At 43.0% G+C, this 141,503-nt stretch overlaps 6 protein-coding genes and 1 long non-coding RNA gene across 8 annotated transcripts; 1 reads left to right on the top strand and 6 right to left on the bottom strand.

The window, feature by feature from the left end:
* Positions 1-30,768: 30,768 nt before the first annotated feature.
* On the bottom strand, positions 30,769-39,275 carry zdhhc18a (zinc finger DHHC-type palmitoyltransferase 18a). 2 transcript variants are annotated; one of them, XM_034102398.1, is made up of 10 exons: positions 38,644-39,275; positions 38,283-38,443; positions 37,958-38,107; positions 36,683-36,820; positions 36,517-36,568; positions 35,563-35,665; positions 35,368-35,480; positions 34,795-34,900; positions 33,539-33,609; positions 32,814-32,902 (listed from the first exon to the last, which is right to left on the bottom strand). In XM_034102398.1, the coding sequence occupies exons 1-9, from the start codon at positions 38,877-38,879 to the stop codon at positions 33,568-33,570; spliced, it is 1,101 nt and encodes a 366-aa protein (XP_033958289.1). In that variant the 5' UTR covers positions 38,880-39,275; the 3' UTR covers positions 32,814-32,902; positions 33,539-33,567. The 2 variants fall into 2 exon arrangements, with proteins under 2 accessions (XP_033958288.1, XP_033958289.1); XM_034102397.2 differs by lacking the exon at positions 33,539-33,609 and having other exon boundaries at positions 30,769-32,902.
* A 660-nt stretch (positions 39,276-39,935) lies between these two features.
* pigv (phosphatidylinositol glycan anchor biosynthesis, class V) lies at positions 39,936-43,171 on the bottom strand. Its single transcript, XM_034102553.2, has 3 exons — positions 42,274-43,171; positions 40,850-42,010; positions 39,936-40,752 (listed from the first exon to the last, which is right to left on the bottom strand). The coding sequence occupies exons 1-3, from the start codon at positions 42,340-42,342 to the stop codon at positions 40,465-40,467; spliced, it is 1,518 nt and encodes a 505-aa protein (XP_033958444.1). The 5' UTR covers positions 42,343-43,171; the 3' UTR covers positions 39,936-40,464.
* A 45,554-nt stretch (positions 43,172-88,725) lies between these two features.
* On the bottom strand, positions 88,726-89,868 carry LOC139435494 (uncharacterized). Its single transcript, XR_011644736.1, has 2 exons — positions 89,323-89,868; positions 88,726-88,945 (listed from the first exon to the last, which is right to left on the bottom strand). It is a non-coding gene; the product is annotated as an uncharacterized lncRNA (long non-coding RNA).
* Positions 89,869-101,598: 11,730 nt separating this feature from the next.
* On the bottom strand, positions 101,599-119,047 carry arid1aa (AT-rich interaction domain 1Aa). Its single transcript, XM_034102474.2, is given in 21 exon segments — positions 101,599-104,743; positions 104,831-104,961; positions 105,076-105,910; positions 106,051-106,144; positions 106,709-106,834; positions 107,502-107,691; positions 107,798-107,967; positions 108,117-108,252; positions 108,418-108,622; positions 108,716-108,925; positions 109,034-109,119; positions 109,214-109,359; positions 109,476-109,833; positions 110,401-110,571; positions 110,678-110,767; positions 112,133-112,373; positions 113,062-113,157; positions 113,273-113,611; positions 113,614-114,108; positions 115,117-115,335; positions 117,808-119,047. Coding segments are annotated over 21 exon segments (7,125 nt in total). The 5' UTR covers positions 118,735-119,047; the 3' UTR covers positions 101,599-102,883.
* Positions 119,048-121,316: 2,269 nt separating this feature from the next.
* gpn2 (GPN-loop GTPase 2) lies at positions 121,317-127,257 on the bottom strand. The gene is made up of 6 exons (XM_034102475.1): positions 127,172-127,257; positions 126,177-126,698; positions 124,318-124,474; positions 123,972-124,132; positions 122,130-122,260; positions 121,317-121,945 (listed from the first exon to the last, which is right to left on the bottom strand). Exons 2-6 carry the CDS (start codon positions 126,594-126,596, stop codon positions 121,873-121,875), a joined length of 942 nt encoding a protein of 313 aa, XP_033958366.1. The 5' UTR covers positions 126,597-126,698; positions 127,172-127,257; the 3' UTR covers positions 121,317-121,872.
* Positions 127,258-128,590: 1,333 nt separating this feature from the next.
* On the bottom strand, positions 128,591-131,049 carry gpatch3 (G patch domain containing 3). The gene is made up of 7 exons (XM_034102554.1): positions 130,578-131,049; positions 129,979-130,430; positions 129,703-129,877; positions 129,401-129,460; positions 129,186-129,307; positions 128,975-129,102; positions 128,591-128,851 (listed from the first exon to the last, which is right to left on the bottom strand). Exons 1-7 carry the CDS (start codon positions 131,023-131,025, stop codon positions 128,668-128,670), a joined length of 1,569 nt encoding a protein of 522 aa, XP_033958445.1. The 5' UTR covers positions 131,026-131,049; the 3' UTR covers positions 128,591-128,667.
* Positions 131,050-139,353: 8,304 nt separating this feature from the next.
* Positions 139,354-140,697, top strand: nr0b2a (nuclear receptor subfamily 0, group B, member 2a). Its single transcript, XM_034103186.1, has 2 exons — positions 139,354-139,981; positions 140,098-140,697. Exons 1-2 carry the CDS (start codon positions 139,447-139,449, stop codon positions 140,337-140,339), a joined length of 777 nt encoding a protein of 258 aa, XP_033959077.1. The 5' UTR covers positions 139,354-139,446; the 3' UTR covers positions 140,340-140,697.
* Positions 140,698-141,503: the final 806 nt, after the last annotated feature.

Raw genomic sequence — 141,503 nt, 5'->3', positions numbered from 1 at the left:
TCACAAGAAAGAAAAGTTAAAGGCCCTTCTGGAAGGCACTTCAACAGCAGCTGACTCATTCTACAATTTGGGGTACATTGATGTCCATTGATGATAATTATATTTATTCTAACTATTTTCTTCAAGAATATCCTATTTTGTCTATTATTGGAAAGCATGTTATAATATCACACAAACATTATGTGTATCCTATGCTTCATTTAGCTTGAAATGTGTCATGATGTTCTTAAATTGACAGTTTTTGCTGTCCGTTTTTCAGTTGAGGGTGTCTTGGTTTCAAAATAATGAATAAAAACCATTAAAGTAAATAACAACTATTATTCATGTATTTCATAAGTCTAAATACTAAAGAAAAATAATATTTTTTTAATTGATTTCCTCCTTTAAATAATTTAAATATCTTAATATATGAATGTCCGCAAAAGTTCTGTCAAAGTTATGTTACTAACAGCACTCCCCCATTTAACTCAAAAATGGTTTGTCCAGGTCACCAGCATCACATGATGCCATGTTCCTCTTTGGCAGACATTTTGAACACACTGTGGTGATTGTCCTCTAATTTTTTACAATATTTTATGTATAATAGCACATTGTCAATGAGTATATTAATTGACCATCAACAATGTTACATACATTGTTATGGTTTACAATTGTTCAATGATTTTAATTCATTATATGTTCAAATGTGATGTTAACCTGTTCAAGAAAATGACATGTGGTCATCCAGGCAAGCCCATTGAAATGATGGGTCAAAATAGGGAAATTGTCAACTAAGTTACTCAGTATTGGGTAACCTAGTTGACCATTTGTATGACATGTAGACGTCATTACACATCATTATCAATTGAATTTTGCACTTCTGCCTTGAAATAAACATAGTGCTGATGGTTAATAATGTGTCCAGTCAACTATGTTATTTGCGTCAAATGTTTGACTTTCATTGTCAACTATGTTGTACCTCATTTTTTCGAATTTAAAATATCTAAAATAATGCTTCTGATATCCTTTATAGTATAATGTACATCTACACAGGTTGGAGTTTTACATGACATCTCTTAAAACTATCAAAATGACCTGTATGGTAGTTTTATAATGCAAAATATCCCTGTCCTTAATGACAGTGCTGAACATATCACATGAAAAAACAAAACTTTAATACAATTATTTTTTTTAACTTTTAAAAATCATTGTATATATGGTAGAATAGACTCAAGAGCCTTGCAAATTGGATTTTACTTGAAGTGCAGGATGTAATCAAATGATTGTAATGACATCAAGTTTGTCCGTAACATCTGGAAGGGTGAAGCTAAACTGATTTTTTGAAATTATTTTCTTTCCTTTAAACAATACAGTTCTAAACATCACATCCTTAATACACAGAGGTGGAACAAGTAGATCTTGTCCTTGAGTAAAAGTAGAATAAGGCTAAGATAAGAAGTACTTTATTGATCCCAACTTGGGACATGTTTGTGTTGCAGCAGCATAAAAAGACATGTCATTGTACAATAACAATTGAAAGACTAGAAATAAACAAGAAAGTAGATAATATACATGTTGAATTACAAAATGTACAGTAAAGAAATATAAAGCAAGTTATTATATATACATAAGTATGTGAGGCATGGAATATTAAATATTAAATTGAACATAAATGTAAAATGTACAGTGTGATTTTAAGTCCAAGAGAAGCTATGGTTTCCAACATCTGCACACGTTGAAGGATCTCAGCTTCCTCAGAAAATGGTCTGCTCATCCCCTTTTTGTACACAGCGTCAGTGTTGATCCTCAAGGTCAGTCCGTTCTCTAATGGCGCGTTTCCACTGCAGGCCTCGCTCGGCTTAGGCCTTATTAGGCCCTGCTCACTTTAATGCTGCGCTTCCATTACAGTTTAGGAACTGGGGCAGTTACTATAGTAACGCAGTGTAGGCGGAGCCGTGACGTCATCAATGAGAGCCCCAGAAAAACAACACAGCCGTTAGCTCTTAGCACTCAGAGCTCACAGCTCTTCATATCTGTTCAGAAAATAGACAAAAGTTAAACAAGTACAAACCACAGACTGCCTGTGTCATGGCGAATACAGTCGCTGGTTTATTTATGTCTGTATAGGCCGTTGTTGTGAGTGTGGACGGTCGGAGCATATATAACGTTAGCTTAGCCAAGCTACATTTAGAAAACACGCAGGGTTTTTCGCCTGCCGTCTGTCTGCAGACTTGTCAAAGCATTAATTCATGGTTTTTACTAACCGGTATCAGTATGTTGTTACTTCGGCATCATTTTGAAACATGTATTACAATTAAATCACGGTCAAATATGTTCATCTTGTTGTAGTTGTAGCCCCCTTGCCAGCAATTCTCTCTCTAGTTTAGCATACTCAGCCCGACTCAGCCTGGTTGTTCCTGGCCCGAGAACCACGATTTAGTCGGGCCAGAAAAAAGGTGAAAAAGTAGCCCCGGCCAAAACTAGGCCAAGTGGAAACGCAACCAAAAACGGGCCCCGCACGGCTCGGCACGCTTAAAGCAAGCTACCCGCTGCAGTGGAAACGCGCCATAAGTGCACTCCCAAGTACTTGTAATCCTCCACAACAGCCAGATCCTCTCCCAGAATGCACAGGGGCAGTGGAGACGTCCTCTTCCTCCTGAAGTCAATTACCATCTCTCTGGTCTTGGCCACATTCAGAAACAGATGATTTCTTCCAGTCCACTCAACAAAATCACCCACCAGCTCTCGTTACTCCTCTCCCGTCCACCCTACAACTGCACTGAGTCATCTGAAAATGTCTGCAGGTGGCATGACTCTGAGTTGTATTTAAAGTCAGTGGTGTATAAGGTGACACGGAAAGGAGAGAGTACATTCCCCTGTCGGGCTCCTGTAACACCACATCAGACAGAGCACTGCCCAACTGGACATATTGTGTCCTGTCTGTGAGGTAGTTTGTAATCCAGGAGATGGTGGATACCTCTACCCTCATAGCCTGCATCTTGTCACTCAGTAACCGTGGCTGGATCGTGTTGAATGCACTGGAGAATTCAAGAAAGGTGATTCTCACAGTGCAACCTGATCCATCCAGGTACGAGTTAGCACGCAGCAGCAGGTAGATAATGGCGTCATCCCCCCCCCAAGTAAGGCTGGTAGGCAAATTGCAGAGGGTCAACAAAATGATATCATCTGCTATCTGAGATGGGCCAAGACCAGTCTCTCCAGCACCTTCATCACATGTATGTGAGAGCTACTGGGCGATAGTCAGCCGAGAAGGAGTCGTCTTTTTAGGACTGGAACAACGGAGGACGTCTTCCACAGCACTGGGATGATCTCCAGGTACAGGGTCGGGTTGAACAGGTGTTGTAAGACAGGTAAGTACCAGAGTGTAGGAATACTCTGTTACATGTAAAAGTCCTGCATTCAAAATGTTACTCAAGTAAAAGTAGAAAAGTATTGTACTTAAAACAGATAAAGTAATTATCGTAGGTGACTTTAATATTCATGTTGACGATGATAAAAATAGCCTTACTGTTGCATTTAATTCTATATTAGATTCTGTTGGTTTCTGTCAGAGTGTAAATAAACCAACCCACTGCTATAATCACACTCTCGACCTTGTTCTGACTTATGGTATTGAAATTGAGCAACTATTAGTCGAACCGCATAATCCTGCTTTATCCGACCATTTCTTAGTAACTTTTGAAGTACTGTTACTAGACTACAAAGCATTAGTCAAAAGCTCTTGCAGCAGAAACCTATCTGTTAGTGCTATAGCCAAATTTAAGGAAGAGATTCCACCAATACTTAACTCGATAGCATGTCTGCATGTAAGGGAGGAAACTTATACAAAATGTACACCACCCCAAATTGATCATGTTGTTGATAGTGCTACAGATGCGCTGCGAATAAAATTAGACTCTGTTGCTCCATTGAAAAAGAAGAAAATAAAACAACATAGATTAGCTCCATGGCATAATGCCGAAACCCGCAAAATAAAGCAAAAGTCTAGACAACTTGAAAGGATATGGCGTTCCACTAAACTTTAATTTGGCATATTACTCTCAATGAATATAAGAAAGCACTGCGTAAAGCGAGGGCAGCCTACTACTCTTCATTAATAGATGAGAATAAGAATAATGCAAGATTTCTTTTCAGCACTGTAGCCAGGCTGACAGAGAGCCACAGCTCGATTGAGCCTTCTATTCCCATAGCACTCAGTAGTAATGATTTTATGTGCTTTTTTAATGATAAAATTGTTACTCTTAGAAACAAAATTAATGACCTCTTGCCTTTGACCAGTATAGTGTTATCAACAGCTCCCGGAAACGTAAGTTCTAATATTACACTAGATAGTAAACTAGAATGCTTTTCAGTCGTAAACCTTGAACAATTAAATTCAATGATTCTCTCTTCTAAACCATCAACGTGCATGTTAGACCCAATTCCAACTAAGCTGTTGAAGGAAGTTTTTCCATTAATTAGCACTTCTTTATTAAATATTATGAATATGTCTTTATTATCAGAATATGTTCCACAATCATTTAAAGTTGCAGTAATAAAACCGCTTCTTAAAAAGCACAACCTCGATCCAGAGGTTTTAGCCAACTATAGACCTATTTCTAATCTTCCGTTCCTCTCAAAAATTATTGAGAAAGCGGTCGCAAAACAGTTGTGTGATTACTTAAAAAACAATGATTTATTTGAAGATGTTCAGTCTGGCTTTAGAACACATCATAGCACAGAGACAGCTCTGGTTAAAGTCACAAATTACATTCTAATAGCCTCAGACAAGGGACTTGTCTCTATTCTTGTTTTGCTCGATCTCAGTGCTGCATTTGATACTATCGACTATGACATCTTATTGCAAAGACTAGAGCACTTAGTTGGCATAAAGGGAACTGCTTTAGGCTGGTTTAGGTCCTATCTATCTGAACGCTCTCAGTTTGTACGTGTTAACGATGAATCTTCCACGCAAACCAAAGTTAGCCATGGAGTGCCACAGGGCTCAGTGCTCGGACCTATTTTGTTCACATTATATATGCTTCCGTTAGGCAATATTATAAGGAATCATTCTGTAAACTTTCATTGTTATGCGGATGATACTCAACTATATTTATCAATCAAGCCTGATGAAATTAATCATCTAAATAAAATTCAAGACTGCCTTAAGGACTTAAAAACGTGGATCACCTTAAAACATTTTATGTTAAACACGGACAAAACTGAAGTTATTGTACTCGGCCCAAAGACTCTACGAAACAAACTATCTACAGATATATTAACTGTGGATGGCATTAATTTGGCCTCCAGTGAGACTGTAAGGAATCTGTGTTATATTTGATCAGGATTGATCTTTTAACGCCCACATAAAATCAATCTCAAGGACCGCCTTTTTTCATCTACGTAACATAGCAAAAATCAGGCATATCTTGCCTCAAAACGATGCAGAGAAACTAGTCCATGCATTTGTTACTTCTAGGCTGGATTATTGTAACTCTTTATTATCAGGCAGTACCAAGAAGTCAGTCAAGTCGCTTCAGCTGATTCAAAATGCTGCAGCACGTGTACTAACCAGAGTTCGGAAAAGGGACCACATTACTCCTGTTCTGGCTGCCTTACACTGGCTCCTTATAGAACACAGGATATAATTTAAAATTATTCTTCTCGCCTACAAAGCCCTTAATGGGCAGGCGCCATCTTACCTTAAAGAACTCATTATACCCTACTGTCCTACTAGGGCATTGCGTTCCAAGAATGCAGGGTTGTTGGTTGTTCCTAGAGTCTCTAAAAGTACAATGGGAGCCAGAGCCTTTTCTTATCAAGCTCCACATTTGTGGAATCAGCTTCCAGTTTTTGTTCGGGCGGCAGACACCCTATCCTTTTTTAAGAGTGCGCTTAAGACCTTCCTTTTTGATAAAGCTTATAGTTAGGGCTGATTAGATTCAGCCCCTAGTTTTGCTGATATAGGCTTAGTTTGTCGGGGGACATCTTACTTCTTCCTTCTCTCTGTCTATACCTGTGTACTCTCATGTTCCGATTAACCCAGCTTCCCCAAATTTCTTTCTTTTTGGTGTCTATATACACCGGGATCCGGAGTCATGGATGATCCTGTGGTCCTGTGTCCTGGATCGCAAGCCCTGGATCGCGAGTCGTGGCTGTTGTCCTGGATCATCGGTCCTGGATGGATATCCTCGTGGATTAATCTTCCTATTATACACACATGCATTTCCAAACATTTGGACTACCTATGTTGCAAATGTATTATCTTTTCAATTTACACACAGCATCTATTGCACGTCTGTCCGTCCTGGGAGAGGGATCCCTCCTCTGTTGCTCTCCCTGAGGTTTCTCCCATTTTTCCCTTTAAACTGTGGGTTTTCTCCGGAAGTTTTTCCTTGTACGATGTGAGGGTCTAAGGACAGAGGGTGTCGTATTGTCATACTGATATTCTGTACACACTGTGAAGACCACTGAGACAAATGTAACATTTGTGATATTGGGCTATAAATAAACATTGATTGATTGATTGATATTGGCTTCAAAATATACTTAAAGTATCAAAGTACTCATTATGCAGTATCTCAAAATTGTACTTAAGTACAATACTTGAGTCAATCTACTTGGTTACTTTACACCACTGTTTATACATTGCCCTTTTCCTAACACTGTCAGCTTTCTTCTCCATTTAAAATTAATGAGGGATCTCAATAAATGCATCTTTAATCAAATATGTTAAGGTGACTTAACCACAAGCTGTGGCGACAACAGTATTAACGTGCAAAGCTAGGCTAGTTATCTCTTAAAGGACTAGCTAATTTGATGTTCTTTTTTTCTATACTAATATATTTTTAATGCGATACAAAACTCTTCATTCTTTTTTATGCTGGAACATTACAAATTATTTTTCAATCATGGGAATAATTAAATTGAGGTAAGGCTATCTTCCATGCTATCTTGTGGTGTGCAGTCCAATGTTATGTTTTTTGCATAGTATTTAAATATATCAAAAATTCGCTTTCTGATCTTATATTTTTATATTTTTAATACAGAGTCTTTGTATGGCAGACTGTATGGCAGTCTTCATGCACACCAAAATCCTATTTTTTTTATTGTAAATGTACAAGACAATACATGCATAATGTTATGTTCATTTTATGTAAGAACTCACATGCAGCCTTTTACATAATAGTGCCATAAAACTCTATCATTTATCATCTACTGAAATTCATGAGTATTTAACCTATGATAGCAGGTTAATAAAGCCTAAAATGTTGCTAGCTGATCACACATTTGTATAGGTCTTTATCATTTTTACTAAACAGTCCTGTTTAAAGTGGAGTTGACTTACCTTTGAAATGTATATTTATTCAGTAAATGGAAGATTAAAGACCACAGCTAGACCGAACAATCATTCATTCAGTTCTCTTATCAATCAATCAATGTTTATTTATATAGCCCAATATCACAAATGTTGCATTTGTCTCAGTGGACTTCACAGTTTGTACAGAATATCAGTATGACAATATGACACCCTCTGTCCTTAGACCCTCACATAGTACAAGGAAAAACTGCCGGAGAAAACCCACAGTTTAAAGGGAAAAATGGGAGAAACCTCAGGGAGAGCAACAGAGGAGCGATCCCTCTCCCAGGACGGACAGACGTGCAATAGATGCTGTGTGTAAATCGAAGAGATAATACATTTACAACATAGGTAGTCCAAATGTTTGGAAATGCATGTGTCTATAAGAAGAAGATGAATCCACGAGGATGTCAACAATCCTGTGGGAGCCATCAGGGAAGTAGTATGATGAGTCAGGCAGGACCACAGTGACAGGTTCAGCCACGACTCGAAATCCAGGACTCAGATCTAGGACTCAGGATCAGCTACGACTCAGGATCCCAGCGTAGATAGACATCAAAAAGAAATTTGGGGAAAGCTGGGTTATTTGGAACATGAGAGTACACAGCTACAGACAGAGAAAATGAAGTGTAAGGTGTCCCCCGACAGTCTAACGGTACGTCCACACAGCAGCTTTAAACAAATCTTCCAACGCTTCCAACGCTTCTCTGCCCATTGACTTTGAATGGGGATGACGTCACTTTGCCTCGCTTTTCGCCGAACTGCATTGTGGGGGAGCGAAGCGAAGATTTCCAGGATTTTCAGGATTCAAAAGTTGAGCAATGTTCAACTTTTGAAGCTGAGCTGGAAGCGTCAGCCAATCAAATCCCGTTTATGCAAATCTGACAGTACAAGCGCTAGCCAATCAAACCACGTGTATGCTGGGAGAGCGAGAGCCAGACTGCAGTTCATTCGCATAAAATCCCCGGGGTTTTTTGCTTTGTATGTCGGGGGCGGGAGATTCATGTGATTGGTTGTTGGTCGCGTTGCTCGCAAAAAATCCCCAAGCTTTCAGACACGCCCAGCTCTAAGATTTTCAAGATTTTTGAAAAGATGCTGTGTGGACGTACCGTAAGCCTATAGCAGCAAAACTAGGGGCTGAATCTAATCAGCCCCGACTATACGCTTTATCAAAAAGGAAGGTCTTAAGCGCACTCTTAAAAACGGATTGGCTATCTGCTGCCCGAACACAGACTGGAAGCTGATTCCACAAAAGTGGAACTTGATAAGAAAAAGCTCTGGCTTCCATTGTACTTTTAAAAACTCTAGGAACAACCAACAACCCTGCATTCTTGGAACGCAATGCCCTAGTAGGACAGTAGGGTATAATGAGTTCTTTAAGGTAAGATGGCGCCTGCCCATTAAGGGCTTTATAGGCGAGAAGAAGAATTTTAAATTATATCCTGTGTTCTATAAGGAGCCAGTGTAAGGCAGCCAGAACAGGAGTAATGTGGTCCCTTTTCCGAACTCTGGTTAGTACACGTGCTGCAGCATTTTGAATCAGCTGAAATTACTTAACTGACTTTTTGATACACCCTGATAATAAAGAGTTACAATAATCCAGCTTTGAAGTAACAAATGCATGGACTAGTTTCTCTGCATCGTTTTGAGGCAAGATATGCCTGATTTTTGCTATGTTACGTAGATGAAAAAAGGCGGTCCTTGAGATTGATTTTATGTGGCCGTTAAAAGATCAATCCTGATCAAATATAACACAGATTCCTTACAGTCTCACTGGAGGCTAAATTAATGCCATCCATAGTTAATATATCTGTAGATAGTTTGTTTCGTAGAGTCTTTGGGCCGAGTACAATAACTTCAGTTTTGTCCGTCCATCCATCCATCTTCTCCCGCTTATCCGTGGTCGTGTCGCGGGGGTAGCAGTTCCAGCAGAGAGCCCCAAACTTTCTTTTGTCCGTGTTTAACATAAAATGTTTTAAGGTGATCCACATTTTTAAATTCTTGAGGCAGTCTTGAATTTTATTTAGATTATTGGTTTCATCAGGCTTGATGGATAGATATTGTTGAGTATCATCCGCATAACAATGAAAATGTACAGAGTGATTCCTTATAATATTGCCTAACGGAAGCATATATAATGTGAACAAAATAGATCCGAGCACTGAGCCCTGTGGCACTCCATGGCTAACTTTGGTTTGCATGGAAGATTCATCGTTGACACACACAAACTGAGAGTCTTCAGATAGATAGGACCTAAACCAGCCTAAAGCAGTTCCCTTTATGCCAACTAAGTGCTCTAGTCTTTGCAATAGGATATCATGGTCGATAGTATCAAATGCAGCACTGAGATCGAGCAAAACAAGAATAGAGACAAGTCCCTTGTCAGAGGCTATTAGAATGTCATTTGTGACTTTAACCAGAGCTGTCTCTGTGCTATGATGTGTTCTAAAGCCAGACTGAACATCTTCAAATAAATCATTGTTTTTTAAGTAATCACACAACTGTTTTGCGACCGCTTTCTCAAGAATTTTTGAGAGGAACGGAAGATTAGAAATAGGTCTATAGTTGGCTAAAACCTCTGGATCGAGGTTGTGCTTTTTAAGAAGCGGTTTTATTACGCTACTTTGAAAGATTGTGGAACATAGCCTGATAATAAAGACATATTCATAATATTTAATAAACAAGTGCTAATTAATGGAAAAACTTCCTTTAACAGCTTAGTTGGAATCGGGTCTAAGATACAAGTTATGATGGTTTAGAAGAGAGAATCATTGAATTCAATTGTTCAAGGTTTTTATCTTATGATTGTGCAGGGGTTTATGAAAAGGCTCTGATAACCTATGATACCCTTAAAGCTTTCCATGTACGATTTCACTGCAATTTGTTTCCACTCTGCCTTCTTATCTGTGGTGCACGCACACTGCTCTTTATTTGTTTAAGTGCAGATACAAAGAAATTCCTCTGGATGAATAGAACATGTACAACTTTGTATGCCTAAAACTGCAATGTTTCATCTGAGGCATAACAAAATAATATGTTCTGAGGAGGCCTGAGGTTTATAATACAACATGTTTTATTAAGCTGCTGTCAGATGTATTCAGTTTCCTCCAGTTTATTTAATCTCTGTATTTTCCTAATCTCTCTTTTCTCTGCATCAACAGGAAGGGACTGTGGTCACATCGTCACTGTCTTCATAACTCATCCGGTCCTGAATACAAATTATTAAGTGCTTAACTGCACTAAATATCCTGTAATGAAGGACCTGGCACAATGGTAGACATTACTCACAATAGCAGACGTGACTCTCAGCGGTGAGAAGAGTCTGGCACTATGTAATCTGCCAGTTAAAAACAATACAGGGACTTCCGGTAGTGATGTTGTAGGAGAAAGTCGCACGGAGGAGGTCTCCCGGTTGCACTTCAACTTTAACTTTAATATATCTGTGTAAATACCACAATTCATTCGGGAAAGTGACGGATTACAGTTATAACTTCAAGTCAGTCGTGAAATGAGTGGTTCTAAATCTAAAGCGAGCAATACGCCGAACTGCCCTGCTGCTCGTGGCGGTGCAACTCCTGTAGCTAGCAAAATTGCTAAAATGGCGGCAGCTAGCTCCGGCGCTAGCGACACACCGGACACCTTTTCAATGAGCCAGCTGGTTTCTGAACTGGAGAAGCAACGGGCCTCGCTCCGGAAAGACATGTCTGAGTTAATCCAGGAGTCTGTCAAACCTTTGCAGAGCTCGGTGGACGCGCTCCGCGAGACGGTGAATCAATTTAATAAACGCCTCGTTGCTGCAGAGACCCTGGCGGGGGATAACTTTGAGCGCATAACAAGCACGGAAAAAACAGTGGAAACACTACTGACCCAGAATAAGTCTCTTCTAGATCGCCTCGACGACATGGAAAACCGGTCCCGCAGAGTCAACCTCCGGATAATAAATATACCCGAGGGCAGTGAAAAAGGCCGGGACCCGACCGAGTTCATATCCGACCTGCTGATGGGAAGCCTCGGCCCCGATGTCCTCTCCAAACCCCCGGAGCTCGAGAGAGCACATCGCACACTAGCTCCCAGATCTGGACCGGGAGGTAGACCCAGGCCTTTTGTGATATGCTTTCATCGTTTTCAAGAGAGGGAGAAGGTGCTTCGCTGGACCAGACAACACGAGCTTAAGTACCGCGACACAACGCTGCGAGTGTACCCAGACGTCAGCGCCATCACTGCAAAGAAACGAGCTGCTTTCAACAAAATCAAGCAAGCCCTCTACCAGAAAGGAGTGAAATTCAGGCTTCTCTTCCCCGCTCGCTTGCAAGTCTCGTTTGAGGATGGAACGTTCACTTTTGAGACTCCGGAGGACGCGCACGCATTCTACAACGAGCGGGTGATGGGCAAAGAGTAGGGGGCAGTATGGTGTTCCTGGCGGCCACCCTCTACTGAGGGTTTCCCCAAAAGACTGTATTCCTCCGTCTGCTTGGACTAAGCCGTCTGCTCCTGCTACTGCATGCTGCCCCGTGTACTCACTGCTATGCGGTCACCTTGCAAGAGCGCCGTGGTGACCATGGAAACGGGTCGGCGCGTGAGTTGTGTTTACTCTCCGTATGTTCCGGGAGCGACGTGTATAGACTCCATGTATTTGTCTTTGTTATGATGGGGACTTTGTTTACTTCCAATTGCAAGGTGTGGTCGCCGCATGTGATTTTATCACCATTTTTTCCCCCTGTTTTGATTACGATGGTAAACATGTTATGTTTCTTCCAATGCGACGGTTAGGCTATCCTATATCAGGCACTTTATTTAATTATTGCTATTATTACCTCTTTTTGTTTGCTTTTATCTCTTGCCATATGCTATCCTGCAGTAGAGTTTCTTAAGTGGGATGTTTTTGTGTTTTTGAGGTAATTGTTTAGGCAAACTTATTGACGGCTTGTTTAAAGTTGAGGACTAATGTTGCTTCAATGTAATCATATATGTTCTTTAAAATGTGGGATATTTTTTTTCATATTGTTTAACCGGTTGACCTCCGAGTAAGAGTAGGTTATGGAAGCAGAAAGGGATACCCTGTTGGGAGTGAAGATGTGGTCGCGCTTGGTTTGTATAAGGGAATGGGGGGGTGGGAGGGTTGTTGTTTTTTTTTTGTGTGTTTTTCTTGTTTTTTCCCCTTTTCCTTTGGCTCGGGAGTCACGTCAGCCATGGGAGAGTTAGTGCCCCTCGTCTCCTTATGATATGACGACTCAGGGTAAGAATCTTCGCTTTATCTCTTGGAACCTGAAGGGTGCCAATCAGCCCATCAAACGTAATAAGGTAATGACTCATTTAAAGCAACTTAGGGGTGATATTTTCTTTTTACAAGAAACCCACCTTTGTTCCTCAGAGATTGGCCTTCTCAAGCGACCTTGGATAAGGGATGTATTTCACTCTAAATTCCCAGTTAGGGCAAGAGGTGCGGCTATCCTTATACACAAGAATGTCCCATTTGAGTTATCAAACTCCATTGAGGACCCAAATGGTCGATTTGTAATTATTTCTGGTAGACTGTGTAGTATGCCGGTGGTTATGGCCTGTGCTTATGCTCCAACATGGGATGATGATACATTTATTAAACATTTTTTCTCCTCACTCCCTAAAGTTGATGACCATTACTTAATTATCGGCGGTGATTTCAATTTAACTCAAAACCCCTCCCTAGACAGGTCTTCCTCTAAGCCCCTGGCGTTATCCAAGTCAGCTAAAGTCCTTGACACATATAAATCTAGTTTAGGTTTATTCGACCCATGGAGAGTCAAATCCCATTCAGTCGAAGCCTTTTCATTTTTTTCACACGTCCATCATTCGTACTCTCGGATAGATTTTTTTCTCTTGGATAATTACTTTCGATCAGAGGTCCACTCATGTGATTACCATAGTATTGTTATCTCAGATCATGCCCCCGTATCTATTGATATTAGCTTTCCTAGTCGCGTCCCCTCATCCAGACAATGGAGACTTAACTCCTCCCTACTAGCCCACACTTCCTTTAAAGAATTCCTCCATACGCAGATCTCCTTGTTCTTCGATACTAATGATTCTCCAGAGATCTCTAGACGCACGCTATGGGAAGCATGCAAGGCGTTTATGCGTGGCCAAATCATCTCCTATGTCTCAAACCTAAGGAAGGCAGAAAGGCGAGTGTCGGAGGCGCTCACTAAGGAGGTATTTAGAATTGATCAGTTGTATGCTTCAGCTCCTACCCCTGCTCTTTATAAGGAACGCCTTCAACTTCAGTCCAAATTTGATTTAATGTCCACATGTAAGACTCAGAAGCAGTTATTCCTCGCTAGACAACGTTTCTTTGAGACTGGGGACAAAGCGGGAAGACTATTAGCACACCAGGCTCGTGCAGCTACACTATCCAGATTGATCCCCAAGATCAAATCTACTTTAGGTGAAGTTTCCTCGGACCCGACAGAGATCAATAAGATATTTTGTTCTTTCTACACTAACCTCTATTCCTCCCAATGTCCTCCAGATGTTTGGGATGGAGATAATCCTCTAGATAGGACAGTTTTCCCCAAAATAAATGAGGATTTGTGTAAGGAGCTGGGAAGTCCAATCTCTATCAAGGAAGTACAGGAGGCAATTATGTCACTTCAGAACGGTAAAACTCCAGGCCCTGACGGGTTTTCTGTTGAATTTTTTAAGTTACTCCCTGGCATAATTGCACCAGCCCTTCAGAGAATGTATAATGAGTCTTTTGCTGAGGGCCGCCTGCCTCCCACCCTGTCGGAGGCCTCCATTTCTCTTCTGCTTAAGAGTGATAAAGACCCTCTTATGTGTGGTAGCTATAGGCCCATCTCCCTCTTAAATGTTGACTTAAAGATCCTGTCAAAGATCCTAGCCCAACGCCTACAACGGGTCCTACCAAGTATAATATCTACCGACCAAACAGGTTTCATGCTTGGAAGACACTCATTTCATAACACAAGGAGGCTCTTGAATATCATTGGCTTATCTAGTTCATGCAGTCCGGAATTGATTATTTCACTAGATGCGGAGAAGGCTTTCGACAGGGTGGAATGGAGCTTCCTTTTTTTTGTGTTGCAGAAATTTGGTTTCAATTCAGAATTTATATCTTGGGTCAAATTGCTTTATGCCTGCCCAGTTGCCTCAGTCCACACAAACGGTCTCCAGTCTGCCCCATTTCCCCTTTATCGAGGTACCAGACAGGGCTGCCCTCTCTCCCCCCTCTTATTTGCCATAGCTATCGAGCCTTTAGCAATCTGGCTGCGTCAGGAGGGTGGATTTGAGGGTATCACCAGAGCTGGGAAAGTTCATAAATTATCGTTATACGCCGACGACCTCCTTTTATACATGTCTAATCCAGCTGCCTCTCTTCCCGTGGTTCTAGACATCCTCGACAAATTTGGGTCCTATTCAGGCTATAAACTTAACCTCCACAAGAGCGAAGTTTTCCCCATCAATTCTACAGCTAAAAGTATACCCCCAGCTTTTTTCCCTTTCAAATATTCTACAGACGGGTTTAAATATTTGGGGGTGCATATTACTGACTCAATTGATCGCCTTTTCTCCAAAAATGTCTCTCCTCTCCTTGAGAGGTGTAAACTGGACTTTGTCAGATGGTCTGCACTCCCATTATCCCTAGTGGGTCGTGTTAATTTGGTTAAAATGGTTGTTTTACCCAAGTTTCTATATCTTTTCTCACATATCCCCATCCTTATTAAGAAGTCTTTTTTCAAATTGCTCGATCAACTAATAAGCTCTTTCCTCTGGGGCAAAAAAAATCCACGCATCAGAAGATCAGTGCTACAGCTCCCAAGGGCTCTTGGAGGCTTGGCATTGCCCAATCTCCTACACTATTACTGGTCCTGTAATATTCATAAACTTTTATACTGGTTTAACAATGCTGCAGACGGCTTACGCCCTACGTGGGTGGATATGGAACTTGCATCATCTAAACTCTCTCTTCACTCCCTGGTTTGCTCCCAACTCCCTCTGTCTATCTCCAACTTCACCTCAAATCCAGTGGTAACTAACACCATTAGAATTTGGATTCAATTTAGGAAGAGCCTAGGCCTCCATAGGGCCTCAGATCTCTCCCCCATTGTAAATAATCACCTATTTCTGCCCTCTTGCACCGATATGGCCTTTCGGACTTGGTTTGACAAAGGGTTAACCACATTTAGGGACCTCTACAACCAGGGGACTTTTATGTCCTTCCCGGAGCTCTCGAAGAAATTCGACCTGCCTAGAACCCACCTATTTCGTTTTTTTCAGACGAGGCATTTTGTCCAGAATCAGAACCCCAAATTCCCGAGTCGTCCCCCAGAAACCCTGGTTGACTTGTTAGTGGCGCTTGATCCCGAACAAAAGCGGCTAATTTCTAGCATTTACAGCCTTATCAGTTCTGCTATTGACAGCCCAGCGACCGGCCCCAGGGATTCTTGGGAGCAGGAGCTTGGAATCACACTGCCCGATGATTATTGGCGACAAGTTTTACGGTTGGTTCACTCCTCTTCAATCTGTGCAAGGCACGGCCTCATACAGTGTAAAGTGGTGCACAAAGTTCACTACACTAACTTGAGGCTTTCTCGGATTTACCCCAATGTAACTGACTCTTGTAATAGGTGCAAACAATCCCCAGCCAATCATTCCCATATGTTCTGTCTCTGCCCTAGGCTCACCACATTCTGGTCCGATGTCTTCAAAACTCTTAGCACAGCATATAATACTACTATCCTTTCAGATCCTCTCTTGGTCTTGTTTGGTGCCCCCCTGCAGCCTGTTACCTCTAAAGTTATTCAGACTGTTCTAGCCTTTGCCACCCTGTTAGCCAGGCGACTTATACTCCTCAATTGGAAACACGCTCAACCTCCATCTCATAGCAGGTGGGTGAAAGAAATGTTACTGTCCATTAAACTCGAAAAGCTTAGGTTTTCCCTCAACTGTTCCTTAAGTTCTTTTGAAAAAACGTGGAGACCTTTCTTAAATCATATTGAATCTCTGACATCCCTGCCTGACTGTGACGACTGAGCCACCCCCCCCCCCTCTTTTTTTTTTTTTTTTTTTTAATTATTATTTTCATACTTATGTATTTGTTATATGTATTTTGTACTGTTTTCATTTTGTGTACTGAGAAGTGTTCTCCTTTGGGTGGGATTGTGGGAGGGATAAAACGACGGGGGGAAATGGATGAATGGAAGTTATCTGTGACACTGCTCTGTTGTTTTGTTGGTGTATTTGCTTCCAATAAAAAAAAAAAAAAGAAAAAAAAAACAATACAGGTGTTTACTTGAGTAATTTCCTCTTTTAAAATGACCCAAATATAATTTATCAAATCCATAACAACTCATAAATGTCCACACAGCATGTTAGTGCACCTGTAAAACATTTACAAGAGAGTAAAGTTCATTTCATGATTGATCTGTGTGGGGTTTTTAGTGATGCATCAATAAAACAGACAGGTGGAAACACACTCTTACGCACTCTGGCGCGCTACGCACATCATCTTCCCGTGGCGTCCTGTGTGTGTGTGTGTGTGTGTGTGTGTGTGTGTGTGTGTGTGTGTGTGTGTGTGTGTGTGTGTGTGTGTGTGTGTGTGTGTGTGTGTGTGTGTGTGTGTGTGTGTGTGTGTGTGTGTGTGTGTGTGTGTGTGTGTGTGTGTGTGTGTGTGTGTGTGTGTGTGTGTGTGTGTGTGTGTGTTTGTGTGTGTGACTAATTCACATCTGGAAGTTGACAGTGGATCACAAGCCTCCGAGAGGTCGGGGTCGTGGGCGTACAGTGGATTTGGTCTCCATGGAAGATCACTTCAAATCCTATGATGTCAACATAATCCTGTTTCCTTGGCAACAGCATCCGCTTAGGTTGTCGGCAGCTGGGCAGAAGCGTCTCCAGCTGAGGGTCCTGCCAGGTGCCGATGCGAGATGTCTGCGTCATACGACTATAAATAACCCTCCATTCGGCAGCTGTGCATCCTGGGAGCAGAACCAGCATTTACCTGAATGTGAAACACTTGGGAACGAGGGAACAATGACGGGAGATAAATGTCAGGCCACTTGACATTCTCGGGTTCCCTCACAGCCCCATATCAGAGTGAATGAGTCCAATGTGAAAGCAATTCATTCAGGCAATGGAACAAAAACAACGTACACAACATTAAAACACTCCTTCAATGTGTTCATTGCTTTTATACTTTATTTCCCTATGTGTTAATTCACGTCATGGTCCACTAAGTCCTCTGTTTATCCTGGGTTGACATCCTGCTGAAGCCATGACAACTGAAACTGTGAGTCTAGTAGGCGCGGTGAGATAGGCTGTATTTAAACACACCTTTAACAAATGTATGATGCATTAGACCGCCGGGTGTATCAGTCCTCACCATAGCTCAACTGGTAGTCTTGCGTACGTAAAACTAAAGACAATTAATGAAGGTCTATTAAAGACATTACTTCCTCTGTGTTTGTGCTCAAAGGTAAATAAAAGAGATCAGACAATTTTTATTTTTTTTGTCGAATATGTCTTTCTGTCTTTGCCTCATGGGAAGTGACAGCAAGAGGAACAATATAGAAGAACGGGCTTTTCCCTCAAGTGCAGGGACATGATTGGACGTCACAGTGTGTTGTAAAAGGCTGTCTGGAAATCGATGACGCCAAACAACAAGCAGCAAAGTGTCAGGAAGATCAGTTTTCTTACCACTCTGTCAGGGCACACTACAATCTAAGTGAATGATTTCCTCAAGAAGATTTCTCTCGTCTGTCACTGAGGACATGTTATACTAGAAGACTAAGTATTTGCTATTATTAGAGCGTGCATCATGTGTAACTGTGGGCCGTGTTGCCAGCTAAAATAGTGATGCAGCTGCTGCATGGCTGACATTATACTGCATGTTTAATTTTAAAATTCTACTTTTGTGAATTAAAAAAAGGTTTGATTCTGTCAGAGTGACTCATCTCAGTCTACCATGACAACCTGCAGGTTGAGTTGACCAGTCAGGCTGGACCCAAGCGGCCTATACCTCTGATAGAGAATGTGTGATAAGAAAGGTTAGTTGACTTTTCCAGATTGCTCCAGAAGACATATCTATGGGACAGTGGAGTGAGGTTACGCAAGCAGCAGCGCTTCTGATGTCAGACTGCCTCTGTTGCCTGCTTGATTTATTACAGTAGTGCTTGGTAACAACACACCAAAACACACTAATGAAGTGGCATTCAAGTGGCACTGGCTCTCTGCTCTTCCTGCACACTGAAATAGAAAAATAGTCTTTAAAATAAATTACAAACTACTTGATCTGTTGTAACCTTTGTTCCTATTGCTGAAGAGAAATCAATCATTACTTGTGTTTCCTTATTGGTATCAAGAGCCTGTGCTGAAATCAACCTATATTTACCCAAGTACTGTATCTAAATACATTTTTGAGTTATCAGTTCTTTACTCGAGTATTGATATTTTACAATACTTCATCTCAGACGTCAATAATGTAATTGTTTTAATATAATACATGTATTGTTTGCCTACTGTACTATTACATTTCAGATTAAAATTTTGCAGAGAAAGCCATATGAAAAGTTTACAAAATATAATACTGTGTTATAGGTTTAACTAAATGGTGGGTCAAATGCTTAGACTGTGGTAAATTCCAATAATATGATAAAACAAATACTTTTATTCTAAAACATAAAGTACAGATTGCTGTAAATAGTTGAATACAGTACTTTCAATAGAGTATATTCCTACAAATCAGTATTGCTACTTTTGCTTAGGTACAAGATATGAGTACTTCTTCCACCACTAATCCTTTTTAGACAATCACTGACACTTGAGAGGCTGGTGCTTAGTTAAAAGCTCTGAAGCTCAACGATCAAATATTGTTTTAGTACATGTAAGTGTATGTTATGTAAGGGTTGGCTTTATAAAAGAGTAAAAAGGAAAGAAGAAAAGTTTGAGTCTGAAGTTTTGAGAGATGTCAAATACAAAACAGAAAGAACTTAGGTCAATATTGGCTGGTTGTTAAGAATCATGAATCTATACAGAGGTGCACATCAAGGAAAGATAAGAAATTCCTTCATAGGGTACAATTCAAGCTTTATTTCCCTAATCAATTCTGAGCTTAGTAGAACTGAGAAATGTTGTCCTGCATCTATAGTGAATATATTTACTTTTCTTTTCCTCAAACTCTCAGATAAGCACATGGATCTATCACATGTGACTAATTTCTGCTTATAGAAGAGCACATGTAGAAGAGAGAGAGGTATGGCCCTAGTAATAAAATACGCTCACCTCCTTATGTATGTCTGGAACGTCCTAACTTGGATAGGCTTCCTTAACTGGAGCTTATAACATGTTGTGCAACATCCCCACACCCTCTGTAACAGGAAATGTAGGGTCCCTGTTGCATATTACAATGTTGAATCCACAAAAAGAAAATTAAACCTCCAGTTTACTTCACCGCTCAGCATTGGTGATATTAGACAAATGATTCCCAGTGGGTTCTCACTCTGCTAGGATTCTGCTACCAACTACACTGCAGGGACGTAGGAACAAGTTGACAGCTGCCTACAATGTGCAGATACCGCTGAGTTAACAAAATGTGACCATAATAGCTTATAAAATAAACATGTTCTTTAATTTTCTCAACACATGGTGTGGACATGGAGTATTAAAAGCTACCAGAGAAGAACCGGCTCTCTAAAGCATTTACCAGAAGTGAGAGGGAACCCCTATTTAGCAGTGAGCTCTGATTTCATTCCCAGAAATCCTGCTCCTCGCTCCCCCATCCAGTAGCTGAGAGAAATCAGGCCAAGGGGCGATAAAGAGTGTAACAGGTCTGGAAACTGTATAAATTCACTGGAAGCCTTTGTTGTTAAGCACAGCAGAGATATGGAGAAGCTCCCTCATGCCCCTTTCACACCAACGCGTTTTCAGCTCCGGCTCGGAGCTGGAGCCTGAAAAGTACCGGTTTTTCCTGTTCACACCGCAGAGGCGCCGCCTCTTAGCTCCGGAATCCGGTTCACTTCCAGCTCCAAAAAATTGTCGGTCTAGACTAGGCAAGAGCTTCGGAGCTAAGAGGCGGCGTCGCTTACGTCTCTCTTACGTCGAGGCGGGTTGAAGTAGATGCTGAAGACCACAAAGAAGTCTTGCATTTCGCAGGTAATGTTTGTAAAGTTCCAAGTAAAGTCGTCCCTTGTAAAGTCGTCCGATGCCTTCCATTTCGTTTCGTAAGAGGATAACCAAAGCGAACAGCGCTTCAATACAATCGGCCATTGTTGTTGTTGTCGATGTGAGGGATTTCCGCGCGGTTTGGATTTTATGAAGCAGACACGGAAACGGTGACGTCATGACGCAGCAGCGGCAGTTCTGGGCGGTGTGAACAGAGCGGGAGCAGAAAAGGGAAACCGGAGCTGTACCAGAAAAGCTCCAGCTCGGAGCTAGAAAGGGAAAAGCGCTGGTGTCAGTTAAGGTCAAGATGGTACCAGCACAGCTTGAGTCGCGTAATTGATACTGCTCCGAAAACAGTCAGGTTAAAACCTCTGAGCCACTAATAAAAACATGTCTGCAGCATGTTTCTCTGATCATCTTCCAGATTTTTTAAACCCTCCTACAAGGATTATGGGATTGGTCAAAAGTGTATCCCAACGTGTAGCCGCGAGTCAGAAAGAGCCAGCATGATGTTCCAAGAGCTACAAAAAAAGCTTTATAATATCAAAAAGAACAAAGTGCACTTATTAGATGAATAGATTCATAATCAGATTACAGGCAAATTCATGACAGGTGTTTGTGGATGTTTATAACAAAACAAGCTGTCAAACTAAATCAAATGTGTTTTGTTTTCCATAGTTTCGAAAAATGCACGCAAGACTTTTTGTTGAAGGGTCGAGATGTATGCAGTGCTGCTGTAACTGAAAGCAGGCACGAGGCAGGCATGTTGCACACATGGCCAAAAGCTGCTCTCAGTTACATACTGTGTAGAGTTATTGGCAACAACAAGGCCTCAGGCCAGTCCACAGTCTCAAACATTTGACTCTACAGTTACAAATCTAAACTAAAACTCACCCCTCTGTGTGTCTGTTCTACGTTTCTCCCCTTTACTTAACTTCCTTTTGAGTAACTTAGGTAAACACGATAAGCAATGTGGAGAAAATTAACCCGTTCTGTACTCGAAAAGCTGCACCGAGACCTTTGCTATAAGTCTAACATGCTGGGAATATGTCTGGTCTTGCCCTTTCAGTGACTCAGCATCTATCTCTCTGTCACCACCTCTTTTCCCCCCTCACTTTATTGTCGTATCTTCATAAACCTGGGCTATAACCAAGCGCACGCGCACAACTTTCAGAGCACAACTCTAGGTCATTACACAACTCTCATCTGAACATAACCACATTCCTACAATGTTTGCATTTTCACAGTATGGCTGCCTAATACACTTATATGTAAAGATATGTAAGAAAAGTAAAGACTGAAAAATAGCTGCAGTAGAGCTCATTTAGAAATATTTGTATACTTTTAGGTTTTATTTACCAAATAGCAATGCAATGTGCTTATTGAAGATTTTTTAAATCATCTGCAAAGTAACAACTATACATTTATGCATTTTGATTAAAAAAGTTCTCACTTTCCTCTGATTCTTGTAATGATTGTTCCTTAACCCTACAGTTCTCAAATACAGCATTAATTCATCCAATATAATACAATCTGCTGACTGTGTTTCCTTCCAGAAACATGATTAGAATGATAGATCTACCTGGTTAATATTATATTTTAATAAAGATGTGCACATTCCCGTCTGCTGCAAAAACCAACACATGTTTCTCTTTTGTTCTGCCGTGGCGTTGATGTTTGTGGGCATGAAAAACAATCATCCAAATGTTATTCTGGCGTCGAACCACTGTTGCTCAAAAAACAGTGCTGGTTTATCTGTTGGCAGTCGAGAGTATTATTATAACAAATAATCTGTCAGCAACCAAATAATTTTCTAGCGGATTGATTAAGGCCTTATCAAACAATGGGCATGATAATGGCTGCAGTGATAAGGTCTGACCCTGTGGTACATGTACACTAATCCAGCTCCATGGCACATATTCAGGTTTCCATGGGGAGCTCTTTCCACCTCACCGTGCACAATCATTGTTTTTCCACTGGAAACTTACGTCTATATCTCACGTCTTTTTATTTATTTACTTATCTAATCTGCATGCTTAAAAAAGTGAAAAACGAAATGTTGCACATAGGTATCTTGAAAAAGTGGAAATTGTTTTAGGATTATTTAGGAGATATAAAGACCTACAAGACTGCATAGCAACAGTAACAGTTGCATAAAATGATCGTGTGCATAGTCAGCTTTACAGTCAGATCTGTAACCGTGCACTTCTAATCTTTCAACAAACTGGATGGGTCAACAAACCCTAATACACAAACCAATGAAGGGATAACACTCAACTAATCTATCATTAGCTTTATGTGCTAAAAGGCTTTCAGGGCTTTTTACTGGAGGTGTTCACACAAACATGTTGCCACCCAGTGACGTCCCTGGAAAAGCAGTCCACAAACATATGGATAAGTACTGACCAAACTCAACAGCCAGGCGTGCTCGTGTTGCCATGGATATTCTTTGAGGAAAAATATGTATTGCATTTAAATTCAGCTACGATGAATGAGTTGCAAACTGTGAATGTGTGCAGGACTTTTGATGTTCAGGGCTGTAAGAAGCATTTTTTTGTGGGAAAAATGGCACTACTGCAGTCAAATACTGCATAAAAAAAAACAATTATTATGCACAATCGACCTATTTCACCTTTTTATACTACTGAATTACAATTAAAAATGCATTCATGTGTGTAACCTCTTTAATGTGACAGATGTTTTTGTCATTTTACCATATATACTGCAGGGTATAGCTTTAGTATTTAACCATAGGATCATTAAAGTAAATACACACTAAATAATGTTTTGATTATATTTTGTATTTCAAAACCGATTATAAAACTTCAAAGTAAGAGATAAGATAAAGCTTTATTGTCTCCCTTAGGAGAAATTTGTCTTGGGCATCGAGATAATACACATAAAAAATGCAGGTCAATCAGTCATAGATACAGAACAGAGATCACATATCACATGGCAAAGAAACAAACAAGAAACATACAGGTACAGCACTTTCCCTATTGCACATATCCCTATTGCACATACATAATCAAATTGCACTTTCCCTATTGCATTTTTACATAAATCAAATATTGCACATTCCCTACTGTATTCATACACAAATCAATATTGCACTTTCCCTATTGCACCTATGCATAGTGTCCGTCAAATTGCACATATCCCTATTGTGTCCATACCTATTTACACATAATGCACTTCCCCTATTTAACCTTCTCGATTGCACAAACTACACTGTAAACTTTGCACCTCCCAACAACTCCTAACACAGCATAATCACAATTGTTTCTGACTGTTCAGCAGCTTGATTGACAGTGGAATAAAGGAAAACTTAGACCTGTTCAATTTACAGTTTGGTAATCTATACCTTCTGCCCGAGGGGCAGCAACTCAAACTCTCTATACAGGATGTGTTTGGGGTCGCATGTGATTTTACGGCCTTGCTTTCTCACCATCTCCTCAAATATCTCCTGAAGAGAGGATGCCCGGTCTTCAAAAAGTTAAAAGCACGGTATGTATTTGTTGTATAGTGAAAGTAGAGTCCTAAGTTGCAGAAAAAAAATACTCAAGTAAACAATTAACTCCAAATTGTAGGTACAGTAATTAAGTAAATGTACTAATCTACTGTCCACCACTGGTTGTGTCAAATTCAACATCCAGGACTGAGAGATCATCACCGCCACATGCACGCTGCCCACAGGATTCACTTGTTTCATGTTTCACTGGCAGTGGCAACAAACTCTGGCAGCTGGCTCTCCTGCTCAGTACAGGCGGGGCTAATTATATCCAGCTTCACTGCCCAGCACACAGCACACTTTTAGCTCTCCAAAATCACAGTGGCAAGTGATGTTGACAGCAGGCCTGACTGTGAGTCACCTGCTGTGCTCACAGAGGTGCTTCACTTCTGCTCTGGGCACACCAGCGAGCGATGAGGAGAAGACTTGTGAGAGTGTGACACACAGCTGTACGCATGACAGCAGGGCCAAACATGGCTCGCTTAAGAGGAACGAGCACAATGAGTCACAGAGAGGATGACGGCCGTGGGGGAAATTGGTAGTAGATATTTCTTAGAAGAGCTGGAATCTATTAGTTTTAAGTGAAAGAAGTGGCTTTCCTGGATGTTCAGTTACTGTGTGTTTGAAAAAAGAAGTGTCACATTGGACAATGGAGCCTGGGCTGAATCTATTTAATGACCACGTATCTACTGAGGAGACAACGCTTAGCCGTCATACATGTAATCCATTATTAATAAGAATCTGTGTCATCAATATCCTTTTGTAAAGTAAAATAAAGTCATATTTTTGAATAAAATACACCCTCTTATTTTCAAAACCCAGCAGTAAAGCTGGCCACTCACTGGGTGGCCTCTCTGTCCCTGTGCCACACCAGTTGGGGTTAAAGAGCAGGTTACACTCAAGCGAGACTAAGTAAAATCCTCATGTAAACACTGCTGACAAATAAACCTGTTGCACACTGATGACTTACTATGCTGTAATTTTAACTCATCTTCAGATTGCTCTTCTGCAAACAATTGTAGTGGTTGTGGTCAAAATGCAACACAGCTGCCGAGAGGCTAATGCTTTGGCTTTTTCTTCCTGCGAGACGCCGAGCCTGAAGTCTGACCATCTGTTTTATGTCAACTTAAGATACACAGGTTGATATACTCTCATGCCTTAGAGAGTCTTTTGAAATCAAATGATGTAATAGATTCATAAATATCTTGAGAAATCCATTAAGGATATTATATTTCACTACAAATGTTGTTCTGTTTTGCAAGGTCTGTGCCTTGCAACCATGACATCCTGTGTCTGAATCCAGACACAGCTTAAGCACGAGTGTATGCCTTACTCATCTATTTCTCCCTGAATATATTTACAACTTTTCTCTTTTGAACAGCCCTAAAAAGGTCCTATTCACACTCTTTATTTACATTTTTTCTTTTTACATTTTTTTAAGTATTTTAAAGAAAAACTGAAATTGCATTCAAACCAATTACATTTTTGTGTCAATGTAAGTTAATTTGGCATTAAGAAGCTACAACCTTCAATTGCCAATTAATAATCACACTTTTGGAAAAGTGAATAACTTCAAACAGGAGACACCAGCTGCCACATGCAGACCTCTTAGAAAAACCTTTCGGCCACATTCACCATTTTATGAGACCAGAAGAGCTGAGTGCAGACAGAGACGTCAGCTGCCAAGGTCCATCCGTTGCGATCACTGGCTTTTAGGCTATTTTCTCCAGTTTTCAATTTGAATAATTACAGAGAGAACGGCGTCCTAAAAAGTATAACCCTGGGCAGAGAATAAAGTCCACCGCACTGTGATGATGACATTCACATTTTATGCGGCTATTTCCAGTCATATCCCATCTTATACAGTGGGAGAGCATCTCTGGGGAGTTACTATATCTGTAAAGCGTCTTTGAGCACCTGTAAAAGCGCTAACAAATCTATTATTGTTATTATTATATGTTTAAACACACTCTTTGTATTATTGCTTCCTTGGTTCTGTGAACTTGCAGTTTTGTTACCTTGTTGCACCACATTTTGTATCCACAAAAATATATATTCCTATCCTCTCATCCAGGGGGGTATACTACGAAGCAGGATTTTCGCTTAGCCGGCTAAATTCAGGGGAAACTCCGGCTTTCTGGTCCTACGAAGCTGGTTCTCTTTTTAGCAGGCTAGATTTCCATGGTAATTTATGCTTAGCGGCTAACCTGGTCGGGACCAGGTTAGGTTGCAGGCTAAGAGCTCAACTCAGTGAAAGCACCGCCTGCTGACCAATCAGAGCTCAGTGTGCGGAGTTTAAAGCGATCAAGTCATATTACAGGAGAAAGGAAATACAGAAAAGCTGCCGATGCAGGAAAGACGGCCGGCAAAAATCACCGACTGTGTGAACCATCCATCCATCCATCTTCTCCCGCTTATCCGTGGTCGGGTCGCGGGGGTAGCAGTTCCAGCAGAGAGCCCCAAACTTTCTTTTCCCTGGCGACATCAACCAGCTCTGACTGGGGGATCCCAAGGCGCTCCCAGGCCAGCGAAGAGATATAATCCCTCCACCTGGTCCTAGGTCTACCCCTTGGTCTCTTCCCAGCTGGACGTGCCTGGAACACCTCCCTAGGGAGGCGCCCAGGTGGCATCCTAACTAGGTGCCCGAACCACCTCAACTGGCTTCTTTCGACGCGAAGGAGGAGCGGCTCAACTCCGAGTCCCTCCCTGATGACCGAACTTCTCACCTTATCTCTAAGGGAGACACCAGCCACCCGGCGGAGGAAACCCATCTCGGCCGCTTGTATCCGCGATCTCGTTCTTTCGGTCATGACCCATCCTTCATGACCATAGGTGAGGGTAGGAACGAAAATGGCCCGGTAGACAGAGAGCTTTGCCTTCTGGCTCAGCTCCCTTTTCGTCACAACGGTGCGGTAAAGCGACTGCAATACCGCTCCCGCTGCTCCGATTCTCCGGCCCATCTCACGCTCCATTGTTCCCTCACTCGAGAACAAGACCCCGAGATACTTGAACTCCTTCACTTGGGGTAAGGACTCATTCCCTACTTGGAGTGGACAGTCCATCTGTTTCCTGCTGAGAACCATGGCCTCAGATTTGGAGGTGCTGATCCTCATCCCAGCCGCTTCACACTCGGTTGCGAACCGATCCAGTGAGTGCTGAAGGTCGCAGACCGATGAAGCCATCAGAACCACATCATCTGCAAAAAGCAGTGGTGCAATCCTTAGTCCACCGAACTGCAGACCCCCCCCCCCACGACTACGCCTCGAAATCCGATCCATGTATATTACAAACAGGATTGGTGACAAAGCGCAGCCCTGGCGGAGGCCAACCCTCACCGGAAATGGGTCCGACTTACTGCCGAGGACCCGGACACAGCTCTCGCTTTGGGAGTACAGAGATTGGATGGCCCTGAGTAGAGACCCCCTCACCCCATACTTCCGCAGCACCTCCCACAGTAACTCCCTGGGAACCCGGTCATACGCCTTCTCCAAGTCTACAAAACACATGTAGACCGGATAAGCGTACTCCCAGGCCCCCTCCAGGATCCTTGCGAGAGTAAAAAGCTGATCCGTCGTTCCACGACCAGGACGGAATCCGCATTGTTCCTCCTCAATCTGAGGTTCGACAATCGGCCTGACCCTCCTTTCGAGTACCTTGGAGTAAACTTTCCCGGGGAGGCTGAGTAGTGTGATGCCTCTGTAATTGGCACACACCCTCTGATCCCCCTTTTTGAAAAGGGGGACCACCACCCCGGTCTGCCACTCCTTCGGTACTGTTTCCGACTTCCACGCAACGTTGATGAGACGTGTCAACCATGACAGTCCCTCAACACCCAGAGCCTTCAGCATTTCCGGGCGGATCTCATCAACCCCCGGGGCTTTGCCACTGTGGAGTTGTTTGACGACCTCAGTGACCTCCCCCCTGGAGATTGGTGTCGATCCCCCGTCATACTCCAGCTCTGCCTCTAACATAGAGGGCGGAGTTGTCGGGTTCAGGAGTTCCTCAAAGTGTTCCTTCCAACGTCCCAACACTCCATCAGTTGAGGTCAACAACGTCCCATCCTTACTGTACACAGCTTGGATGGTTCCCTGCTTCCCCCTCCTGAGGTGTCGGACAGTTTTCCAGAACAACTTTGGTGCCGCCCGAAAGTCCTTCTCCATGTCTTCTCCGAACTTCTCCCACACCCGCTGCTTTGCCTCGGCCACGGATGAGGCTGCTGCCCTTCGGGCCTGTCGGTACCTTGCAACTGCCTCGGGAGTCCCCCGGGATAACAAATCCCTGAAGGCCTCCTTCTTCAGTCGGACGGCTTCCCTGACCACCGGTGTCCACCAGGAGGTTCGAGGGTTACCGCCCCTTGAGGCACCTAGGACCTTGAGACCACAGCTCCCCACCGCGGCTTCGGCAATAGAGGCTTTGAACACCGACCACTCTGGTTCAATGTCCCCAACCTCCACAGGAATGCCCGAAAAGCTCCGCCGGAGGTGTGAGTTGAAGGCCTCCTGAACTTGGGCCTCCTCCAGACGTTCCCAGTTCACCCGACCTACACGTTTGGGCTTACCAGGTCTATCCAGAGGCTTCCCCCGCCACTCGACCCAACTCACCACCAGATGGTGATCAGTTGACAACTCCGCCCCTCTCTTTACCCGAGTGTCCAAAACATACGGCCTCAGGTCCGATGATACGATAACGAAATCGATCATGGACCTTCTGCCTAGGGTGCTCTGGTACCACGTACACTTATGAGCATCCTTATGTTCGAACATGGTGTTTGTTATGGCCAATCCATGACTAGCACAGAAGTCCAGTAACAAACCACCACTCCGGTTCAGATCAGGGGGGCCGTTCCTCCCAATCACGCCCCTCCAAGTGTCTCCATCATTGCCCACATGTGCGTTGAAGTCTCCCAGCAAGACTAAGGAGTCCCCTTTAGGAGCCCCATACAGGACTCTTTCCAGGGTCTCCAAGAAGGCCGAATACTCTGAACTGCTGTTGGGTGCATAAGCACACACAACAGTCAGAGTTTTCCCCCCCATAACCCGCAGACGTAGGGAGGCGACCCTCTCGTCCACTGGGGTAAACTCCAACAACGAAGCACCTAACCGGGGACTTGTGAGTATCCCCACACCCGCCCGGCGCCTCACACCTTGAGCAACTCCGGAGAAGAATAGAGTCCAACCCCTATCCAGAAGTAAGGTTCCAGAGCCGACGCTGTGCGTAGAGGTGAGCCCAACCAGATCCAACTGGTACCGCTCCACCTCCCGCACAAGCTCCGGCTCCTTCCCCCCCAGAGAGGTGACATTCCACGTCCCCAAAGCCAGCTTCTGTCGCCCGGGTCTGGTCCGTCGAGACCCTCCGCTTTCACTGCCACCCTTCTGGCAGCGCACCCGACCCCATCGATGTTTCCCGTAGGTGGTGGGCCCGCGGGACGGAGAAGCGGAGGTGTTGCCCACGTTGCCTTTTCGGGCTGGGCCCGGCCGGGCTCCGTGGCAAGCCCGGCCACCAGACGCTCGCCGACGAGTCCTCCTTCTGGGCCTGGCTCCAGAAGGGGACCCCGGGCTTCCTCCGGGCCGGGTATCCTCACTTCCTGTGTCGTCTTTCATGAGGTCTTTTGAACCAATCTTAGTCTGGCCCCTTGCCTGAGACCAATTTGCCATGGGAGACCCTACCAGGAACACAAGGTTCCAGACAACACAGCCCCCAGGTTCATCAGGGCACACAAACCTCTCTACCACGGTAAGGTGCTGGTTCTTCAGAGAGGCGACTGTGTGAACGTGAACATTAATATAATATCACCTCCCATCTTCAGAGCAATCAGACTATTATAACATTAGCGTTAAGAAAGCTTACTTAAATATCTGCCACAACATAAGTAACCGGATCAGAGTACATTAAGTACAGTCCGCGGCATATCACTTCATAATGTATCATATATCTCCTTATCCGAGTCAGCTGAGCCATATCTGGCCGTGCAACACTCACAGTGTCACATACTGTATGCAGAAGTATTATTTTAAGCAACACATTAAGTTGACGAAACACTCGAGACAAATGTAATTAAAGTCAGATCGTGTTTTAGACGGGGCAGTGATATCATAAACCTGTTAATGCACGCATTCAAACACTTTTTCTTTTGCCAGCTGTATTCACCTTGCAGGTGCAGCTATGTGGCTTTTATCCTGGATAAAGTGTTTAAGTCATGGATGTTTAAAGTTTAACTTCTTCATTTTTGACTAGTATTAAAGTTCACTTTTCATTCAGGAAGTATGACGCTGCGCTGTCAGTGCGCTTCTCCATGTTTGTGATTGGTCGAATGCTCCAGATACCACCCCTTTCATGTGAACGCGCACCTAACTAGATAGGACACGGCTGGCTTGAGCGATGCACTTGATAACCAGCGTCGTAGTACAGTTTAGCGAGAGCGCGTATGTTTTGGATTAGGCCAACCGGCTAACTCAAACATATCCAGGTTAGGTTGAACCAGCTTCGTAGTATAGGCCCCTGGTCTGTGTCCACTTGTGTCCACACTGCAGATGCTTTTCATTGCTGGATCTTTGTCCAGATGAACACATGGTCAACATGTATGTCTTTATGGTTTCCAGCTGTCAGAATGAAAAAGCCAAATATCAGTGATTGTTCTACATATTCATTGGCGTCGGTTTGAAGTGTAGTTCAAACACACAAGGTTTTGCTATTACTAAGCTGTTGCATGCAAAGCTCTTTTAGTGTAGATTTTACAGCAAAACACAGAATCAACAAATGTGATGTTTTTATTGACAAAATGTTACATCCTACAAAATACAAACACGTTGTCCATACAAGCACTGCTTGTAAATGTCTACACAACCTAAGCGTCTTGATGCCGAAATGAACGACCCACTCACTATGGCGATGCATTTCCAAACTATCTACAGCTTCAACACTCCACTACAAAAAATAAATGAAACATCAGAAGGCCTTGGTTGTCATGTCACTAAAGTGTCCTCTGAGTCTCTGACTGGGCTGCAATCACATGCTGCCCTCTAGTGGCACAAACTAACTCCTGCGGTTTAACGTCACACTCCATCTCAGACAGAGCGTCATACTGTAAAAAAGCAACACAGACATGTAAAGAGACCTCATCAACATTCCTGTGACAATAATTTGCTTGTATACGCTCCGCATACGTTGAGCCTGTGCTGTAACCACCAAACAGCATGACAGGCAACATAAGTTGTGGCCTGAGGCAAAGAAAAAACAGATGCACACTCGCACTCCCATTGAATCACTTTAACAGGAAACAGTGTGTGGAGAAATATACTAATATACAAATACTGCAAACCAAGCCCTGGGGGTGTAGCAGCAAAATTGATTTGGATTTAAATGAAAAAAACAAAGTGGCAATTAAAAAACGTAATTTTTCATGGAGTTTCCAGTCATAAATGAAAAACGTCTGAACAAATTCACTCGGTTTAAAAACTCCTCTTTCAATAATAGTCTCCTAAAGGGATTCAACCCAACAAAACAAAAAATATACCAACCACTTATCTTCATAGCCTCTGATATACAACATATGCAGAACTGATGACCAAATACAGCAAATACCCTGATGTGGAAATAATAAAACAAAGAACAAACTGCCCTTCTTCAAACTCTGAGTCCTTATTAATCTTCACTCTGTCAACATAGATCACGCTGGAACGATTTATCTCTACATGACAGGAAATGATGTGACGTGAAATAAGGCCAACTTTAGAATTGATTATCCGGAAATGGCTCAATTCTCAGTGAAAGCCAGTTTAGAAAATCAAAGCTTCTGTTTCTGTACATCTTCACTCAAACTGTAAGTATAGTGTCTGTATTGTCAGATGTAAAGACCTGTTTGCATAATATATTAGCAGGAACTCAAACACTGCAGTGCTGATGTATAGATTGAGGTTATGTGGAAGTTTTGGAAAGGTGTTGCAAAAATATTTCTACATTGTGCTTCCAAGTATAACTAAGATGTTACTTCGTCCTCAAGGACACGTATAGTGTAGTAGGACACAGATAAACCTCACAGAACATAAAGTGAGTAAATGAACAGTTCACCCAAACATTTTGAAATAAATGTACATTTACCTATACACATACCTGTTGTGCTTTGGATCAACCTCCAGTGTTTCGGTGTGAGTTGCATCTCAAGCAGTCACAGTCTTTAGCCTCATGAGTTGTAGTCATTATGAGTAACTGGGTCATGCATTCCAGAAATAGATATTGCGTTTGTATTTTTTCTGTAATTTTTTGGAGCTTTCAGCTACTTAAGCCGAGTGCCATACATTTTAGTTTTATTTTAGAGAAGGCCGATTTGTCTATATCTCCAACTCTGTGCAGCTCACACCAAAACGATCTAGATTGATGAATAGCACTACAGTTAAGAGAATAAATATGTATTTTAGATTTTGGGGTGAGCTGTCCCTTTAATCAACTCATCATGAATGTCATCTTCACTTAACGGCGACACATAGAATGACAACCACTATAAAAAGTTTCTTTGTAGCCATACACTCTGATCCCTTTTCTTCTCTTTTGGTTTCTGGGAGTACTCAGGGCAGGGGGATAAAGCCATTGTCAGGGGCATCTCCCAGAATAAAGGTGGTGCGGCTCAGCGATGGAGAGGGTGAGGCCAGGCGGAAGGCTGGGTTGATGGAGTGCAGCGAGTCTCTCCTCTTGTAGCTTCTGCTGAACGGGGGGCAAGGGGGGGCCACAGGCTGGCGAGCGTCCTGCGGCAAGCACCCAGCGGAGAGAGAAGGCTCAGAAGAAGCTGCTGCCGGGCCGGAAACCTCCAGGTCCAGAGGGGTGGTCTTTGGGGTTGCTGGGGGGCACAGCCCATGAACATCGTACGAGTGGACCATCCTCTCCAGCACGTCCTTGGTGCTCTGAGTGCACTGTGTGGAGAGGGAAGAAATAAAGGAATAAGACACATCATCCGTTGGTGTTATAAAAGGCAGAGCTGTATCAACAGTAACAACATATATAGAAAATTCTGCATGTTTAAAAGGATTGGATTATCAAGCACAGTGAAAGCGGTGATAGTACTGATGGCAGAGGGAGACTCAAATGGAGAGACATGGAAGAGGTGAGTTAGAGGCAGACAATGAAACAGGTTAAGAGGGAAATGGGTGGAGAAGCTGCTTCCTCTTGTTTTTCTTCTGGCTCTGATAAAAGTAGAAACAGAGATAGAGTTTATGCAGACTTGTATTTCTGGCGCCTCCATGCATGCACAATACAGCCTGTGATACATAAGAAAAACCTCTCATCTAACTACAGAGGACAAGCGTAAGATCAGCAGCTTCAAACATGAGTGATTTAGAGCGATTGTTAATGAGACGGGAGTGAATGATAGTGAAGCATGCACACTCACAGCAGGTGAGGCAGTGAACCCATCCCAAGCATAGACAAATACAAATATAAGCAAAAATGCAATAACTTAGAAAATAAAAGATGACAGCAGTTTCAAACCCAAACAGTGAATGATAAGTGAAGACATGTTGTGATGCTTTATTGTTGAACCCTACTCTTACCATCGACCGTCTACATGCAGCAGTGCCCTTCAGGCTGTGCAGGACAAAGCAAAATCCTGACAGTTCTCCTCCTAGCAGGGTGGATACAGTACAACACTGAGTGTCAGATCTAGCAATGACGTAACAGGCATCGGAAACAAATGTTTATAACAAATAAACCCGTATGTTCATTAATTATGCCTACTGAAATAAATATAATTACCTTAGAAAATACAACTGTTCCAAAACATCTTAAAATCCCAAGTCAGGCACATCAAGACTTGAAAAAATGAAGAGGCAAAGTAAATTCAAAACAGAGGCCAGAACTCAAAATACAAAAGTTATGTTTATTTAACACTTTTAAAGAACACTTTTTAGGTGAATAAAATAGGTACGTAAAAAAGAAAGCAAAAGTGTAGTTAAGAAAATAAAGCAATATAGCTTTTGATAATAGGTCTTAGACATGATATGCTGACCTTATTGAATGACAAATGTATTGGACACATGTGGCAAATGATCTGTGATAAAGTGCTGTTAAGTCAAACACATAATATGATATTAAACATTTGCATGTTCTAGAAAAAAAGCAGTTATTAAGACCTTTGTGTGCATACACATTCACAAAAAACATACAAGCAAACCCTGCAGTACAGTAACAAGGAGGTAGATACAGCAACATGTTGGATAGAAAGAGTGAGCAAACATAAACACAAGTCAAATATCAAAAGGTGCAACAACGAACGTGTTCAATGTCCCACAGCACAAATAATATATCTGCAGCAGGGGGACTCCGCAACTCACCATCACATGAACACATGGTTCATTTCTGACTGTAACAACTCTTTCTCGCATTTGTACCTGCTCAATGGTGCCAAACATTGTTACAGGAGGCTCCCAAGACATTTTGTTTTTAAAGTTTAAACAAGAGGCACAGCAGTATTGTTTTAACATGATGACACCCTTCAGTAGATGTTATAAAGCCTTTCTACTGTGGATGTCTGGCGTTATAAGCCATCGCAAACTCAGATGTCCAGTCTAGTTAGAGACTAGACATTCACAACGTTTTTACAAACAATATAGAATCCACGTCTTTCATAAACACTGGGCACATATTCAACTCTACTTTAGGGACTGAAACTGAAGTCTGGAGGAGTGGACACACAGAGTGGAGAAGGCACAGGGTGGGAGGGGCAGCCTAACAACAACAACAACAACAACAACGCAGGAGCTAAGGGACAGTCGGGACTCAGGAGGGGCCACATGCTGCTTCATCCTACCATGTGTGCGTCGCTCTTGACCGTGAAGGGAGGCAGCTCTATCTCCGAGGCCGACACAGCAGGGATCGCCTCGTCGAGAGACAGGAAGCCTCTTCTGTCAATCAGACTACAGATCACAGGGTTATGAGAGGGTGCACTGACAACCATACAAATAAATAATACAAGCAGACTGACACAAATGTCCCACACTATGATTAATAACATACAGTTAATATGCAATACAAGAGAACTGCGGAATCTTGACTGAGAGAGAAACCAATATGTTTCACAAAGGGTGAACATATACCCCTCTGTTTTTAGACTTTTTGGGTGAGATTTAAATGTATATCATGTATAAATTGAGATTTTTAACTGATGGTTTGATTCCAGACTTTTGTCTAAACCTTAATAAACTTGAAATAGTACATAAAACAGGTACGTTTTCATTTTAAATGACACATTTTACTAATTTCTACTCCAACGTTGATTGTACATGTCATGCCATCTTTAATAAAATGTTCATGAAGCATTCCATTCCCGATACTAATATGTGTAAAAAGTCTCAGCTTATGGGACGGGGACATATTCACTCACCTGGGGGGCATGGGGCCACATAAGGTCGCACAGCAGTTTGTTATAATACTGTTGTAACTGTACGGGTTCCCAGACTCCTCTGCACACCTTTTACTTGACCAGGAGCCTTTAATCTGCAGAGTGAGTACGGTAAATCAAGTCATGGATAAAGTCTCAAATATCATGGTTGTATCATTAAGGTGCATGAATACTTACGTCTTCATTTGTTGTGAGGTTTGAGGCGATTAGGTATGTATGGAAGCCTGAGAGGCCCAATATAGACCAGATGGAGAAGAAACAAATCACCAACTCCACCACAGTGCACACGGATCAGTCAAGGATTGGAAATATCAACATTAACAATAATTATTTAAGGCAGATGGCGATAAAAGAAACGCATAAAGGCAAGTAAGCCAACTGCAAATTAAACAAAACCTTCTCAGATAATGGCAGACCATTTTTCAATATTAAAATACTAGATATAAAACAAATGGAATTACATAAGAAAAGAAAAGTTCCTCTAAATTATACCGGCGCAACACTGTTAGTTATTACAAAGAAACTACCAACTTGTGACCAAGATGTAAACAATGGGGTCTCCCTGCTAACATTTAGTTGCTTCTGAGAATCATTCATGCTAAGTTTAGACAGTATCTTGTTGGCTTACATTTGTTTTGAGATATATTTATCCTTAATCATGGACACGTTGTTCCAAATTACAGCATTACAGCGTTAAAGTCTCAAACGCTACAGAAATAAATCAGAGCTTTGGCTCTATGAGATAACAAGTACGGACAATGTAAGTATTCGTTCTGAATTCATGAAAGTGACTTTTGCATATCATGCGCTCATGTAGAAATGAACCCACACCCTGACTGTGAATGACAAACCTCTGTAGTTCTGCCGGCTATATTTGCCTCTAACTTCATCTCACGAGAACATGAGGCAGCAAACCCTCTTCTGCAAAGCCATCTGCCTAAAAGCATTGCTCTGCTGGATGCTAACTCTCTGATCCTATTAGGCGTGGGCTTAGACTGAGCCGCAGCAGGAAATGCCTTGTCAACAGCGTGACTTGTGTTATTTCTCGCCATAAACAAGAAGCAAATATATAAAAGATCTCGTCTATTTCATTAACAGATTATGTGAGAGCTGGTATCTACAAAAGGATATCTGGCAGGGCTCTCTTGGATGGACTGGACGAGGCTTTTACCTTCTTGAGAACCTGGAGAGAAAAAGGACAAATAGGAAATAAAGTTATCTTAAAGTGATTTCTGATAACATGACAGAAACATCATACCGAGTGCTTTATGTTTTAATACTTTGTGAGGATACTTACGCAGGGTAATGTGCGTTATGACACAGCCAAATATGAAAGATGTCAGAAAAGACAGAGAGATGATGAAGCTGTAGAAAAAGCGGTAGTTGCGTTTGCCCACGCAGTTTCCCACCCAGGGACAGTGGTGATCAAACCGTTCTGAGCGGGGGAACAGGATATATAGAGATAAGAGGCAAGTTTATAGTAGTTGGAAAGTTTCTAAGCACGGCTTGATGCCAAATGTGTTGTACATTAAACAATAATAAAACACTACCCTGGTACTATAAGGGCCTTTTCATCAAATTATAATTTTCCTGGTTCAGTAAAAGGATAGATCCAAAACATTTTAAGACCGTAATCAGGTGTCTATGAGATTACTGAAACTGCTGTAATCCTTCCTCCTGTTCATTTGGGGCGCAAAACCAGATCCCTTCCTAATTTGATGTAAATTATTCGAAAGACAATCCTTGATCTGTGCCTAAATGTATTGCAAAGTTTATCTTATAATGTGAGGCTGCAAGAGTTAGACTTATCCAAACGGCCTCTTTTAAAATAAGACATTCTTTAGTCTAAAATCCCCTCTTTATGCTTTTATCATTCCAACACAAGCAGACGAGTAAACACTGTAAGGAGAACACACAGAGGGGATGTTTTGCTTAAACTACTGTAACGTTGTATGAAACCCACATGATTTGATTAACTCTGAATGCAGGAGCATCACACTCGCTTCAGTTAAACATTCTAGCACTGAACGAGGTTTGTAAGATGAGTCGCCCATTCGTTTCATGGGAAGCATGCGAGGGGGAGATTATTTAGCTGTCACCATAAAGAGGAGGAATGACGAGAGCAAAAATGGATCCTCACATGTACGTACTACATACATACATACAACATACATACATACATACATACAACATACATACATACATACATACATACATACATACATACATACATACATACATACATACATACATACATACATACATACATACATACATACGAGGAATGTCTTAATACAGACATGGGAAAATGTGAGCAGGACAGACTTTCCAGCCAGGCTAATGCTTTTAAGGCCACCCACTTTATGTCTAAGGTAAGAGTATGTTGGTTTGTGGTTCTATGTAACTGTTTTGATTGGTACATTTCACTATAGTAGGAAGGTGCGCTCCACGTAGCAAACTAGTGGAAACCTGGCAGCCAAACAGTCTGCATGGTATGTTCCCCATGGCACTGATATTAAGTTGTTAAGTTTAATTAATGCAGTTAAGTGGTGACTTCCCACCACATCCTTACCCACACAGTTGTCACACAGGCTGCAGTGGGAGGTCCGAGGAGGGCGGAACATTTTACATGTGAAGCAGTATTTGAGCTTTACCACCTGCTGGTTGATGAGGATCTCCTTGGTTCGAGGAGGGGGGCGATACGTAGAGGATCCTGAGGTATCTTAAAATAGAGAAGGGGACAGAAGGGACGTGCACATTTGATTTTACCCATTAAGCACACAAATGATATGTCTGGCTGTTGCTGTCTTCATACATGGTAGAGAGTAAGCTGCTTAGGTCTTGGTCCTTACCCCATCTGCCCCACAGTGATTTTGCAACTCCATGTTGTGCCTTACCTATCTGCTTCTCTATGTCTGCTGCTTCATCTGGGGTAGCCCTAGGTAAGATGCCTGGGTCTGTAAAGCTGGTTCTCAGCAGGGAGAAGACCACAAACACAAAAAGGGCCCCACCAATCACAGGTATAAAGACGGTCAGATGTTTCACCAGGAATGGGCAACTGGAAAAGAGATACGTTTGTTAGTGTCTGCCTGCATTAGTCAAAACCACATGTAATCCCTTAGTATGTTGCCACGAAACTCTGCGATGAAAGTATGAAGCAGGAAGATTGTTCAACTTCCACATTAGTAAAATACATGACATGTTGCATTCATGGTTCACTTGAAGCAGTCATACAAAAGGAAATGTCTAGTTACTCACTCGAATGCAAAGAAAAGGCCACACGTGACAACAATAAGGCCTAGTGTCAGAGGAAGGACACCGCTCTGACTGGGCAGGATGATCAGTCCATCGCAGAAAAACCTGTTCTTCCCCGGGAATACTTCCCATTTCCTCCGCGACCGTTGCACCGTCTTCTCGGTGTTGTTCTGTGCGGACTGAGGCAACACCGACAGCGCCCTCGGGTCGATCTGCTGGTACTCGCAGTTTTTCATCATGTAAACAGTATCGACACGGCTCGAAGGTAACTATAAGGCACACACAAAACTCTCCCTTCTCACCACGTTTTCGAGAGACTGTTGTCTCCAGATTAAGTCATTGTAGGTTGGTATTTTGCCTGTTCGGTTAGCGTTCAGTTGTCCATTCTGAAAGCTAACGAAAGCTAGCTAGCGAACCAGCAGAGGCATTCTTCTCCGTAGCAGACTTTAACAATATGAATCAGTTCCCGGGATGACTCAAGGCTAACTACCATGTTTAGTAGTTAAAATAAAGGCTGTCATAAAATAAAGTACTCATTTTGTTAAATTAAATTGTCTTTTTCATAAAATCCAACACCAACTGACGGTTTTTACTGGAGCTTCTTGCAGCAGTTCACATTTCCTTTTTTTGCTGTCAGGATGTGGACGTTTGACGTAAGCACGTAAATTGCTGACTTGTAATTACGCAATCACGTAATGTTTGCACGGTGGTTATTTGTAGATCATTGAACATCCTATGGTGAAAACACGGAATCTTTAGAGAACTAATTAAATTAAATCCCCCATGGAAAATATTAAAAAGAATTGCAAACAATCAAAACTGATTATAATAATATAGGTGCATTATTATAATAATACCCATTTGAATCAAAGGGAGGTAGTTCCAAGAGGTTTGGACACCACAACGTTCTCACTGGGACAATAAAGTATCATGTTATATTATAGTAATATTGTAGACAGGTACATACATCCAAAATGGGACTATACAATTACAAATGTTTTTTTCATAAATGTTATTAAATTAAAATGTGCTGCAGCCACACATCCTTCATGCAGCAAATGAGGGCATTATTCAGCCTTTGGCCCATTATTCAATACAAACATTCTTTCATAGAAGCCACTGATTAGACTGATACAAATGTGTTTTTTAGATGTATGCAGATTCATTTCAAGGGGTAAACATGGTATTGCATGTCCTTTACAACGTAACACAATATAGCAATTTTACATTAATGCCTTGAGAAAAAGGATTATCTTCACAATCAAATAAAACTAGGTGAGGATTATTTACAGCAGCAAAATCTTTATTTTTTCATTCACATCCGATAATCCCAAAGTATAACTTGGGATAATTCTTCCAAACATGCAGTGCAATATTAAATTAAAGAGCAAGATATCAGCACGAAATACAAATATTTATTTTTAAAGTAAAACCATAGTTTTCCCAATATGTACAATTAAACAGTGTTGAATAAAGGAATATTTTACATTTGCATTTGTTTGGTTACAAACAGTTGACTATTGCATGAATAAATTGGCTTCAAAAATGTGTTCATGTTCATAGGCTCTATGTAGGACTGGGTAACATAATTATAATAAGAATTTGAAAAAACTGTACATTTAAGTTAGTGATTTCAGTTGTTTTTTTAATAAATGAGACATTGACATAATGTTGCATTCATGTATACAATACAATGATGTTCTTTGGGGAAAAGGAGTATTGATGATGTACTGTAAAACACTGGTGATCATATGATTTATAATATGGTTTAAGCCCAGTCCTACATAGAAATGTTGCATTTAAAGCTCAGAGTACCGTCTTTGGTCATGTCCATGGCAAGAAGTTACAATGCAGTGCCAGGCCCAGGACCCAGTAAGAAAGGAAGTATCCCAGGATGCCCTGTGTTGTAGAGGAACAGCTTTTGAAGTATGGTAGCAGTGCAATGATGGGGTTTTGAGGTGTGTGCTGGCATCCATTGCTGGGATGAGTGTGTAGCTGTACATTAGGATTTGATGTTTTCCTTCGATGAAGAAGTGGCTCATTGAGGAGGAGCAGGTGAGCACTTATCCAGAAGGGCACAGGAGTCGAGGAGGCCATGAATCTGGTTAGAACCTACAAATGCAGATTAAAAATAGGAATAGATGAAAATCAAAAAATGTCATACAACCAGACAGATAAAAACATGAAGATGATTATATCCTTTACTCACCTGCACGTGCATGCACAATGTTCCGAACACCAGAAGTACCGTTGAATGTACAATGTACACAAACACTCTGGGGTTAAACATTCCAGGTGTGGGCTTGTCAAAATGTGCACCTGTGTTCCAAAGACCGAGTCTAAGACACAGTTCTGGATTAGCTAGAAAATAAGCATAAGCTGCCATAATGCCGAGGGTGGCCATAGGTAGAGCCAGAATGAAGTTCGGTATCTGCCTCAGCTCAAAGTAGCGGAGGAAGCCCACATCCCAATACACATCCTGGATATGAGAATACAGCAGAGGCAGAAGTCTCATGCACCATAGAGGCGGTGGACCATTTTCATCTGGAACCCGGTAGCCCTTTAGTTCAGCCAGAGACACAAGAGCCGGGGGGATCTGTTCCAAGGAGACAGAAGGAGTGCAAAACGTCCTATACCCATAGTATTGGAAAGCACAGAAGGGAAGAGCAATAATTGCAGTTCCCAGGAGGGATGTAAGCAAGAGACGGATGATGGCCCAAATGTAGTGGAAGACTTTACTGTGGCCTTTTGTCGTTGTTCGATAAACACGAATCTGGGTAATAGCATGCAGTGATGGAAGATACAGTAGAAATCCTATGTTAACAAGTCCATTAGATCGTGCTGCTGTGGCTATACTTAAAGCCAGGCAGGCTCGGAAGGTGAATCCTTTCTCCAGCAGGAACAGACCGCCAAATGTGAGTGCAGCAAACAGGCTTTCTGAGTATCCAGCGGTCATAAAAACGTTGGCAGGTGTGATGCAGTAGAGCAGGCTGGAGAGCAGAGCAAGTCGTCTGTCCTGAAGAACCGTCCTACTGAGTGCATACAGGGCGACCACGCTCAACAGGAAGAGGGCAGTGTTCCCCAGAGCCACGGCCACCAGCAGACGCCCCCGCACACTCAGCCAGCTGCTCAGGGGCCACAGCAGCGTCTCTGCCAGGCCCCGGAGGATGATGGGGAAGAGGGGGAAGAAAGCAAAGTTGTGCTCATAAAGGTATCCTCTCTCAGCGATGAAGAGGAAATGCTCAGCATCCCAGTGAGACAGGCCTCCCAACAACCACTCCACAGAAGAGTCCAAGTACAGAGGCTCCTCTGTCCGTGGGGGCCTGAATGCATCAGCATCATGGTCAGGGATGACAGCATTGAAGACAGCCTGAGGAGAAATATTAAACACCATTAGAGTAAATACTGCCATCATAAGCAATTTTGCTGTACAGAGAAACCCACCTGCAGTCACTCTGTCTCTGACCTACTTATCACATACAGTATGTATTTCCCTGAGCACTATCCATTACACACAGACATATCATTGCCAAGGTGACTTAAACGTCAGGGGAAATCATGGTTAATAACAAACATTGCAGGTGTAAACCGGATTAGCCTATTCCTAACCATCCAACTTGGGCTCAAATGTACCTGCAACAACAGGGACAATCCCCTGGTAGCTGTGGCAAACTCCAGCACTGCTCGGACGTCCATAGTCATTGATGTGACGAAGAAAATGTGAAAAAGCCGGTTCTGAAAGGCTGGAGCATTGTCGCTGTTACGAGACAGTCATCTCATACTGACTATAAAACATAACTAGCGAGGAAAAAACACTCAGCGAATGATATTATGGAAGTTTCGCGTTTTCATTGGTTAGACAAATTTAAGACAGGGTAAACACTGATGTTATTAGTTAGCCACCCGTCGTTATTAATCGTTTGTTTTCGCATAGGTGCAATCTTTGTCCTCACATCCTCATCATCCTGCAGCAGCAGCAGCTTCGTTTCGAATAGTACTTTTTACTTCCGGTGCAACTGAAGTCTTTTCAAAACAAAAGCTCATGAGGCGAGTTTAGGCCTTTTGTAGTTTCTGGTAAGTAAAAATGCTTTCATATTATTTATTCGAGGAATGGGGGAAGCGAAATATAATCAGTATATATTTTTTTTATTCAATTGTGTAATCTTAAATCAGATAGGCTATGTCGTGTCTTAGATTTGTGACGGAATCAATGCTGTTTCTTTCCAGCAGACGGAGCTCCAAACTGTTTTATGGACTGGTGTTTCAAGTGGTGCAAGCATGTTCTTCATGAAAGGACATCGTGTTGCCTGTCTTTTTAGTGTTTTAAATGTTATTTGTTTGGATTAAAGATGAATATTGTAACACGTCTTCGATGTACCCACTCATGTCAAATATATATAATTTCTAAAGTCTGCACAGCTTTCATGTTAAAGGTCCCATGTCATGCTTTTCCCGTTATTACCCGTCCCCTTGTGTGTTGTGAAGGTTTTAAATGGTCTGCAAAGTCACAAACCCTCAAAGTACACCCTGTAGCGAGAAAAACTCTAACACAGAAAATACCTGTCTATGAGCTGCCTCAGAACGCCTCGTTGGAGATTTCTCTTTTTCTTACAGTGACGTGCCCATACCCAAATGGACCCATTGGTCCAAATGGACCAATCCGTGGAGCCGTTACGTTACGTCCGCGGAGCCGTCAGGTTAAGTTCCTCACACTCAATCTTTTCTCAGCTGCAGCTCAGCCGATTTCTCCTCCCTAGACGGCGGGACGCGGCGAGGCTGTGAGTCGGTGTGTGAGCACCATAGGTGAGCACACACACAAACTCCCAGCCAGGCTGCGGGTGTGTGTCATGGATGTATAATAAGAACTGGATACAGCGTGGGAGGCGGGGCCTCAGGGGCATGAAGATAACATGGGCTAACTTTTGCATGGGAGCCTGCCTGCAGGCAGCAGTCTCAGGACACCTTCAGGCCCAATCCCAAACCACTCCCTCGACCCTAACACTCCGTGACGCAGTGAACTCCGTCTGTAGCCATTAGCCACACTCGCAGCTCAACGAGGCTCCCTCCTGTCAGATGGAGGGAGTAAATACAGCGGCAAGCTTTGGGACGGCCTCCCCTCTCTCCGGCAGAAACAGGAAATGCCGTAACTGTATGTAACAACGGTTTCAAATCAGCATCTCTTAGACAAAAAATGTAAATTAATAACTCAAATAAAACTCCAAACATCTTTCATTGTGTTCTATTTTAGTTTTAAACCTGATGTTTATAAGCTTCTTAGTTTTTCAACAGTCTGTAAATATACACAACTTTATAATAAAATGCATACATTTACCTTTTTCTAGACTAAACACAGGTATGATCCTAAATTAAACACATGTGAGGTTATCATGAGGTTGTTAACATCGCAGTTTATCAGTGGATGTTTGCTGGAACTACTTGTTAACAGCTTGTTTCCTGACGGACACACACAGCGTTGAGACCGGTCAGGTAGAGACCGGTCTTAAGTCAGCACCGGTGCAGACCATGGATGTATAATAAGAACTGGATACAGCGTGGGAGGCGGGGCCTCATTTATTCCTATGAGAGTTGCTCATTGGCGCATGATGATAAAATGGCCCAACGTTTGAGAGAGCGAAACGTCACAGATTACCCGGCATGCCTGAGAAGTACCCGTATGTGCGCTCATAGCGCATGCGCAACTTTAACCAAAATGCTCGTTCACATCAAGCACGTCAATTTGCGTACACGTAACAGCACCGCACGTTCATGACAGCATGGTAATGGATTGTTCTATTTCGTATATGGCTTCGCCCTCTAAGGCTATCGCTATTGGGTAATCCCCCTGCGCCCCCGCGCAGCACTGAAACACTTGTAGTCCACGCCCACCCGCAAGGTGGGCCCCACCCTCGGACTCCCTTCCGGTATAAATAGGAAGCACAGAATCACTGAACGAAATTCATCATCATGAGCAACAACTGCGTCCGAGATTGTCCCTCATGTGGCTCAGGATATATCATGAGCTATGACCAGCACGCAATGTGTGAATCCTGCCTGGGGCCAGAGCACGCGGACGCGGCTCTCAGCCAGCAGGTCGCTTGCTCCCCTTCTCCGTTGCCACGGCTCTGCCGGCGTTAGGTGGCATCATGGTGGAGCTGCCGGAGATCTCCCCGTTCCCCTAGGTCGGGAGAGGGTGGCTCTGGACGACTTGGCCGGAGTTTTTTCCCGGGTTCAGACGGGAAGGAGTGATCCGGTCTGGCCCGCGCTTCCCCGTCATTAGGAGGTACCAGGAGGGGGCGGCGGCGAACCCGAGGACCCTGAGGACTCCGGTGTCCCCCTTTGTTCCCTTCACTAAGGTGGAGGGATTCATAGAGGATGGTTTCCCAACCACCCCCTCTCTGGAGCCGAGCCTGACGGAGTTCTTTGGGGTTAGGCAGGCCAACTTGATCGCCGGACGGCGCCCTACGTTGGCCTCCCCCAAGGACCAGTATGTCGCCCGCCAGGCTGACCGGGCGCATCAGTGTGCGTTTCAGGCGTCGGCGGCGGAAAACAACATCGCGTTGCTGTCCAACTCGGTGGTGACGCTGGTGGAGCGATCCACCACCTTGACACCAGAGGAGGCGCAGGAGATCGGTAAGGCGGCCAGCAAGGCGCTCCCGTTGCGGTCTCCCAGTCGAGGATCGCTGTGTGGATGACGCAGATCCAGCGCCACCTCTGGCTGCAGCAGGCGGCTGTCACAGAGCCAGCCAGAAAGGTTTTGCTGGACGACATCCGCCAGCACGTTGGCTGGCTCCAGCCTGCGGCGAGGTCACAGCGGCACCAGCGCCCGCAGCAGCAGCCAACCCGGGCCACAGCGGCAGGCGGAGAGACGGCCACAGCAGCCGGGGCGTCAGACTCATCCGTCGGCGGTGGCAGGGGCGCCGTCCCGCGTCTCCGCCGTCCCGCCAGCGGTGGGTCAACGGGGTGTGAGGTATTCCCGCTCGTCGGCTGCCCCACGAGAGCCGCCGAGGAAGCAGAGCCGGTCTTGACGGGTGTTTACCTTCATCAGAACAGCGAGTGACTGCAGGCTACTACATGTTAACCACACACACCTCTACACACATCTCTACACACATCGAACTGCCCTATTACTCCCCCTTTTATTAGTTTTATGAAGGAGATGTCCAGTCACCAAGGCGCAGAGTCCTGCACGGGTCTGATTTTCAAGACCCGCTCCCGCCCCGCACCTGCGACGTGCAATACCGAACCCGCCCCGCTACCCGCACATATTGCCAATTAGTTCCGCAACCCGACCCGTCGGCACAAGATCCGCAACCCGACCCGAACCCGCATATATATGAGCAGTGAAAACGTGCAATTATTAACACACGCAGTTGCATATTTGTCTCAAAAAGCGTGGGATGTTGGTTATTTTCTCCATCTAGGATGACACCAAAAGCCTCCCAGACGTTGGATTTCACTCTTGAGGAAGTGTTATTGAAATGCTGTATTCTCCGCTAGAGAGCTTCACCTCAGCCATTTCGAATGTGGCGCGCACAGCAGCAGATTGATGCACTGCAGAGGTTATGATTATGCGCGGGGTACCCGACCCGATGCAGGACTCTGCCAAGGTGCATTGTGTGTGTGTGTGTGTGTGTGTGTGTGTGTGTGTGTGTGTGTGTGTGTGTGTGTGTGTGTGTGTGTGTGTGTGTGTGTGTGTGTGTGTGTGTGTGTGTGTGTGTGTGTGTGTGTGTGTGTGTGTGTGTGTGTGTGTGTGTGTGTGTGTGTGTGTGTGTGTGTGTGTGTGTGTGTGGTCTAGCATTACTATACTTGTGGGGACCTAAATCTGTTTACACAGTCACGTGTGGGGACTCGCCTCCCTTATGGGGACAAATTGGAGGTCCCCATGGGGGGAATCATTCATTTTAGGGTGAAGACTTGGTTAGGTTTAGGATTAGGGTTAGGACAGTGGTTCTCAAAGTGGGGGGCGCCGAGGCATGACAGGGGGGGTGCGAGAGACCAGGAGGAAAAATGGTTATTTAAAAAAATAATTTAAAAAAATCATATTTTGAAAATGTATTGATTCGAAAATAATATGATACTGTACTATTACGTCTGGGTCTCTGTGTTTCATTAAAGCTCGGCTCTGTGTGTGTGTGTGTGTGTGTGTGTGTGTGTGTGTGTGTGTGTGTGTGTGTGTGTGTGTGTGTGTGTGTGTGAAACAAGCCATTTTGTGTGCGTGCGCGAGCGAGAGAGAGAACGCGCACCGGTACCAGAGATCGTTGTTGTTAGCTTCTGGTGCTAGCGAGCTACGCTAACAGATATAAGGAGGTTTTTCAACAACAAAGTGGAGGAGAGTCCTCTCCTGTCAGACTGAGAGGCTCAGTGAGCTAAAGGACTCTCTCAGTGTTATCTCAGTGGGTCTCAAACGTTTTGGTCACCATTAATGTAAACAATTATTTCCGAGGCACACGTTTATATGATCATTATAGTTATAAACAAATAAGAGAATAAATTAAAAACAGGTATGAAATACTATATGACATTAAAAAAAGAATAAAGTTTAAAAGGGAGTGATTTGTAAAATATCCATAAAGAAATTGTAAATCTGGTTACAGTTCTGTTTCATCTGGGTGTTGAGAGATGTATCCATAGATCTCTTCATGTTGCTCTCAAAGTGCACCAGATTGATGCTTTTAACTTCAATATTTAAAAATCTTCCCGGGGGAGCTTGCCGTCGGACCCCCCTATGTGAGGTCCACACACCACCTATAGAAATAGCACTTTACCCCTGCTTACACCTATATGCCGTGAGCTGATTATTGAGCCTTCATTGTAACAGTCGCGGCGGGTACACTGTGTATATGCGTGTGGGGAGTGTTGCAGTAGAAAGTTCCTCTGTAGCGCCCGGTACATTAATGGGAAACCCTAAATGTTTGAGCACCCTCTATGAAACGTCAAGCTACTCCACAGCACCCCCAAAATAAAATCTCTGGCGCCGCCACTGAGCCTGACTATTTGTGTTGGGGGGGCCCCACTTTTTTTTCTCCAAAGGGGGGGCCTGACAGAAAAAGTTTGAGAACCACTGGGTAAGGGTAAGGTTAAGGGTTAGGGTTAGGCATGTGTTGGTTATGGTTAAGGTTAGGATAAGTCTCCAGGAAATGCATGTAAGTCAATGTAATGTCCCCTGAAGTGATTTATACATTGTGTGTGTGTGTGTGTGTGTGTGTGTGTGTGTGTGTGTGTGTGTGTGTGTGTGTGTGTGTGTGTGTGTGTGTGTGTGTGTGTGTGTGTGTGTGTGTGTGTGTGTGTGTGTGTGTGTGTGTGTGTGTGTGTGTGTGTGTGTGTGTGTGTGTGTGTGTGTGTGTGTGTGTGTGTGTGTGTGTGTGTGTGTGTGTGTGCTCTCTGCTCAGTGTGTTCGGTGTGTTTGTGTCTGTCCGACACCGGCATTTGTTTTCAAATGACCATGAACAGTCATTTACACACATCTGGCTGTGCAGGCAAACGAACCAGAGGACAGCGGGCAGAAGGTGAGTCAGGGCCAGGCAGAGGGTCAGGGAGCAGGCGAGGCGGTCAACGGAGGTACAGGCAGGGTCAGGGAGCAGGCAAGGCAGGATAGTCCAAGGACAGGCAGGATCAGGGATCAGGCAGAGCAGGCAGGTCAGGGACAGGCAGGGTCGGAACCGGGTAGTCAATCTGGTAACCAACGCGTGAAAGACTAGCATGAAGGCAAAGTACGATCTGGCAACGGGTGTGTGTCTGGTGAGGGTTTAAATACTGGCAGTAAAGCTAATGGGTGCCTAAGAGAAAGAGAGTGAGCAAAAACGTGGGTGTGGTTAACAGGTGAGACAGGTGAATGGAAAACAACTGGTGAATGATGGAACAGACTGGGACAAAAATAAAGTTAACATTGAAAAAAAAAAAATGTCAGGCTTTTCACCTATCTTATGGCGCGTTTCCACTGCAGGCCTCGCTCGGTTTGGTTAGGCCTTATTAGGCCCGGCTCACTTTAATGCTGCGCTTCCATTACAGTTTAGAAACTGGGGTAGTTACTATAGTAACGCAGTGTAGGCGGAGCTGTGATGTCATCTTCAATGAGAGCCCCAGAAAAACAACACAGCCGTTAGCTCTTAGCACTCAGAGCTCACAGCTCTTCATATCTGTTCAGAAACTAGACAAAAGTTAAACAAGTACAAACCACAGACTGCCTGTGTCATGGTGAATACAGTCGCTGGTTTGTTTATGTCTGTATAGGCCGTTGTTGTGAGTGTGGACGGTCGGAGCATATATAACGTTAGCTTAGCCAAGCTATATTTAGAAAACACGCATTTTAAAAGGGTTTTTTCGCCTGCCGTCTGTCTGCAGACTTGTCAAAGCATTAATTCATGGTTTTTACTAACCGGTATCAGTATGTTGTTACTTCGGCATCATTTTGAAACGTGTATTACAATTAAATCACTGTCAAATATGTTCATCTTGTTGTAGTTGTAGCCCCCTTGCCAGCGATTCTCTCTCTAGTTTAGCATACTCAGCCTGACTCAGCCTGGTTGTTCCTGGCTCTAGAACCACGATTTAGAAAAAAGGTGAAAAAGTAGCCCCAGGCCAAAACTAGGCCAAGTGGAAACGCAACCAAAAACGGGCCCCGCACGGCTCGGCACGCTTAAAGCGAGCTACCCACTGCAGTGGAAACGCGCCATTACTGTACAATATTAATGAACAAATCTACAATCTAATGTCAGACATGGAAAACATCATGAACATCTGTGACTACTTTAATATGTAATTGAAAATATATTTAACATCTTAATTAAGAATATAACAATTTAAAACTATGGACAGGTGATTATTAATCATTACTTCAGTTACCCAAAATCTTTAGCAAAGCTTTTTTCTGGATTTTTGTTTGTTTTGTACAAAATTCAGCTTTCATTTTGCCGATTTCAAATCACTGGCTGGGCTGGATTTTCCCCCACATGTCGTTTGTAAGCACACTACTTCTACTGTGGTAGTAGTTCAAACTATAGCCTTACCTCCCCAAATCCTGGTACCTCTGGTAAAAGTTACACAAACTCACATATAGCATCTTTGGGAGGATACACAAAACACAATACCACGGGGTATTTCTTTTGGGTATTCGTGCAGCAGTCATTCCGAGGCACTGCGTGTGAAACCATCTTCCACAAGTTTCACACTGAATCTACATGGGGATAAATACAACAAAGATATTAAGAAAATGTAAAGTGTAGGACACTGGTAAAGCAGGCATATTCATTTATATTTTATAGAGATTATACTTTTTTTTTATATAAATACTTGTTATTATTCAGGTTTATCTGTACTGTGCTAAAACTTTAACAAATTATAAGAAAAACAAAAGGAAACCTGTAATGCATACAAATATACAACATGTATCTACTTGTATGTTATTCCTGAAATCTAACTCCAGATGATCTATATATTATCTACTATTCAGATTATCTTCTGGAGTTTCAAAACAACAATGTCGTCACACCCAAACAGCATCAACAGCAGTTGTGGGCAGGTCCTCAATTCCACAGAAGGAACAGAAGTCATCCTTTGAAACTGAAAAAATAACAGATGTATTACTGTTCAATTTACAGGAAGCCGTCCATATATTCATTTAATATTTTTTGGCTACCTGATCCTTTGAGAATTTCTTCTGAGGATTATACCATATTTATTGAAGATGTTACACAGGGACGGGTGGCGCAGTGGTCTGTGCATCCGATCATCAGATCAAGGGGGAGTGCTGGGGAACTCCAGTTTGAAACCCGCTCCCGCCCCCACTGCATCAGGCCGTTGTGTCCTTGGGCAAGACACTTCACCCGGATTTGCTCCTGTGGGTATTGTCCACAGTACATGTATAATACTAATGTGTACTTGTAAAAGCGCCTCGATGACCTCGAGGCGTGAAGATGGACGGTGTGACAGTGCGCTGTGCAATGATCATCAGATCAAGGGGTGAAACCCGCCGCTGCTGTGGTGTGTCCTTGGGCAAGACACTTCACCTGAACTTGCTCCTGTGGGTATTGTCCACAGTATCTCACCATTGCATGTATGATATATGTGTAATGTGTATATATGTAAAGCGCTTTGAGTCATTGATAAAGCGCTATAATAAATGTAAGGAATTATTAATTATTATTACTATAAATATTCACCACAATTATTCCAAACCATATGCTTCCAAACTCTCTGCTGTAGTCTGACCACCAGGAGACTATTGATGTGTGTAGTGAGTTTGGTAGCACTCCACTGTATAATAGTGACGTTATTGAAGATTATAGAACGGACAAGTCAAATCAAGCAATCTGATTGGTTCTTAGCCGTGATATACTGAGCGTATACCACGGGTAGAATTGTAAGTTACTTTTCACAACAAGTCAGTATCCCTCCGCGTCTGCGAAAAACAGTATACCGTTGGGCTGAAAAGCAAACTGCCTGCAGTTTGCTTTTCAGACTGGAACAAGAAAGCAACGGAGAGGTAACGGGGCAGAAACCCTCCTTTTTACGCAGCGGTCCAGACATAGACATCAAACGGCAAAACATATTCAGTGTGCAGTTCCTTTGGCATTAGGGCAGGGATATCTAGATACTTTCCAAGGTTTGACATAATGAATTGTGCTACTTTTAAAGCAAGCAACGATGTTTTCAAATCTGTAATCAAAGAGGTCCGCAAAAACACTATCGACCAATCAGATTGCTTGATTTGACTTGTCAGTTTTATAAATATATTTACATTTCTTCCGGTACGATACAAACTTACAAAGCATAAGATGGAAACATTTAAGATTAACTTCGACCTCCGGGGGGGGGTCTTACTATGGAGGAGTGGATTGAGGAGTGCCTATCTCCAGAAAAAAAAGCACCTAAACGACGACATACAGAGCTACGTGAAGAGCAGGTAGACCAACTGGAAAAGTACCACCATTCAAAAGCTTTCTGATGCGGGTCTTGAAACAAAGCTGAGAAATTATGACCGTTAGTGGCCACAGGTGCGAAAGCTCTTTCCAGAGCAACTGGAAGCCCAATCTCGGGGACCGGAGAAAGTGGAGCAATATTCTCGCCACGCCAAGCAACAGCCTAGGCCCTAGAACAACCTCAACCTATCCAAGTAACCACGTAAGCCATTCTACTGATGCTGGACAGTTTTTCAGTGGCTGCACAATAAACGGCAACATACAAATGAATGTAAATAAATAGCCAAATAATGGATCAACGCTCTCTGTCTAATATGTTCGCTAGCTGTTAGTGTTGTTGCATAGCAACCACCTCGCACTATGTTTCGTGCAGAAGGCAACGGAGGGACTATTTTATTTTGAACATCATTATTTACAAATAAAAACTATTTAAATTAGAGTGTGTATTTTTCTTTCATATTGCCACACTTGGTAACCGTTTTATAAAAGCAATAGCTCACTTCAGGCCGTGATATATGCTCATTATATCACAGCTAAGGGGGTCCGCTTCGCGTCGGGCCGAACCACCTCACGCCTAGACTACTGCAACTCCCTCCTGGCTGGTCTACCTGCATGTGCCATCCGACCTCTGCAGCTCATCCAGAATGCAGCGGCTCATCTGGTCTTCAACCTTCCTACATTTTCCCACACCACGCCGCTCCTCCGCTCCCTTCATTGGCTTCCGGTAACTGCTAGAATTCACTTCAAGACACTGGTACTTGCGTACCATGCTGCGAATGGGTCTGGCCCTTCCTACATCCAGGACATGGTTAAACTGTACACCCCAGCGCGTGCTCTACGCTCTGCATCAGCCAAACGACTCGCTGCACCCTCGCTGCGAGGGGGACCCAAGTTCCCATCAGCAAAAACACGTGGGTTTGCTATCCTGGCTCCAAAATGGTGGAATGAGCTCCACATTGACATCAGGACGGCAGAAAGCTTACACACCTTCCGGCGCAGACTGAAAACTCATCTCTTTCGACTCCACCTCGAGCGATAGAATTACTAACAAAGACCTGCTAACAGAGCACTTATATACTTTCATGCAAAAATGCAAAAAATAAATTTAAAAATATATAAAATATATTTTAAGATCATGTTTAATCATCTGATTCGTCTGTACATTGCTGTTTTAGTATGTATTCGTCTAATTAGTGTCTACAGTGTGTGCCTATTGAGCTGTTTAGAGCCATGTGGGACAAAACCTGATCCTGCCCCTCCCTCTGACTGTCTAAGTGAACGGTGACTGTAAAAACTACACTACGCATGCTCAGAGTATTTTCCTATTTAATGTATGTGGCAAAAAATAATGACCATAGGGGCATAGAGCTGCCATCCCCACCATACGTCATCTCACATAAGTTCAGAGCTGATTGGCTGTAAGTACGTGTGCCGCGAAAAGTGTGGTGTGTGAAGAGGAGGAGAGAGAGCTGCAGTGAGGCGTCCTAAAACCAGGAAGTAAGCTGCGCATGGCTTCCCTCCACAAAAAAGCAACGAGATTTCTCCATAGAATTTTAGAAAATAGCTCAAAATAAGATCTGTGGGAAACGTAGCTGTTAGATAAATGTACGTTTTGTTCAGCCGGATAATATCCACATGTCTACCCTACTTTTATCATTTTCGAATCAAAAATCTATTGATTAGATTAGATTTATGATAGACTTTTGAAACTACAAGAAGATAAGGAGGACTTTTACAAAAAAGTAATAGAGATTTTTGTACAGAAGGATAGGCAGATGGACTTCATCTTCTTCAATTTTATTGAAAATGGGATCTTACTAAGAGAGAACAATTCAATATTTAAATGATAAAATTACATTTTGTTGGGTTTCCTTCTGTTGAACTGTCTGTTTAAAATTAATTGAAGCATCAGACAAAAAAAGCTTTTGAAAATAATATTATATTTTGATTTAATATATTTGTAAACCTGAAGAGTCAGTGCCAGAGCCTCAGCAGCTATGAACCTCTCTGCAGAAGCTTATATATAGACATCTGAGTTGTTTGTGCCCCACCACTTTTGTACATATAGAAACGCCACTGTTGACGTCACCTTTGCGCGTCCCCGCGAACAGGGCTTCAATCTACGGCATAACACCGTGATCCTCACTCCTCAAATCCCAAGCTGGATCCCCAAAAAGTTCATTATGTTGTTACATCGTTTCAGATGTTATGTTTCAGTTGTGCTCTTGATAAGCCATTAAAACAGTAAAAACACGTTCCGTTTCCTTTTGCTTTTTGTGTCTCCTGTACACCAAAACATACCCATCTGTGATGGAAAAAGAAAGTAATCCAAAAGTAATCTAAAAGTAACCTGAATACGTTACTTTTTGAAGACATGTAACTGTAATATTCGGATTACTTTCAAAAGTATTCAGTAATCAGTAACTGAGTAGGCTACATTTACAAAGTAACCTTCCCAACCATATATATATCGGCTACAGGGTTGGGAGGGTTATTTTGTAAATGTAGGCTACTGTAGCGCCAGGAAAAGGGAGTCGGAGGCGGTGTATTCAGAACGGAGTTCCACTCTTTATTATCCATTAATCACAGAGAGGTTAACACATCAACTGCTCTGCTTGACGAGCTAGCAGGAATGGAGGCTAACTCTCCAGGTGTTCCCACTAAAGGGTCCGTGTGGCAACACAATAAGAGAGGTGAATTATGTCCCATAACGTGTCACCACACAAGCCCCCCCAGAATTCACGTGTAAACAAAATCCGTATGGCGGGGAGGAACAATCCGCCTGCCCCCACGAGACCTGCGCACCGGAGTCGGTACAGCGACCTCCGCCCGTGCGGCCCCTGACAGAGGAGGGACCGGAACAACAGGTCCACACTCCCTGACAGGAATCAAAGCCGGGGGTCGGCCCCGTCTCGGCGGCCGAGCCAGCACCACCGGCCGGTCCACGTCCAAGTGAGCAGCCTTCACCCGGTCAACCGAGACGTGCTCAGCCTTACCGCCCATGTCGACCACCAGGTGTTTTTCACCGTGTTCCAAAACCCGGAAAGGTCCGTCGTAAGGGGGCTGCAGGGGGCCCCTGTGTGCGTCGTGACGGATGAAGACGTGCCCAGCCGAGCGTAGCTCCGCGGGAACTTGAGACCCTGGCGCACCGTGCTGAGTAGTCGGGACTGGAGCGAAAGCCTCCGCCGCGTCACGCAGAAAAACTCGCTGGGCCGTGGCAGACCAGGGAGCTGACGCATTTGGGAGGAAATCCCCCGGAACTCTCAGCGGCTGACCGTAGACCATCTCCGCTGTAGAACACTGCAGATCTTCCTTAGGTGCGGTCCTCAGGCCCAGCATCACCCAGGGCAGCTTGTCGACCCAGTTACCGTCCGTAAGGCCGGCCTTGAGGGACGCCTTCATGGAGCGATGAAAGTGCTCGCAGAGGCCGTTAGCCTGAGGGTGGTAAGCGGTAGTCCTGTGCAGCTTGACCCCCAAACTGCCTGCCACAGCGTTCCAGAGCTCGGACGTGAACTGAGAGCCCCTGTCTGAGGGAATGTCTGACGGGGTGCCAAAATGACAAACCCACGTTGCAATGAAGGCCCGGGCAACATCTGCGGCTGATGTCGAAACGAGCGGAACTGCCTCCGGCCAACGGGTCGTTCTGTCCACCATGGTGAGGAGGTAGGAAAACCCCTGAGAGGAAGGCAACGGACCAACCAGGTCAATGTTGACATGATCAAACCTCCTCTCAGGCACCAGGAAACGCTCCAACGGGGCCTTCGTGTGGCGGTGCACCTTAGCGCGTTGACAAGCCACGCACTCCCTGGCCCAAGTCCTCACATCCTTTTTCAGCCCATGCCAGACGAACTTCGCGGCCACCAAGCGCACCGAAGGTTTAACGCCGGGGTGTGATAGGCCGTGCACCGCTTCGAACACAGAGCGCCTCCAGCTGGCAGGGACGACAGGCCGCGCCAGGCCCGTGGAAACGTCACACAGGAGGGTAATGCCCGCGTCGCCGAACACTACGTCCTCCAAGCGCAGCCCCGCGCCCTCCACCTTCAGAGCCTGGACGCCGGGATCTGTGACCTGGTCCGCCGCCATGCGAGTATAGTCCAGGCCCAACTGGACGGCACCGATGACGACTCTGGAGAGGCAATCAGCAACCAGGTTCGACTTGCCAGCCACGTGCTTAATGTCCGTAGTGAACTCTGATATGTAGGAAAGCTGCCGCTGCTGACGTGCCGACCAAGGCTCCGCCACTTTTGACATGGCGAAGGTGAGCGGCTTGTGGTCGACAAACGCCGTAAATTCACGGCCTTCCAGCATGAAACGGAAGTGCCGCACGGCCAAATAAAGTCCAAGGAGCTCTCGGTCAAAGGCGCTGTACCTGCGTTCTCTGGGCGTCAGCTGGCGGCTGAAAAAGGCGAGCGGCTGCCAAGCGCCCTCCACCCACTGCTCGTGCACTGCGCCGACCGCGTAGTCCGACGCGTCCGTGGTGATGGAGATGGGAGCCGTAGATGATGGGTGTGCCAGCAAAGCCGCCTGAGCCAACGCGGTCTTGACCTCAGCAAAAGCGCCGTCCGCCTCTGCTGTCGAGTCGATCGCCTGGACGGGGGTCTTGCCTTTCAAAGCTTCATACAGCGGCCGCATGATGTGTGCGGCCCGGGCGATGAAACGGTGGTAGAAGGTCACCATCCCCAGAAACTCACGGAGCGACCGGGCTGTGAGCGGGCGAGGAAAAGCCGCAACAGCCTCCACCTTCGCTGGCAGAGGTGTCGCACCGCCCTTGGTGACGCGGTGCCCCAGGAAATCGATGTCCGACACCCCGAACTGGCACTTTGCCGGATTGATGATTAATCCGTGTTCGTTGAGCCGTGTGAAAAGGGCTCGGAGGTGGGACAGGTGCTCCTGCACTGAAGCGCTGGCGACGAGTATGTCGTCGAGGTAGACGAACACAAACGGCAGGTCCCGCAGTACCGAATCCATCAGGCGCTGGAACGTCTGAGCGGCATTCTTGAGTCCAAAAGGCATCCGCAGGAACTCAAAAAGTCCAAAAGGTGTTATCACTGCCGTCTTGGGAATGTCCAGGGGGTGCATGGGCACCTGGTGGTATCCACGCACCAGGTCCACCTTGGAAAACACCCCCGTACCGGCCAGATGAGCCGAAAAGTCCTGAATGTGCGGCACCGGATAGCGGTCAGGCGTAGTGGCGTCGTTGAGTCGGCGGTAATCCCCGCACGGGCGGAACCCGCCGTTCGGTTTGGGGACGACGTGCAGGGGGGAAGCCCAAGGACTGTCAGAGCGGCGGACAATGCCCAGGCGCTCCATGGTTGCAAACTCCGCCCTCGCCACAGCCAGCTTAGAAGGGTTCAACCGCCGGGCCCTGGCGTAGACAGGAGGCCCCCCGGTAGTGACGTGGTGCTCCACGCCATGCTTAGTGGTGAGCGCAGAGAAGGTGGGCAGCGACAGGTCTGGAAACTCGGCCAACAGTCTGAGAAACGTGTCTGCCCCTGACAGCGAGCCCGACAGCCCGTCGTACGCTGCGCTGCCAAGTGTGCACACGAGGGAAGAAAACGTCAAGGCATCAATCAAACGCCTATTCTTAACGTCCACTAAGAGTCCATGAGCACACAAAAAATCCGCTCCGAGGAGGGGAAAAGAAATATCCGCTGTCACGAAATCCCAGCTGAAACGCTGTCCTCCGATGCACAAACACATAGGCCTCACGCCGTACGTGCGGATGGGACCGCCGTTAGCCGTCGTCAATCGCGGTCCGTGCCCCCCACGGGCGACGTCTTCACTCGACGCTGGAACTACGCTCCGTTGAGCGCCCGTGTCACACAGAAACAGGCTCCCCGAAACGCTGTCGCTGACGAAGAGGAGCCTGCACGTGCCGCCGACGCTCAGGGCCACTACCGAGCGCCGGCCCCTCCGTTTCCCGGGGGTTTGTAGCTGCACGGAGCGATGCATCTCTTCGCCCTTGTCCCGAAACGTGCGTGGTAAGAGCACTCTCCGGTGTCTCCACGCCGGCTTGCCACAGCCGTGTCCGGCCCCCGCCATGCTGTCTTGACTGCAGATGGGCTGCTGCGCGTCGCGGCTAACGTCTCTGCACCGGGCTGTTGTGTAGCCAGGAAAAAACGATCCGCTTCCTCAGCCAAGGCACGCGGCTCCGTGACAGGCGTGTTGGCCAGCGCCGTCTGGACCCGGGGAGGCAAGTGACGCAGGAAAATCTCCGTGAATAAAATCCGGGGATCTTCCCCCCTAGCAGATTTAGCATTTTCTCCATTAGCTGAGATGGCTTGCTGTCTCCCAGGCCTTGAATGTCAAGTAACTGGTGGGCCCTCTCCTTAGCAGATAAGCTAAATGTCTTAAGGAGAAGGGCCTTAATCGCCTCATATTTGCCATGATGTGGGGGGGCTGCGATGAATCCCACCAACCTGGACGACGCAGAGCTGCCCAGCGCTGCTACCACATGGTAGTATTTCAGGTCCCCGTCACGGACCTGTCGGCAGGCGAAGTGCGCCTCCACATGTGCGAACCATGCCTCCGCGGCGTGCTCCCAGAATTCCGGCAGCTTTACGAACACATCGCGTTCAGCCATGCTCGTTAATTTTCCGGAAACTTTCTCGGAAACGTCAGGGTCACCAGTGTAGCGCCAGGAAAAGGGAGTCGGAGGCGGTGTATTCAGAACGGAGTTCCACTCTTTATTATCCATTAATCACAGAGAGGTGAACACATCAACTGCTCTGCTTGACGAGCTAGCAGGAATGGAGGCTAACTCTCCAGGTGTTCCCACTAAAGGGTCCGTGTGGCAACACAATAAGAGAGGTGAATTATGTCCCATAACGTGTCACCACACTACTCAGTTACTGATTACTGCCAGGGGGTTAGAGCTATATTTGTTTAACCACCGGATTGGCAAAACAGGAGAGTGTGTGCACCAGTCTGCCTTGATCTATGAATTCATGTCTGTGACTCTCACAGTATGCTGCCCACAGCTGTTTTATAGAAGGAAAACCTCCTTCACTTCCTGAAATCTCTGCAGCACCATGGCAGCGGGAGGGTTAACTCAGCCTCTGAGAAGAGGGGCGTGCAGTGCCTTTCACGCACCGCCTTTCAAGCACCGCCTTCACTGTGTTTACCTTCAGAATCATTAGAAAAGCTAAAGAACGACCGCAGGCTGATGTGTTTTAACTAGTGCTGTCAAAATTATCGCGTTAACGGCGGTAATTAATTTTTTGAATTAATTGCGTTAAAATATTTAACGCATTTAACGCATGTGCAGAATGGCCCGCCCCATACGTGCCACCAGTGGCAGCGCCAGGGTATGGCTGGGGTAGGCTACACCCATACCAAGAAATGGCTTAGCCCCACCATGAAAAATGATGTTAAAGTAAGCAAAATAAAGTCTGCCAACTCGCGCGGAGTAAATTGCACAGACAGCAGTTAGTAAGATTGATTTCAGTAGCCACGGTTTTGAAAACTTTTGTCACGTAATGATTGTCTTCTCAATAGAACATCTTTGATAACGGCGTGGTGTTGTTGCAGGAAGTCCCGACGCAGAATACTGTTGCTGTAGTACAGGGCAGAGCCATATAATAGTAATAATATGGCTCTGGTACAGGGGTGCACATAACTGGTACGCAGGTTATGTGCGTAATCTGAAATGCGTACCGTCACTTGTGTCACAAAGCGCATTTGCGTACCGACGTACTTGTGAAGCTTTTCCAGAAGGCGGTTAGATCACCGGACGACAGAGTCGGTCTCCGTGTGCACAGACAGGGCTGCTGTTAACGTCGGTCTGTACAACGGAACTGTGCCAAAACTACGCCAACCGGCTGCGGAGGGAGAATCCCCCCTTCACTGGAGAACTGCGCTAAAACAGCTGATCACAACGTTCACACTCTGTGGTCACGAAGTACTCCACTAGCCCCCCCCCCCCCCCCCCCCCCTCTGTCGACTTTCCTGAAGTACTCCCCCGTTGATAGAAATCAACACGTAATGAATTAAGACCCCACGGTTTGATGATTGATAGGTGTGTGTGTTGTCTTTCATTTTGACATGCAGAAAAATGTTATAATAAACATAGATACTGTATGTTAAATTGATATATCCGCCTTCTTTCATTTATCTTTCCATTCCCACAACAATATACATAAAGAAATGGCATATTTGGACATAGTTCGAATGGTGATTAATCATGATTAATTAATTTTTAAGCTGTGATTAATCTGATTAAAATTTGTAATCGTTTGACAGCCCTAATATATATATATATATATGTATGTGTATATATGTGTATATATATGTATATATATATGTATGTATATATTTATATATATATATGCATATATGTGTATATATGTATATATATATATATGTGTATATGTAATTTTTAAGCTGTGATTAATCTGATTAAAAATTGTAATCGTTTGACAGCCCTAGTTTTAACCACACACACCTCTACACAGGGACGTGCACAGGTACAGGCTAATGTTGCCCGGGCAACGCCCCGTTTGGCCTGCCCCTCTGGAGAGAGCGAGAGTTTGTTTTTCTTTTTTCTGTTGTGGCCGAATCAACATGATAAACCCACAATTAGTAGTGTAGCATCTCGCTGCGGGAAACACACTTTGTCAGCGCTGTCATCACCAGACCACCTCAGTGTCGGATTTTGGAAACTTGATTATGAGTTGACTCATGGCAGTTAGGGTATAAGGGACAACCCTGGGGACTTAACTTCCTCTTGATACCGTCGGTTATTTACAAAAAAACACCTAAATATAGCCTAGGCCTACTTGTTGTTATTGTGCTTCTGTCTTTCTGTGTCTTCTCATCTGTAAACTCCCTCAACGCGCCGCTCTCTCTCTTTTCTTGATCGCCCTCTCACGGGTGAACAGTTCAATGTCCCGCTTCATTGTAGGATTTCTGCTATCTCTCTCCCACTTCAGTTTGACCATCTCTGTTACTAAGTTATGGAATACTAAATAACTAAGTAATTAGATACATTACCGTTACTGCGCTCATAAAGAATGATAAGAATAAGAATAATGCGTATCGAACTGGTTTCATTAATTAGTGAGTTTATTTAAGGTAATTAGTTAGAGGCCCTATTTTATCAGTATGGCTGCACAGCAATGGTCAAACTACATTATGCCATGATTTCCTGCTGACTAACATAAATGCCGTACCAAGGCAAAAATAGGCTCGCTACCTGTTGTCCTTTTGTAATGGACCTGCTGTTCCTGTGTAGAGAGGGAAGTATCGCTGCAATCTCAGTTGCCTCTACTTTACGGATTAAAGGAATTAGGTAGGCTAGATAGCAGGTGCCATAAAAAACGTCATACGGTACGCAGCCATAAACCCGGTCGCCACAAACTAAGTAAACTCTCTGTGGGAGGGGAATTCTGGCTAATTTTACCCTCACTATGGTATTACAGTCGCTGTGTCCCACATCCGGAGAGGTGTGAGATCCTGCTTCATTCTGGAAACAGATGGACACATTCTTCCATTCATGTATACTACAATTGGGGGAACATATATTGAACAGTCACGTGTAGGGGGATTGCCTAGGGGTATTGGTTGCGTACAATCATGTATTTTAACCTCAATGGAGTCCACTGTTCTGGAGCCAAACCAGGGCACAACTGTTACCAAAGCTTCAACCAGCAAAGATGCCATGTGTGGTTGTTTTGTGCATGTTGGACTTGTGGAATTAACCGAACAATTAGTTTGTACCAGAGCTAACTGGAATCTGTATTCAAAAGCTAGGTTAATGTATTTCTTCACATATATTAGTTTTAAAAACATCAATCGTTTGAAACCATCAGGCAGGTAATTTGTATTTACTGTCTCAACAATGAGAGAGACCAGACCCTCGTACTGTAACGGTTTATCAGAGTCTGTTGGGTATGAAGGAGTGTAGCAGTCCTCAGCCTCATCGCTAATCCTAGAGTCAATGTCGTTCCAGTTGACTAATTTATAATCCACTTTTGTGAAAGGAATTGGGCTAAACATGGGAGAATGCATGGATTCTGGCATATTTTGGCACAGCCAACAGTTGCTAATATTACGTTCATGTGCGTAGTCTAACATTAAACTTACTGCAGAATTAGTTTTAGTTCGTTTAAAAGGAGTGATTAAGGCCTTTTTTGAAAAATCTACATCACCTCCTGAGTGTTTAAGTGGAGTGGATAGAACATTTGTTTTTCTATCTAAATTTAGCATGCAGTAGCACCTGGATTGGGAACCTGGTAATCCGGTTTCCTCGTTGTACATTTTACCTGGTAATGATTAAGGATAGTAACATTGTCTGTTATAAGCAGAAACCTATCTGTTAGTGCTATAGCCACATTTAAGGAAGAGATTCAACCAATACTTAACTCGATAGCATGTCTGCATGTAGGGGAGGAACTTATACAAAATGTACACCACCCCAAATTGATCATGTTGTTGATAGTGCTATAGATGCGCTGCGAATAAAATTAGACTCTGTTGCTCCTTTGAAAAAGAAGAAAATAAAACAACATAGATTAGCTCCATGGCATAATGCCGAAACCCGCAAAATAAAGCAAAAGTCTAGACAACTTGAAAGGATATGGCGTTCCACTAAACTTGAAGAATCTCGTTTAATTTGGCATATTACTCTCAATGAATATAAGAAAGCACTGCGTAAAGCGAGAGCAGCCTACTACTCTTCATTAATAGATGAGAATAAGAATAATGCAAGATTTCTTTTCAGCACTGTAGCCAGGCTGACAGAGAGCCACAGCTCGATTGAGCCTTCTATTCCCTTAGCACTCAGTAGTAATGATTTTATGTGCTTTTTTAACGATAAAATTGTTACTCTTAGAAACAAAATTAATGACCTCTTGCCTTCGACCAGTATAGTGTTATCAACAGCTCCCGGAATCGTAAGTTCTAATATTACACTAGATAGTAAACTAGAATGCTTTTCAGCCATTAACCTTGAACAATTACATTCAATGATTCTCTCTTCTAAACCATCAACGTGCATGTTAGACCCAATTCCAACTAAGCTGTTGAAGGAAGTTTTTCCATTAATTAGCACTTCTTTATTAAATATTATGAATATGTCTTTATTATCAGGCTATGTTCCACAATCATTCAAAGTAGCAGTGATAAAACCGCTTCTTAAAAAGCACAACCTCGATCCAGAGGTTTTAGCCAACTATAGACCTATTTCTAATCTTCCGTTCCTCTCAAAAATTCTTGAGAAAGCGGTCGCAAAACAGTTGTGTGATTACTTAAAAAACAATGATTTATTTGAAGATTTTCAGTCTGGCTTTAGAACACATCATAGCACAGAGACAGCTCTGGTTAAAGTCACAAATGATATTCTAATAGCCTCAGACAAGGGACTTGTCTCTATTCTTGTTTTGCTCGATCTTAGTGCTGCATTTGATACTATCGACCATGATATCCTATTGCAAAGACTAGAGCACTTAGTTGGCATACAGGGAACTGCTTTAGGCTGGTTTAGGTCCTATCTATCTGAACGCTCTCAGTTTGTACGTGTTAACGATGAATCTTCCACGCAAACCAAAGTTAGCCATGGAGTGCCACAGGGCTCAGTGCTCGGACCTATTTTGTTCACATTATATATGCTTCCGTTAGGCAATATTATAAGGAATCATTCTGTAAACTTTCATTGTTATGCGGATGATACTCAACTATATTTATCAATCAAGCCTGATGAAATTAATCATCTAAATAAAATTCAAGACTGCCTTAAGGACTTAAAAACGTGGATGACCTTAAACTTTTTGATGTTAAACACGACCAAAACTGAAGTTATTGTACTTGGCCCGAAGAATCTACGAAACAAATTATCTAAAGACATACTAACTATGGATGGCATTAATTTGGCCTCCAGTGAGACTGTAAGGAATCTTGGTGTTATATTTGATCAGGATTTATCCTTTAACGCCCACATAAAATCAATTTCAAGGACCGCCTACTTCCATCTACGTAACATTGCAAAAATCAGGCATATCTTGCCTCAAAACGATGCAGAGAAACTAGTCCATGCATTTGTTACTTCTAGGCTGGATTATTGTAACTCTTTATTATCAGGGAGTACCAAGAAGTCAATCAAGTCGCTTCAGCTGATTCAAAATGCTGCGGCTCGTGTACTAACCAGAGTTAGGAAAAGGGACCACATTACTCCTGTTCTGGCTGCCTTACACTGGCTCCCTATAGAACACAGGATAGAATTTAAAATTCTTCTTCTCGCCTACAAAGCCCTTAATGGGCAGGCGCCATCTTACCTTAAAGAACTCATTATACCCTACTGTCCTACTAGGGCATTGCGTTCCAAGAATGCAGGGTTGTTGGTTGTTCCTAGAATCTTTAAAAGTACAATGGGAGCCAGAGCCTTTTCTTATCAAGCTCCACATTTGTGGAATCAGCTTCCAGTTTGTGTTCGGGCGGCAGACACCCTATCCGTTTTTAAGAGTGCGCTTAAGACCTTCCTTTTTGATAAAGCTTATAGTTAGGGCTGATTAGATTCAGCCCCTAGTTTTGCTGATATAGGCTTAGTTTGTCGGGGGACATCTTACTTCTTCCTTCTCTCTGTCTATACCCGTGTACACTCATGTTCCGATTAACCCAGCTTCCCCAAATGTCTTTCTTTTGGTGTCTATATACGCTGGGATCCGGAGTCATGGATGATCCTGCGGTCCTGTGTCCTGGATCGCGAGCGCTGGATCTTGAGTCGTGGCTGTGGTCCTGGATCATAGGTCCTGGATGGATATCCTCGTGGATTCATCTTCCTATTATACACACATGCATTTCCAAACATTTGGACTACCTATGTTGCAAATGTATTATCTTTTCAATTTACACACGGCATCTATTGCACGTCTGTCCGTCCTGGGAGAGGGATCCCTCCTCTGTTGCTCTCCCTGAGGTTTCTCCCATTTTTCCCTTTAAACTGGGTTTTTTTTGGAAGTTTTTCCTTGTATGATGTGAGGGTCTAAGGACAGAGGGTGTCGTATTGTCATACTGATATTCTGTACACACTGTGAAGACCACTGAGACAAATGTAACATTTGTGATATTGGGCTATATAAATAAACATTGATTGATTGATTGATTGATTGATTGATTGATTGATTGATTGATTGATTGATTGATTATAATATTAGAAATATCTTATTATTCAATACCTTATAAATCTGAAAATATCAATTAATTTATTTTGTTTAGTGTGAAAGTGTAATCTGATCTGACAAAATATATTTGTCACCACTATTTAACACATATCTGTTCATCGGAAATATAAAAACAATCATTAATTGTACATTTGTAATCATATGGTCATTCAATTCAAATGTTATCTTTGTACAAGAGCTTAGAAAAAACATGTCGTCCTGACTCGTTCTCCTCCTTTCTTTATGACACAGAATGTCTGGTGTGTAAAGGCATCCTGATACTGTAGATTAGCACTGAGGTGCTGATTGGCTCAAAACTCTTCTTCACCAGAGCGCCATATTTCAAAATCCCCCAATTGTTCTGCTTTTTGTGGCTCATTCAGTGAGCACTTTATGATCTCCCAGTGAAACAGAGGCTCATCTGCCTGCATTCCTTCTGCTATCTGCTTGAGAGCAGAGCCTATTCCAAGTGGCACATCCAGATGCCCCGACCCGTGATGGAAGATGTTTAGGAAGAAATCTGCCCCTCCAAGAAACATGGAGCCTCTGAAACCATCGCTCGTCCTGCAGAGTTGTCTGAGCAGAAAGATGAAGAAGCATCCCATCCCATCAGAAAGTTGAAGATTAGAATCCTCTCATCTCGAAAGACCTCGTGCCTCCTTGCCCGTGGTTGGTGGTGCTCTCTGCAGCCAGAGAGTGTGACCCTCTCTCTCTGACCCTTGGCCTTCAGAGCTGTCCTAGTTATTGGGTTAACACTTCATAGAGATGTTTTCCTGGGTGCAGACAACTCAAAGTAATGGATTAGCACATTATCATTCAATTACAAAAATAGGATAGGCCCTCAGAATTATTTGGGAGCCTTCCTGACACATGCACATGCATACATGTAAGGTTTGTGTTAGTCATTTAACATGCAAGAATCATATACTCATCAGTCCAAAGCAGAAAAATGTTATTTTAAGTTAAATGTGAGCTAGTCCCTGTGGATATAACCCATTCTCAATGATTCTAAATGTTATATTAATTCACCATTTACCGTTTGATAAAAGATTAGTTTATCAGGCGTACATTTCCTCTTCCATAAAACATAGGTTTGAGAAATGAATGTTTCAATATGAGATCAATTACTCAAATATAATTGACTCTCCCCTCCCTTTTCTTACATATGTCACATAATGTAATAACAACGTAGGAGTCTATTTAAACATGGTATCGTCTATAAGCTATTAATCGAGAAAACTCAGTATCAGCATGCAACTTGCAAATAACTCTTCTCTCTTTCCTATCCCTCTCTTATCCTCTCTTATCCTCATCTCTCTATTCTCTCTTCCATTAATCGAGAAAACTCAGTATCAGCATGCAACTTGCAAATAACTCTTCTCTCTTTCCTATCCCTCTCTTATCCTCATCTCTCTATTCTCTCTTCCACATCCCTCTCACATCCTCATCTCCCATCTCTCTCACAGCTCTCTCTATTCTCTCTTACTTCAGTTAGATATGAAATAAAACATAGAAGTCCATGTAAGCATGGTAGAGGTCATAATCCATCACTCGAGAAAACTCAGTATCAGCTGTGCGCAACTAACAAAAACAATTGAGAACCATATATTATGCAGGAAATGCATACCTTTGTTGAAAAAAAACAAAGCATCTCTGATTTGGGAGGAAAAGCTTCATCCCCTTAACATCTGAGTTACCACTGAAGGAGCATGAATGATAGTGGGCGTCTGAGGGTGTCTTTACTGAGAAATGTCAAACAAATTCAAAACCTTACATTTGAAAACAGGTTTGCATTCCTCCACTTAAGGTGACGTTATCATTGGAAACAATAAAAACAAACTATTTTGATATAGAATCTATAAATTGAATCGTTAGAGCAGACCAGAATGGTTGTATTTCGTAGCCTAAGCTCCGTGCAGCCTCTAGTTTCACCAGGTGGAAACATGGTCTATACAGTAAGAGGCCCCTGACATCAGGCCTATACCAAAATAGTAGGGGCTTTTCACAGCTTGCCAATCTTACAGGCATCCTCTGCATAGCAGTATGGATAGCCTTAAAAAAACAAACAAACCACTCCGTGGTAACGAGAGTCATATTTCTGACCCTTATGCCCTAAGTGAAGCCGTTAGTCTCATCTGACTGACCCAAGGGTTGGTGCTGGTGTGACAGTTCCAAGTGTTCAGAGCAGACGTCAAGCTTTCAGTTCATGGCTCGGTGGGGGGGAAGCAGACCCATGTGAGACAGTATCAACGGCTTGTAGAGTTCAGTTTGAGGAATGTCATTCTCTCTGGGAGCAGGAAATGGTGTCCATTCTCGGACCAGACCATTAATGTCATGTAGCGCAGCCATAGCATCTCTGTGACTGCACACAGCCGGACTGTAGTAGGGCAGAGCTGGGTGACTTTTAGTGAAGCCGTCCGAGGAACAACCAACAACAGGAACACAAGGTCATCAATGTCTCTCTTTACCATTGGCTCAATCATAAAAGAAATTAGTGGGAAAAATGTGGAACACTAATCCATCATGTGAAATGTTGAGTTAATTTAAATAATTACTTATGGGTTGAAATCAAATTATCATTAATATTAGAAACTAAAGTCAGTTAAAATAGGACTTGCACGGATCAGAATCTAATCAATACACCATTTTCCCAGCTCTGTAATGAAAGGATAACAAGCAGGGATGCAAACTTGTCACCTTTTGACTCCAAAATAGGTCGTTTGTGTGATTCATGTAGATCTGCAATACAAATATTATTTGCGGTATGGGCAGGGTTGCCAACTCTGGGCACCTGGCTGGAGTGAGATTTCGATATCATGGGTTTAATTACACATATGCGCACGAAATGACTGCTATCGTGTCAGTAGCGGGACCTTAGCATATATTTAGGATATATATATATAATATATATACAAATACACAATATTGGACACAGACTATAAAAGGGCACACAGTTTCATTCACTAATGAAAGTCAAACACATGTTTGTTTCCACTGTTTTATTGTGTGCCTGTCATGATAAGCAATTAATTGACTTATCAGCTCCCGAGTATTTGTGTTGGGTAATCTATGGTAGGGCTAACCCATACAGTGGTGGGGCTCAAGTCAGTATTTGAAATGTAATTACATACACACTATATCGCCCCATTGACGGTGAAACGCCACGCATGAGGTTTGGATTATTTCCCTGTCTCAATCCAAATTGAACTGTATGAAATAAAAGGCACAATTGTGTTGTACTGCATTCAAAAATGTCACTCAAGTAAAAGTATAAAGGTATTCTCATCAAAATATAGTGGAAATAGCGACAGTAAAGGTAGTCGTTGTGCAGATTGGTCCATTTCAGAATAATATGATGTGTTATGACCTGCAGGTTTCTGGGAGTTTGTTCCAGATATTTGGAGCATAATAACTGAACGCTGCTTTACCATGTTTAGTTCTGACTCTGGGGACAGAAAGCTGACCAGTCCCTGAAGACCTGAGAGATCTGGATGGTTCATAATTTAGCAGTAGATCAGAAATGTATTTTGGACCTAAACCATTCAGTGCTTTATAAACCAGCAGCAATATTTTGAAATCTATTCTTTGACACACAGGAAGCCAGTGTAAAGACTTCAGAACTGGAGTGATGTGATCCACTTTCTTAGTGTTAGTGAGGACTCGAGCAGCGGTGAACACACAGTCTCAGCCGGAGTAAAAACAATAAGTGTGGCTTGATATTGAGAAGAAAAAGGTTGATAAACGCTGTGAGAATGGGTCTGCAGAGAGAATTTCGCCGCAATCCCAACTGTCTGTTATCAGCAGCAGCCCGGAGGAGACATCAGCTGAGCTGCGTGTGTGTGAGGAAGTCCGTGGATTGGTCAATTTGGACCAATCAGCGGGGGCTTAACGTAACGGCTCCGCGGACTTAACGTAACGGCTCCACGGATTGGTTCATTTCGTTCCGGTTACAACATGACGTCCTGATGTACCCGGAAGAATCAAATGGATGATGACGTTTCACCAACGAGGCGTTTTGGGGAGTTCTTCTCTGTGTTAGAGTTTTACTCGCTACAGGGTGTACTTTGAGGGTTTTGACTCTGCACACCGTTTACATGCATAAAAACCTTCATAACACACATGGGGACGGGTAATAACCGGAAAAGCATGACATGTCACCTTTAAGTCTTCTGTTATGTAGCGGAAAATCCCATTTAAAAAAAATGAAGAGCAAAATAGTTTAGTTGAAAAAAAAAAACTTCTCTGTCTGTTCGGATTTGGAAATGTTTATGATTTATTTTGTGTGCTCGTGAACGAGAGAAGGAGAAAACAACATCTATCTTTGAACTGCAATTACTTATCTTAAAAAGATTGCAACATTATACTCCTTTAAAAAAATTGCTCAATTCATTTAAACACATTTATTATGTGCACAATAAAACCTCAACAAGTATATTGATCCTGGCTTAACCAGCGACCTTTACTCTATTGTTCATAAGCTCAGTATTTGACAACTATTAGGATTGTAGTAATGTCTGTATAGACCAATTGTACTAGAAATAATTTGAAACAGTTTAATAAAGAATGTTAAACTATATTTAAGCTGTAATTGAACTTCAACGTATATCAATTATCTGATTCCAGTGGCCAGTTGGAACAGACAATCAACAAGGTTTTCATTTTGCAGCAACAGCGCAAAAGGTTTCAATTACTGTCTGACTATATTACATTACATTGCATTTAGCTCACACTTTTATCCAAAGCGACTTACAATAAGTACATTCGACCAGGAAGACACAACCTTGAAGAAAACAGAATCATATAAGTACATCAGGTTTCATAGAGCCAAGTATTTCAAGTGCTACTCAACTGGCTATAGATAAGCCAGTCCTCATACCTGAGTCTGGTTCTGTCTTATCTTCTTTGTTTCGGAATGTGTTCAATACATTGAGTTTTTTATTCATTATTACCATACAATACATAGATTAAGAATAAATGAAACAAATAGTACAACATTGAGCTGTTTGAGCTTTTCATCTTTACATTATTTATTTTTCTCAAGTCATTTACTTTTGGTGAGATAACTGAAGTTTAGTTCATTTTACCCTGGCTGTGGACTGATTCATTATGAGTTGTTACAACGCATGCACAAGACGGCGGGTAGACAAACAAACACGAAACAATTATACAAACAAACATGAACACTCTCAACAACCAACGGCTTGACAAAAACTCTTCCAGCCTAGTTTTAATCCGAATTAGGGAGACTTTCAGAGGGGGTTAGAGAAATATCTTGTTTAATTATGAGAGCCTTCTTACTCATAATCTTGTGTTCAGCAATCCATATTATGACATTCTCACACCACGTATTAACCACTTTCTTTGGTTCAAAAATGGTAATAATCGCGGAAATAATGACTATTTAGTACTGATTCTCAAATCAACAACCACTATGCTTATTTTAGTGGTGCTTTGCTTTTTTCCGTCCAAAAGCATAGACTTTAATTTTTTCTCTCACCGTTTCTTCCCAAAACACAACAGCTAAATTCAGCAATTCATGACATTCTCATACCACGTATTAACCACTTTCTTTAGTTCAAAAATGGTAATAGTCGCGGAAATAATGACTATGTAACTGTTCCTCTCTCTTTGTCTGCATGCTGCTCTCCACAGGGGGCGGAGAATCGGCACCTCAGCAGAAATGCTGTTGATTTAGGCAATTTATCCTCTGAAATCTCCTAAATTCGGCGATTTGTTTCCATACAAATCTATGACATTGCTTCTAATTCAGAAACTCCACTTTACTGATGCTCTCTTTCAAAGTTTCTCCGAATATTTGCTGTGTGTAATTGTCCGGTGATTTAATTCCGAGAATCACACACAGAGGAAATCGATGAAATTCGATATTCCGAGGTTATTTATTAGCCCCAAATATTCTTATTGTTTTTTACATGGGCCGTGTTTGCTCCGTGAGCACATGCTCCAGCAGCAATCGGCCAGGACAACGTATATGTATATATACATATCAGGGTTTCCGTTAGCCGGTAATTACCGGTTTTTAGCTGGTAAAATTTATTAAAAACCGGTAAATTCAAAACCTGACGGTCAAAATGTCTGGTAATAATTAGGGAGGCTCCGATCGATCGGCCGCCGGTCATTATCGGCCGATATTCACTCTTAATAGTTTGATCGGTGCTCTCTATAAAGGCCGATCAGGAGAGCTGGATCTGATCGATATGGACATAAACGCGAGTGAAGTATAACCGGACGCGAGAGAGAGATCAGATCAGCTGCTAAGTCTGACCGAGACACGCAGCTCTGCAGAATCACCTGAAGCCCCGCCCTCTGTTTAGCGTGCTGCAGGAGCTGCTTAAGAAACTGACTGCTGTCAGGAGAGAGAGGGAGGGAGAGGAGAAAAGAGAGGATCCGTTTCTCCCGTGTTATTATTCAAAGTTGATGTAAACTTCTGAATAATGTACGTTATCTACTACAAGTAGTTTGTTTGAATGTAATAATTATGTTGTTTGTTGTTTGTGGAATCATTTATTGAAAAATTAATCTGATTAATCTGATTTTTTTTCGATTTGTTACGATTATAAACTGAAGCAATATCAAAATGAGCCCCGTGAACTGAGTTTTAAACATCAGCATATCTGCTCATAGTCCGGTAATTACCTGTTAACGGAAACTCTGCTACACAACTATTATTATTATTATTGAAATATGACCGGTAAGTTTCAAATTTGTCCGGTAAAATAAAATCTGCCCGGACATTTGACCGTCGAGAAAAAACCATAGCGGAAACCCTGCTACATATATATATGCATACATATATATATATACATATATGCATACATATATATATATATATATACATATATGCATACATATATATATATATATATGCATACATATATATATATACATATATGCATACATATATATATACATATACATATATACATATATGCATACATATATATATATATACATATATGCATACATATATATACATATATGCATACATATATATATATTAGGGCTGTCAGTCGATTAAAATATTTAATCGCGATTAATCGCATGATTGTCCATAGTTAATCGCGATTAATCGCAAATTAATCGCACATTTTTTATCTGTTCTAAATGTACCTTAGAGGAATATTTTTCAAGTTTTTAATACTCTTATCAACATATGAGTGGACAAATATGCGTTATGCTAATGTTTATTATCATTTGAACAATGACAAATATTCTCATGAATATTAAACACAACAACCTGGAACCTCTCTCATTCAATACAAATGGTGTGTGTGTGCGTGTGCGTGTGTGATCGTTGGAGCTATGTGCAACTCAAGGCATATGCTCGAACGGGAGCTGCCTAGACGCTGCAATCATGTTGCTGCAATCATGAGTGTGCTGACTTCTCGTACAATGTCCCTCTGTCTGGCTTCCTGCATCAAGTCAAGTGCTCGGCGCAGTTGTGTGGATAGGGTGCTCCTCTGTTTTCATTTAAACAGCTCCTTATATCCGTTAGCGCAGCTAGCTAGCACCAGATGCTAACAACAACAATAGCCGCGTTCACACTGTGGTACGGTAATGCACGTAAGGTCTCTCTCTCGCTCGCTCGGGCCACACAGACACACACCCTCCCGGTCCTCCCGATGGCCAGTCGGTGCCTGCCGGTGAGCGTGGATGTGTGGTCTGCCACAAGCGGGCGGCAGGAGAGGGGCTGTCAGCAGCATCAGCTTGTAGATGGTATTTTAAACTCGATGCGCTCTGAAACTACGGGGCGGCCGAGGACAAAAAATACACATGCGTTAATCGCGTTAAAATAATTAGTGGCGTTAATTTTTTTTTGCGTTAACGCGTTATTAACGCGTTAACTTGACAGCCCTAATATATATACATATATATACATATATATATACACATATATGCATACATATATATACATATATATACATATATATACACATATATGCATACATATATATACACATATATATACATATATATATGCATACATATATATACATATACACATATATATACACATATATATACATATACACATATATATATATACATATATACACATATATGCATATATATATACATATATACATACATATATATATACATATATATACACATATATACACATACATATATATATATATATATAGGGCTGTCAAACGATTACAAATTTTAATCAGATTAATCACAGCTTAAAAATTAATTAATCATGATTAATCACCATTCGAACTATGTCCAAAATATGCCATTTCTTTATGTATATTGTTGTGGGAATGGAAAGATAAATGAAAGAAGGCGGATATATCAATTTTTTAACATACAGTATCTATGTTTATTATAAAAATGTTCTGCGTGTCAAAATGAAAGACAACCCACACACCTATCAATCATCAAACCGTGGGGTCTTAATTCATTACGTGTTGATTTCTATCAACGGGGGAGTACTTCAGGAAAGTCGACAGAGGGGGGGGGGGCTAGTGGAGTACTTCGTGACCACAGAGTGTGAACGTTGTGATCAGCTGTTTTAGCGCAGTTCTCCAGTGAAGGGGGGAGTCTCCCTCCGCAGCCGGTTGGCGTAGTTTTGGCACAGTTCCGTTGTACAGACCGACGTTAACAGCAGCCCTGTCTGTGCACACGGAGACCGACTCTGTCGTCCGGTGATCTAACCGCCTTCTGGAAAAGCTTCAAGTACGTCGGTACGCAAATGCGCTTTGTGACACAAGTGACGGTACGCATTTCAGATTACGCACATAACCTGCGTACCAGTTATGGCACCCCTGTACCAGAGCCATATTATTACTATTATATGGCTCTGCCCTGTACTACAGCAAAAGTATTCTGCGTCGGGACTTCCTGCAACAACACCACGCCGTTATCAAAGATGTTCTATTGAGAAGACGATCACTCCGTGAGAAAAGTTTTCAAAACCGTGGCTACTGAAATCAATCTTACTAACTGCTGTCTGTGCAATTTACTCCGCGCGAGTTGGCAGACTTTATTTTGCTTAATTTAACATCATTTTTCATGGTGGGGCTAAGCCATTTCTTGGTATGGGTGTAGCCTACCCCAGCCATACCCTGGCACTGCCACTGGTGGCACGTATGGGGCGGGCCATTCTGCACATGCGTTAAATGCGTTAGATATTTGCGATAATTTTGACAGCACTAATATATATACATACACACATATTAAATATTGAACAGATTATATGAAACCTGTCTCACATAATTTACACGGTATACATTTTGAGTGGTATAATGTTATTTCACACACTCAAAATTGATGTTCTGCTGTTGTTGTAGAGAAATTATTTCTGATTTGAGTTACATTTTTGAAAGTACAAGCCAGAGAATTAATCTATTTGTTTTTTCCACATTTGTTTTCACAGTGAGGAAGGCGATGAGGATATGGCTTCTGGATGCCCGAGTATTATGGGGAAGATGCCACCAAGGTCAGGAGGTACTGCAGGAGGTGCTCTGATGCTGGCAACAGAAGGGTGAAGACACCTGTGTGCTGCAGGAAGTGGCAGGTCCCTCTGTGCTTCACTTCCAAAAAGAACTGTTATGACTTACTGGAGTAATACTGTAACATTCAGGGTTTGTATAAAGTTTTTTTTTTTTACCCAGAAAATGCTTCTGGTATTGTGTGTTGCTAATTTTTTTTAAATAAATCTGTCAAATATTTCCAAAGTTTCCTAATTTTTATTGTGCAAGTAACATGCATCTCATGCAAAGAGGGAACTTTCTTTTTTTTTTTTTTACGGAATGAATACCTATAGTGATAATTAAATGTTATACAATGATTTTTACAGTCTGGTACCTGAAAAAGGTTAAATGGCACTGATGGAACCAAATGTACCCAAATGTGCCCAAAGCTTAGTCCGCTTGGACCTTTTTTTGCTAAACCTCTCTAAAAAGGTCAATTCTCACTTTTTTTGCCTCAATCTTGTTAAGGGTATTATTATATGTTATACTTTGGATTCCTAAAGCTTTTAGGCTACTAACCCATCATCCAAGGGTGGTTTTCACTATAAGTAATGGGTTTTATTTGGGCGGAGACAAGAATTTACACTTTTTGACTATGTTCCATCTGGATTTACTCTGACACTGAAACATCTTTATTGATTCTGACACTTCTACATCCAACTCACAGATGTGACCTTGCTTTGATAAAAGAAATTATTAATATAACCCTTTTAGAAGTTAAGTTATAGTCCTTTGTTTTGGGCATGTCATTTTCGAGCCTGAAACCTGAAAAACAGGCTTGGGGCTTAAGAGGTTAAGATGGTCCACATATGTTCAAACCTAAACTTGAATGTCTCCAAGATTGCCTCCATCTCATGCTCGTCACATTCGTCAGGTTTTTCCTCCCAAAGCTTGACAGCCTCTCTTAGTTGTGCTTCCCCCATTCTCACTGCATCGGGCAAATGCACCCTGGTGCACAAATGTATGTGTGCCACCACCCATTCCGCTGCCTTCTTGCAGTCCTGCACGATCTTAGATGTGGGCTATGGAAAAGAGAGAGAAAATATATCATACCCACTGATACATATTAAGCATTAAGTAGCTTTTTTGGCAGACTAACCCAAGGAAAGGGCGTCCTCCTTGGATATGATGCATAGAACTAGTAAACAAGCCTACCACTTCCATTGTTTTCTCCACATCTTTTCCAACTGAGACATCAGCTGGGTGAGGCTGAAGTTGCTCTTCTTTCTAAAAAACTAAAAAACTTTGAATGTTCAAAATACAAGGGACTATTGCCATGAACCACCATACTTTTAGTAAAGTATGATATTTTCAACATATTCTTTAGTTTAAAGGGGACCTATCATGCAAAATGCACCTTTGTACGTCTTTTATACATGAATATGTGTCCCCGGTGTTCCAGGGAACTCACCAAGTGTCAGAAAACACAACCCTCTCTATTTTCCTCCTTCGCCAAATCTCTAAAAAAGGGGCTGCAACGGATCTGAAAAAAACGGATCCAGATTTCAATACTTTTCTACGTCACAGAGAAGTCCTCGGCTTATTGGTCAACTCTCCACCTATCAGGGGAATGAGCCACGGCCACGTGCATTGCCAAACCTCTCATTCGCATATAGGCTATCGGCAGGCTAAATCAACCCACATCTGTGTTTTTGCCTGCTCTTGCCAGGATGTCTAAGATAGTTAAACGTTGTGCTGTTGTTGGCTGCAAGACTCGGGACAGGGGACTGCATGCAATGCCATCAGTGGAAAAAGAAATGAATCTGTGCGCTAGACTTCATTTACAAGGGACATGTGCCAGAAGACCACGGCAGATTTCTGTTTGTGTGTTCCAAACATTTTACGACGGACATGTTTATGAACTTGTCTCAAGTCCAACACGGATATGCCTCCAAAGTAATGCTAAACCCGGGATCAATACCAACCATCCGGGACCAGGCCAGTGAGGACACATCCAATTTTGAAGCTGTAAGATTTTATTTAGCTGTGTTTTTCCTGATAAAGCTATCTCTAGCTTGTAGCATGTAGCTTCGCCGTATCAATGTCGCCTCAAACCCAAATAGTAATCGGTTAGGTGTTTATATATTTTTGTAGCATTTTATTTTGTACGCTCCGCAGTCTTTGCTTTGTCATTTGAATTATCAGGCATTTGCTAACATGTTCAGACATACTGCCGTAATGGCGATCTGTGTGAAGGCTGTAAAGCCACGCCCTAGGCGATAACACAAGTATTTATTCTCCTATTTATTAGTATTTTGTATCCTCTACAATCATATTGAGTAAGTTATAATAACAAACGTAATCTTCTGTAGGCAAGTGCCGTTTTTTCCAGCGTTATATGTAAACGCTTTTGTGATTGTAGTCTGTAAGAACGATCAGATATCATCGATCTGTAAGCTAAGCTACGCTACACTAATGAGACATGTCGTGTTTTGCAGCGTTATATGTTAAAGCTTTTGTGTGTTTACTTGTTTGCGCACATGAATATAAATGGGGGTGTGTTAGGATACAACACTGTGTATGTATGCGAGGGGACACACACACCACGAGTAAAACTGAGCTAAAGCCCCGTCGGTCTGTTGTTGTTGACAAGGCCTTACCTCTAGCAACAGGCTAATTAGTGGCTAGCACTCATTTCAGTCAGTCTACTGAGCTCAGCCCCTCTCCAACACATCATCTGTATTGAGTCAGAAACACAGCATGCACGTTACGGTTCAAAACTAACTCAGATTGGAAAAGGCTAAGCAAAGAGCTTTGCTAAATAGAGAGTTTTGCTAAATAATTTGCCAAGGAAGCCCCAGCACCAGCTCACAAAGCTTCTGTAAAAATATTTAGTGTAATTTATACAAAATACAAGTAGGCTACATTTAGTTTTTTTTTATGGGTTTTTTTAACAATTTTGACAATAAAGTTCCAAGTTGATAACAAAATGTGTCGTGATTATTCATGTTTGGATGGGTAAAGAATATTCTGATTTCAAAAGCATAAGGTTGTGTGTGGACTTTTTTGTCTTACACATGGGTGTGTTATGCCATTGCTGTGTAGTATATCATATAATAGTACATGTACAATGACAGAATGAAAGATTGCATAAAGCCATATACACCAGTATTTATTTCCATGAACAATATTAGCATTCGTTTTACAATTTCAGTCAAAACAAACAAACCGCTCTATTTGCCTCAACTGTCGTCCACCATGTTCAGCTCTGTAAATATGCAACGCATTCTGCAGGGAGAACACATTTAGGCACACAGGCTCCAATCCAGGATGGTCCACCATACAGGTTACAGAGTCCTCAAGTTACTGCATCCGTCTTGACACATTGTGATAAACATATATTGAATGACATGTGAAAAATGTATTTAAACAGACAACTTAGTAAAGCTATCAAAAATGTTACCTGTGGTATCTCCATGCAGCACAAATTCTCCGTTCAGAAGGCATCGTGGCGCAATTTGCACAAAGAAGTCAATAACTGATCTTTTAAAAACACATGAAACTACACACATTGCTGACAACTTGTTGTTGGAGTTATACTTTTTATCATCCTAAGTTATTCAACTTTCCAACGGTTGTTGCACGATGTTGGAAGAAAAGGACTGTAAACTATTAATAAACGCAATGAAGCCATTGTATATATGCTGACAATATGAATGTCTCCCTTTATAAATATATATATATATTAGAGCTGTCAAAATTATCGCGTTAACGGCGGTAATTAATTTTTTGAATTAATTGCGTTAAAATATTTAACGCATTTAACGCATGTGCAGAATGGCCCGCCCCATACGTGCCACCAGTGGCAGCGCCAGGGTATGGCTGGGGTAGGCTACACCCATACCAAGAAATGGCTTAGCCCCACCATGAAAAATGATGTTAAAATAAAATAAAGTCTGCCAACTCGCGCGGAGTAAATTGCACAGACAGCAGTTAGTAAGATTGATTTCAGTAGCCACGGTTTTGAAAACGTTTGTCACGTAGTGATCGTCTTCTCAATAGAACATCTTTGATAACGGCGTGGTGTTGTTGCAGGAAGTCCCGACGGAGAGTTCTCATGAACTAAGTTCTCATGAACCTTTGTGGGAAAAGTACTGCGGTGTGAATGCGCCTATTGGGTGCATCTAGTATGGTGTAAAGGGCATACTATGAAAGAAAATATATTATTTAATGTTATTATCTTAAAAACAACAGAGAATTAAATCAGACCAATAATGTAGCCTACCATCAACATGAAGATGCCACAGTCATTCCCATACAGTTGCCTGGGGAAACCCTAGCATGTCAGAAAGCATTTAGTTGTTTTGTTATGGTTTGACATTTCTGTTGAATATAAATTATACAAATTGTATACTATTACCTCTATGTCGTCTCTTTCCACGGTCCAGGATTTATTGAATGTGAAAGGTTTCTAGAATTAAAAACACAGCTGTATGAAGATCTAAACAGGTAGCTATCAAAATGATCAATATGGTCCTCTTTCATGCACAACACACACCATCAGAGGTGGCAAAAGTACACAGTCAATCAATCAATCAATCAATCAATCAATCAATCAATCAATCAATGTTTATTTATATAGCCCAATATCACAAATGTTACATTTGTCTCAGTAGTCTTCACAGTGTGTACAGAATATCAGTATGACAATACGACACCCTCTGTCTTTAGACCCTCACATCGTACAAGGAAAAACTTCTGAAGAAAACCCACAGTTTAAAGGGAAAAATGGGAGAAACCTCAGGGAGAGCAACAGAGGAGGGATCCCTCTCCCAGGATGGACAGACGTGCAATAGATGCCGTGTGTAAATTGAAAAGATAATACATTTGCAACATAGGTAGTCCAAATGTTTGGAAATGCATGTGTGTATAATAGGAAGACGAATCCACGAGGATATTCATCCAGGACCGATGATCCAGGACAACAGCCACGACTCGCGATCCAGGGCTCGCGATCCAGGACACAGGACCGCAGGATCATCCATGACTCCGGATCCCGGCGTATATAGACACCAAAAAGAAAGAAATTTGGGGAAGCTGGGTTAATCGGAACATGAGAGTACACAGGTATAGACAGAGAGAAGGAAGAAGTAAGATGTCCCCCGACAAACTAAGCCTATATCAGCAAAACTAGGGGCTGAATCTAATCAGCCCTAACTATAAGCTTTATCAAAAAGGAAGGTCTTAAGCGCACTCTTAAAAACGTATAGGCTGTCTGCCGCCCGAACACAAACTGGAAGCTGATTCCACAAATGTGGAGCTTGATAAGAAAAGGCTCTGGATCCCATTGTACTTTTAGAGATTCTAGGAACAACCAACAACCCTGCATTCTTGGAACGCAATGCCCTAGTAGGACAGTAGGGTATAATGAGTTCTTTAAGGTAAGATGGCGCCTGCCCATTAAGGGCTTTGTAGGCGAGAAGAAGAATTTTAAATTATATCCTGTGTTCTATAGGGAGCCAGTGTAAGGCAGCCAGAACAGGAGTAATGTGGTCCCTTTTCCTAACTCTGGTTAGTACACGAGCTGCAGCATTTTGAATCAGCTGAAGCGACTTGACTGACTTATTGGTACTCCCTGATAATAAAGAGTTACAATAATCCAGCCTAGAAGTAACAAATGCATGGACTAGTTTCTCTGCATCGTTTTGAGGCAAGCTATGCCTGATTTTTGCAATGTTATGTAGATGGAAGTAGGCGGTCCTTGAAATTGTTTTTATGTGGGCGTTAAAGGATAAATCCTGATCAAATATAACACCAAGATTCCTTACAGTCTCACTGGAGGCCAAATTAATGCCATCCATAGTTAGTATGTCTTTAGATAATTTGTTTCGTAGATTCTTCGGGCCAAGTACAATAACTTCAGTTTTGGTCGTGTTTAACATCAAAAAGTTTAAGGTCATCCACGTTTTTAAGTCCTTAAGGCAGTCTTGAATTGTATTTAGATGATTAATTTCATCAGGCTTGATTGATAAATATAGTTGAGTATCATCCGCATAACAATGAAAGTTTACAGAATGATTCCTTATAATATTGCCTAACGGAAGCATATATAATGTGAACAAAATAGGTCCGAGCACTGAGCCCTGTGGCACTCCATGGCTAACTTTGGTTTGCGTGGAAGATTCATCGTTAAACAAACTGAGAGCATTCAGATAGATAGGACCTAAACCAGCCTAAAGCAGTTCCCTGTATGCCAACTAAGTGCTCTAGTCTTTGCAATAGGATATCATGGTCGATAGTATCAAATGCAGCACTGAGATCGAGCAAAACAAGAATAGAGACAAGTCCCTTGTCTGAGGCTATTAGAATGTCATTTGTGACTTTAACCAGAGCTGTCTCTGTGCTATGATGTGTTCTAAAGCCAGACTGAAAATCTTCAAATAAATCATTGTTTTTGAAGTAATCACACAACTGTTTTGCGACCGCTTTCTCAAGAATTTTTTAGAGGAACGGAAGATTAGAAATAGGTCTATAGTTGGCTAAAACCTCTGGATCGAGGTTGTGCTTTTTAAGAAGCGGTTTTATCACTGCTACTTTGAATGATTGTGGAACATAGCCTGATAATAAAGACATATTCATAATATTTAATAAAGAAGTGCTAATTAATGGAAAAACTTCCTTCAACAGCTTAGTTGGAATTGGGTCTAACATGCACGTTGATGGTTTAGAAGAGAGAATCATTGAATGTAATTGTTCAAGGTTTATGGCTGAAAAGCATTCTAGTTTACTATCTAGTGTAATATTAGAACTTACGTTTCCGGGAGCTGTTGATAACACTATACTGGTCAAAGGCAAGAGGTCATTAATTTTGTTTCTAAGAGTAACAATTTTATCGGTAAAAAAGCACATAAAATCATTACTACTGAGTGCTAAGGGAATAGAAGGCTCAATCGAGCTGTGGCTCTCTGTCAGCCTGGCTACAGTGCTGAAAAGAAATCTTGCATTATTCTTATTCTCATCTATTAATGAAGAGTAGTAGGCTGCTCTCGCTTTACGCAGTGCTTTCTTATATTCATTGAGAGTAATATGCCAAATTAAACGAGATTCTTCAAGTTTAGTGGAACGCCATATCCTTTCAAGTTGTCTAGACTTTTGCTTTATTTTGCGGGTTTCGGCATTATGCCATGGAGCTAATCTATGTTGTTTTATTTTCTTCTTTTTCAAAGGATCTAATATCTTTTGGATCTTCAAATCTAATATAGAGTTAAATGCAACAGTAAGGCTATTTTTATCATCGTCAACATGAATATTAAAGTCACCTACGATAATTACTTTGTCTGTTTTAAGAAACAAAGTTGATAAAAAACTCATTCAGAATTCTTATCAGAATTCTCTAAGGACCTGGTGCATGATACACTGTAACAAATAAGATTGGCTGCAAAGTTTTCCAGGTCGGATGCGTAAGACTAAAAACGAGGCTTTCAAAGGAGGTATAATTTAATTTTGGTTTAGTATTGATAAGTAAACTTGAGTCAAAGATTGCTGCAACTGCACCTCCTCGGCCCGTGCCTCGAGCAATATGAGTGTTGATATGGCTGGGTGGAGTGGCCTCATTTATGTTGACATATTCTTCATGTCTTAACCAAGTTTCAGTGAGACAGCATATATCAATATTATAATCTGATATTAAATCATTTACCAATATTGCTTTAGATGCTAGAGATCTTATGTTTAAGAGACCACATTTAATCTTCCTGTTTTGTTGCACTGTAGTAGTTGTTACATTTACTTTTATTAGGTTATTATGTATGACACCTCTATTAGGTTTTACCTTAAATTGTCCTTGGGCAGACACACACACCGCTAATATTGGGTATTTTATTGGGTTCGGGATTCCTATGGATGACTGCCTAGGAGAGAGCGCAGAGAAGCGTGTAAGACTGCGACTCCGCCTCCTGGTCAGTCTTTACTTAAGTAGAAGTACAGGGCAAGACTTTTCTTTTTGTCGCTCCTCTTAATTGAACTATTCATATCTTAGACTGCACTGTAACTTTTATCCATGTATTTTTTCTTTTAATGTTTATTTTATTAGCTTTTCTTTTTAATGACTGATTTTAAATGCCATTTTCTTAATGTCTTTCATTTTTTGTAAAGCACTTTGAATTGCCTTGTGTTGAAAAGGGCTATATAAATAAACTTGCCTTGCCTTACAGATACTTGTGTAAAAAAATAATTTGGTAAAAGTGGAAGTACTGATACAACATTTTACTTTAAAAAGTACAATCTTTGTAGTCACACTACAATGTAACTTTAAATGCCTCTTTTTCGTGGTTTGTGTCAGTGTGTATGGTGCATGATGTGCACACCAAGGGCTCACCACTTTTGCAATCAAGCCGGGAGTGGGGGACACTGTTGTTGTTGGAAGCAGGAGAGAGAGCACAGTTGATGTGTTGGGTTGCGGTGAGGATGGACCAGGGCAATGTTCAGAAGCTGTTGTTGATGGCAACTTGTGGCAAGCCTCCAGGGGCCTATACTACGAATACAGTGAATACAGCTGGAAAAAGAAAAAGTGTTTGAATGCGTACATTAACAGGTTTATGATATCACTGCCCCGTCTAAAACACGATCTGACTTCAATTACATTTGTCTCGAGTGTTTCGTCAACTTATGTGTTGCTTAAAATAATACTTCTGCATACAGTATGTGACACTGTGAGTGTTGCACGGCCAGATACGGCTCAGCTGACTCAGATAAGGAGATATATGATACATTATGAAGTGATATGCCGCGGACTGTACTTAATGTACTCTGATCCGGTTACTTATGTTGTGGCCGATATTTAAGTAAGCTTTCTTAACGCTAATGTTATAATAGTCAGATTGCTCTGAAGATGGAGGTGATATTCTATTCATGTTCACGTTCACACAGTCGGTGATTTTTGCCGGCCGTCTTTCCTGCGACGGCAGTTTTTCTGTATTTCCTTTCTCCTGTAATATGACTTGATCGCTTTAAACTCCGCACACTGAGCTCTGATTGGTCAGCAGGCGGTGCTTTCACTGAGTTGAGCTCTTAGCCTGCAACCTAACCTGGTCCCGACCAGGTTAGCTGCTTAGCATATATTACCATGGAGATCTAGCCTGCTAAAAAGAGAACCAGCTTCGGATGACCGGAAAGCCGGAGTTTTCCCTGAATTTAGCCGGCTAAGCGAAAATCCTGCTTCGCAGTATACCCCCCAGGTGTACCTCCATATCTCCTCTTCTTAAAATAGTTTTTGCACATTGAGGGCAATGGAAGTGAGCCAAGTCTCTGCAGGTTAAATGGCACTTGTAGATTGCCATATTATATGGCAATCTACATGCCCCATATAAAAGAGAAAGTCAAGAAAAATAAGTTTGCCAATGACAGACACGAAACAAGAACAAAAACAAGCACAAACATGTATCAGTATTAGGGATGCACGATATTGGTTTTTTGAAACCGATACCGATAACTTCCTGCTTCTCAAGACCGATACCGATAACCGATAATAAAAATAAAAATTACGCCACTAATTATTTTAACGCGATTAACGCATGTGTATTTTTTTTCCACGGCCGCCCCGTAGCTTCAGAGCGCATCGAGTTTATAATACCATCTACAAGCTGATGCTGACAGCCCTGCTCCTGCTGTCCGCTTGTGGCAGACCACACTTCCACGCTCACCGGCAGGCACCGACTGGCCATCGGGAGGACCGGGAGGGTGTGTGTTTGTGTGGCGCGAGTGAGCAAGAGAGAGACCGTACGTGCATTGTTGTTGTTAGCATCGGGTGCTAGCTAGCTGCGCTAACGGATATAAGGAGCTGTTTAAATGAAAACAGAGGAGCGCTCTATCCACACAACTGCGCCGAGCACTTGACTTGATGCAGGAAGCAGACAGCGGGACATTGTAGGAGAAGTCAGCACACTCAGCAACATGATTGCAGCGTCCAGGCTGCTCCGGTTCGAGCATATGCCTTGAGTTGCACATAGCTCCAGCGCGCACACACACACACACACACACACACACACACACACACACACACACACACACACACACACACACACACACACACACACACACACACACACACACACACACACACACACACACACACACACACACACACACACACACACACACACACACACACACACACACACACACACAGTATTGTATTATTGTCTTCGTACGCTTTTAACACACCATCGTAGCGATGGCGATGTTTCAGGTGACTGATCGAGATGGGTCTGTCTGCAGACCGCAGCAAGGAGGCGTTTCCTATAGGGGCGTTTCCTAACTTTTTTTATCCAGCTGCTTTTATAAATCCTCGCAGAAGAAGTCATTGTTCTAGTGATGGGAATTCCGGCTCTTCTTGCTGAGCCGGATCATTCGGCTCACCAAGAAGAGCCGGCTCTTTCGGCTCCCAAAGGGCTCTTCAGTTTACCACATATTATACCTTTTAATTAAATCAAATGTAGCGCTGTTTTGACTAATGATTTATATGTGTACACATATATCACTTAAATTATTCAAGACATCCTTTGTACTAAAGTATTCAAAAGTAAAAATTACATGTTTAATATAAATTATTTGCTGTGGCCAATTGTTTTCATTGCATTTACAGACCCGTGTAACTCTCTGATACCACCCAATGAATGCATTGACTTGCTTGTAGAACCACGCTACACAAAACACATGGCAACACCTATAAAAACTATTTAAAAAAAGGGGCTACTGTATCAACCTATATAAAGTATATAAATATAGTTTTTCTCCCTGCAGGAGAGGGGAGCGTGCTTTGAGATCAACTGCTAGGCTGCAGCGGGGAGAAGAGGGGGACAAAAAGTAGGAAGAGAAGTAATGGGTCAGAAACCCTCCTTTTTACGCAGCGGTCCAGACATAGACATCATAGCTACGGCGACATAGTTGCCAGTTACTTTTTGCATTAGGGCAGGGATATCTTTCAAGGTTTGACATAATGAATTGTGCTACTTTTAAAGCAAGCAACGATGTTTTCAAATCTGTAATCAAAAAGCTCCCCAAAAACACTATCTAAGCAGTTCCTGCCGTTGTTACGTTAGTTCAAACAGTAACAACGGACTACTTTTCTTAGCGGATGCATGTCAATTTAAATCAATACAAAAAACTATTTTTTAAATCAATAAAATCTTTTTCTAAATCCATAAAAGCATTTCAATTATTATTGGGAGTCATGTCGTTACTTTGTTGAGAATGTGGCCATGTGTAATAAGCGGGATAATGTCCACATTGCACATTGCATAATGTGCCTTCATGCCGATCGAGATCCCTCCGCAAAAACAAAACAAAAAACGTCTCGTTCGCGGGCGAGAGCCGGCTCCCGTCGTTCACTATAGGAAACGCCCCTATAGGAAACGCCCCTATAGGAACCGCCCCTATAGGAAACGCCTCCTTGCTGCGGTCTGCAGACAGACTCTATTGGACTGATCAGGTTCGAAGTATTAGGGAGCGCTGGATTTGTGAAGAACTCCCCTCTTCCTAAACCACTAACACCACAGTACTGGCAAAACGGGAGGAGCCGAGTGAAAAACAAGCGCCCCTCATCCCAATCCACCCACACCGCAGTATTTTTTTCTTTTTTTGTACCCAAAAAAAAAATTGTATATTATCGGGGCTATTAATACTGTTATCGGTTTATCGGGATGACGTCATAATTCCTAATATCGGACCGATAATTATCGTGCATCCCTAATCAGTATATGTGTCGGTTACCTTTAAATATTATGCCATTTTTTAAGTGCACTTCCAAGTGCTTCTCGAGTTGGGATGGTGCGCAGGGTTTGAATTTGGGGCACAAAGGACAGTGGAACAGTTTGCAACATGTTGTGCAGCGTTTCACTGCAGGCTTTGCAGTGCCACAGAGGATTGAAAGATGCGTCTACAAAAAACAGGAACAAATGTTTAAAAAATGTATGGTTATAGACTAAAACTTCAATTAAAACAATACTTCATACGGCCAGCCTTTGCACACTGTTTAAGTGTGAAAACAGCTTATTTCAGTATACATTACATTCTACAACTAAAGGCCAGAAACACTTTTAATCTGTATTATCTCTTCTTTTAAAAGACATCAGTGTCATTGCCAACAACAACAAATGCAGACCTACCCTTGCTAACCTTTCTACACAAACGTTTAATAAAGCCGAACTGACAAACACTTTAGCTAACAACGTAAAAAGACTATATAAATATATATTTTTCACATTACACAATTGCCTATGCATTCGATTATTATTGGTTTTAGTAATAACTAGTGCTGTCAAAATTATCGCGTTAACGGCGGTAATTAATTTTATGAATTAATTGCGTTAAAATATTTAACGCATTTAACGCATGTGCAGAATGGCCCGCCCCATACGTGCCACCAGTGGCAGCGCCAGGGTATGGCTGGGGTAGGCTACACCCATACCAAGAAATGGCTTAGCCCCACCATGAGAAATTATGTTAAAGTAAGCAAAATAAAGTCTGCCAACTCGCGCGGAGTAAATTGCACAGGCAGCAGTTAGTCAGATTGATTGCAGCCACGGTTTTGAAAACGTTTGTCACGTAGTGATCGTCTTCTCAATAGAACATCTTTGATAACGGCGTGGTGTTGTTGCAGGAAGTCCCGACGGAGAATACTTGTGCCGTAGTACAGGGCAGAGCCATATAATAGTAATAATATGGCTCTGGTACAGGGGTGCACATAACTGGTACGCAGGTTATGTACTCTGAAATGCGTACCGTCACTTGTGTAACAAAGCGCATTTGCGTACCGACGTACTTGTGAAGCTTTTCCAGAAGGCGGTTAGATCACCGGACGACAGAGTCGGTCTCCGTGTGCACATACAGGGCTGCTGTTAACGTCGGTCTGTACAACGGACTTGTCCCCCCCCCCCCTTCACGGGAGAACTGCGCTAAAACAGCTGATCACAACGTTCACACTCTGTGGTCACAAAGTACTCCACTAGCGCGCCCCCCCCCCTCTTTCGACTTTACTGAAGTACTCCCCGTTGATGGAAATCAACACGTAATGAATTAAGACCCCACGGTTTGATGATTGATAGGTGTGTGGGTTGTCTTTCATTTTGACACAGAGACGCAGAGATACATAGATAGTACTGTATGTTAAATGGATATATCCGCCTTCTTTCATTTATCTTTCCATTCCCACAACAATATACATAAAGAAATGGCATATTTTGGACATAGTTCGAATGGTGATTAATCATGATTAATTAATTTTTAAACTGTGATTAATCTGATTAAAAATATTAATAGTTTGACAGCCCTAGTAATAACGTATTATGTCTATGGTGCACTATTGAAATAACCATAGATTGCTCAATTTTCAAACGGTTTGGTTTGTTATAAACATCAAAGATGTAGTTATGATACTGCATAATTATAATCATTAATTTTTTTTTTCAACATGTCTTGTTGTCTACTGTATCACAGCCATGCTAATAACGTTTATAATAAACCAAACCGTTTGTAAATCAGTCAAGTATTTTTGTGCAGATCACTCACCTTACAACAGCTCTAGCAGTAGTTGTTGACTGTGGCAAGATGGCCGCCGGTGAGCTACGCTGGCGACTCCATAGATATATATAAACACTAGATGACTCACCCGCGCTGCTGGCCAATGGAGACCGACGTTGCCACTTGGCCGCCATCTTGCTACAGGCAGTTCTCTCATTCATAACATTATGGTTTACTATTTAAATAACCATAGCTTGCTCAATTTTCAACCAATTTTCAAACGGTTTGGTTTTTTATAAACATCAAAGATGTAGTTATGATACTGCATACTTATAATCATGGACTTTCATATGAAAATAACATTAATCAGATAAAGCAATAGCTATACACACACACAAGGTATTTATATTAAATATTTGCCGGTGTATATATTTCCATTTATTTTATTATATTGTTAATATTTCAAATAAATTATAAAATTAAAATACATTTATATTTTATATATAAAAATCGGTCTCATGTTACCACTCTGTAAGCCAAGAGTTGTTAATTTAGCAATGCCTTAGCTTTAAGAACAGGGACACAACTAATGACAATAGCATATGTTGGTATATTATTTAGATATTCACACACCTTTATCAGAAGAACCAAACCAACATAAAATGTGCTCACAGACAGGCCAGTTCTGTCTAATTTATCACAATTATTTTTGACATGAGATCTTCATATCATCCTAGTTTTGTATTTAGTTTCTAGATTTGTAAACAAATCCAGAACCTTTGAAATATGTTATTGAAAAAAGACCAAGAATAATATAAACTGTACCATGTGTCCTTTTGTGTCCTTCTGTAGTCCATTTGTGGTTTGTCTTGTCTCACCCCGGCTGATATATCACAAAATCCACTGTTTAAATTGTTCCCTATATTGCCCCTATGCAATATAGGGAACAATTTAAACATAAACTATCCTATGTGTCCTTGGGTGTTATGAAAGGCGGCCCCCCAAAATAAATGTATTATTATTATTAAGAAGAACACATGGCACACCAACAATCAATCACCGTCCAGCCTCAGCTTTGGTATTCTTTCACAACCATGTTATGGGTTTATTAGACTGAGCAAACATAAACATATGTGGGGAACATAGTGCTGCGTCTCCTGCCAGCTCCTCACTCCTGAAGTGCTCACTGCAGAGCAGTGTCCTGTCACAGGAAACAAAACCGTCCCTTCTTTGGGCGAGTTCCCACTGCCTCCTCCTCTCTTTGGTTTTGGGAAACCTTAAAAACATGAGAAAGGTAGCCAGATAAATTATTGTCAACATGTTCCTCCCTTCTTTCCTTTAACATTAAGGGTAGGACAAAAATACACACCGAAATTATCATATTTTTGGTATGTATGCATGTATGTATAGCCTACTTTAAGAATAAGACAACCACACTAAGAGTAATAAAAAAGGTGTCCAATAGAAACATTAAATAATTGTGTAAAGAAATGGTAACAACATATTCTAAAGAGGCTGGGTCAACAACAATCTTGCAATACTATTATCTCACATAGCCCCACTGATCCTGTGTAGCAGGACTTGTAATGTACATACATCCACTAAGTAATTAACGATTATCCTAATTGTAGTCATAATATTGTCATATCTTACACGTGAAAGGTGATCCCACAGGTTCTTGTTTCCAGACTGCGGTGATTAGAGCATCCGTAGGCTGCACAAAAGTCCGGCATAGTCAGGTACTTTTGTAAACACAAAGCCAGCAAATTCCTGTATCATAATGCAAGATGTTTTTAACAAGCCAAACCACTTGGAAGAAATCATGTGTAACTTAAGTTGTGTTGAAAGAAAGAGCAGTTCTGCCTCTCCCACTGGTGGAGTTGTGGGTCAACTTTGTAATACTAGGTCTCACTGACAGCCTCTTGTTATTAGCCAGCTAATAAATACAACCACATACACAAAGAAAAGCTGCAATTTCAACATGTCCAAGCATCCTGTATCATAGCCATGCTAATCATGTTTATAATAAACCAAACCGTTTGTAAATCAGTCAAGATTTCAGTGAGTTAAGAGTATTTTTGTGCAGATCACTCACCTGACAACAGCTACCATAACGCGAATCAGAGTAACTGTTGACTGTAGCAAGATGGCGGCCGGTCAGCTACGCTGGAAAATCTCCCATGAGCCATCTAGTGTTTATATATATCTATGGGCGACTCCCCCTTGAGCCATCTAGTGTTTATATATCTATGGGTGTAGGTACCATATCTGCACGGCCAGATTAGCACGGGTCTCGCATTGGCTGTACGGCAACCCAAGAGGACATTTTACACGGCCAAATTCCGCAAAGAATATTAAAAAATGACAATCGACAGTGAATGTATGTTAGTAGCACTGTGTCAGGAAAGTGAAGTGATAATTAAGTAATGTTATTGAAGAACTGAAATGCATAAAATTGAAAGTTAATATGTATATTGTGGTGATTGACATTATTCACCCACGGATCTATGGGTTGGGGTATTGTTCTGCACGGACATTTTAGTGAACCGGACTTCCTGTTTCCGCCGGTCTTTGCTTCCCGGGCATGAAGTTGTTTACATGTGTTTTCAGATGCTAAATAAAAGTCTAGCTTGTACCTTTGATACCCCGCCTCCGACTCCCGTCTCTCGGCACTACATTGGTGACCCCGACATAAGTCTCGTTGAAGGATCCGAGACTGAACCGAGCATGGCAAGTAACGCCGTTTTTTTCAAACTGGAAAATATCTGCGGCTGCATGGTTCGCTCAGGCGGAGGCTCAGTTCGCTCTCCGCGGAGTGACTGACGACGCAGCACGCTATTTTCACGTCGTTTCGGTGCTGGGGAGCTCCACTGCGACCCGGACGGTGGGCTTTATTACATCTCCTCCTGCCCAGGATACATATGCAGCGCTAAAGACTTTTGAGCTGTCACGGTCGGAACGGGCCCGACGCCTGCTCACTATTCATAGCCTAGGAGACAACAAGCCATCTGACCACATGGAGATGATGCTCAGCCTGCTGGGTACGGAAGAACCACATTTTTTGTTCATAGAACTGTTTCTTCGGCACATGTACAGACAGCGCTCGCTAATACGGCTATTACTGAGCCCCGCGCTTTGGCCGAAGAAGCCGACCGGTTCTTCCTGGCAACACAGCGTTTTGCCCCGGAGGTGCTGGCCCCGACACGCAGCGGCACCTTCCCTGGTACAGGCATGAAGCAGAAGCTCCGGGGCCGACGTCAGCAACTCCAGCCCTGGCCTGTGTTATTACCATGCACGCTACAGGGCGAAAGCGAAGATGTGCCATCCCCCCTGCACCTACGAGGTAACGGGTCTGACCTCTCCTCTGACCGCGGTTCTCAGTTCACCTCGGAGCTGTGGAACGCTGTTGCTGTGGGTCAAGCTGCACCGCACCACCGCATATCACCCCCAGGCTAACGGATTGTGTGAGCGGTTTCACCGGTCCATGAAGACGTCACTGCGTGCCGGCTTGACAGACGGCAACTGGGTGGATAAGCTCCCGTGGGTTATGCTCGGCCTCAGGTGTGCCCCCAAAGAAGACCTGCAGTCCTCATCGGCAGAGCTCGTCTATGGCCAGAAGCTACGGGTCCCCGGGGAATTCATTCCCACCGCCACTGTGCCCTGGTCTGTGGCCGGGCAGCGCTCCTCCCTGCTGGAGACCGCTGGGACATTCGCGCCCGTCCCCACGTCGCAGCACAGCAACACAGCTTTCCGGGTGTCCCCCGGATTACGGTCGGCGGATTTTGTCTTTATTCGCCACGACGCCCACCGCGGTCCTCTGTGGCCCCCTTACGACGGTACGTTCAGGGTCATACGTCACGGGGACAAGAGCCTGTTCACCATGGTGAGGAGGTAGGAAAAACCTTGAGAGGAGGGCAATGAACCAACCAGGTCGATGTTGACGTGGTCAAACCTCCTCTCAGGCACCAGGAAACATTCCAAAGGGACCTTAGCGCGCTGACAAGCCTCGAACTGGCACTTTGCAGGATTGATGATTAATCCGTGTTCGTTGAGCCGCGTGAAAAGGGCTCGGAGGTGGGACAGGTGCTTCTGCACTGAAGCGCTGGCAACAAGTATGTCGTCGAGGTAGACAAACACAAACGGCAGGTCCCACAGCACCGAATCCATCAGGCGCTGGAACGTCTGAGCGGCATTCTTGAGTCCAAAAGGCATCCGCAGGAACTCAAAAAGTCCAAAAGAAGTTATCACTGCTGTCTTGGGAATGTCCAGGGGGTGCATGGGCACCTGGTGGTATCCACGCACCAGGCCCACCTTGGAAAACACCCCCGTACCGGCCAGATGTGCCGAAAAGTCCTGAATGTGCGGCACCGGATAGCGGTCAGGCGTAGTGGCGTCGTTGAGTCGGCGGTAATCCCGCACGGGCGGAACCTGCCGTTCGGTTTGGGGACGACGTGCAGGGGGGAAGCCCAAGGACTGTCGGAGCGGCGGACAATGCCCAGGTGCTCCATGGTTGCGAACTCCGCCCTCGCTACAGCCAGCTTAGAAGGGTTCAACCGCCGGGCCCTGGCGTAGACAGGAGGCCCCTCGGTAGTGACGTGGTGCTCCACGCCATGCTTAGTGGTAAGCGTAGAGAAGGTGGGCAGCGACAGGTCTGGAAACTCGGCCAACAGTCTGAGAAACGTGTCTGCCCCCGACAGCGAGCCCGACAGCCCGTCGTACGCTGCGCTGCCAAGTGTGCACACGAGTGAAGAAAACGTTAAGGCATCAACCACACGCCTATTCTTAACGTCCACTAAGAGTCCATGAGCACAACAAAAAATCCACTCCGAGGAGGGGAAAAGAAATGTCCGCTGTCCTCCGATGCACAAACACGCCGTACGTGCGAATGGGAACGCCGTTAGTCGTCGTCAATCGCGGTCCGTGCCCACCACGGGTGACGTCTTCACTCGACGCCGGAACTACGCTCAGTTGAGCGCCCGTGTCACACAGAAACAGACTCACAGAAACAGGCTCACCGAAACGCTGTCGATTTCCCGGGGGTTTGTAGCTGCACGGAGCGATGCATTTCTTCGCCATTGTCCCGAAACGTGCGTGGTAAAGGCACTCTCCGGTGTCTCCACGCCGGCTCGATACAGCCGTGTCCGGCCCCCGCCACGCTTTCTTGACTGCAGATGGGCCGCTGAGCGTCGCGGCTAACGTCTACCGGGCTGTTGTGTAGCCAGGAAAAAACGATCCGCTTCCTCAGCCAAGGCACGGGGCTCCGTGCGGCCAGCGCCGTCTGGACCCGGGGAGGCAAGTGACGCAGGAAAATACCCATGAATAAAATCCGGGGGTCTTCCCCCCCTAGTAGATTTAGCATTTTCTCCATTAGCTGAGATGGCTTGCTGTCTCCTAGGCCTTGAATGTCAAGTATCTGGCGGGCCCTCTCCTTAGCAGATAAGCTAAATGTCTTAACCTGTTAAGCCCGAAGGTCCCCGCCGACGGGGACCCTGTTTATTTTTTTCACAACACTGTGTCTCAGGGCATCTTAATATTTAAAAACCCTGCACACAGCACAGAAACAGCCCTAATAAAAGTAGCCAACGACCTACTGATGGCAGCCGACTCTGGGTCACCCAGCATCCTGGTCCTTCTTGACCTGAGTGCGGCTTTCGACACAGTGGACCATACCATCCTCCTCCACCGCCTCGAGACCTACACCAGGGTGACGGACACAGGCTCTGAAGTGGTTTCAAGCTACCTCACCAACCGGAAGTACCACGTGTCTCTGGGGGGTTCCAGGTCTGACGACACCGCAGTGACATGCGGGGTCCCACAGGGCTCAGTGCTGGGGCCGATCCTGTTTTTAATCTATCTATTACCTCTGGGTCATATCATCAGACAACATAACATCAACTTCCACTGCTATGCCGACGACACTCAGGTCTACATCAAAACACAACCCAATACCACCACTATCCAAACACTAAACACCTGCCTGGAAGACATCCGCTCCTGGATGACCACCAACTACCTTCAGCTCAACAGCAGCAAGACGGAGGCAATCCTGATAGGCACCACCGACCAGCTTGCCAAGGCCGCCAACATCAGCCCCTCCCTTGATGGTCAGCTCATTCCTCTCTCCTCCGTTGTCACCAACCTCGGTGTGAGGTTTGACCCCACTCTGTCTTTCCAAGCCCACATCAAACATATCACCAAGACCTCCTTCTTTCACCTGAAAAACATTTCCCGACTGAAGCCCTCACTCTCAACTGATGACATAAAAAAACTGGTTCATGCACTCGTCTTCTCGAGACTAGATTACTGCAATGCACTCCTCTCCGGTCTCCCAGCCAAATCCATCAACCGCTTGCAACTAGTCCAGAACAGCACAGCCAGAGTTCTCACCGGTACAAAAAGGTCAGCACACATAACCCCCATACTTGCAAAACTACACTGGCTCCCAGTCCACTACAGGATCCAGTTCAAGGTTCTGCTCCTCACGTACAGAGCCCTGAATGGACAAAGCCCAAAATACCTCTGTGACCTCATTCATACCCAGACATCTACCCGCTCTCTCCGCTCCAGCCACGCTCCTCTTCTCTACATCCCCCGCACACGTCTCCGAACAATGGGAGACCGAGCCTTCTGCTCATTCGCCCCGCGCCTCTGGAACTCCCTCCCAGATCAGCTGAGATCTGCCCCTTCCACCGAGGTCTTCAAAACCGGCCTTAAGACCCTCTTCTTTCGGCAGGCCTTCGAATAAACTTTGAGCACGGTACACCTGGAGTACTGCCATTTTTATCGCTATCTCCGACTTTTATTTTTGTACTCTATTTTATATTTTATTTTTTGATTTCTTATTATTATTACAATTATTTGTCTTTTATTATCTCAAAGCGTATCAGTATCCCTTGTTGTGAAGCACTTCGAGATTTGTCTTGGCAGATGAGAAGCGCTATATAAATTAAATATATTAAAAACCTATTAATGTGTTATACCAGATTAACGAGAAGAATCTCAGCTAACTGACAATACGAACCCTTTTTACAGAAACAAAACACAAGTCTCACAAGAAGCGTTAGCATTAGCCCTTTGCTAAAACGGGCAGATGCTACTTCCGGTGCTAACTAGCAAAAACGATCTTTAAAACTTAATATTTTCTGCACAAACTACATATCATCTGAAAGCTGATACTCCACAGATTATTTTTGTTATAAGTATCATCACTGTAGGACACAAACTCACTGAGCTAGCAGCCAGAACAGAGAAGAAGAAAAAACAACAGTTTTCAAAACCATAACAATAATGTCTTACCGTTGCTGTTTTGTGATCAAAGCTCTTGTTCAAGGTAATAAAAACGCTGTTTAAGGTTAATCCAATGTCTCTTAGTCACTTTAGAATTGTTCCTGATAATCTATCATTACATTCATGGCAGCAGAGTAGGTACAAAGTTTCGCAGTCCCGAGCTATTGCTGTTTTACGTGCTGTTTACGCAAACCTCTCTCTACTTGACGTAAGTGTTTAGCGGGATTTACTAACTGTCACTCGATTCTATTGGCTCCAACGGTTCAGAAAAGGTGTCAATCACCCAAATCGACCAATGGGTTCCAAAGATATGATCCTGCGTAGTATAAACTACACCCGCTCCGGCTCCATTACGCATTACGCAGCCAGAAGGGAGAGCTTCACCACAGAGCAGGTGCTAGAGATGCTAGCTGACGATAGCTATGATCATACCAGATGACTCTTCGTCGGATGATGAAGATCTCCTCCAGCCAGACCTGGATCCGGACAGTAGTGACTCGGATGTTGAACTTCCACAACAGGTATGTAATCTCTCTGTTTTTATATATTACTTATGTGTTAGGTGGAACTGCGTCACAGTGCTAGCTTAGCCAAGAAGCTACAGGAATGATTAGGCAAAATGCTAAATAGTGTTACTTGTCTTTTGGAGTTACATTTTCTAAATGAATGGCCAGTGAATGAATATATATATGTGTTTACTTATTTATTTGGTGTAATATTATTCATTTATTGTCCAATATTATCCTTTTTATCTATTACTTTTGTGTTTGGTGGAACTGCATCACAGTGTTAGCTTAGCCAACAGGAATGATTAGCCAAAATGCTAAATAGTGTTACTTGTCTTTTTGGAGTTACATTTTCTAAATGAATGGCCAGTGAATGAATATACATGTGTTTACTTATTTATTTGGTGTAATATTATTCATTTATAGTCCAATATTATCCTATAAGTATAAACCAGTGAATTAATCTAATCTCTTTGTTTTTCCACATTTGTTAGATGAGGTGTGACCCCAGCAGGACAAAGCCACACACCCAGAAGACTTTCAGGGAGCAGCTTGCTGCAGAATTGTTGGAGTTTGCTGAAGGCCCTGCACCTCCACCACCCCCTCCACCTACACACACCTACCTACACACAAAAATATTTGTAACATTTTTGTCAAGAAATATTTTTAACATTTTTTAAGAAATATTTTATTTTTATTTGATTTATTTGGGTGGAATGAATACCTATAGTGATGATTCAATGTAATACAATGATTTTTATAGTCTGGTACCTGAAAAAGGTCAAATGGCACTGATGGAACCAAATGTGCCCAAAGCTTATTCCGCCTGGACTTTATTTTCATAAACCTCTCTAAAAAGGTCAAATGTCACTTGTTTTGCCTCAATCTTGATACAGGGTACTTATATGTTATACTTTGGATTCCTAAAGCTTTTAGGCTACTAACCCATCATTCAAGGTTGGTCCACTCTTCACTATAAGTAATGGGTTTTCTTTAGGCGGAGACAGGAATTTACATTTTTTTGCTATGTTCCATCTGAATTTACTCTGACACAGAAAAATCTATATTGATTCTGACACTTCTACATCCAACTCACAGATGTAACCTTGCTTTGACAACAACAATTATTCATATAAACATTTTAGAAGTGAAGTTATAGTAATTTGTTCTGGGAATGTCATTTTCGAGCCTGAAACCTGAAAAACAGGCTCGGGGTTTAACAGGTTAAGGAGAAGGGCCTTAATCGCCTCATATTTTCCATGGTGTGGGGGGTCTGCGATAAATCCAACCAACCTGGATGACGTGGAGCTTCCCAGCGCTGCTACAACATGGTAGTATTTCAGGTCCCCGTCACGGACCTGTCGGCAGGCGAAGTGCGCCTCCACGTGTGCGAACCATGCCTCCGCGGCGTGCTCCCAGAATTCCGGCAGCTTTACGAAAACATCGCGCTCAGCCATGTTCGTTGAGTTTCCGGAAACTATCTCGGAAAAGTCGGGGTCACCAGTGTAGAGCCGATGAATGGGAGTCGGAGGCAGTGTGTTCAGTATGGAACTCCACACTTTATTATACATTAAAACACAAGACTGGAATACACTTGTTGCTACTGCATGTCACGCTAGCCTGAATGAATCTGACTTCCGGTGTCCCACTCTAACGGGTCCGTGTTGCAACACAAGCCAGAAGGTGAATTATGTCCAATAACGTGTCACCACAATATATGTATATATAATATATATATATATATATATATATATATATAAACTGTGTAATATACCAGGCTGCTAAATCCTCCAAACTGTTAGTTAGAACCATAGGTTAGGTTAGAACCATAGACTGTATATATAAATGGACGTAGGGTCCGTGACGTCACCCATAGGATTCTGCAGAGTTGCCGTGAAGCCCTTAGTAGGCGGAGTCGGCCACTAACGGCTCAACAGTGACGTCAGAGTTCAACTCCCGCTTTCTCCAGCCTGCTCCAAATAAGGGCAAAGAGGCGGTACCTGCTGCCACATAGCTGGAAGTTCCAGAGCTAGCTGAAGCTACCAAGCTAAGCTAACATGCTCCCCATCTGCACGCTGCCGTCGCATTTTACGTTTCTAAGGTAAGCGGCCTTGAAACTATTCAGCAAAACTATAAATAATAATCTAAGTTATTGAGTTTTTAGCATAATACTTCAGAATCTTAAAACCCCTTAACGTTTGTATGCAATTGTGCTAAATTCAACACTGGAATCAAGCATATATTAATGTTTGCATGACATTAGTTATTTATATTTTGATATCACTTAACTATACATTTAAGTCAAGCTAAGGTACATGTGATGTTAGCTAGTTAGTGCTCTTACCTGTGAGGCCTCCTCCAAACAGCATAATAACCAGACTGTATTATTCAAACTAAGTACCAGTTCTAGATCCTTGACTTTAGACAAACAATTCAAAAGACAAAATGTATTTAAAGACCAATCTTTATTTGAATGTGCCTCTTAACCTGAGATATTAGTTATACAGTAATAGTATTGACAATCTAAAAAAACTGAGCAACTCAACAGTCAACTTTATGTTTCTTATTGTCTAAAGCATTTATTATTTTCATTTCCCCCCATTTCCTGATGGAGGAGCCCATGCTGGGAAAAGCCGATACCAACTGCACAGGCCTAGTCTGTCACTTTATTTGACTAAATGTGTTTACTTATACATTTAATAGGTTTACACCTTCTGTCCATATGTGCTTTTTATTTAAAACATTTGATTAACTTTTGGTTCACATTTCAATAAATTGTATTTGTATTTGCATTCCTTTTGTCCATTATTCTTACTGAAAATGTTAGATTACACATTCACATCTGACTGAATATTGGCCCCATTCATTTGTGACGTTGCAAATTCTGCGGTACAAGTGATGTGAAGCTCATAAAGTGAGGCAAATAGAAATAATCAGCGGATGGAGTGTAGATGTGGAAATAGCTGCATTCGATCAGCTGACTGTTTTTACAATAAAAGTAGTTTCTTAGTGAATGTCCTGTACTGGTCTTAAAATCTCATAACATCAGCTTTTAATGTTGCTCTTGGATGTTCTTCTTGACCCTCAGAGAAGGAGAACATGTCGTGTCTTTCAGGCATGTCCTTTGCTAACAAAAATTACAGGAAACATAAAACATATTATTGCAGAACAAGTGTGTTATTTATGAAAGCGGTGTGTTTGTGTGTTTAGGGGCTGTAGATATAATTATGTTGTTGTAATGTTTTTTTTTTATTTTAACAGTGAGCTACAAAGACAATCAGATTATGAATGAACAGTATGAAGTTCATCAACATTGAAATATATGTTATTATCAAAATAATATTGAACTGTTATTAAAACGTAGTGCAACTGTAGAAGCTTGCTCTGTTGTCTCACTGAAAGAATAACTTTTACCACGTTTTTTACAGACAATATTGAGAGATAAATAGTAGCAGTTCTCACTGTGTTAAATATCTTTGCCTTCAATACATTAAATTAGAAAGCTGACAAAGTCATATTGCTAAATATCTAAATGTAACTTTTTGCATGGAATAAACCCTCAACTTAACTGATGTGTAGGTGATCTAGTATTTAGTATTGTTTAGTGGAATACATATCAGTGTATTAAAGTCAATACTTCATTCAATTAAACCAATATCTTTCTTGATTCTTTGTACAGTATGAAAAAAGAGTTTGTACCTGAGCTGAAGTTCACTGCTGTGAGGAGTCCAGTTCTGTCTCTCACTCTCTGGTCCAGCCTGTCTGCATTACCTGGACACTTTAAACAAACAGATATATATATATGTAAAGTACCATGTGTACAAACAATATAACTTGTTCTCTTCTGTTGAACATGTTGGATTGTGTATTGTCCGAGTCAGGGTCCTTTTTATTTTACTGTAACTTTGGAAGTTGTGTTACCAATGCTTACTGTTTATTTGATACCCATTTGGTAATGCAATTAATAAAAACAATAAGGTTTGGGTTCGTTCTTCAGATGACTGTGACGTTATCGTGTAAGCTCGATAATGAACTCCAGCTCAATCAACCATATTGTAATATCTAAGTAATCATCTTGAAATATGACATTAATAATTGTAATATACACACATCTTATTGTGAGGTTGATTTCACATACACTACTTCGACATTAGCTTGTCTACATACTTGAGCATAGCCAATTTAAATTAACCTTAGATGCATACAGTTCTACCTACATAATAAAATATCTCTAAGTTACAAGGATGTAACCTTATTTTATCAACCTCAAACAGAAGTCGTTTGTTCGACAGTATTATCCCACTTAACGCTTAACACTTGTCTATTTCGTTTTAACCTTTATATATACAGTCTATGGTTTTAACTTGGAGGCTACGATTAGCATCGTTAGCACCGATGTAGCTACCACTAGCTTACATGCTAACTCAAGCCTTACCATTCATTACGTAGCTGATTAAAATCATTAACACATAAATAAAGCACTCAAATTTTACTTACCGCATTCATGCACCGTCTGTTTTAACCGCAGAGCGAGTCACAATAGTCCGATATATAAGCATGATGAACAAACAACCACGGCCGGCTACAAGTTGTGTTTACTGGATGAGCTGAGTAGGCAGAGTCCCTGTAGCTAGCTTCACGGAGCAGCTAGCAGAGAGACAAGAAGCTAACAGCGGCAGGCACTTGACAGAGCCGTCACTCAATGTGACCACGCCCTCATTTATGCCCAAACTTTAAGACCTAATATAAATAAAAGGGTCGTGTTAGAAAACAATTCACTCACAGATCCATAATCATGAAGGTGGAATCTAACTATATCGATAATAAAAATGTATGCCAGGGACAGAAACATGTTTTTTTCTGCTGTAAAGTTGGGCACTTTAACATGGGGTCTATGGAAATTGCTCCTTTCTGCAGCCATCGCCTATCGGCCAATATATGAACTGCAGTGTGTGGCACTTCCGTATTGGCTTCCCGGCTGTTCCCCAGAGTTTGCCGCTTGGTTAGAACACGTAACATGAACGTGCCGGGCAGCACGGTCCCGTGAGTTAGATGCACGTTCATAATGCCGAGGAAAATAACTCTCAGAATAACGTTATAAGCACATTTTACAATTTGAGGACCGAATGTTTTTAATAAGGGCGACGAAAACGACGAAACAAAAAATTATCCAACGATTTACAGACCACTCTTTCCCAATGTAAGTCAATGGGAAAAAGTGTTTCCGGACCCAGCAACCTAACGAAAGTGTAGTACCGCCGTTTGGCCACAACGAATATTCTCATCAGAGTCCGGCGTATTTCCTGGGGGCTTGATGTGTTTTTGTGTTCGGGCTGTGTCTCGCAGATGGCCACTGGGCTCATAGGGGGGGGGGGGGGGGGGGCAGGAGCTCCAACAAGCCGTTTAGGACAGAGTGAATACACATACTATACAGAGATGCTGTATGAGAAACCAATGTGATTTTGGAACATTGCACAACATAAATCTATTTTAGTAGACCTCAACAATGGAATTATGATCAGTAGAAATGTCCATGCCATGTGTGTATTCTTTTTCATATTTGTGTTGAATTAATTTCTGTTCTGTGTTTCTTGGTTTTAATAGTACTTGCTTTTATCTGAATGCACCAAAACAGCAAAGAAAATTGTTTGTAAAATTCTAATTGACAATACACACAATTCTGATAGTCATTAAGTGTGCTTTTCAGATTTGTACTAAATGGAACATGAAGCGGGTTCCGTTTGGCCCCCGATAAAGATTTAGCGGAAATGTTTAGCTTTAGTGGAAAGCATAAAGCGGTTTTGATAAATATAAAAATGGATATAGAGTTTAAATGTGGCCCTCCTTCAGTCTTTATGCTATGTAGCCTGTTCAAGTTAGGCGAGACAACTCGCTGATGGCGCCATCGTTTTTTTTTTTTAAACATGTTCGCATTTTTTTTTACTGAAACACAGAAACAGTAATGAAGCTGCTAATGTAAACAGTAATTAAAATGATGAGTCAAGCACGCTGAGTAGAACAGTGTTTCCTGAGCACTGAGGTGAAGAAGCATGCACTTCAGAAATTCGTTTCAACCCAATTGTGTGCAAATTCACACATTCGATGGAGGTCACTATTCCAGAAGAACAAAACAATCAACAGCTTACGAAGATTTAATGTACATTTATTCTTAACACGTGGAACATATAGTATAAAGATTTCATACTGAATAAATGATATTCATTGAGCCAAAAAAGGGAAAGGGAGGAATTTACATGTTGTCTTAGCTACATAGTCTGAAATACAAATATGCAGAATCCATGACTGAAGAAAAATTGTCAAATGTGTACTTCATCTAGTTTATTTTTGTTGTACCAGGAGATAACAAGTTTTAGCCGTGTCTGCCATACTACGGAGCTGTGGAGAGACCGGAGGTGTGGGTCTAATCGGTGGGGACTGGAGATCACAGACCACACTCACATGTCAGCCTCAATCCCTCACCAATAACAAGTGTGAGAATAGTGACACAGACAGAGACAGACACAGAGAAAGGAAGTGTAATGTACAACATTATATATACACCACAGCAAAGCTGTATTTGAAGTTGAAAACCAGTCCTAAGAGGTGATTTCTTTTCATAAGGGTATTCATACAATCAAGGGATAAGAGGAGGTAAGGGTGTTGTAGGTTCTTGATACTTTGGGGAAGAAAGCCATTTTCTGTTTAACACCAAACTAAAAATGACCTCAAAAACTCTAGAAGAGCTGCATCTTCTGCTTCTTTGTGAAACGTGTGATACAGAATGCTTACACTCAAGAGCAGTACGGTACAGAAAATGTCCTACAATCTACTGCACACTGCACAGGCCTCCCCGGTGTCTATTGACAGCACTTAGTCTACTGTCGGGCTGACTGGTGAAAATCCAACTACAGCAACTATAACCAGTAGGCCACTTGTCAGTCTGTTTCACCTCTGAAAGTCAACCAGTTACAGACTCATTGTGCCCTCGAGGGGAGAGCTAGGGCACGCTGTGTCTCCCAAACTCACTGTAAACGAGACAGCAACTTTGGTTACAGTTTTTGTTTTTCAGCTATTTATTTATTTATTCATCTTTATTAAAAAGTACTTTTCCCCCCAAGTGCAGAACAGTCTCCCAACCGCTGTGCTCTGCTCCATGTCATCCAGTTGGCATTCCTGTTGCAAGTAGTGTCACTTTGTGGGCATCTCTCCGGTTTTGTAATCCCACACAGCTCTGTGATAGCCCTCCTCGAGCAAGGACGGCCTGCGGAGGGCTCAGAGAATGGAGTCTGAAGGATTTCATAAATTAAAGACAGTCACTTGAACTTTCCTTGCCCTGTTAACACACACAAGCCAGGTTTCCAGGGAAGAGGGGAATGGGGATAAAACCCCCCAAAATGTGGAGCCAAGGCTCCCTACAGCTGTCATGACTGGCCCACCAAAAAGAGTACATCACAGATAACATGAGAAACCAGTGAGTTCATAAGGGGAGACACTGAAAGGTCGAGGAGTCGGGACTCTTGTAGTGTGAACTCTGAGTGGTTATCCTCCACCTTGGCTAAGGCGTGCAGCGCCCGGGCAGCCCGCCGCATCATGTCTGGACTTGTGGGCTCGAAGTGCATTCCCTGTAGGTGTAGCAGAGAGCTCTGGCTCTGCTGGAGCTGCGTGGCGGCCAGACTGTCCTCCAGGAAGCCCAGCAAGTTCCCCACGCTGCCTTTCTGCACCGCGATTGCTCGAGCTGCGACGGTATCACCCTGGGCTAGGTTGGCTAGTAGAACCACGGCCATCTCCCTGCAGACGGCAACCTTCCTGTCTCCGATTAGCCGCACCAGGTTCCCGTATAGCTTCTCCAACCGACTGAATGGCGGAGTGGCCAGGATGAGGTCCACATTGTTGTCTTGGATGCTTAGTTTGCTAAGTGTTTCCAGCACCAGTCTCTGAGGTGACAAAGCACTGTGGGGGCCCAGGGAGGGGAAGGGGTCCTGGGCCTCTGCCGATGGGCAAACAGCCCAGTGGAGAAGACCATCCAACAGAGGCAGGCAGATGCTCTCGGGGTAGATTGAGAGGTCTAGTTGGCCTGAGATGTTTGCCAAAGTGACCAGTGTGTTCTCCCGCAGGAGCTCCAAGCAGTCCCACCACCATTCATCCCTTTGGCCCATGCCCTCTTCTGAATCCTCATCTTTCTCGTAGGTGAGCGGTGCTTGTTTGCGCTCAGGGTGCCTGTGATGGAGCAGGATCAGGCGGCCCAGCAGCAGCAGCAGCCCAGGATGTTTGGACATCTCGTGGTCATTGCCTGGCACAAAGGAGAGGCTCCGGACAATGTTGGAGATACAAATGCAGCGGCGGGCTAAAGAGTCCTGCCAGTTAGCCAGTGCGATGAGCGGCCCCTCGTCTTTACTGTGAGGCTCATCTTCCAGGATGATGCCAGTCTGCTTTGCCCTCGGGGTGAAGAGAATGTCAAGGGAAGGAATGGGTCGATTATTCTCCTGGTGATCAACTTTCTCCACTGTTTTTGTCTCAGAATCGTTTTTTCTCTCCTCCTCATTGTCCAGAGAGGGGCTGGTCTTCTCTGCCTCCGCAGCTTTCTCAGAGGAAGAAGTCTCTTTTGACCTTTCTTCTTCATCCTGATTCTTCCTTTCCTCTTCATCAGTTAGCAAACTATTTTCCAGGTAAACTTCTGGGACGCGTTGCTTCAGCAACTTTGAGGGCACACATATTCGTTGTCGTGGTTCCAAGAAGTCTTTGCGTGGCTCAAAGTGAGTCTGGATGTGCTCTGTTGAGTCTCCCCCGCCAGCACTCCAATGAATTAACCCGCTGTCAAACTCTTGCATTTTGCCGTGATTATTATTAGCTGGATATGGGTCCTTCTTTCGTATCACCTTTAGAGGGAACTTGTCAAACTTGCTGGCCTGTTGGGGTCTTTCATGGGCAGCTAAGGACTGCGATGAGCCCGTCTGGTCAGAGGAGGAACCCTTGTTCTTCCTGTCCTCATCTTCTGTCTTCTCCCCTTGAGCCTGAGACTCAGAGCACTGCTCTTCCTCTTCTTTCACACGCACTGGGGACTCTGTTTCTTGTTCCTCCTCTTCATCTTCGTCTCCATCCTCTTGTTCCATATCCTCAGCTCGAAGTTCCTCTCCTTCGTTGTCCCAGTCTCGTTTCAAGGCATCAGGATCAAGTAGTGTCCTCTGGCCAGGGTCTCCCACCTCGTATTCCCGCAGAATGCCAAAGACTTCGATGAGGCAGCGTCTGAAATACTCAACCACCAACTCCAGTAGGCCGGGTAACTGAAGAAAGAACATTAGACAAACGTTAGACATGATCGTTAAGGATACTGTGCATAGTGATTGTTATAAACAGTCATTAAGTCTCACCGTATTGAGCTCAAAGGTGGAAATACTGTTGTCATCATACAGGAGGATGTTGATGGTGTCTAAGGCCCACGTACTTTCAGCCAACAAACCAGACTTTAGAGACATCATGACTCTCCAGGCCTCCGGGGTTCCTAAGGATTCAAGACAAAAAAGCAACAACTTAGAACCACATAGTTATAGTAGTGCTGTCAATCATAAAAAGGTTTAATGTTTAAATATACTATATTATTTAATTTTAGGCATACCAATATCTTTTACGGTAAGTCTTCGCCGTGGTTTCAGGATAGGATGGGAGGCTTCTATAGAGCCTGGGGGAAAAGGCATGTCTCGCCTTATTAGGGGCGACTGCACCGGAGGGGGCACTATGTGAGACGCAGGCACTGGAGGGCCGGCCTTCTGCATCTTCATGACTCCGTGCATGTAGGGAGATTTACTCGGTGATGTCCTGCTATCCATGGGGCGGGGCATGGAGGCGGGGCTGGACACCTGTGGAATGTGGTTCTGCACCCCCTGAAGGGACTGGTAGGTGGACTGTACCGGGCGTGGCATTGGCTGGCCGGGCCCGGCTGGACCATAAGAAGGCTGCCGAGGGCCCATCTGACTACCCCACTGGCCATCGTGATTCATGCGCTGCTCTGACGACATCATCTCCTCAGAGCGGTTCATACCAGGGTAACCGGGTCCCTGGGGTGGGCCGCCCTGCCGACCGGGGTAGTTCTGATAGTTCATGTCTCGTGGCCCCTGCCACATACCTCCCTGAGGACCCTCGGGGCCAGGCTGCATCATCTGGGGGGGCATGTTGGGCTGAGCGTTGGGCCCCGTCGAACCCTGCATACGCTCACGGCCAAATGGGAATGGGAACTGATTGCCTGGGCCAGGTGGACGCCGATCAGGGCCGGGGTAGGGCCCGCTGCCACTGTACTGATTGTACGACTCTTGCTGTCCTGAAGAGGGTGCAGGGGCCCCTCCTGGCTGCTGCTGCTGTTGCGGAGGTTGTTGTCCGCCATGGAAGGGCCCACTGTACTCCGCCTCATGACGTTTTGATGGAGGATAACCCCCTTCGACAGGACGCTTGTAACCCTACGTATCAAAAAGGTACAGAGAGACAATTGATTTCACACCATAACAGTAGAACAAAACTAAATCACTAAAATATATACTAAGTCAATACAGTGTATTGAGCATCATGTGAGTGAGTGTAGTGCAGATAAATCATTGACCTGTTGTTGTGGGTACATTCCAGGCTGCTGATTTTGGTAAGAGCCTCCAGGGGGCGTTCCCTGTCCAGCATACTGATTACCATAGGAATCATGCCTGCAAACATAATGCCTCGTCAATGTGATCATGAACATAATATGCATTTCTATGTCGCAAGCTCACATTTACAGTCAACATTATGTCTTATAGTGTTTTGTGAGCAAAACATATCAAGAGTTTGTATTTATTTAAAGCTTTACATACTCATTATTCTTAAATTTGTTTTTATACCCATCTCAGTTGAATCAATAGGATTTTTTGTATACATCTATAATACTGTTTAAATATTATGCTAAATAGAAAAACTAAACCATTTGTGTTAATTGTACTGCAAACTAGCTGGTATAATATAGGCTTAGAGTAATTTTATAAAATGGGATTCACATTTCATTCCAACATGACTGTGCTGCCTTTACCACACCCACATACAAGAAACCCAAACCAAAAAAAACGTTGTGAACAATTGAGATGTAGAATTAAAATGTTACCCATAAGGTAAAGCATTTCATTTATAATGCTTATTAATGTAGAAATGTTTAAGATGGTACACTTTGTAAAAACGCAAATATGTTTTTTATGAAGTTTGAACAGTTTCCATTGACAGGGGCTATGGGTACTGACCGTGGCTGCTGTGGTGGGAAGCGATTTGGCGAATACATCCCTGCGTCGGCATTGGCAGGCATCATAGGGTTTGGCTGAGGAGCCCCGGATCCCATGTTGCCCTCTGGGCCCATTCCCGGCTCCGATCTGGATAACCAGAACAATACACATGGTACATTTAAATCTTTACAGAGACACAAATATTTATAAAAAATGGTTCTGATCATACTACAACATGAATACTTTGGTGGAAAATGAATATCGGTTACTAGCCAGATATCAGATGCTACGAGTCCAAATAGGTACAACTGGGCTATCAGTCATTTTGCAACAAATTATTTATGTGGAAATATTTTTCAGAGTAGCAATTTTTCTAATAGAAACCAATCTGTTCACAAAGAAATTCAGTAAATAGATATCATTTCACAACCGATATAAAGTAAAGTGCACTGGAAAGATAAGCATGGACATGACACGTGTGCCACATTCCAAACTCAATTTATATTTAAAAAAGTAAAACGTCTTTCAGATCTGTTGACTGAATTTTGAGTGTTTTTTGGTACATTTGTAATAACCAAACCATGTCAATCCATGGCATTACATCGACTAATGTGTAATAAGCTAGCTGACTCCTTGGCCCATTCCCATGACCCATTTCTTGAAATTCGTTCAATCACTAACATGTTCAGCTTTAGAAAGACCTTTCATGACCTGCATAAGAACGTTTAGGTGTGACTAATCATAAAAATAGCTGCTGGTTATAATCAGTGTTCAACAACCTTGAAAATTCCATCTTCCTATCACTGATTTGTACCTCCTGTCGTAACCTGGTCCATAGGGATACTGCTGTCTGGGCCCCATGGGCCCCGTGCCTATGGCCCCAGGCGGCCCTCTGTTGAATGGAGGCTGATGTTGCTGCTGCTGTGGTTGTGGCGGTTGCTGCTGCTGATGGTCCCCCACCCCGCTGTTAGGGCCTGGGTTAGCTGGTAGGAAGTGTTCCCCGACTGGAAATGCATTCAAAATAATTTGCATTAATAATAGACTAACTCAACAAGTAATATAGATAGTTCTTTAGTTTCAAGGACAACATGATTTAATCAGTGTGCCCACCTTTGCGTATGTTACCAAAGGGGTCCTTGTTGGGTTCGAAGGAGCCCATGCGCCCCTGAACGTCCGCCGGGTTCATGCCGGACTGATAGGCAGAGTTGGGCGTGAGGTTTTTCCTGGGGAAAGCAGGATCGCTTCCTTCAGAGAAGGGGTCCTGCAGGTTAACGCTGCTCCTAGTAAGAAGCAGGGGTGAGAAGAAGGGGAAATAAGGAGATGGGTGGGAGAGAGGAAGGAAGAGGCAGAAAGAAATTAGTTTCTCTTATCAAAATTTCTTAAAATCTAGGACAAAATGGTAAAGTCAGGGGTGTTAAACAACAGTCACCTGGACCCGGGTGTCATTGGGGGCATCTGGGTGTGAGGAGTGGAGGCTGGGGTGGGAGGTTTAAGGTCCCCCCCCTCAGCCATGGAGCTGCTGGTGGACTGGGGTGTCTGTGGACCCTGCAGAGAGCCTGACCCAGCTGTGGAGCAGAGGGACGCTTCAGTTTGGAATAAAGACAGGAGCAGACAGACATGGTACATGACTTTAATTACACTCAAAAAACACAGGTTATGTTTGTAGGTAAGTGCATTCATTTAAACTGCACTTAAACATGTATTTGATTGGAATTGAGTGCAGCTCTAACCTGGAGAGGGTGGCTGGACCTTAGCAGCTTGGTTCTTTTTGTTGTCTGTCACAATCTCAGGAGGAGGGTCCTCGCCTCGCTCAATTTTGCACTCAAAGGCGTACAGACACTGGACGTACTGTTTCTTCAAAGAACTGGCAGCACTGCTGGATGTACCCACATTCAGGGATGTGGCCAGATCGCGCCATTTCTTATTCTTACTCACCTGGGAGATGCATAAACACATAATACTTAGAATAGGGGGGCAAGCAATACATGTAGTCTTGAATTAATTGTAATTTATAAATGCAGTATTAACCTGTGCCATGCTTCCGATCTCTTTGACTGACATATACAGTCGGAAGAGATCAAGGGGTTTGCGGCCCACAGCGGGCAGGTTGGTCATCGGCATGGCTTTTTCTTCCACAAAAGCCAAATATCGGTCCACCCATATCTTTCTCTCCGGCTCCGGTCCTAACTCATACAGACGGGTTATCTTCTCATTGGTAGTGGTCGAAGAGTTGGACTTCTACATTTAAAAAAGGAAAAAAATAATAGAATTGTAGACATTTATGGGTTGAAGACTTTCTAAAGTTTTCTAATATAATGCCGTCACAACATGTGGTCGACAGGTTACCTTGGATTTGGGCTCCGGCTTGGGTGTTGCACCCCCATCTACTTTATTATTCATCTTATTGTTCATTTCTGGACTGGGGGCCATACCTTGACACAATAGTAGGGATTGGAATTAGCTTTTAAAATGCCACATTAAAAACAAGTGAACAAAGCTAGGGCTGGTCATCTCTGTACAACTTACCACTTGAGTTATTGGCCATGTTCGGCCCCATGGGATAAGGTGATCCACCTTGAGGGTTCATCATTCCAGGCATGTTGTTCATAGGAGGGCCATAGGGTGGGCCGGAGCCCATCATTCCTGGAGACATGTTGGGGTATCCAGGCATCCTGGCCAGAGGAAAAATAAATCTGGTTTTCATAAAAGTGCCAAAGTATGGAACAGGCATCTCATAAAGTCAATCAGAGGTCTAGTGTGAGGTGAACCGTTTCCATGGTAAACCTACCTGTTGTGCATGGAGTTGGTGGCAGGATGCTGCATGGCAGAGGGGTCCTGGGGCTTTCTGTTCATGCCTGGAGGAGGGCACATGCCTGAGCCTACCTGGGGTGGCATGTTGCCCATGTTAGGGCCCATGTTGGGCCCCATGTTGGGGGCCATGTTGGGGGCCATGTTTGGACCCATGTTTGGGCCCATGTTTGGGCCATAGGGACGTGGCCCCATTTGATGAGGAGGCATCCTTCCGGGGGGCATGCCGGCATACGGCGGTCCCCCACCCGGTCCTGCCATGGCATTCATTGGGCCCATGCCCGGACCAGTGTAGTTTGCGTTGGGCATGTTTCCATAGCCAGGTTGCCGTGGATAACCTAAGGATGTCATTTTTAGAAAAGGATTATCAGGGAGAGAAATCACTTGGCTGTGGCTGTATACTGGTCTTGAAAAAACACGGCAACAGTCAGAAATGATTTGTGTTCACTTTAAATGTGGATATTCGGAGCAACAAGAGTCTTTTACTCAAGAGCTATGTGATGCAGACTTTTTTCCTACAGTGTGCTAGCAGAGAGAGCTATGCACCCTGAGCAACAAGCCTTCGTCACAGTCTCAGCTCTACTGACAGGAGGCTCTGCTACGTCAGCTGACTCTCTGCTTCACAGCTATAAATAGCTGCAACAGAGTCAGAGGGAGGGACCATGGTATTCATATGAGGCAGGGGAGATATATTCCATAGGTTTTCCTAATGGAAACTAAACACTAGAGAACCTCAGAAATATAAGTAAATTAAGTGGAAAACTTTTTGCAACATAATCGTTTAAAAAAAATCCTCCTCTAAAGCCCATTATATAATTAATCTTTCCAAATCATCAGAGCATAATTTATAGTAAATAAATCTCTCTTCAAGTAAAACATAATGAAGATAATGTAATAGTACACACCTTGTGGGCCATATTGTCCCCCCTGCTGTCCATAACCACCCATGGAGTTGTTCTGCTGATATGGGCCTATCCCAGGATGCATCTGTCCCCCTGAGGACTGTCGCGGGGACAGTGCAGAGGCTGACTGGGGGGAGCCATAAGGGGGCATCTGAGGGTTTCTCTGCATAAACCCTGAAAGAGGGGTGGAGATGGAGAAGGCGCTCAGAATCAGTTTCTGCGTCGAACACTGTTGACGTGTAAATCTCTATGTACACTTTGCGTTTTGACTGCAGCATACCTCTGTCCTGCGCCATGGGAGACTGGCTCATTGCAGGATGTAGACTCCCATCTGAATGCACACTCGATGGCCTGGGAGGCATCTGGGTGCCTAAAAATCATAATATGAGTTATGAGTCGAAAGCGGGTACAATAATTGACTTTCAAGGTACCGTGCTTGTCAGTTACCAAATGTTGAGTAGGAAGTTAAGTAGTATGTAACAGTTGTATCTATACTAAAAATGTGGTTGAAAAACTTTCGAATGGGTATCGATTATAAATGGAGAAATTCAATAACCCTAGAAAGAAACCTAGGGCCAGTGATTCAAACAGGATTGGTAAGCATTTACTGCTGGACCCATTGGGTGAGTAAGTAAGAATGCATATATTTTTTAGAAAGCATTATGGCTTCAATAAAGTGAATAGAAGAGAATAGTGTTATTAGTAGTGGTGGTCCGATATTAGGAATTTTAACGTCATCCTGATAAACCCGATAAAAGTATTAATAGCCCCGATAATATACAATATATTTTTTGGGTAAAAAAAAGAAAAACTACTGCGGTGTGGGTGGATTGGGATGAGGGGCGCTTGTTTTTCACTCGGCTCCTCCCGTTTTGCCAGTACTGTGGTATTAGTGGTTTAGGAAGAGGGGAGTTTTTCACAAATCCAGCGCTCCCTAACTCATGCCTGGCTGTGACGTCAATGGTGTGCGGCCGTGAAGCCAGGACAGTAAACAAACATGTCGTCGGTAGTATGGGACTATTTCAAAGTTTCAGTTAGATAGTTCGCTTGCTATTTGTATTAACAAATGCAATGCAGAAGTTCCACGAGGAGGGAAAAAGGCAACGAGCTATAATACTTCCAACCTGATTAGTCACCTGAAACATCGCCATCGCTACGATGGTGTGTTAAAAGCGTACGAAGACGCCTGCGCTGCTAAACTAGCGGTGAATCCAAAGCCAGCTGCAAAGGCACCGGGGCTTTTACCTATCGACGAGGCTTTTGAAAAAGGCAAGAACTTTATTTGGGAAAATAAATATGATCACTTTGAAGAGTCAAAACTGTTCTTGGCTTTGTTTTGTTCATAGTAGTAATGCTCATGTCATTTGCTCACTACTAGTCTTTTTTTTACCACCAGGTGTGCAAAAACTACAGGTACATTTAATATATATATATTATATTATTATCGGTTATCGGTATCGGTCTTGAGAAGCAGGAAGTTATCGGTATCGGTTTCAAAAAACCAATATCGTGCATCCCTAGTTATTAGAGTATGGTACCGTGTAATTCTAAGTTAAAGACATTTCAGAGGGAAGCACTTGAATAAAAAAGTATATATAATAATAGTTTTTATATGAAGTGTTATCCATTAAATGTTTAGAGAATATTTGTCATGTATTGCAATGAAAATCATTCAGAATTTCAGAACTTGCTAATGATCATATGCCTAATTTCAGTGTGTGAGGGATCAGCCCACCTGGCATGTTGGCGGGTGACAGCGGTCCTGTGCGAGGCGTGCTGGCACCGGCAGGGGAGCCAGCTGGTGAAGGTGAAGGCCCTCGGATGCCTGGCAGGTGGGGAGACGTATGAGGAGAGAAGGGCGACTGAGCCTGGTTACTCTGCTCGCCCTGGCTGCTCGACACACCTGACGTGCTCACACCGGGGCTCAGGGCGCTCTCTGCACCTGTAGGGAGGTCATCGATGGACCCCGATAGGTCCTGAAAAGACAAACAGGAAGGGCAGAAGAAGGGTCACAAACATGAAATACTCTAAACAGTTCGAAAAAAAAGAAAACTGTTATGTTTGTTTAATACTCCGGCTGTAGTATCAGCAGGTTGCAATTTCTGCTCTGTTGTTTATATACCAGTGACACACATACAGGTACTACACACGCACACAAAGGCCCAGAGGCCTTTGTCCTTATTTATCTTTTTCAAAGAAAAAAACGAGTGTGCATTAGGGCCAGGGGTTGTCATGGTTACTAAGGCTTGTAGGATGCCAGCTGAGTCAGCATGTAGCAGCAGCCTTGCCATGTGATTGTAATACACAAACAAACTGTCTTGTGTTTATCTGATATGTACTCATTTACACAGCCCCTTTTACACAGATGTTTCTCAAAATCTGCTCTCGCACAAAGTCTAAAATCATTAAGGGGCGGAAGCAGCCACAACACAAACGGAAAGCAAAATGAAAGCTTAATTTTTTTTTATAGTTGACATTTAAAAGGGGGAATTTAATTTAATTTGATGGGCCTCATAGTCATATATTCGATATATTGACAGATTAATATGTCCAGTGGAATTTAAACAAGGACACAAATAGAAACTTGCCCTCTCCTCGGGGTGAAAGACAAATAAAATGTGAAAGGCTTTCTATGTTCCAGCAGAGACTTAAGAAGAAACTGACCGGAAGGCTGGAGGGGCGGCCTTGACTGTCTTCTGGGCCAGATTTAGGCTGAGTGGATGGAGGGGCGTTGGACTGAAATGAGTCCTGCGATACCTCCTAAAAGACACCAGAACACATGCTTAAGTATACTGCCAGAGTTACAGGACAGCATGCATGTGATCACAGTATTTAATTAAGTATGATAGCTATGTTGCCTGACTGGGGGTAGTACCTGCTGTGGTGGAGGAGGAAACCGCTGATAAGGGGACTGTTGTGCTTGCTGCTGCTGCTGTTGTTGTTGTTGTTGTTGTTGTTGTTGCTGCTGTTGCTGTTGCTGCTGTTGCTGTTGCTGCTGTTGCTGCTGCTGTTGTTGCTGTTGTTGTTGTTGTTGTTGTTGTTGCTGCTGCTGCTGCTGCTGCTGCTGCTGCTGCTGCTGCTGCTGCTGCTGAGGGTTCTGTGAGTACGCTGCAGGCTGGCCCTGTGGGTGTTGGCTGTGTCCTGGTGGCTGCTGTGGAGGCTGGGGCTGTGGCTGTGGAGGCTGGGGCTGGGGCTGGGGCTGGGGCTGTGGCTGTGCTGCTGCTGCTGCTGCTGCTGCTGCTGCTGCTGCTGCTGCTGCTGCTGCTGCGAAGGGGGCTGCTGAGGCCCCTGTGTGGACCCTGGGTAGTTGGACTGGCCCTGTGATCCTGGGGGTTCCTGGGAACTTGGCTGCTGCGGGGCCTGACTGGGAGGACCCTGCTGCTGGGCGTAGAGAGACTGGCCAGATTGTGGGGTTGAGGATTGGGAATAAGGTGGCTGAGACTGTGTAGGCCCTTGGGACGGGCCTGGCAGCGGCCCCTGGGATTGTGGGGGCTGCTGATAAGGTGGTCCTCCCTGGGTGTGTGAAGCAGAAGTCGGTGCAGGGTGGGTTTGCCCTGGGTAAGGTGCCTGGCCCCCCGGTTGTCCTGGTGGGGTCTGGGAGTAAGGGGTCTGCTGCTGGCTCGGGTGAGGAGCCTGGCCGGGTTGGTTGTAATACGGTGCCTGGCCCTGAGAGCCATAGCCTCCTGGTCCCTGCTGTCCATAAGATCCCATCTACACAGAATAAACATATACATAAGACTTCAAACGCAATTGAAACGCTGATGCAGATAAAATGTGTCACTTAGGACCAGAGTTCCCATTAGCCGGTAATTACCGGACTATGACTGGTAAAATATGCTGAAGACCGGCAAATCTAAATCTCTCCGGTCAAAAATAATTTCCCCTTAGCGCAATACCGCATCAGTTGCGCCACTTATGTGACAGACAAAAGATTATGTGACAGACAAGAGTAGTCAATTCTAATGTCTATAATTTAATGTGGAGAAAGAGATGTCCTGTGTGGGTTGATTGTGCGTTGATCTGTTGGTAATGCCTCTGGGTTCTGGTGGGCATGTAAACAAATGCATAATGCTGCGCTATACTTTGTGGCCTCACCCAGTTGCATAGCAACGCTTATTGTTTAGGTGTCTTTTAATAAGCAGGTAGTCATATCATTAGCTAGAACTAGCTAGATCTGATCGATATGGACATAAACGCGAGTAAAGTCTAATCTGACGGGAGAGAGAGATCAGCTGCTGCTGACGAGTCGACATGCAGCTCTGCATGATCACATGCAGCGGTGAGCGGAACAAAACACACTTCAGGTTAGAATATCACACGTAGCTATTTTAATTACCTCTGAAACTACCTAAACTAGTTATAGATATGTTTAGGTTTACTGCGGGGTCACTCATTACTGGATCCGCGAGCTGCATCATACTGGCGGGCTGTCAGGAGAAGGAGAGAGCGCTCCGTTTATTATTCCTGTGTTATTGTAAGTTACTGTACACTTTTGAATAGTTCATCGACTATAATGTGTTCGTTTAATATCGAATCATATCAATTTGTTTTAAAGCTCAATAAATAACAAAGAAGACCTTTGACCGGCACTTTTCTAATTTTGTCAGGAAGATTTGAACTTAATTTTATATTTTTTAATAATTTTGACCGGCAAAAAAATATTCAATCGGGAACTCTGCTTAGGACTCAGTTCTGAATAAGATAAGATGTGTTTAATACCTGAGGACCATACGGCACGCTACCCATGGCTCCAGGTGAACGTCCTTGCATTCCCACTGGAAATCTTTGAGGACCTGGAGGGCCATAACCCTGACCAGGGTAACCTGGCCCCTGTTGTGGACCTGTGGGAGGCCCTTGCTGTGACTGCTGACTGTATGGACTGCCTGCTCCATATGGTTGACCTCTCATTTTCCCCATTGGGTCAATAGGACCAGGTGGCTGGAGATGGAAAAAACACAAGAAAAAACATTAAGTCAACAACAAAACCGCATAGGAGAAATTGATGAAAGCAAGAGATACCCCTTACATGCCACTCTCTTTATTCTTATACTTAATTAGGCAATTAAAGTGTCTCCATAAACTACTTGGCTGCATTATGTAACTTTGATCAACTTAAAGTGTTAAAACTAACTTCAATGAATGAGGAAATTGTGCCTTTTTTACCTTATTTCCCACGGTCATTACCCTGATTTTTTTTCACCTCACTTTGCAATAGTTTCGGAAGTCAACAGAGCTATATATATATATATATATATATATCTCTACTTTGGAATGGAGGGCAGTCTGCCCAATCTTAAACATATCCCAGCTGTGCTTCTGTTTTGAGCCTGGTCCAAGTAGCTTTTTTTCCCCTAGAGAAGGCAGTTTGGCTCTGAATGAATGACACCAGAAATGAGCGAAGTACTTTCAAAACAGCAGGAGAGTGAAAAATGCTCAAGAGCCTACTCCGTTTATAAGCCCGCGCGGTAAGCAGAAACTTTCATGCTCAGGTGTAAACTACCTTCTAATAAATCATCAATGTCGTTGAGATAGTCACTATGCTAGCGCCCTGCCTGCGGTGAATATGCATTATTACCTCACCTCCATCAAAATCATTTAGTGGGAATTTTAAGATAATTTCAACACAAGAAAATCTTCTTGAAAACTGAAAGTATCCCCTTACATGAAGTGAATTCCCACATGAGCACTTTGCTGAGGAGAGCCTCCTCTGGTTAACAACAGCCCTTTACAAATAGTATACAAAATGCTTTACATGACATTTTGCAGATCTGAGATAATGAAGTGAAATAAATAAAGAGCAGCACATGGCTAATCTGCATAAGACAGAGAGGAAACTCCCTTGGCAAGTGAGAGATGGTGGACTGCCTTTTGATTGGCTTGCGGGGAGGATTGGGGGGAATTCTATGCAGTCACACAGTCAAACTTGTGTGGCATGCCAGACAGAGCAGCGACACACTCACACAAATCCTCCCAGGCAGTGGTCAAATGTGCCTATTGCTCCAGTGTAACAAATTATAATATGAAACAAAGACGTCTAACACTCCATAATTTGTTTACAGAGAGAATCAAAGATAACAAATAAGATGTTATCCAAATCGATTAAAAAAAAAACCCAATGATGATGAATGAATAGAGCAGCAGATGTGGTAAACATGAAACGACTGTAATTATGCCATAATGTGTAATTTTTGTCTAGTTTTGATACCAACAACACTAGTCTGCAACTTGTATACATTAATGCAGAGTGTAGTTCACAAACATGTTCCTTTTTAGGGAATCAAGCTACAGGGTATGTGATAGGACTGGTTCTCATGCTGCCCGAACAAAGAAGGTTTTTTGTCTCATTTGGGGAAATATTTGCCAAAAGATCAAATTTAAAAGCAGACGTTATTCATGGCCACGTTTACTCCAACAATATCTGATTTGTTGAAAGTGAAACAGGAGCAGTTCTGAGGAGTGAAAAAGCAATCCTTCTTGTGAGCCTGTGATGAATTAATGGTGAACTTATCAGCAACTGTTGCCCTGCATCACATGTAATTAGTAATGGCCATGAGCAGCGGATGAGGAGCCAATCAGATTACAGCTAGCATGTCAACCAAAGACCAACTATCTCCTGGCTTTGACAGCAGGATTTTACCTCCACAATTCAAATCCCAGTGCTAACTGCAATCTGCAGCCACTCACTCATTTGGCTGAGCGGACTGTTTACAGGCAACATACAATGGGAAGCCAAGCAGCTTTGCTGCACAGGGAAAGTACTTTAATTCATGTGATCAAAATGTAATAATTACCATCCTTCCCCAATATTTCGACAGGGCATTTCAATTATTTAAATTGAAGCTATATTAGCTATTTAACTAACCGTGTGAGGCTGATTCGGCATGCAACACATTCCTTCCGTGATAGCCACACAATTATAGCTTATCACACAAGAAAACAATATAAACGTGACCGTATACGAAACTATCTAAAACGAATGTGTGAACATGTTATAATGTATACACACGTATACAATAAACCCATTAATACCACAATACGTTGTAAATTCAAGGTAAAACAAGCGTACAGACGCTATGGGAGAAAAAACGAGTCGTTGCTCTTCAGTGAGTATTTTCGCCCCTTTTCAAAGTCGGGCCTTCTTCGCTCGATGAACGTCCTTACATCGTTTCAACAACGTATATCTTCATCAAGCGGCACTCTTGTATTGCTACATACCTTCATCGATATATCAAAAACAACAATTATTTAAACCGTGTGCTGTAAAAGGAAAAAAACACACACGAGAGGCAGCCATTTTAGAGTCTTTGCGAACTAGTAGCAGACAATGGCTGGCCTGCTACGTTGTAGCTAGGAGGAGGGAAGGAGACGTGCTAAAGCCCACACCGTGTTCCTGTAATAATGAGACTGTACCTGGCTTCTAGCGAGCGGCTGCCCTGCACTTCCCGGGCTCATAGGCGACGGGTGAAGGCTTCTTTGTTGCCAGGCCGGGTTGCTCCCTCCGTACAGCCCACTGCTGGCCATGTCTGCTGGTCCCTTAGTAGCTCCCTCCTGGCTGCTGTAGTCGTTAGACGGGTAGTTTGGATAACCCCGCGTAGAGCTGGGGGAGGTCAGGAGCTTGTTGAGTGTCGGTGTGGATGTCGGTTGAGGGTTCCCAATGTTATATCTCTGATTACTGTAAGTTCCAGCCATTGCTGTTGGTGTTGGTCCTCCCGCGGGTGGCTGCTGCTTAACGTTAGCTGGCTGCCCCCCAGCTGTCGGCGCCTGGGTACTGCGAGGGGAGTTCATACCGTACGCTTGGCCCGGATAGGGAGTTCTGTTCGGAAACTGGTTATAATTGTTAAACTGGTGGTTGGAAAAGCCATGCTCGTGTGAATTAGGTTGATACGGCTCCATCATGTTGCTCGACTGAACGACCGGACCCGCAGCAGCTGCCATGCCAGGGCTTTGTTGTCCGCCATGTTGATGAAAAGGGGCCCGACCGTAGTGCTGACTATATCCGTACGAAGGAGGAGGAAACGCGGTGCCGTGATGATGCACCAAACCGGGATGGTTATTTCCCTCCGGTCCGACAGAGTCATTCTGGTTATTATTGTTAGCCCTGGGCGGGTTCCCATTCCCGTTCTTCATCTCAGGTTCCCCTCCTCCCCCTGCATTTCCACCGTCGGCCCCGTCCTGCAGATCCCCCCGGCCCGGCGATCCGCTGCCCAAGCCCGGCTGCTTTTTGTCTGACTGCTTCTCCCCCGGTACCGAATCCTCCTTGGGGTCTCGATCCGGCTTTTTAAGTTCGGAAGGCGGGCTAGTGTTAAGAGTGGCGGCGCTGGCGACCTGAGCGGCCATGATATACCCCCCCACCCCACCTCTCTCTCCCTCTCTCGGCGAGTCAGTCACAATCAAAAGCTAGCATTGAATATAAATAATTGTTTATAACCATTTATCCTTGAGCCGATTCATTCCCACCCTCATACCGGACCGAATCCGGCTGCCATCCCGGTTCCGGTTCCGTAAATGGGTTAAGAATATGATGGACGCTCCATACAATGCGTAAAAAAGCGACAGAAATTGTTGTGGGAGTTGTGTTACTGAGTCCGGGTAGAGGCAGGGAGCAGACCCAACCAACACGAGGCTCCGCTACATACAGCCATTTTACTGAGCCGCACAGATGGCTGCAAGACATGGACTGGATCCGCTCCAATGCGGACTGGACTTTTTTCTTACCACCACATTGTCTTTCCCCCCCCCCCCCCCATAGGTGGAATATCTTCTTCACACGAAGATAGTCTAATGTTCACACAACTTACCAATGTACTGTTACCAACATATAGGAACTATGTACTCTAAACCAACCGCTCAGCACAACACAATCATATTACTAGTTTATTTCAGTGAGTGATCAGGGAAAGGGGGGACTAATACATTTAAGACATATTGTTTATATTATTTTACTTATGTGTGTTTTGCACGTATGTGAATGACACAGTTGCGAGTGTGAAGAGTTGTACAGCACATACTGCAAGATGGTTATTAAATGAAACGGGGAGTCTGGCTTCCACGCACACATACACACAGTAGCCTACTAATCCATACTTGGGGGAAAAGAAGGGTAAAAAAAAAGGGTAGTGATAGTCATATCTATAAATATATTACAGCTCAGAAATCTGCCTTTGTACATTGTTGTTTATACTTGATTTCCACCAGTGATTCTGAGTGGTATTTAGGCAAGCAAAGGCAACACACACAGGTTTTTCCAGAGTAGAAGGAAGCCTTGCAGCAAACGAGACTACCAATGCACATTCCCTCTTCCTCCCTCCCCTGCCTGCTCTGCTCTCCTCTACCACCCCCTCTCCTCTCTGTCTGTCTCTCACTCCAGCAGAAACACTCCTCTGCTGAGTGTGGGGGGATGGGTGCTCACAGGCTCTCTCTCACCCTACTAACATTGAACTACGCGGTACAGGGAAAGAAAAAAAAACAGACCCTATCTACCAGACAGAGGATGCATGAACAGTTTCAAAGTCTCCCCACAATTAGAAAAATTGAGCATTTGTCCCCCGCCTCTCCTCAGTCAAATGAAGCAGACATTTTTGGCATCCACAAAATGCACAGGGTGTGTGCACAGCATTGAGAAGGGGGTGGTAATGAGAAGTGTGTGTGTGTGTGTGTGTGTGTGTGTGTGTGTGTGTGTGTGTGTGTGTGTGTGTGTGTGTGTGTGTGTGTGTGTGTGTGTGTGTGTGTGTACTGTGTAGAGGGAGTTTTTTTTTTTTAATGCAAGTGTATTTTAAGGGTTTTAAGACATTTTTTCCTTCGATTGGTTGTTGATTAAAATTCAGATTCTGTGTGTAAGTGGGACGAGGTTGCCTTTTTGGTTTATGTTCTCACTCTCTGCACACGCACACAAACTGCCTCTTGCTCACACACAAACTGCCTCTCTCGCTCACACACACACACACACGCACACAAACTGTCTCTCTCGCTCTCTCTCACACACATGCACTCGCACACACATCTACCTCTAGGGGGGGAAAGGCAGGAAGTAGCAGTGGGAAGTAGCAGTGAGCAGGCATACTTGATCACATGTACAAACATTGGAACACAATTTAACATTCTGCCTGACACACCCCCTCATGCACTGCGAGCAGAGCTTTGCAGGCACATATAATTTTTTCACAGCCACCACATCATACCATACAGGGTTAATGTGATTTCCCACATCAGTGTGAGCTTGCAAAGGGGATCACGCTTTATCTCAGAGTGAATACAGCAGTGCATGAGAAGTACATTCACTCTGACACGAAGCCTCTTGTTTAATGTTTGTATGAGTGTCTAGACTTTTGAATTGTAATGTTAATGAGGTACATTCATTAATGCGGATGTTGGGTTCTTAAACTGGGTTTCACAGTAAAGACAGAGTATAAGGGCAGCAGTGGAAACAAAGTCATCTCCCAAGTTAAAAAGAGAGTTTTAGTTAGCTTTTTTAGAAAGACAATCTTCCATCGCAGGGACCAGACACAGGGCCAGTTGTGCAGAAACAGATTTAATGTAGCTTCCTCTCCCCGCCTGACTTAATTTTTCTGCTCTGGCAGCAGGGAACATTTGGAGCAGACTTTAGAGGATCTGGGAAGAGGATTCGCAAGCTCATGTGCCATCTGCTGGACAAAAGAGAGGGCCTACATATATGCACTTGCTCTTGGCCAAAGTCATTTCTACTTCTGATGTGTTGGCGATGTTTCTGACTCGTCTTTGTTATAAATTGTTTCTTGAGCATTAGTTAAGCAGTCATGTTATTGTATCTGAGGCACTGCTGATTGTCAACTTCCATTATATTCCTCTTCATATCAAGGGGATTTTCTACTCTGTATCTTTCTGTCAGATGTTCTCAACACTAATAAATGCACATGACAGGAAGAAAATCAAAATCTTCAGGATTATCTTTGCCATACTTCTTTAATTCAAAAACAGAACCCAATTGATGCACAAATAAACTCAAATAACCATTGAGTAGTAACAACATGAATCTTTTATTTTCATCCAATCCCCATAGAGAAAACAAAAAATACAGTCACCTTATTGTTTCAGAATGAGTGTGACTGACCCATGATGTTTAGCCATTGACATTTGACCTGTGCTCTTAAAATAATGGTGAACATAAACATCTAACAAAACTAAACTTAAATGAGGGCCGTTGCATTTGTTAAATTTTGAGAAAATGTATTGGCATTAATTGGAGATTAACCCCTTTCGATGATAACTGAAGAAAAGCTCTTCATTTACCCTACTCAGTTGTCCTCATTGTGAATTGTATGACGTGTGGTGCAACCTTGATGCATCGACAGCACCCAAATGTAGTTCTTATCTCTTCTTCGCTTTCGCAGAGAGGCTCAGAATTCAGGCCAAGTTAGATGGATGTTGCCAAGACTCTCCTTGTATACTGAAGCTAAAAAGGCAAAAAACAGTTTTGTCCTTTTATCTGGGTTTTTCAATTTACAGATCCATCATTTCCTCCTCCAGAGTCTTTCCACTGGTTTCAACATAGCGCTCTTGCACTCCAAGAGTACTGAAGAACTGTTAAGGAAAACATTGAAAGACGTACATTTTACAAGTATATTTTAAGATTCAGGTTACCCTTAGCAAAATCCATTGAAAATCATTAGAGATTGTGAATTAGTTTTTACAATCTCCTGCAAATTTCAAGGTTTGTCTTTAAAACACGAGTCACCATAGCAATTAGAAAAGGATACGAGTCGAACTGGAAGTCTGCCCCCACAGCAGCTGACATCATGGCCTGCAGATTCCTCTCCTCCAGGTCTCCAAAGCAGTAGCCATTGGCTTTGTCCACAGTCCGTAAGACCTGAATCATGCTCTCTCTGTCCTGGAAACGAAAGAGGAGAAGAATGTGAGATCGGGGGGTTTTCCCTTGACAAATTCCCTGAAACTGCCAGATGGCTTAAGATTTGCTGAAAAAACCTTGATAATGTGCCGTTTAATTATATTCATGGTTTCTGAATAATCTGTATAAAACAGTATATAAATTAGTGTGGGATTTAACTTGCTTCATATGTCCTTATTCTCTTCCCCTATTGTTTTTCTACCTGGCAGATCTACTGGAGGAGCAGACTGCAGGCAGCTTTTTCCTTGGAAAAAGATTTTGAAACCCCCTCAGAAATGTAGCAGTGCAGCCCGTTCAGCCTTGCAGTATGTTTATCAATGCTCAGTATTTGGTGATAAGCTACACATGAATACAAAGCCATAAAATCCCAAACTTCCTCTGCTGCTCAGAGTTCAGCATCTAGTCCCTGTCAAGGTCAAACGTGTTGTGTCTTTGTTCTTTTAAATTTGCTCTCTTAAAGTACCCTTGGTAACCACGGTTACCAGTGGCTGCTCAACTTAAAGGGTGTAGAAAAACGTAGAAACACATCAAGGCTGCGTTCTCACCACTGTGGAAACAAGACTGCCAACCTGCCATTTGTATAAATTACTCGTCCCATAGGCAGAAATGGCACAGCGGTCTAGACTCATCACACAGGATCATATCAGTCTCCATGAAAACATAATGGCAGGGAACGAATACAGTGTGCAGACAGCCCACTCCCTTTCAACAGCCCAATCCATCTGCAGAACATTGATCTACTGCTCAATTTTCAACTGCTAAAAATGATTTATGATGAACCTGTTGGAACGATGAAATATGCCATGAGTGATTTTTTAAGATGTCTTGAAAAGGGAGTCATCTTTACACTTGGGAATAAATGTTGGAGTTTAACATGTTTGGGCTGGTTATACTTAATAATATAGATATTCAGTGGGTACTAAAGCATCCCTGTACAAATATAATGAAGGAATTCTTAAATGCTATCCACTCAACATCTCTCATGGCTTTGCATAATTTCACAGAAATATATAAAACCTGAGACAAAGGGTTTCAAATTAACTTACACTCAAAACATGGAAAGACTCAATGGCTAATAAAAGGTTTAACTAAACTTGTAATCTTTCATCCGGTTATTCTTTGCCAAACACAGATAAGCTTCAAGGCCTTATTTCTGTGTGTGTGCCATATTTTGTACAGCTGTTCAGGCTACTTGTGAGTTTGGATTAAGCTCATAGCAGACTTGACATTTGTTATCAATTAGCAATTACATTACTAGCAGATTGCAATATACAGTAGCTCTGTTCATTTTTCTTTCAGAAAAAAGATCCCTGATCAGAAACAGAGCGATGTTTTTCTTTTGTTGGCGTTACAAAATAGCTGCAGATCATGCATACAACTTGATCCGTTACAGAAAATATTACCATTAGTCACATTATAAACCTATATGAATAACATTGAATTAAGTATAATTTAGAAGGTTGATGACATCCATGTACCATTAACCCCTAGATTAGCATCAACAGCCCAATCCTTTTTTGAAATTAAGTGGAAGCCCCAGGAATTCAACTTTTAATGACTGAATCATATTTAAGTATATATATATGGACATATTGGCTTGCATATTCCACCAGTCGTTTGAAATACATTAAGACAGAGTGTCATGCGTATAGATAACAAACAAGAAACCATTTAAAACAGTCAAGGATAATACCTGCACATTTAGAGGCACAAAGGAGACAAGGCTGTAATCTTGTATGACTTCTGCCAACTTTTCATTAAGACGATGGAATTTCTTAAAGAAGGGGTCTGCAGCCAGGTGATCGAGAAGATATGTCAAATCCATGACCTCTGTGTAGAAGTCAAGGTTGAAAGCTGTGTAAGAACAGACAGGAAAAATGTTAAAATGGTGAATTAAATGACCACATAAATATGTTTCTGACAAAGTTGCTTGTTTATTTCTGAGAAATATAAGAATACTGGGGCTTTATTTGTAATATTTTTTGAGTGTTTTAGAATTTTGTTTTTGTTTAAGATAAAGCCAAAAGCCCTTAACTTACCCAGTTTGCCATACTGCTCAATCAAGTCCATCTTGGAGAGGATGTTGACGTGGGGAAGCTCCACGTGCAGCATGGTGGACAGGGAGGTGCACAGCACAGAGATGAACTTTGCCGGGTCAGCGCAGTAGTGAGAGTCCACAAGGTGCACTGAAGTGAGCTGAAAAAAGGGAGAAGGTGGTCGAGAACTTGTATCAGGATTCAATACAATCATGACAATCAGCACTGCTCCCAGTAGTCTGCACATACCAACACTGACAATTCCCCTTTGCAGTAACAATTTATACCAAACTGTGATATATCAACATTTCATAATGTGAATCCAATCATGAACTTATATTTAGCTTTTTTATTTCTTTTTTTTTAATGATGACTCTTGTTGTGGCACTATCCCCTATGGCAGTGGTTCCCAAACGGTGTGCCGCGGCACACTGGTGTGCCGTGAGGCAAGTCCGGGTGTGCCGTGGGATTTTGTGACAACCATACATTATTATTGCAATATACAACTACACAAAAATAATATTTTTTTAATTTACTATATCAGTACTTTGTAGGTTTATATGTACGTAATCTGCGCGACTTGCGCGTCCACATCTCCGCGTGCAGTGCTGCATAAACATGGCTGAGTCAGCGATAACTCTCGAGGGGTGGAGGTGTGCCCATTATTTTGAGTTCATCCGAAGAATAGACAGGAATGTGACGGTGAAAACTGTGTCCAGGCCAGAAGCTGTTATCCACTGCTGTAAACACCACGTCAAACCTCAACAAGCACCTGCAAAGAACACTTGCTAAGGTGGAGCTACCGCACACGCCATTTGTTGTTTGTTTATATCAGTCTGTTCTTCTTCTCTGTCTTCCGGTTGTTGCCTGTTTTGAATGACGAATACACACTCCCGCCGCCTGCTGGTAAGGAGAGTTATTGTACGTGCTCGGCTGAAGTCTTTGCGGTGTCTGGTTCCAGTGCAACACATGGCCAACACGCAGGAGAACACGCCGACGCAATAGCGTGAGCAGAGATAGATAGACTGCGCAAAATATACAGATAGTAGGAGACAGAGAACAGCCATGGTCAGATAGGAAAACATTCAGGATCTGGATCAGTCTTATGCGACAATGGAAACTGAACTAAAGAGAACATTTGAAACTTTAGCAGTCTGCGTGATCTGCCTGCAGGGAGGGGCGGGCCGGCCCTGCGAGTAAAGTAACGAGTTACTTTATGTAGAGAGTAACGAAGTAGTGTAATATATTACTTTTGTTTAAAGTAATATGTAATATATTACTTTTTTTTAGTAACGACCCCATCTCTGCTGAAATGTTACATTTATAATTTGTAGTTCAGGACCATGGACAATGCAGCTTCCTTGCATTGACAGTTCTCTGTGCTGAATGTCCTTTGTCTCATGTTTAATGTTGTGACCTGTCTGGTTTAAATGAGTGTGTTGCTGCTTTGATGAAGCCTAATTTGATAACGTTTCAAATTAATTTCTGAAATATTTCGTTAATAAATATTTCATGAGTAATATAGTTGTCTTTGTCACATTTTATTTGGCATTAGTAAATAATTATGCACATAATACAGATATTTTACATGATATGAGTGATAACACGTGTTATAAGGGCTATTTTGCACAATAGGTGTGCCTTGAGATTTTTACTTGTCCTTTGGTGTGCCTTGGGCACAAAAAGTTTGGGAACCACTGCCCTATGGCACTGAAACACTGCAGTATCTCAGCTCTGGGACTAATTAAAGGTTATCCTAACTATTATCTTAATGTATTTTATATACATGATGACAGTATACAGTAGATAAAGCATCAGTGTAAGAATTAGGTAAAATAACCCTGAATGTTTAAGAAGCTCACCCTGAAGTTCCACTTGGCGAGCTGTGAGAATATATTCTTTACTGAACTCTGGTGTGTGTAGAGCTCCACTTGTCCTGGACAGTCAAACAGGAAGTAACAGTCACTGTGCTCTTTCAGCTTGTTCTCTAACCAGTCCAGATTTGCTTCTACATACTCCATACAGTAGAGGAGCCCACCGTTGGGCCCGAGCTTCATGCTCTCCATCACATCGTCCAAAGTGACCAGCTCTGAGATATTCACCGCACAAGAGTACGGTAGTGTTTCGTTGGCAGGGTCCATGTTCACCACAACCACCTTGCGTCCCAGGCTAGTCAGGAATTCCTGCATTCCTCGACAGTAGGTGGTTTTTCCAGAGCCTGCGGGTCCAATGACCACCTGGCCGAAGCGCAGGGAGGGCTTTACTCCAGTATGGCTTGACATGGTTTCAGTTACACAAGGATTGGAGAGAATCACATAAGATGGGGCCAGAAGTCAGAGGTCCACATGGGATGTCCTACTGGGTGTCTACATCCAGGTTCTTACCTGCAGGGTCACATCAGTCAGTGTGAGATCATTAGCATGCAAAAGGCTAGACAAAAGGACATAACAGGTTACTTTACTAATTTCTGTAAAGCTGTATAGTCAAAGAGATGTAACACATTGTAATCCCTGTTGACTTTGTTTACATAATGGAATGTCACACATCCTGCAACTTCAATGGGCAAAACGAAGATCAGCATAATTTTGGCTTGAAGTGAGCTACACATAAATTGGGGGTATATATATATATATATATCTAAAACCTAAAAAGTTACGGGTTCTCTGTAGGTTTGAAAGGACCCCCCCCCCCCCCCCCATACTTAGCTAAACAGGGTTAAGTTGAATTATGATGTTGCAATAAACAATTGCAACATCACACTCCGGATGACTTAACAGTACAGTTATTAAATAAAAACTGCAAATTGTAGCATTGTGGACTTTGTTTATAAATGTAATAAGTATGGATGGATATTTACCGTCTGCTGCCGTTGTGTTTGCATCATAGGTTTGCATGCGTAGAGCGGCAGCTAGCTAACTGGCTAAAAAACTGGGAAGTACATCCGGGTCACGTGCTCGAGGTTTCAAAATAAAAGCAATATTTTTTATTTGAAAGGGATTCTACATTTACCCTTGCGCAGTGGTGGAAATTAACTAAGTACATGTACTCGAGTTATTCTGCAGTACTTGTACTTTACTTGAGTATTTAGATGTATGCGTCTTTATACTTCTATTCCACCACATCTCAGAGGCAAACGTTGCACTTTCTATCCTCCACTACATACTTTTTATCTGACAACTTTAGTAACAATGACTTTTACTTTGGTACTTCAAATATATGTATTGATACTCATACTATTGTACTTCTATTTAAGTATTTTTTTATTATTTGAAATGGATTAATTCTACACTGCAGTATTGCTGTTTATATAAAAAGACTACTTTTTCCAATCACTGCCTATTGGATAGCAGTTTTTATATTTCAGCCTAAAACATATGTAACATTAATACATTTTCCATACATATGTGAGGCATTAAAGGTGACATGTCATGCTTTTCCGGTTATTGCCCGTCCCCTTGTGTGTTATGAAGGTTTTTATGCATGTAAACGGTCTGCAGAGTCAAAACCCTCAAAGTACACCATGTAGGGAGTACAACTCTAAAACAGAAAATACCTCCCCGAAACGCCTCGTTGGAGATACGTCACTGTCCATTTGATTCTTCCGGGTACATCATGATGTCATGTCGTCCCCGGAACGAAATGGACCAATCCGTGGAGCCGTTACGTTAAGCCCCCGCAGATTGGTCCAAATTGACCAATCCACGGACTTCCTCACACACTCAGTGCATGCAGCTCTGCTGATTTCTCCTCCCTGGCTGCAGGCTGATAACAGACAGTTGGGATCGCGGCGAAATTCTCTTTGCAGACCCATTCTCACAGCGTTTATCAACCTTTTTCTTACTCAATATCAAGCCACACTTATTGTTTTTACTCCGGCTGTGACTTTGTGTGTGCTCAGGGTGAGTTTGGCTGTGTATCGCTAAACAAGGAAATCACACCTCCACGGAGCTTAGCGCGAGTCACAACGTCCCGACTGGTCCCGACCAGCACACTGGGCTCACAGGGAGGGGGGGGGCAAGAGCTGCAACGAGCCGTTTAGTGAAGAGAGTGAATACACATACTTTACAGAGATGCTGTATGCGAAACCAATGTGAGTTTGGAAAATTGCACAGTATAAATCTATTCTAGTAGACCACAACAATGGAATTATGATCAGTGGAAATGGCCATGACATGTGACCTTTAACACAGGAACAACATTTTTTTTTCGTGATTAAGACAGCAATTTGAGGAATTATATAATAATATAAAAAGACAAAATCACCACAAATGTAATGAAAGGTTTGAAAAATGTTTTAATAAAACAGTCAGACAAGTAAATAGGTAAAAAATCTATAGAAAAATAAAAAAGTTGTCATCTTTGGGGTCCAATGATGCCACCTGGCTGCCAGCCTCTGTACTTCATACTAGTGATTGGTTGACGTCTCAGCAAGGTGTCGCCTCCATCAATGTTTTTAGGTTTGTCATAGACTGTACTTATATGAAGATCTGTTTTGGCCTTTTTCACGGGATTCAAGAACAATTTCTCTCCATGATACCTGCAGGGAAAAAACATATATTGACTTCAGGAGAGCACTACAAACAGTACATACTCATTGACATACCAAAACATGCCACATGCAGTTATTTTTGTTTGATTCAGTTTTCATGTTCATACGCACCCAAAGCCCCTTTTACAATAGGGATGTTGTCCGTCACTCTCAAGAGCGTCAGGAATCCCAATCTGACTGTTTCCCAAACCATCACCATCCTTCCAGCCTTGTTTTTCCATCAAACGACGGCCAAAGCCCTAAAAAGTAAAACAATATTATGAAAACTGTTCATATAAGCTATGGTTAAAGAGATGGAGGAAGGTAAAGGCCACATCCTTACCCTAGTGTACTTCTCAAAGCTGCCAATGGATTGACTCTCTCCAGATCTTTCTTCAAGACCCTCCCTCAGCCTTTTTTCATACCGCATCCGGACATAGTCACGGGCATCCATGTCACCTCCATCTGCGAGAGAAAGACCTTTGTTAAAGAAAATCTGATCCTGCATAGGTAATCTGGCTTCAATGTTATCGCAGATGTAAAACAAACTTGAAATACCTTTATCATAGTACACACTCATGTCGACATCCCAGTCATCTGTCGTTTGTTCATCAAAATCTGAAAACAGGAAAAAAAGAAGGAATAAATGTTATTGATATCTCCTCTAGCAAATAACTTCATTTTAAGGACAAAAAACAAATACATTTATCTTATGATTCAATTTAGATACAAATACATTTAAAATATATCTGTAGAAATACACAACACTTTCAGATTTAAACTAAACAACACCAGCCATATTATTTGATATTCAAGAGGTATATATCAAGAGTTGTTCCTAGTATGTTAGTGTTGCAAACCTCCTTCTTCCTCCTGCCAGAACTGGGCGTCAGTGTAGAAAACCAGGCCTGATCCGCCCTTCTCCCACTTCAGCTCGATCCTCTCCTCAAACAGCCTCTCTTTGCTTCGCTCCTGGCTCGTAACATCCTCATGCAAAGCTTCATGGCGTTCCCACTCCTCACACCAGTCATCATCCTACAACCAACAACATGACAAATTGTCAAACAGCAGTCAAGGCATGATGATTTTTCATGTATACTTGACATAAACATAATGATGTATGGATTCAAACCCACATCATCTGCATTTGAATGTGCATCCTCTTCTTCTTCCTGTGGCTCGTCAGTCTCTGTTGTTTGTGTGCAGTCAGCCAGCAGCCTCCGTCCTAGGTATGGAGCAGTATAAGTTCCTGGTCCTGAGATTTCATGTCCATCAGCTGTGAATATAGTCTCCTCTGTGGCTGGAAGTGTCCAACTGTCCTTATACTGGAAAGGTACATTGCCGTACCGGCGGTTGGAGCCAGTCTTGGGGAAAGTGAGGCCCAACTTCCGGATAAGTCTCGGAGGCAGTCTGCAGGACTGGATGAGCTGGAGGAAGACTTTCACCGGTGTGCCCACATTGCCATTCTGCATCAGAGCTGGTGGATTCAGCTCGGATAAACTCTTGAGGTCAGCTTCTGTGAAACGCTCTGTTAAGGACACTCGATGGCGCTGCTCGTGCTTCGATTTATAGGGGAATGAGCCATCATCTGGAAAAGGAAAACAAATTAAAATGGAGAACTACAACAGAAATATGTCTAATCCAGACAAAACGAGGAGTGATCCGTTTGTATGAGAAGCTACTAAAATGAGCTTGCCTTTATTTAAACTATGTATGAAATATGTTGATCCCTAACCTTTGTCGTGTGAAACCTTTACTCTTTTAACAACACAGCGTCTAGCCAGCCAGTCCCCCTTCGAGTTAATCCAGTGATTCCCCGCATACATCTTGATCAATCTGTCGGCATCTTTAGCATGAAGTGAGACTATACAGCAGCAGGACTTCACCGTCTGCTTCTTCGCGGAGCTGTTATCTGTCACTGAGCTGTTTTCTGTCACGGCGCTGTTTTTTGCAACGGAGCTGATTTCTTTGCCCTCTTCACCTTCTCCACACACGGGTTTTTGGGGGGTTTCGGACCCCTCGGACTCCCTGAGAAGCTCCGGTCGATGTCGATAGTGAAAACACTGAAAACCTCCGCTCTCTATAAACTGACTGAAATAATTTCTCAGGTCCGCGGAGTGAAAGGCAACAGGAATGTTACCAATTGCTAAATACACAGGAGCTACCGCTACAGCGTCCGCCATCTTTGTTTCTTTTATGGATGTTAAACATCAACAGATCGGAACGGTAATGACGTCAGTTCCGCTTCCTGAGAACATTTAAAAGTTTGCATCAGGGGTGGAGATATAAAATAGTAAAAAAAAGTTACATATTTCAGATTCAATATTTGTTAAATTCACAATTAGTTTTGATTCATAATGTTTTAATAGTGCAACTATATTTTTTGAATTCTTGGTAAACATTTTTAAAAAATGTGGTTTGGCATCAGCCCATCTCTTTTTATGAATATGAAATTACCCTAAAAATAAAATCTACTTTACAAAACAAACAAAAATCTGTGTCAATATTATACTATCACCTTTGAAGTATGTAAATATTTCTCTACAAAGCTACTTCACAATATATATGTTATGTGTGACCAGGTCCCTTATTTTAAAGATGAGTTATATTTAGAAATAAACTACATATTGCCGATATTGTAACAGTCTTTAATGTCTTTTTTACTCTAACTATTATTATTTGTATTTCTGTTATATTAGTGATGGAAGAAATACTAATTTAATTAAGCAAAAGGAGTTACATTAAAGTTTAAAAATAGTTTAAACACTCCTTTTATAAAGTGAGAGTCCTGCATTTGAATGTAGAATGTAGGCCTAGGATTTCAGAATAATACATAAAATATCACTGAATTATAAATAAGTGTGCATTGATTTAAAGTGGGAGGAAATAGCCCCATGCAGCTTGCAAAGGTATGGGGATTCATTTCAACTGTATATACTGCTGGGTAGCTTAATTCATACTATTCATCATAAATGTTTTGTTAATTTAGATATTGTATAATGAATGTGATTCTGCAACTAATGTTTGCAAAACAATTACATATGAAAATATTTGGTAAATACTTCAATAAAACACAAGTACCTAAAAACTGTACTTGCTTATTGAGTTATCTAGTACAGATCATTTTCATACATTTAACAGAAAAGCGAAAGTGTGGAGGTTTATATGAAAAGGTAAAGATAGAATATTCACTATGTCCATGCTCATACATAGTAGCGTGGACTATTTTTATCTTTCATGAAAATATGTTATATTTACTATCAAATCACACATCCTAAATAATCAATAAGGAAATCCATCTCTTATAGTTTGACTGTATGTGCATTGAGGTTTCTTTATCTGACATTCACCTGATTTCACGTGAAAGGGCCAGTGATGTACTTTCATAAAACCAAAGGAAAAACAAAACACTCTTTTTACAAAGGGAATAAAATAGGAGTAAAATCTCTTTTAAGAGAGACCCCTCTTCTTTGACAGCTAGGGGTAATCACACAAACAAAACATAAAGTAATAACAACCATTTTTAAGAGCAGAACAGTGATAATGATGACATCTTAACTTTAAAGCTTTACATATCTATTTTAGAGTAACTAGTGGAAGACATGCTATAACTTTCAGGAAAAATATTAAAGTCTTTCCCATTACTGCACAACTTTTTTCAGAGACAACGAAAAAAATGATTCAGTCAGAGTTCATCAACCTGAAGGGTTGCCTCTGGCCTTCACCTCAGCTTTTATCATTGTGTGTTTTGATAGTAATAGGCAGTAAAACTAGAACCGTATGTCTGGACCCTGACTTAACATTACACTTGTCACACACAAATTGTGTATTAACCATTATGGCTTTTGGAGCCATGCTAATACTCACAAGTGTCACATCTGTTGGGAATTATTGATGACAACAACAACAACAACAACAACAACAACAACAACAACAACAACAACAACATAACTTTACAGATAATATACATATTTTACAGGAGAAATAGAAGCTAAATGTTACTTTTTAGGTTTATTATCTATCAAATTGAATAATTGTAAATTACTGAAGGAATTTTTGGACAGGAAAACCCTCAAAAGGCCCTGCTGTGTCCAGTTAGGCCCTCTGAGTGTCACAAATAGATAAACCAAATATCCGTCTGTGGTAGAAAATAAAATAAAGTAATATTGAGGCTGAGGCTTGAAGACATACCAGAAAATCTGAAAGGAAGAGTCACAGTCAACATTTATAAATGAAAGATACAGCTTTACTATTAAAGTTTCTTTTATTCTGGTACCAGTAACAATACTTTTTTAAATACTTTGTACACATTGGGGAATATAAAATATAAATGTTTTTGTTTTAATTAGACAAAAGACCTTCTCAATTCCTTCAATATTAAATATCGGAACTTATAAATAAAACAAAGTGCAAACATATAACTATTAAGGAAACGTCTAATCAAAGGATAACTAAACACTACTTAGAAATGTATTCAATGCCAGCTTTTGGTTGTGTATTACTCTCAGCTATACTAACAACAACTCTTAGTCAGTCTTGAAACGGTCTTTGTGACCAAAGCATGTGTGCAGGTTTTTTTCTTTTTTTTTAAAAAACATAACCTCTTGGTCATTACCCAAAAAGGGAGTTTAGCGTTATGTTGGTTTAGTCATCCAGTCCAAAAAAAAGGGAAAAGAAAGAAGAGAGACGGATTGCAAATCAAAACCAAATATCCATAATGATCAAAAACAGAACGGCACTATTGTTTTATTGTGTTGAAGTCTCAAAAGTTTGTAAAATTAGACTAGATGGACCATTGATCAGTGTTGACCTTGATTTCTCCAGTATCAAAAGGTAAATGTTTATTTCAACTTGTGAATTTAGTTTTTATCAAGAAAATTATTCAAACTGAATGTTTTGAAAATGTAAGTGCAGCATATTGCATCTGGAAATGTACTGTTTACAGTACATAGTGGTCTAGTAAGTAAATATCATATTTAAATATACGTATATACAGATGTATTACTTTCATTGTCAACCTGAAATAACTGTATAAGAGCAAACTAAATTCCACACATTTCAAATTCCAGGATGATCTTAATATTTATCCCCATGGATTGCAAATGACCCATGCGGAGTAACTGACCTTTGTGTTGCTGACCTTATGAACACAGAGCCAGGTGAATGTACCTCTGCTGTATTAGGTCAAGGCTAAATGTAATGTACCGAACATAGTGTCAGTCCAGCTCTGAGAGTTCATTGACCTGGACAAACTAAAGCCAGAGAAAAGGCAAACTGTGTTGCTATACTGGCACAATTACCTACGTTGTGCTATTATTTATTTAACTTGAAAACGATATTACAGGCAATTTTCTTTATACATTTTGAGTCAATGATAATTTAGAAAAAAGGCCTGGACATCTTTAAGTGTCATTACATCATGCTTTATCAGACCTGCACTGTTTTGCTTGCTTGAACTCAGAATACAGCAGTTGCTCCATTTATAGAATGAAGGACATTTTATTTTTACTGTCTTGGTGAAGATAAGAGTCTGTCCTCCGTGTCCGTCTCTGCCTGCTCCTAACCTCTATAAACGCAAGCCTTATCTCAAGCATTTACGACTGTAGGCCTACTTCATCAAGCCTGAGGGTTTTTCTGAGTGCATTACAGGTCACTGAAAACTAAAAGGATCACATTCTTGTAGATAACGAAGTTGGTTTTGTCATGCATTCAAAGCTGAGGTCCATTACGTTACAGACATGTCACGTACTACATGAATAATCACTGTATCGTAATGAGATCACTTCAGGAGAGTAATCGAGGCTATAACATTCTGGAGTATTCTCTGAAGGGATGAGTAAGGTACTGATGAAGTAAAACAAACATTCGGTGACTGGTGCTGCCAGTAGTGTCTGGCTTGTAATGTCTTTATTGCAGTTAGTCACTTTATGAACTGACCTTGAACCCTCTGCGCTGTGGTTCACATCCTTCTATGAAACTTCCATAATGATTCCTCCAGGCTGCTGGGCTTGTGACCGTCCCTACAAAGGTATAGAGCATAATACGTTATATATTGGGTCACCTGTCACCCTACAATGGGGTGTTCCCTAAGTTGGTCCATGGCACTAAATGTCAAATTGAAAGAAGCTTGTCATTAAAAATTAGAAGTCTGTTTATTTGTGAAATCAATAAAGTAATTAGCTTATCAGTCTCAAGCCTCCGTGCCAGGCACAAGGGCGATAACGTAATAGAGTAAATTCATTTAAATGACAGGTGGAACATTTTACCGCCGGTTACAAATGTTATAGACTGGAATCCCCGAAAAAATTGCCAACTTTAATTGAGTCAAGGATAAAAACAGCATCTATCTGATATTATTATTATTATTATTATTATAGGATCCTTTCACGGTTGAGTGAAGGAAGCAGGACCCAAATGCAGATAACTCTGATAAACCTTTATTTCAAGGATAATGAAACCAACTCAGACAAAACAGAACACTCAACGGTGAACTCAGTCACCAACAAAAGACGAACCAACACTGAACACAGGAAGAGACCAGACTAAATACAGGGAGGGGTAATCACGAGCCGAGAAACAGCCGGGCAGGGGAGGAGAAACATAAGGACAACAGGTGAACACAATCAGACAACTAGACACACCAGGGAAACTAACGACGGGAGGAAAAACACAGGGAAAAGGACCAGACAATAACCCAGGAGGAAAACATAACAGCAAACACCCAAACATACAAAAGTGACATAACATGAGAATCGTGACAGAACCCCCCCCCCCCTCAAGGGACGGATTCCAGACGTCCCTAAAAAAACCCCACAAAAGTCCAAAACCTCAAGCAGGGTGGGTGGAGGGGGTCCGGAGGAGGGACACAAAACTAGGGCCCCCAGGGTGGGTGGAGGGGGTCTGGAGGACGGGTTTTGGGCTGACAGCCCAGGAGCACAGCGGAGGGCCCAGAAGGGATCTCGGGCGGACGGCCCGGGGGCAAGGCAAAGTCCAAGGTGGGGGTCTCGGGCGGACGGCCCGGGTGCAAGGTAGAGTCCATGGAGGGGCGAAGACCACAGCGGGCAAACTCAGGGGGCCGAGCATGAGGGCGAAGACCATGGCACTCAGGGGGCCGGGCTCGAGGGCGAAGACCGCGGCTCCCAGGGGGCCGGGCTCGAGGGCGAAGACCGCGGCTCCCAGGGGGCCGGGCTCGAGGGCGAAGACCGCGGCTCCCAGGGGGCCGGGCTCGAGGGCGAAGACCGCGGCTCCCAGGGGGCCGGGCTCGAGGGCGAAGACCGCGGCTCTCAGGGGGCCGGGCTCGAGGGCGAAGACCAGACAGCTCCGGAGGCCGGGCAGGAAGGCGCTGACGGGACAGCTCCGGAGGCCGGGCAGGACCCGGTGTCGGCCGGACAGGAACCAGAGCCGGTGGGACAGGGTTCGGCAGGATCCCCAACGGAACAAGACATGGGATTGGCAGAACTCTCAGCGGGTCCTCCAACAGAACAGGACATAGGGTTGGCAGGACCCCCTGCAGAAGAGTCGGCGGCGGGACCCCCAACGGGACAGGACACAGGGTTGGCAGGACCCCCGGCAGGAGAGTAGTCGGCGGGACCTCCAACGGCACAGGACACAGGGTTGGCAGGACCCCCGGCAGGAGAGTAGTCGGTGGGACCTCCAACGGCACAGGACATAGGGTTGGCAGGACCCCCGGCAGAAGAGTAGTCGGCGGGACCCCCAACAGGACAGGACATAGAGTTGGCAGGACCCCCAGCGGAACCTCCAACGGCACAGGACATAGGGTTGGCAGGACCCCCGGCAGAAGAGTAGACGGCGGAGCCTCCAACAGCACAGGACCCAGGGTTGGCAGGACCCCCAGCGGAACCTCCAACGGACCAGGACATTGGGTAGGGACTTGAGAGGAGACTCGATAGACGACTAGAGAGGAGACTCGAGAGGGGACTTGAGAGGGGACTCGAGAGGTGACTTGAGAGGTGCCTCGAGAGGGATCTCGAGAGGGAACTTGAACGGAGACTCGAGAGGAGACTCGAGAGGGGACTCGAGAGGAGACATGAGAGGGACTCGAGAGGGGACTCGAGAAGTGTCTTGAAAGTGGACTCGAGAGGGGACTCGTGAGGAGAGGAGAGAGGAGACTCGAGAGGTGACTCGAGAGGTGGCTCGAGAGGAGACTCGAGAGGTATCTCGAGAGGAGACTCGAGAGGGAACTGGAGAGGGGACCTGAGTCGGTCGGTTCCCCCGACCGACACAAGTCCCCTCTCAGGTTCCCTCGGGGAGCTGGCTTCGGCTGGAGAGCCAACAGGAGACGAGGAGCTGGAGTCGGCCGGTACGCCGACAGGACACGGGGAGCTGGCGTCGGCCGGAGAGCCAGTTCTGGAGCCGAAACTGGAGTTGGGACCATGGCTACTGGGGCCGGTACTGAAGCCGGAACCATGGCTGCTGGGGCCAGAGCCATGGCTGCTGGGGCCAGGACTGGGACCATGGCTGTGTGGGCCGGTTCTGTAGCAGGGACCATGGCTGCATGGGCCGGTTCTGGAGCCGGAACCATGGCTGTGGGGACCGGTTCTGGAGCCGGAACCATTGCTGCTGGGCCCGGTACTGGGGCCGGAACCATGGCCCTTGGGGCTCGGGCTGCTAGCCTGGACTTGCGACTCCTTCTCTTAGAAGCCGCCTGAAGGCTCCGTGGACCTCCAAAAGCCAGACGAGTTCCAGAAAATGACTCCTGGACAGGAGCAGGAACTGGGGCAGAAGCACTGGTTGACTCCAGACGGAACACACCGAGACGTTTGTAGTCAGCAGGCTGGAAAATCTAAATCCAGCCAGGTAAGAATTTCACCAAGTCTGGTTTCTCCATAGCCAACCGGTGCACCTCTACCAGAGCGGCCTCCTTCTGCAGAACAATGGACGCTCCCTTTCACCAATCATAGCAGCCAGCCAAATAAAAGGAAAAATGTTGTAGTTCCACCTCAAATGGATCATCTGCTGGGTCCATATCTGGTTGGTTCGTACTGTCACGGTTGAGTGAAGGAAGCAGGACTCAAATGCAGATAACTCTGATAAATCTTTATTTCAAGGATAATGAAACCAACTCAGACAAAACAGAACACTCACCGGTGAACTCAGTCACCAACAAAAGACGAACTAACACTGAACACAGGAAGAGACAAGACTAAATACAGGGAGGGGTAATCACGAGACGAGAAACAGCCGGGCAGGACAACACAATCAGACAACTAGACACACCAGGGAAACTAACGACGGGAGGAAAAACACAGGGAAAAGGACCAGACAATAACCCAGGAGGAAAACATGACAGCAAATACCCAAACATACAAAACTACAAACGTGACATTACATGAGAATCGTGACAGATCCTGCCAAATGATAAAGCCCTTAAAATACGCAATTTTGTCCACCACTGACTGACTGACATATCTCAGCGTTGTCCTGAAACTCATCTCAGTATCGATCGTTCTGACTTTGGGGATCCCCTGACACTTCCTGTGTTTTTTATGAAATGTCTTAAACACTATTATAGATAGATTGCCATTACATTTTGGAAACACACCCATGTCCCCCTCAGACTGAATTGCAAAAATCTTAATCTTTTTTTAGATTCTAGAGTTGTTATCATGTCCAATCTTCAATTTGACTTTCCCTTCAGCCTCAATTGTGCTTTGTACTGATGATAACTAGTAAATGTTAGCATGCAAACATGCTTAACTTAAAAAAGTGAATATGGCAAACATTACACTTGCTTAGCATCCGTAGATTACGATTACAATTGTAAACATGCTTGAATGATGGAGTTAGTATTTAATTTAAAGCACCACTGTGTACAGCCTCAATGAGCAGTTAGCATGCAGAACTTGTTTAACTTCATTATCCGACCTTTTATGAGTAAATAACCTTTTAGATATCATAAATGGAGAATTAGCTGAATAGATATCAGATTTTCTTGGTCTCTGGGTTTTAGCGAAAATACAATTAGCATTTCTAAAATCCTGGCTTTGGATCTCTAGAGCTGTTTGGTATAAGTCATGTTGGTTCATTTTAATTGGGTTAGTTTATATCAAAGGTAAAAGGGAAGTTTTAGAATGCCAATAAAGCTTTTTGAAAATTACAAGATACATTTATATGAAAAAAAGGACTTGCTACACCTCATGAGGATATAACTTATAGGTCAATGACCCCGCTCTGCTTTGGCCTCCTTCCAGCTCCCAGGTGTGAGCTGGCAGGGTGCAGGGACACGGCGTGGCGCTGATTACCCGTGCAGTCCTTGGTAGCTTGGTACTGCCTGGGTTAATGACACCGGCTACAAGATAAGGCCCTACCCTGCTGTTGATATCTAGGCATTACTCTAGCAGCTCCTTTTCATTGAGAAAAGCTTATCGGTTTCCCAGGGTTATGCCATCAGTCATCTGGCAGAGCACATGGTTGTTTTTCAGAGTATATTGACAAGTCAAGGTCCGCCTAGTAGGCTGGGTCGGTCCTATAAATACGAGGGCACTGGAAGATGCAGCAGCAGTACTCACAAGCTCTTGGAGAGCCCATCATTTGAGAGGTCTCTTACAATTTAACTACACAGATCTCAATCAATCAAAGACAAAATGGATAACAGGTGTCATTGTGCACCCAGCAGCGACAGGTTTTCGAACCCTATCCTGTACAACATCCTGAGCCAAATGGATAACAGCAAGCCAAACCAAAACTGCTTAAACTACAATTCAATACCTCACCGATGCAACTGTGAGCTGCGAAGGACAGTGTGCTTGAAAAGACCCTCCGAGGTCTGCAAAGAAGCGTCAGCAGTTCTGGTTAAGACTGTCCATTTCATGAAGAACTTACCTGCTTTTAACCAGATGCCACCAAATGACCAGTTCATACTTCTCAAAAGCTGCTGGGCACCGCTCTTCATCCTGGGTCTGGCCCAGGAGCAAGTGAACTTTGAGGTGACGGACACACCTGCTGACAGCATGCTGAAAAGGATTCTCCTAAACCGCCAGGAGAGCCCCGATATGGAGAGGAAGCAGCCCACCATGTCTGGGGTCAGCAAACTTAGGTCCTGTCTTAAAAAGTTTTGGAGTTTGGATTTGAGTCCAAAGGAGTATGCATACCTCAAAGGGACCACGATATTCAATCCAGGTATGAATTCATCTTTATTTATTAAATTAAATACAAATACTTAGTTCCCAGGAGTAAGAAAACTGCTTTATACATGTCTGTGACAGTGTCTAATTTTCGGTCTTTACTTTCAACAGATGTTCCATATTTAAAGGCAGCTGTGTTTGTGGAAGGCTTGCAGCAGGAGGCTCAGCACGCCCTCAGTGCGATGGTCCAGCTCCTTCACCCAGGGGACCAGGAGCGCTTTGCTCGGATCCTCCTCACAGCCTCCATGCTGCAGAGCATCACACCCAGCCTCATCACTGAACTCTTCTTCCGGCCCGTGATAGGCCAGGCTGATCTGCTGGAGCTGTTGGTGGACATGCTCTTCTGCAGATAGACCAGGACAGGTGGACTGAAGAAAGTTGAATCCAATGGTCTTAGCAGTGTTGATGCAGGACTTCTCGCTGACCAACCTGAACAATGTTTCCTCATAAAATGATGGAATTTTTGACAGCGGACTACTAAAAAAAAGCAATTACAACACTACTGTCAATTGGTGAATATGAATTGCTTGTATTGCATTGAAGCACAGCCTAGTCGGAAAATCTGTTATCCACTGAAGTTGAAAGGCAGAATTTTTACAAAAAGAGAGACTGTACCCACTGTTCATATTCTGCATCTTATGTGGAAGATATTTTCTACTTGCCTTAATGTTGTAAATAAGTCTGAATATACAGAACATTTCTAATAAATATATTTTTGTAAATGAACATTACAGTGATGTTTTGTAGTCTTTTAAATCCTCACAGCAAGCCACACTATTTGTATGTAAGACTTACAGATCAATACCGACATGTTGTGGAAGTGTGCTCAAGTCCCTTTATTTTAAGTTCTTGTCAAGACCTGAAAGCAAACGTGTTATGTGAATTTCCTAGAAATGAAACAAAAAAGACGTTATCCCTAAAAATACTAATATGGGTGATTATGGGTTTCAGAAAACCATTTCACTAATTTGTGATGAATCTTAAATAAAGCATACCTATTTAGAAATTAACATATTGTAATACAGTATGTCTGGTTATCATTGGTGGAAAAAGTACTCAGATCTTGTACTTGAGTAAAAGTAGAAGTACCAGAGGGTAGGAATACTCTGTTACAGGTAAAAGTCCTGCATTCAAAATGTTACTCAAGTAAAAGTAGAAAAGTATTAGCATCAAATATAATTAAAATACCAAAAGTAAAAGTACTCATTATGCAGTTCGGTCCATTTCAGAATAATATATATGATATGTTTTATAATTATTGATCATTAAAGTGTTATCAAAGCTGGTAAAGGTGCAGCTAGTTTTAATGACTTTGTATACTGCAGGGTAGCTTGTGAATTTACTCCAGGTGTAACTAAAGTCTTATTTAAGTGTTGATTATATTTCACATCATTAATCCAAATCTGTAAAGTAAGTTAAGGTCTTAAATAATTGTAGTGGAATACCAGTACAAAGTAGCAAAATATTGAAATACTCAAGTAAAGTACAAGTATCTCAAAATTGTACTTAAGAACATT

Source organism: Pseudochaenichthys georgianus, chromosome 16, assembly GCF_902827115.2.
Source record: "Pseudochaenichthys georgianus chromosome 16, fPseGeo1.2, whole genome shotgun sequence".
NCBI lineage: Eukaryota > Metazoa > Chordata > Actinopteri > Perciformes > Channichthyidae > Pseudochaenichthys > Pseudochaenichthys georgianus.
This window is presented reverse-complemented; position numbering and strand designations above follow the sequence as displayed.

What these genes read in the sequence shown, in the direction of transcription:
- zdhhc18a (XM_034102397.2), bottom strand. Translation starts at nt 38,879, where the DNA reads ATGATGAAAAACTGCGAGTACCAGCAGATCGACCCGAGGGCGCTGTCG. An exon ending in CATAACGCACATTACCCTGC is followed by an intron (nt 36,569 to 36,682) that starts GTAAGTATCCTC and finishes TTTTCTCTCCAG; the next exon opens with GTTCTCAAGAAGGTAAAAGC. An exon ending in TGTGGCCCCATGCCCCCCAG is followed by an intron (nt 34,901 to 35,367) that starts GTGAGTGAATAT and finishes TGTGATCTGTAG; the next exon opens with TCTGATTGACAGAAGAGGCT.
- pigv (XM_034102553.2), bottom strand. Translation starts at nt 42,342, where the DNA reads ATGACTATGGACGTCCGAGCAGTGCTGGAGTTTGCCACAGCTACCAGG. An exon ending in GATTGTCCCTGTTGTTGCAG is followed by an intron (nt 42,011 to 42,273) that starts GTACATTTGAGC and finishes ATTTCTCCTCAG; the next exon opens with GCTGTCTTCAATGCTGTCAT. An exon ending in CATTGTGCATGCACGTGCAG is followed by an intron (nt 40,753 to 40,849) that starts GTGAGTAAAGGA and finishes CTGCATTTGTAG; the next exon opens with GTTCTAACCAGATTCATGGC.
- gpn2 (XM_034102475.1), bottom strand. Translation starts at nt 126,596, where the DNA reads ATGTCAAGCCATACTGGAGTAAAGCCCTCCCTGCGCTTCGGCCAGGTG. An exon ending in TCGCCAAGTGGAACTTCAGG is followed by an intron (nt 124,475 to 126,176) that starts GTGAGCTTCTTA and finishes CCCTTTTTTCAG; the next exon opens with CTCACTTCAGTGCACCTTGT. An exon ending in TTGTGCCTCTAAATGTGCAG is followed by an intron (nt 122,261 to 123,971) that starts GTATTATCCTTG and finishes TTTCGTTTCCAG; the next exon opens with GACAGAGAGAGCATGATTCA.
- gpatch3 (XM_034102554.1), bottom strand. Translation starts at nt 131,025, where the DNA reads ATGGCGGACGCTGTAGCGGTAGCTCCTGTGTATTTAGCAATTGGTAAC. An exon ending in GCTTTGAGAAGTACACTAGG is followed by an intron (nt 129,103 to 129,185) that starts GTAAGGATGTGG and finishes TTTACTTTTTAG; the next exon opens with GGCTTTGGCCGTCGTTTGAT. An exon ending in TATTGTAAAAGGGGCTTTGG is followed by an intron (nt 128,852 to 128,974) that starts GTGCGTATGAAC and finishes TTTTCCCTGCAG; the next exon opens with GTATCATGGAGAGAAATTGT.
- nr0b2a (XM_034103186.1), top strand. Translation starts at nt 139,447, where the DNA reads ATGGATAACAGGTGTCATTGTGCACCCAGCAGCGACAGGTTTTCGAAC. An exon ending in GACCACGATATTCAATCCAG is followed by an intron (nt 139,982 to 140,097) that starts GTATGAATTCAT and finishes TACTTTCAACAG; the next exon opens with ATGTTCCATATTTAAAGGCA.